This window comes from Anabas testudineus, chromosome 3 (genome assembly GCF_900324465.2).
Source record: "Anabas testudineus chromosome 3, fAnaTes1.2, whole genome shotgun sequence".
NCBI lineage: Eukaryota > Metazoa > Chordata > Actinopteri > Anabantiformes > Anabantidae > Anabas > Anabas testudineus.
In genome coordinates this window covers 1424609-1556836 of record NC_046612.1, presented here as the reverse complement: position 1 = coordinate 1556836, position 132228 = coordinate 1424609, and the positions used below count along the sequence as shown (strand labels likewise).

General features: G+C 40.9%; 2 protein-coding genes and 3 non-coding genes across 7 annotated transcripts in view; 1 reads left to right on the top strand and 4 right to left on the bottom strand.

Moving 5' to 3' along the window:
- LOC113174565 (up-regulator of cell proliferation-like) overlaps positions 1 to 4846 on the bottom strand; it is a 6533-nt gene extending 1687 nt beyond the window's left edge. The window contains exons 1-2 of the mRNA XM_026378630.1: positions 4840 to 4846; positions 1 to 3001 (exon numbers count right to left, since the gene is read on the bottom strand). The exon at positions 1 to 3001 is cut by the window's left edge and continues 1687 nt beyond it. Coding sequence (XP_026234415.1) covers positions 1 to 3001; positions 4840 to 4846 — 3008 coding nt within the window. The remainder of the gene's footprint in view (positions 3002 to 4839) is intronic.
- Positions 4847 to 21535: 16689 nt separating this feature from the next.
- LOC113174308 (nuclear receptor ROR-alpha A-like) lies at positions 21536 to 77316 on the top strand. 3 transcript variants are annotated; one of them, XM_026378194.1, is made up of 12 exons: positions 21536 to 21895; positions 54537 to 54569; positions 68158 to 68243; positions 69087 to 69228; positions 69630 to 69901; positions 69997 to 70189; positions 71602 to 71723; positions 71810 to 71942; positions 72583 to 72690; positions 73188 to 73298; positions 73397 to 73509; positions 74999 to 77316. In XM_026378194.1, the coding sequence occupies exons 1-12, from the start codon at positions 21739 to 21741 to the stop codon at positions 75191 to 75193; spliced, it is 1665 nt and encodes a 554-aa protein (XP_026233979.1). In that variant the 5' UTR covers positions 21536 to 21738; the 3' UTR covers positions 75194 to 77316. The 3 variants fall into 3 exon arrangements, with proteins under 3 accessions (XP_026233979.1, XP_026233980.1, XP_026233981.1); XM_026378195.1 differs by lacking the exon at positions 21536 to 21895 and adding an exon at positions 45025 to 45065; XM_026378196.1 differs by lacking the exons at positions 21536 to 21895; positions 54537 to 54569 and adding an exon at positions 58395 to 58517.
- trnav-uac lies at positions 45808 to 45880 on the bottom strand. The gene has a single exon. It is a non-coding gene; the product is annotated as a tRNA-Val (tRNA).
- Positions 48018 to 48090, bottom strand: trnav-uac. The gene has a single exon. It is a non-coding gene; the product is annotated as a tRNA-Val (tRNA).
- On the bottom strand, positions 48588 to 48660 carry trnav-uac. Its single transcript has one exon. It is a non-coding gene; the product is annotated as a tRNA-Val (tRNA).
- Positions 77317 to 132228: the final 54912 nt, after the last annotated feature.

Here is a 132228-nt window from a genome sequence, read left to right as displayed (position 1 = left end):
TGCTCTTCGATCACTGTTCTGTATTTCATCTGAATTTCTCGAGCCTTTCTTGAACTTTTTCTTAGATCAAGTGCACAATCCAATTTATTGTTCACTGAATGTTGGATTTCTTTTGCAAGACCTTTGATACTGTTGAAAAAGTCAGTTTTGTATTTCTCTATCAGATTTACATGTCTGTCTTTCCTTTTGTAGTAGTCCTGAAGTTTCATGTCCATCATTTTTTGTTGTTTTGTTATTTTGTCAGATGCCTCTAGTTTCTTAGAATCACACAATTTATCTGAATCACAGAGATCAGAATCATTTTCATCATTTGAGATTTCCAATTCTGCTTGTGTCTGCCAGGAGAGAATCTCTTTTCTGAACTCCCACTCCCAGTCACTGAACTCTTTGCAGAGGTTGTCATAGGCATAGGCCACTAGAGTGTTTCTGAAACTAAAGATGAAGTTTTCATATTTCACTGCTTTCCAGAGACTCTTTATCCACTCTAGAAACTCAGGGATCTGTGAGATTTCATGGTTTGGTTCATTTTGTACCATCTCCAAAAGGTTTTTCTTGAAATCTGCTACAGCTTCACTGTAACCTGTGTTCACTGGGGCCATAGGTGGGGTTCCACGCCACAGTCCTGGGATGTTCCAGTTGTTTTTTTCCATGTCATACGTCAGGATATCTGTAAATGCTTTAACAGAAGGCTCCCTCTCCATTTCTGCTGCATATTTAGTCATTTCATTGAGTTGGTCCAAGAGATGTTTTCTTTCAGTCATTAACTTTGCAGAAGCTGAAACTGCAGCAACGTTCTGATGGACAAAATGACAAACTGGCTTCTTACCAACTTTCTTCATCCTCAAAAATGCATGAGTTGCAATTTGCAGGACATCTTTCATTTCTGTGGAGTTCTCCATTGCTACATTGATGATGATGACATCACTTAAACCAATGACAAAGGTGGCCAGCTGGTTGTCATGTTCATAACTGTCCTCTAGTTCTGCCAAATGAGGAGATTTTAGACCTTCAGTGTCAATGAGAACAATGAAGTCACAGTTCAGTTCATTTTTCATATCTTCTCCAACTCTGAGAAAGAGCATATAAGCTCCTCTTGTGCATCTGCCACTGCTGACAGGAAACTGAACACCAAACATGGTGTTGAGGAGAGTTGACTTCCCGGTGCTTTGAACACCCAACACAGTCAGCACCAACAGTCTGCTCTTCTCTCCGACCTTCTTGTGAAGCTCCATCAACACATCTGTCACCCATCTCTCTGGGATGTTGGAAGCATCTCCGTCCAACAGCTCTAAAGGATATCCATCCAACAGCATTTCAGCTGCTACAACAGGGAGATGAGCTATTTGATCAGCAGCTTTTGTTGAGTTGGAAAACTCGTAGGTCAGTCCCATCTCTCTCAAGTAATGCTCTATTCCCAATGAGCTCTCCAGCAAAGCCTGATCTAACTTTGCTATGAGTTTTGCATCTTTCTTCTTGCATTGCTCCTTAAAACTGTTACGTAATTCAGACAGTGTTTTACGTGAATGTGAATCAAGCTTAAGTTTCATCCACTTAAAAAAAAAATCTCTTTTCTCTTTGTCACTTACAGATAAGTGTTCAATGAAACTCCTCACAGCTGTAGATAGTTTGTGTTTGCCCAGATTCTCCTTAATCTGTTGTTTATCATCCTGTAGCTGAGATTTATAGTCCTCCAGTCCTAGATAACCAGCATTTTTTAAACTACACTCCTCTTTCTCTAATTGTGATAGCTTTTTCCAATCTTCTCCTTGTAAAGGAAGTAGTTTTTTCTTATAATCTGGTATACTACATACCCTTATTACCTTCACAGTCTCCTCAACTGCTTTCTTTTGGTCATTGTTTGTGCATTCATCCACAGACAGACCCAGTTCAACAACCTTGTCTAGCATATTTTCAATGCTCATATTGGTTGTCAAAGCTGTCTGATTTAATGATTTCTTGATGACTGTGCAAACTTTTTCTGAAAAGCCTGCAACATTTTCCCTTGGTTGTTTGATTTTGATGCTGTGGTTTGGTAAACCTATTTTTTTCTGCATCATGCTAACAGACATATTGTCCTCTCTAGTGTTATCTTCATTGCGGTTAATAACCAAAATGAGTTTGGATGTCACATCTTCAAGAGAACTCAGAAGCTTGTCCTCTTCTTCTTCAACTTTGTCCAGAAACACAAAAGTAGCAGTTGACACTTGAAAAAGAAAATAGAATTGCTCAAGTGACTGATAAATGTCTCCACGCAAATTGGTGAAAGCAACTGGTTTTGGAAATTTGTCCATGTTTTTGTTACCACAGGGAAGGTACCAGCTAACCTCCACTAATCCATTGGCAATTTTCCTGTCATGTTCTCCTCCTTTCATATATCTGTGTACGAAGACATCAATAGACTGGTCATGGCTGAGAACATAGTTCAAAAGTTGAGACTTTGACAAACTACAGTTCTTGAGCCTCACAAAGGAGTAGAGTGGTATATTTGTTTGAACAACACTGTCTTCAACAAACCCTCTTGATTCAGTTAAATGATGTGGACACCATTCTTTAACAATATCTCTCAGAGCCCACAGCATCAGTGTACACTGACTGTTATTTCCTTTTGGTAACAGCAGTGGGACAGAAAACTGGCACATCGACATCTTTAGGGCCATTTCCTGTTGCAAGAAGCTGTCAGCACAGAAGAAGAGGGCTACGATGAGGTCCAGAGGGTTAATCCCTTTGTCCGCAGAGTCATCTTCTGTGTAATGGTCAAAGTCAAGATCAACGTCATTGTTTTCTTCCTCCTCATCATCATCATTATTTGTTAATTGTATACAGCTCAGGCAGTCTGCATTGATTTTAAACAGTTTTCTAAGAAAGCACCATGGTATGTCTTCTACTGACGTAACAGTTTCACCATCTATGCTGTCTCTGTTGATCTCTAAGAGTGACCGAAGAGTGAGTTTGTTGGGATAAAATTTCTCCAGTCCAAGCTTGGAGAGAAAGTTCAAAATTCCTAAAACAGATAAATCCAATGGGAAAAACGTCAGTAAAGGTTGCAAATAAACTACTTATCAACAGGTGTACCACTGGCCAAAAAACACATTTTTATAGGCAGAAGAGGAATGGGGAAGGAACCCACCCTTGACCAATGGTGTAGATTTCCATGTGCACAGTAAGGACATGTCTTTACCAAGGAAAACCTCCAAAATTATTGAGAGCATTGTTTTAGTATTACTATGACTTAATACAGATAATATAACAACTAATAACACATGACTGAAGCTGAACTTGAACTCAATCTGCTGGTGTGAAAGTCTTGGACTCTGCTCATTCGCCACTGTCCCCAACATACCTAAGTAGATCTCTGTTTCTCTGTGCAGATGTAGGGCAACACTTATTCATTATAGGTCTGATTTTAGCCAAACCAGTCGCTCTCGTTGCTCAGTCACTGAATCCAATGTATTTCAAAGTATTTCCCTGTTAGCAGGACGTAACCAAGAATTCACTTATTTATAGCTGCTTGTGTTTACAATCTATCGTGGTCTACCACCAATCTATACTGTTGGTTAATCTAATCTGCAACACTATTTGAAGAGTGACATAGCTTAATCCACAACTGAACAACCAAACCATAACTTCTTAACAATTTGTTTGAAGATGTAGAGAATATACAGGAGTATGCAAAGGTGTTGATTTGGTTAAATACATGCTGTAAACCAAGAAGCCATTTAAAAAAAACTTGTACTTTGTTATTGTACAGTCAAAAGTGCTGGAAAAAGAGAAAGATCTAAATCCAATACATATTAACTGTGACCAACCTTTGCATCCAACAAACTTTTTACAGCACTTCTTTAAACCTGTCTAAAACAGTATACATTAGTTTGGGTACTGCCATATATTCTACTAGCTGTGCTCCAGCTAGTTGTTAGCATTTTGCTATTAATATAACTGTATTTCATATATGTTAAATGTGTTTGTTTACGCCAGGTGATGACCTGGACCAAGGATCTATAAGTCTCTCCAATCTGAATCTTCTGCCTCAGAAAGAAGTTCATCATTTGTTCAGATACTTGTGCAAAGAACAAGATCCCATCTCCGGAATCACATTTGCCAAGAGCAGGAAAAGACTAAAAACTTTTGCTGAAAGCATTACCAAGGCCTAGGCACAAATATAAATATATTATATTTGCTTCATAGTTCACTAGCATTTCTATTGTGACCATGTTAGCATGCAGATATTAACCAGAAGCCCAACTTGCCTGCCTCTGAATGACATTGTATACATTTATTAAAAACTGCAGTTGAATCAAACTGTACCCTAGCGCACAAGCGTCCTAAGGTTCTCGTGCTTTAGTTCCATTTCCATAACCATTATTACCTCATAATGCATAAAAAAAATTTAATGAATTGACTTTGAGGATAGGGATAAATGTGATGAGACTAAAAATGGCTAGATTGTATTACCAAATACTAAATATACACTTTCTTTTTACACAGATGGTGCAGAATCTTAGCCATAAGTAAATTTATTCTGTATTACTATGTACCTGATCTGTATTCTTCCTTGTCCATTGTTCATTAGGTCATCTGTGGAGAACTTCATAAACCTAGACTGAAAGATAACAGCACAATGATAATAGCACAGATGAAATATTTTTTAGTCAGAGGCAAACAAAATCCCATAATGTATTACTGTTTCTTACTTACGATTCATACAGTACCGTGCAAAAGTCTTAAAGTCTTTTTTTTCCGAATAATATCCACATGTGCTTAGTTAATATTAATGCTATTCATCAACAGAAACATATGCCAAAGAGTAATTTGATGTTGGCAAATAAAGCTTTGACTTACCTGACATCAGGCTAAAGCACATCTCTATTCATCTGATTTGCTTCTTTAATTCTGGTCACAGGTGATGTTTAAGTCAAAGATTATACTGTAGTCACACCCTGTGTGACACATTTATAACACCTTAATGGCTGATCTATTCCTGGACTTTGTAAGGGTGTCATGCATTGTTTTATTGGTCTAAGCTGAGCAGTTGTGACAGATAAGGACACTCCATCAATTTTTAAGTTTTAGAATTCAGCTTCTTAAACATTTCTTTAGAACCCCTTCCTATAAGAAAGTGTAATACAATCATTTGAACCTAATCTAGTTTCTGCCTAGCAACTCATAACAGGTCTGCCCTACAAAGGTGTGAGAAAGTATCTGCCTGCTTGATTTCTGCAACTTTTGGATGTACTGTACCTCATACTAAACTGTTTTAGATCTTCACACAAAAGTTATTATAAAATGAAGGAAAACAAAAAATAAAAAAAACAAGTCAATGACAAGAATTGACAAAATTCTGTATGTTATCAACATTAATTGGGCTTTTATGAAATATGATTTGCCACAATCAAAGAAAACTCCAAAGTAGATTAGGAAGATTCAGTCCCTAGTCTCCAGTTTGTCAGTCCTGCATATTTTTAAAGCTGTGTACCACCTGAGCGTACCTGCAGACCTAATCAGCCCATGCTGTCACTGGGCCATCCCAACATTAAAACCACCAGGTAGTTTTAATATTGTTACTGTTTGATGGATATAAGGATAAAGATAATGATGTCTTGCTTCTTCATCTGCCAAACAAATGCCACATTTCTCTTGATATTAGAATTGCTAAAAAAAAGCCTTCACTTCATTTATTTATTTACATGTATTTTCATAAAGTTTCTAGATATGGAATGGGAAGCAGAGTCACCTGATCCATCTCTAACTGCTCAAAGCTGATTTCACAGGAGCTTGATAGCTGAAGGCTCTGCCTCCCATTCTACATTTGGAAACTCTAGGAACCACAAGTAAACCTGCAGTCTGAGAACAGAGAGTTCTGCTGGGAAAATATGGAACTATGAGTTCTTTAAGATAAGATTGAGTTCAATATTTTAATGAGCACATTTAGTTATTATTTGCATTACATTTATTGGTTTTCTGTTTTTAAATTATTTAATTATATTATTTGTATTATGTCTTAATATTGCAAAATAACAGTTGCAATGTCCAACTCTCAACCATACAACTCAGCATGCCAAAGCAACCTTTGTTTTTGATTTGATAACACTTAATTGACAAGGAGTATAAACTAATATAGAAGGTTGAAAGTTCAGGTTCAGAAAGTACAGTTCAACTCTCACCTCACAGAACTGTGTCTACTTTTACTTTAATATAGCAAGTTAATATCAGTGGGAAATAAAACAATCCAACCATTCTGTATTGAAATCTAACTGTAAAATGTACATTTTCTTAGTTTAAATGTGTTTAGTAGTAGATTCACTACTGTTTAGGGTCACTGTCCTATCATGCAATTACTGAGCTTCAGCTGGTATGCAGTTATTCTGACAGTAACTTCATAAAATTGGTAATAAATCTTCTCCTCAACGATAAAGCTGTACAGGCCTAGAGGCAGCAAATCAACAAATCATGATGCTCCCTCTTCTATTCTATTACACTCTTCAATTTATGTCACCTTGACCCAGCTGTTCAAAGTGTGACTTTTTATTGCTTTATGATCCTTTAATTAAGGTTAATTTGATTATAATCTGCTGCAGTGAAGCCACAAGGAAGTTAAGATATGCTAAGATAAGATAATTCTGTTTATACTGTAACAGACCTATATAACAAAACTTTAGCTGACTCTTTCACTTTGTTCACTTTACTATTAACCATCAGTTTCTTCCACAGTCTGTATGAACTCAATAATCTCATGACTGTCAAATTTTAAAGATGTTCCTCTACTGCTGTCATTAGTGATGCAATATTAATGCAACATTTCTGATTTCTGAGACACAGATAAGAAAGCGAAGACTCAGCTGCAGCCAATAACCAACAGGTTTCCAAATAAGGAGTGTAACAATGCAGTAAAAGACTTCCATGTAGGATGGCCTGGTGTATCCCCACTTTTCTCTTCTCAAACATTGTTTCTCACTTACCTCAGAATAAACTAAAAGGCTTTGGGATGTCCTACAAGATGGGGGAGTGGAATATCTTTTGGGGTAGGTGAGCATCAATTAAGCTGAGCAACAGAGGTTTGGAAGAAGACTGAGGTTTGCCTAATAATGCAAAATGTAGAGGTGGCAGGAGGGAGGAAAGACAAACTTTTTAAAAGCACTTTGTATAGTATTGAGCACCAGTCTGATTCCAGTTGACTCTGTCTTCTGTAGGAGCTGCACGCCCTCTGCTGGCCAGAGGGAAAGAATATGTGTATTTATCAAAGTGTAAAACACACAAATTATTATTTTTTTTTAAATAATGTCTAAAGTCTAAAGCAGAAGAGAAGAAGAAGAATGTTACAATAACTTTAACTTTATTTGTCCACTTACCTGCTCAACATGACAGGACTGTGTTCAATTCAATTCAATTAAATTTTATTTGTAGAGCGCTTTTTACAATTGACATTGTCACAAAGCAGCTTTACACAACCAAAGAACAGTACATGAACAGTGAATGTGTTCAGATGTTAGGGTCCAGGTAATCTGGATTGAATTTATACTGTTTTTATGTTAAATTGTGGGTTTTATCCTGTGAATCCTGAGTCTTTTTATATTGATTACATCCGCTCATAAGTGGCAAACCTGTATTTATTCAATTCCATTTTCTTTGGTTTTGAAAGACCAGTAACTGATTGTTTAACTGATGCAGGTTTAAATCTTCTGTCTTCCATTATATCACTTCAAAATTGTTTCTGCTTCATCACAATGAACGGAATGTTAGTTGATTCAAGATTCAAAATACTTTATTAATTCCAGTGGGAAATTGTTTTGCCTAATTACAATTATTCTCAACACAGACAGTGTTGTTGTCACAGTGGTTTCCCTGAAACTAAGGTCAGAAAGTGTTCAACCATCAACAGCTCAAACATCAGCTGTAAATTACTTTGTGGGTGTACAAAGACCTGTCACATTGTGCACATACAAAATCACTATATAATTCTTTGAAACATTTCATTTCTGGTTTGTTCTTGTGCAGCAGATAACAGAGCTTTAAATTATCCTTGAAAAGTTGCTGTACCGGGTAATTGTGATGGGTTTGTGTTAGAGTTATTTTACAAAAACACTGGACACACCCCACAGGACCAGCAATTATTTTAGTAGAGGCATTTATTTCTTACACAAGGGAGCAGGTCAACACAAATACATTATGTGCAGTTCAATGCTCAGGGAGCCAGTCTCCCACAAGTCTTTTTATACAAGTACATAATATTGCATATGAATGTAGAATTGTCTCTTTGTCCTTGTTGTAGGTGTTGTTCCTGTCTTCAGTTATCTCCATGCCCAGAGTTATGAGGTTTCCCCCTGTAACCTAGCCGTTTTTAGACTGTCCTCTCTTCTCTTTATCATTTTCTCACATCAGCCCATTTTAAGTCTGAAATCTTCGCACGGGGTTTGCCACAACATTTTGCGGGACCTCCGGCTATTTAAACATAGTGGCGCGTCATTGTTAGTGCGTGTGTGGAGTAAGAAAGTTTGGAGCTGCTGCAGGTAGGCTCATACCACCAAAATTGGGTTATTTTCCGTCATTATTGTTATGTCCCTTACTGGTAGGAATGGCAGCTGAAGCCTCATGAAGCTTCCACAGGGTTCATCTGCTGGAAAATGAACCAAAGTTGCGGGGCTTTGAAACCACACAGACCAGTGACATCTGGTGGTGCACTGCAAGTATATCGTCTGCTTCAACCAGCCTCATTGTCCTTGTTATACTTCAATATGGACATAATAAAAAGCGTAAAACAAAACACCTTGTGATAATTTATGTGAGTTACAAGTGCTTGTGTTACATTGTGAATAATAAATATAACAACTCTGCTTCACGAAGGTAAAACAAGTGCTAAAGCATCCGTGTCAATCGGGCCATCCCTACTTATTGGTATGCTTCTCAGTTCTATATTTCAGGCCATTTGTGAAAACACCTTCTTGTGCTGTATGAGGTACAATACAACCGGGTATTGTGTATTGTGTGTATGTTTTTGATGTGTATGAGAAACATTCATAAAATTAGGAGCAGTGTCTGCCTCCCGACTACCTAAATTATTTATATCTAAAACTAACCCAAGAGGAGTTATTCATAGGAACCTAATAAAAATAAAGACGACTCCTCTCTCAGAACAAAATAAAACAGAAACAATTAAATGCCTGTTCCTTAAGTTCCCTGTTAGTGAATGATTTGATAATTGACCATCAAATAGACTTATTCTGTCTTACTGAAACCTGGCTGCAGCAGGATGAATATGTCTCTCTGAATGAGTCGACCCCCTCAAGTCATGTTAATTATCATGTTCCTAGAAGCACAGGTCGGGGTGGAGGAGTAGCAGCAATCTTCCACTCAAGTTTGTTGATCAACCCCAGACCTAAACATAGTTTGAATTCATTTGAGAGCCTCACTCTTAGCCTCTCTGATCTAACTGGAAAAATCAAAAACCAGTCCTGTTTGTTATTGTGTACCGTCCTCCTGTCCCTTACTCTGAGTTTTTAACTGAATTCTCAGAGTTTCTATCTGATTTAGTTCTTAATGCAGATAAAGTCATTATAGTGGGTGACTTTAATATCCATGTAGATGTTGATGATAACTGCCTCAACACTGCATTTAATTCACTATTAGACTCCATTGGTTTTACCCAAAATGTAAATAAACCTACTCACTGTTTTAATCACACCCTTGATCTTATTCTGACATACGGTGTGGAAGTTGATCTTTTAATAGTTTTTCCCCAAAACCCTCTTTTATCTGACCATTTCTTAATTACATATGAATTTACACTACCAAACTTTACTAAACCTACAGATAAAATTCTCTACAGTAGATGTTTATGTGAAAATGCCATGGTTTCGGCCTGGCCCCGGCCGACCTTGGTTTTCCTCCCTTGATCTCCCTCTAGACTCCGCCCACCAGCCCCTTCTCTCCCTCTGCTCACAGCAATCAGCTGAACATTGGACTCACCTGTGTTCCCCTCTGGCTACAAAAACTCTCCTCAGTCCTTTTCCCCCTGATCGTCTTTATGTTTCAACCTGTTGCCAGCCTGTTTCTCATGCCTGATTCCGAACCCTGCCTGCTCCTGCTTATCCTCCTCGGCCCTGTCTGTTTCCCCCCCTGGACTTTGTTCCCCCCTCTGGACCTTGGACATTGTTACCTGTTTCCTCAGTGAGTGTTTTCCTGCCATCGTGCAGTGGTTTTTGATTTGTTACTTTGTTCCACGCCGTTTTGGTAGTTTTCTGTTGTCACTTTGTTTTCGTGTTTCCCTGCCTGTTTTTGTAGTGTCGGTTGACACCCCCCTTAGTTTCTGTTTTTTGTAGTTTTACCTAATAAATCCCGTTTTCAGTTCATTCCTGCCTCGTTCCCCTTCCTTAACCGTGACAGGAAGGCAGTTATTTCAACGTTACTCCAGCACAAGTGGACTATCTTGTTAATAGTACTGGTGCTTCACTTGGAACAATACTTGATACTGTTGCTCCTCTGAAAAAGAAACTAGTGAGTCAGAGGAAGTTAGCTCCATGGTACAATTCACAAATCCGTAGCTTAAAGCAGAAATCACGTAAGTTGGAAAGGAGGTGGCGTTCCACCAATTTAGATGAATCTTGCCTAGAAAGATAGTTTAATAATATGTAAAAAAGCCCTGCGTAAAGCTAGAACTTCATATTACTCCTCATAATAGAGGCAAATAAGAACAACCCTATGTTTCTTTTCAGCACTGTAGCCAGGCTGACAAAGAGTCATAGCTCTGTTGAGCCTAGTATTCCCTCAACTCTCAGCAGCAATGACTTCATGAATTTCTTTACAAATAAAATCATAACTATTAGAGAACAAATTGATCAGATCCTCCCTGCATATAGCATGGATTGTACAACAACTCTAGATTCATCTGCAAGACCACGCTCGTACTTAGACTGCTTCCTCCCCATAGATCATTCTGAATTAATTTCAGTAATTAATTCCTCTAAACCATCAACATGTCTCTTAGATCCCATCCCGACTAGACTCCTCAAGGATGTCTTACCTTTGATCAGCACGTCCATATTAGATCAGATCAATCTGTCTTTACAAATTTAAATCGTATCTATCGGATAGATTTCAGTTTGTACATGTTAATGATGAGTCTTCGAGGCACAGCAAAGTCAGCTATGGAGTTCCACAGGGATCTGTGCCTGGACTGATTCTTTACACTTTTTATATGTCCCCCTTAGGCAATATTAGGAAACATTGTTATGCAGATGATACCCAGCTATACTTATCTATGAAACCAGGAGAAACTAATCAATTAGTCAAACTTCCAGCTGCTTAAAAGACATAAAGACCTGGATGTTCTCCAATTTCCTTCTCCTAAATCCAGACAAGACAGAGGTTATACTGTTTGGGCCTAAAAATCTCAGAGACACTATGTCTAAACACATTCTCACCATTGATGACTTAGTTCTGGCCTCAAGTTATACTGTAAGAAACCTTGGAGTTATCTTTGATCAGGATATCTCCTTCACTTCATACATCAAAGAAATCTCTAGAACTGCCTTTTTTCACCTAAGAAACATTAAAGTTAAAATTAGGAGCATCCTGTCCCAAAGTGATGCTGAAAAACTAGTCCATGCATTTGTTACTTCCAGACTGGACTATTGTAATTCCTTATTAATGGGATGTCCCAATAACTCATTAAAGAGCCTCCAGTTAATCCAAAATGCTGCAGCCAGAGTTCTGACTGGAATTGGCAAGAGAGATCATATTTCTCCTACGTTAGTTTCTCTCCATTGGCTACCTGTAAAATCCAGAATTGAATTTAAAATTCTTCTCCTCACTTATAAATCCCTTAATAATCAGGCTCCATCTTATCTTAAAGAACTCATAGTTCCATATCTTCCAAGCAGAACTCTCTGTCCTCAGGCTGCAGGTTTACTTGTGGTTCCTAGAGTTTCCAAATGTAGAATGGGAGGCAGAGCCTTTAGCTACCAAGCCCCTCTCCTGTGGAACCAGCTCCCAGTTCAGGTTCTGGAGGCAGACACCCTCTCTACATTTAAGACTAGACTTAAAACTTTCCTTTTTTATAAAGCTTATAGTTAGAGATGGATCAGGTGATTCTGAACCATCTCTTAGTTATGCTGATATAGGTTAGTCTGCTGGGGGACCTCTACTGATACACTGAGCTCCTCTCTCCTTTCTCCGATATCAATGCAAATGCCCCCATTGCATGTCATTAACTTTGTGTCTTCTCTCTCCTGTAGTTGTGTTTCCTCCTCTCTGTCTCCCTCTCTCTGTACTTTTCTGCAGGTATCCTCGGCCTGGAGCTGTACATCTCCAGAATCCAGTTCACCTGCCCAATGTTCTTGCTGCTTGTTGTTGTCTTATTGCCTCCTGTTCTTTTCTCTCTTCTCTTTCCACTCACCCCAACTGGTCGAGGCAGATGGCCGCCCACTATGAGCCTGGTTCTGCTGGAGGTTTCCTATTTCCTTCTTATTTCTTAGCTTTCGGGCGACTTTCGTTTCTCTCATTACCTAAGGAAATTAATTAAGGAAAATATTTTTCCTTGGTGTCTCTTGAGGGTTTGTTTACTACACTTCAAACCTCCCGCTCTGTGCAGTGCGCATATTCTAGCCAAAAAGCATGTTTCCTGGCGTCACACGTGCCCCCCCTAGCATCGCACCCGCCCCACTATTCGAGAAGCACTGCTCTAAAGGGAGTTTTCCCTCTCCACTGTTGCCTAAAGCTTGCTCAAATGGGATTGTCCTCCTTGCCCTCTGGACCTGTCTGACTCGTCCTGATGCCCAACTTCTTGCCGGAGATCTCGTTGCTTGGATCCACCATATGGCCAATGGGATGCGTTTGGAGACTGGAGTTGGTCACACGCTACTATGAAGTCGGTCTTGGCCTCGCCGGACGTCGGAAGCTGTTTCTTGGAGGTCTCGACTCAACGCTCGATAGTCCAGGAATGTAACAAGTCTGCCTGCAATTAACTAACTGGACTCCACATTAACTTAAAGACTTTAACTGTTATACTGGACTGCTGCCTACACAGCGCGTAATCACCCATATGAGGATGGGTTCCCTGTTGAGTCTGGTTCCTCACAAGGTTTCTTCCTGTTGCCTTCTCAGGGAGTTTTTCCTTGCCACTGTCGCCCTCGGCTTGCTCATCAGGGACAATCTGATTATTATGATTCTTACACATTCACTGTTCATGTACTGTTCTTTGGTTGTGTAAAGCTGCTTTGTGACAATGTCAATTGTAAAAAGCGCTCTACAAATAAAATTGAATTGAATTGAATTGAATTTTGTTTTTGTGAAAGAAAAACTGTTCTCTTGATTGTGTTTGTCAGTTTGTGTTTTCTTTAGCTGCGTTGAGGAGTCGTGGCCAACAGTGGTACAATTTAAATGAGAGTAACGATTAAGAACAGTTTTAGTTTTAGTTTCACTTTTTCCCTGTAAGCAGTCGATTTCTCAGAAATCACCACTGTGATTTTTTTACTCATTTCTTTTAAGGTGACTGCAGTTCTTTGATGAACAGGCAGCACACTGAAACAACATCACTGTGTTATTCATTCACTGGCGATTTCTGGAGATCAGGCCTATCTGTGTTTTATATTATTACCATTATCACCACACTATGACAGTAACAGTAAGCTACTACTCTTAAATATCATAAGATAATATAAATCAAATATAATGTGAAGTATAGTTTCTAAAAAATGTTGGAGAAACTCAGACGGGTTCCATTTGGACCAAATTCAAATGAGAACATACTGAGTATCTGTAGCAAACATTTTGCATTTGTGCTTATCACTTCCAAAATGCAGAACCAATGCTGCGCATGATTTATTAACATACAAGCTAAGACCCAAGCTTCAACACTACGTTCCTGATTTACTGAAAGTTTGCATGAACTAAATAGAGTTTAAATTTAATAACACCCACAAACACCAGCAGTGTTCTTTGGTTACTTTGTGTTGGGGAACTCTCTTGTTTGTCCCATTTTTACACTAACAGCATCGATCATTATACATCAGAGTTGATTAAAACAACAAAATACCACCATACATAGTTAATACCAATTTTAAAAACAAAATAAAACTAAAGATTAAGTATAAAAATGAAGAGAATCTATCATTACTGTTTTTTAACAGGAGCTGAATCATCAGTTCTCTCCAATTCTTATTTGAGTTTAAATTACACTTAATTTACAACAAAACAAGATTAACTTAAATAAAAAGAATCAATAAAAAAGAATCTGTGTTCTGTCATTTTAAATATTCCCTCTGGTTTTAAAATGTGTGTTTTCTCTTTACACTGAAATAAGCTGAACATGTCTAGTTTTTCTAATTAAACGTGATCATTTTCTAAAATAAAGCTCTGATTTGTCTTCACTCTGACGTTTCAGTGTTTGTTCCTTTGTGATTCTCATTCAGTTCTCTGGACATCATCTGCTTCACCTCATGTTTTTCATCTGTTGTATTGTACCAGGACATATTTCCAGTACTCAGAGACCTCAGTGGTGGATCATGAGCAGACCCTTGTTTCTCCATGGCTTTGCAACATGTTGGTTCAGGTTGACATTGGTCTCATCATCCCATAAAACTTTGTTTTAGAACGATTGTGGTTCATTTCTGTACGTTTCTGATTCTTTCAGCTGATGAGAGGTTTGGTCTCTGTATTTCTGTTCATGAAGTCTTGATCAAGTGGTAGACTGTGATTCCTTCACACTGCTCTATGGAGGTTCTTAGTGCTTTTACCTGACCTGAGAACAGGCTGACCTGTTCTCTGTGTGTTGCTCAGTACAACAGTGGTTGGGCGTCTCTTTTGTTTTTGTTTAATAATCATATTTCAGGTTTATCATGTAATATAATGAATTATATTGTTAATGTGCTCATTAGAGTTTATTCTTCATGTTGGCACCAAATCTCTCACAGTCAAACTCCGAGTTTGATCAAAGTCAGAGTAGAAGTTAAAGCAGACATGAAGCTGTTGTCACGTTAACGACAGTTCAATACACACAACACTGAACTGGACTCTAGTCTCCGGGTCAAGTGTCCAGCTGGTGCTGTGTTTCCTGCACGCTGAGCTCATCCCTCACGGGACTCGTTACTGTTTCTCATTGTTCCCACAAACGGAAGAAGGCAGAGCAAAGTGTCGAGGAGGGAGGAGAGACCAGCGTTCAGTAGGAGCTCCAGTCTGATTAAAGGTGACTCCATCATCTGTGGGAGCCGGACGCCCTCTGCTGGCCAGAGGGAACGAGCCCGAGTGTGTTTCAGAGTGTAAAACACGGAAGTCGTTTTCTTTTTAAATAAAGTCAAAACATTACAATAAGAACATTTTTGTCCATTTATGTGTGGAACCGAACTCTGCTGTGTTTGTGAAACCATCTCGTCTAAATATGACGAGCCAGGAAATAAAGTACAGACAATAACAGAACATGTATCACTTCAAATTGTCCAAAATAATTAAATGGTGTAATAATTAAATTAAGGTGTAATGTAATAAAAATGGGACGGTGTGTAGCTGTGAGGTTCCAGGTAATCTGAAGAGTATTTCATCAAAATACACTTCAGTACATCAAAAGGGGTCAGAAGGACAGATAGAGTGATAACACCACCCCTCTAACAGATAAAGTGCAGATTTACCAATTACAGAATACGACGTAAGTTTGAGTTTCACTCAGCGTCAGCAAGGAGTAAAATGTCTCTACCCTTAACTTCCTCACATGCCGTCCACATCCAACACTTTTCCTCCGAGTGAGGGAAGTTTGCAGAAAATGCAAATTTATGCAGTGTGTCTTATTAAAATGCATCCAGCTAAAAAGAAAGAAAATATTCAGTGAGTGCTAATGCACGGCATTTTAAATGTAAAACTTCCCTTTGTAGTTTGTGTTTCATCAGGGCCGGGTGTGATGAAATGATTGTGACACTTTATTAGGGATTCATGTGGAGATAAGAGGGGTAACCGTGTGCACACGGTTCAGTTTCATTGCAGGAATGTCAGAGCAGCTTTTAATCCCGATCTCACATTTAGCAGCATCAGTGAACTGTTGTAATTCAACAATAAAACACACAACAGACATTTTCACAGAAGTTACAAAGACTTTTGTTGTAAAAAAAAACTTCTTGAAACTCTTTATGACCTATTTTCATCTTTATGTTTATTTGTAGCGGCCTTTTTGTTATAACAACACCGTGTGAATCAATCAATCAATCAATCAATCAATCAATCAATCAATCAATCAATCAATCAATCAATCAATCAATCAAAGCCTCTCTGGTCACTGAGAAGGATTGAGTTACGTTCAAACTGATCTAGTTCTAGTTGATACGAGTGTCACAGATGGGGAACGTGATGTTATTTAAATGTGCTAAAAACAGTGCAGAGAGCTTTTCCTGAAAGGTGACAGAGGTTTAGTAACACAGAGAGTTGAAACTAAGAGAGTTGAAACAGGTTCGGGTGATAAGTGAGTGTCAGTGAATGATCCAGACTCTGTGAGTGGAGACAGGTTCTGACACTGATAATCAGCTCTAACAGAATTTATTAGCAGCTGAAACTAATTGAAGCTTTACTGTTGTTTCAACATCACTAAGACTGACACTGCTCAGCTGGAATGAGCCTCTCACTTTGAAACAGACTATTATTTGATGCAGCACATTTCCGATCATGTCAAATCATCCTGTGAACTCTGATGCTTCTGTCCCTTTGAAAGTCTGCTGGTCTCAGCAAAGAGGGTTTGTCAGTTTGAACCTGCGCAGCATGAACAGGTGGAGCTCGATGGACCGAAGATGTGTTTCTGATGCTTTATATGTGAATAAAGTAGGAAAAATAATCATGTACTACATCAGCAGTGTTTCCGTCATCACGTTGACTTATTGCTGGTTCTTGGTGCCAGTTGCATCTTTCCACCAGCTGCTGTCAGTATAAAGCTGCGTTTGACACGTTGCTTGTTAATTCATACAGTAAGTGATACAGTGAAATCACTGACTCCGTGTGCAGCCGTCCACTTCCTGCTGAAACACACTGTTTATTATTCATATTGTCTGTATGTTGAACTTCAGTGTGGATCCTTCTGTAAGTCCTGTGGAGGCTTTTATAACTCAGAATAACTAAACTAAGGCTGTTCCATTCTCCTGACTCCTGACGCTGATCATCCAAGCAGAGAAAAGCTGTTCTTGATAAGAGAGAAACATTCAGACGAGTGGTTTCACAGTGCAGGACAGTCTCCAGACTCAATAATTCATGCTTACAGAAGAGCGCTGAATTATTGAACTGAGCTGTTAGTTCGATGATGACTCACACTGTCTTTTTCTGAGACCACGAAGCTGCAGCAGCTTCAGTTTCCACTGATCACAGTCGAGACGTCTCAGATCAGCTCACATGTTGTTCATCAGATCATCTGAGCAGGAGGCCACAGAGGCTTTGTTAATCAGCAGGACTTCGTCAGGATCACAGACTGTAGATCAACAAAAGGTCAAAATCCAAACTTCTGCATCATCTTTGAATGAAACTGAAGCCAGTCGAACTCTTCAAATGGTTCAAAATGTGAAAAAAGACTCTCACACTAAACCAGAATCAGAAGAAAAGCCGCCGCCGCCTCTGTGTGTTTGACCTGGACTGGATCTTATCTCATCTCTATTGATCTGCCGCTCTGCGCCCTCCACTCAACCTGGGGTGTGAGGCTGCAGAGGCTGATGCTGCTGGATGTGAAGCTCAGATTAACTCCTAAAAACACAGGATCACCATCACATGTAACGGCTGGAACCACAATCCACACAGCAAAACAGTTCATTATCTCTTTATGTAGTTTAGTGGGATGTTGTATTATAAATAAATGACAAATATATAAATTACTGTTTAAAGTAAAATATCTTCAATAATAAAGTTAATGACCTTATTACTGATCACATGTTATAATCCTGTTTTCATATTGTTATTATAAATTGTTCATTATAATCTTCACATCAGTTTCCACATTGTTACCAACACACCAGCTGCTAATGTTACTTAAGATATATCAAATGTTAATATCAGTATAACCTGGTTATTACTTTACTAATTACATGATATTACGTAATTATTACCTTTATATTACTAATACTGTGTCCTGAACCCCATTTTATCAGTAACCGTCCAAAACATTTTAACATTTAAAGTCAATGAGACCCTCGTGCTGTCACCAGAGAAAGAAAGGTTCATCCTCTGAGGAACACGAGTGTCTGTTAAAGATAAATCACAGTATGAAACGTTCGTTTTCAGTTCTTTAACAGCAGCTCATGTTAGATGTCACTACTTCTATTTCAGTCAAACTTGCTTTGTGAACTCGTCCTTGCCGTCGATGTCTCCGTGTCGTTCACGACAAGGACGCCGCGGCTGCTCTGAGCTTCTCTCCCTGTCAAGATAAATTATGGGTTGGACGCAGTCACTCCACAGTGATTGATGAGCAGCAGGGACGATGGCGGCGGCGTCACAGCTGCACTTCTCCTCTTCTGTGTGAGTTTATAAGTATGAACAGGTCACACAAGCTGTATTTACACCAAACTAAAGGGGCTGAAGGCTGAGGCTGTTTTCGTTGAGGCGCCAGCTGCAGGACAGCAGGTGTTGTACCTGCTGACTCACTGCTCACCTGTTGGCCAGGTAGAGGGGCAGAATCAGTTCTCTTTGTTGTTTAGGAGTCAGTCATTAACTGATGATAGTGATTAACAATCTCTCTGACACCAGTTTAAAAATAGCTAAGCATTAAAACAGCTCCACACTCGGGCTGTTTCTGTTCTGGACTCTCCTGCAGCCTTCCTCCGCTCGGTGAACCCTGCCAGCTGTGTTACTGCTTCCCTCTCTACCTTTTCATCATCAGCTTCTTCTATCACTAATTTCCTTTTGCCAAAAGCTTCACAATGCCTGGAACATTTTAAAAGGAGGATATTGCTCCAGATTTCATCACCTTAATTAGTTGAGATGAAATAAAAGAGCTGAATATGACGATTATTTGGAGCCACGATGAGGGCCGGAGCGGTTGGCAGGCTTCTTTATCCTGCAGTGAAAAGCCTCGGGAACACTCAGAGATTTTACTCATTTCCATCTCAGCATGGTGTAAAGGAACCGTCCACCAGCTTCAAACTGCTGCTGCGTTAAACTGCTCTCAGATCAGAACTTTACAGTTTAATCTGGTTTTCTGATCCATAAAACCTGAACTCAACTGCCGAGTTTCCCTTTGATAGAAGACATGACATCCTGAAACGGCTGTGAATCAGCCGAACTGGTGCTTTGTGATTTTTGTCTAAATAAATTAAACTGACAGTAAGGATGTGCCAGGTGGCTGTAACGCACAATACACTGTTGTTTGTTTCTGTTGCAGTTTAGTTGTAGAGAAAAACGATTTCTAGGAAACACGGCTGCTTCAGGAAGTGTTCCCAGCAGGTTCCAGTGACTGTTGGTTCTGGAGGAGGTCTAACAGGTTAAACCAAGAACTCTTCCAACTTTAACTCCCACAAAGATCGTTTGCTCCAACCTTCTCATATGCGCTCCACAACTGTACCGAAATTGCAGCTGGTTTAGTAGTTTAACCATTAAATGCTGAAAAATGCTGGAGGACAACTACACAAACAGATTAAGACAAAAATTTGTTACGACCAACCTCTGAAGTCGTAATTTACAGGAGGTCAGTCTCTGGTAAAGTGTTTGTCGTCATCTTCAGTGAGGTTAAAGGAGGTTTGAGAGTTTGACAACAGATGAAGCTGTTCTACAAGATGAGACATGTCAGAGGTTCCTCGTTCTTCAGATTTTTACTTTTAATTGAGGTTTTCAGAACACTTTATATCTCTGGAAGGGTGCAGAAGTGAAGCTGCTTTACAAGACCTGAAGGTGATTGCATATGTTCTCTGGGACGCTTCAGTGGTTGTTGAAGATGAACCAGCGGTTATTAAAAGGTCTTAATGAGCATTTCGGGTACAGTACATCAAGATGTTCCTGAGGTTCTAGCAGGTGGTGGAGAACTGGAGGCTCTTTAGCTTGTTGAGGAGGTTTCACAGATAAGACTGTTCTGCAGGACCTTTGTGAGGAGACCTTCAGAAATCTGCACACAATTAATATTCTGCCAGTCGAGAGGGTCATCCTTTCACAAAAGACGTCTGTGCAGGTGAGCTGTGATGAAGGCAGAGATTAGTTGTTACCACTCACACGTTGTCGTGATAATAGAACAGATCAGGTGCGATTCCTCTGCTGCTGCAGGGTGGAGCTCGGAGAGACGGCTGCCTCGCCCTCTAAAACTCTCATTATGCAAAACGCAGCGCAGCCCGAGGGGCCGATCCTCACTTCACAAGTGTGATGGTGTCACACTCACACACACCGGTGAACTGCAAACGCTCTTTTTTCTTATTTTCATACATTTTCCATTATGTCTGCTGTTGAAGCACTTTACAGTCACAGAGAACATCACAGCTGTGGCTGAAACGGAAATGAACAGTTGCTGTAATGTAATCACAGACTGATCTTATGAGCTTCCTACTTCCTTCCTTCCTTCCTTCCTTCCTTTCTTCCTTCCCTTCTGCCTCTAAAAATTCTATTAATAGCTAAATGACAAAAACCCACTGTCCTTTTAAAGGCACCTTTTAATCATTTGGAAAACGAGGACACTGATTCTTTCTGGATACAAGACTTCAGTCCAGCGTCGTCGTCTGATTCTCGTCTTCATGATGCTGATGATGAGAGGACAGGTCCGTCAGGTCCATGAACTCTGTGTCTATGAAGCTACGATGTCGTAGCCCACGCTCTGATATAGTGGCAGCATGTGCCTCTTTGAATTTTCCATATACTTCTTTGTTTGGTCTCTTCACACTCGTCCTGTCCCCTGGTGGCTGTCACACCCCCCCCCCCCCCCCCCCACACACACACACACAGTTTCCTGAAGTCACTGAATCTTTTCACAATATCATCAAGTGCAGATGGAAAAGACCAAAACATGTTTTAATGTGGTGTTGAGAAATGATCTTTTTGGACTGATTGAAAACTCTCTCATGACGTTTGGCACAAAGTGATGAACCACAAACTCACTCAGAGAGTGAATCAAACTGAATTTGCTGATATTTCTAAAATTAAATTAAACTGAATTAAGATGTTAAACACTGAGAACTCTTTACTAACTGTATGAGGTGTTAGATCAACATTAGTTACAGTAACCTACTGTTTCTTTATTTACATCCCAACACTAAAATAAGATGTGTTAATTCCAGGTTGGATAGTTCACTTTGATTAATAGTCATTGTGAACAAGAGGAATTCAAAGTAAAATTAAACCACTTTACGTGTTAATTTGTGCTTCTGAGTACAAAAAGCTGCATCTCATTTAATCCCCAACCAACAGAGATAAGTGGGAACTGAACTGAACAGTTTATGATGAAGTGAAGTTCCTGCTCAGCTCAGTTTCAGTTTGGGAAGTGATCAGAACTCATCCAGGTGTTAAACAGCTGCTTTGTTTACTGTCCAACTACCTGCACTTGTTTCCACTCACAGCTCATTTAACTTGATCGGAGTTAGATTCTGGATCTGTGTGTGTTTTGTGCTCACACTGTTCAAACCTCCAGGGAGGGCAGCCCTGCTCTCCACAGCGCCGCCCTCCCTCTCTGTCAGCCCGGCGTCTTCTGATCCAAGCAGCGCGCACGGAGCCGCCTCACAGCCGCTCATCAGCCGCTGCTCTCGGCGCACTTTGATAGTCAGGTTCGGTCTTTTAACAGCCACAGACTGCTGACAGAGTTTGTTCTTTGTCGTTGTGTGGATGGAGTCGTCTCCGCAGGATTCGCCGAGCGACCCGGGAAAGAGCGGCTCTGAGCCCGCGACGCCGCGCACGGAGCCGCCGGCGAGCGTGGAGACCGTGTCCGGTGGAGAGCACCTGACGCAGGCCAGGAGAAGCAGCAACTCCGGCTCCAGCAAAGGTAAGAGCTGCTTATTATGGGCTGAACTTAAGAGAGAGACTCGACCAGTGCTTCATGAGACGGATTCACAGCAGCTCCCACCTGAACTCCGCTGTTCGGGGACTTTGGTGTTTGTGAAGCCGGCGACGGTCACTCGAAGACGGACACAGCGAGCGGAGAGCCGCTGGAAGGAAGGAAGTCCAAGACCTGGGTTACTTTAGACCCTTCAGCCTCAGAATGAGTGACTTTAAAAGCTGTTTACTGGTCAGTAGTAGTAGTATTAGTATTATTATTATTATTATTAGTAGTAGTATTAGTAGTATTAGTAGTAGTATTAGTAGTAGTATTAGTATTATTAGTATTAGTATTATTATTATTATTATTATTATTATTATTAGTAGTAGTAGTAGTAGTAGTAGTAGTAGTAGTAGTATCAGTAGTGGACTCTTTTCTCCTGGTTGGACTCTTGGTTCCAGTCAGGAGCAGATTTCCAGTTTTCCAGTTTTCCAGTTGTTCGTGTCTTTCCTGGTTTAACTTCACGGTTCCTCGCTGCACAGATCCTGAAATCATTTCCCCAGTTTGAAGTGGGATTTCATGACTGGTCTCCTTCATCCAACCTTTGTGGCATCAACTGTCATTTAATGCATTAATAAATGAAACCCTCCACTCATTTAAAGAACCAGCTGCAGCTTCTCTAACGTGAAGATGTGGTTTTGATCATAAGAACCTGGGTTTGGAGGAGGACAACATAACTTTAGTCTACGTCAGGATGTGTGAGCGTGAACCGGGGCCCTCTGGAGTCTGAGGTTCCCTCTGACCGTTGTACAGATTTGTTTTATCTCCTGTGATATGGTGCTTTGCTTTTTGTTGTTGAGCTGCAGCAGTTAGACGAGCTGGGAACAGCCAGTAGACAGAAGAATGCACAATCATTTCCTTCACAGACTTATTGGCAAACACTGAATTTACAGTTTCTCGTATTAGGATGAACGAGTCTCCCTCTTTGTTTAGACACAGTAACACACACTCTCACACAGATAATTAACACCAATGAGTGAACTCATGTGTCCCCCGTGTGCAGCTCTCGGGCCTGACGGCAGATTTTCCTGCAGCTCATTACTGGTATGCAGACTGGAGAGAGAGAGGCCGTCAGATGGAGCTTCATTGAGTTTCTCGGAGCAGAGCCAGTTACATAACAGCTGTTCAAGGAGAAGGGGAAAAAATCAGTGAGTGTTTGAGCTGTGTGGAAATCGAGACGAGCAGATAGTGTGTCTCTGTTTCTGAGGCTTTCAGTCAAAGCAGGGAGCCGCGAGGAGCCGGACCCGAGTAAATAATGAAAGATAAATAAAACTAAACTCCCAGGGTGAACTGGATGCTGCATTCAAATGCACCATGTACATTTAGATTAGTTTGTCTTTGTTAAAACAGTTTGCAGAGTCTCTGTTATTAGTTTGATGCAGAGGAAGAAACTAGTTCTGCAGTGACAGAGGACCTTATTTATTTTTTATTTAAGTATAAGTGGTGTCCGTGGCTTAGTTAGCAGCTCAGTCATCTACAAACCCCAGAGAACACACTTTAAACAAAAGGTAAATGGTTGCAGACACATGAACATGTTACAGGGTCCAGCTGATGTTGTTCACAGTGTCTAATGAACCTGGGACAGTTGCACATTTTGTCCTGTTAGTATCCAGCTCCAGTGGTTTAAGCCTGATAATTACTGTGAACACTGGTTGGACTGATGTTTAAGCTGTGTCAGTGTAATAGATTACTGTTATTTTACTTTTAATACTGCTGTTACTGTTGTTTACTCCATGGTCTAAAAGGTGTGTACGCTGGTGTTTTCTTTTTTTAAACAGCTACTCTGTCTGGGCCTGATCCTCGAGACTTGTTTGTGCAACACACAAAAGGAAATTCAGACACGTTCTCACTTGGGGAAATAGTCTGTTTGCTGTCTAGGATGAGCGCAGGAGGCACAATGTGACATAAAAATACACTGTGGAAGTCCCTGTGCTCTGTTTACAGCTTATTAAAGCAGCACAAATTGAATGATTAGAAATTATATCCCATAATATATAACCCCAGTTTCCTGTAAGAGAGAAGCGCTGTACTCCAGAATCTCTGTGACCTGCTGTATTTACACATGAGCTCAGCTGGACATTACTCCGAGTTTGCACTAGAGGGCTCGTAGCAGGTCTCGTCCAGGCCAGCTGACGTCCAGTGTGGGTGATGTCTAGAGAACTCAACACTTTTACTCAGACATGCGTCCTGCAGCTAAACAGTCTCATTTAGAGTGATTAGACTACAGTAAACTGGCTTAAAAAAGCTTTGTTACAGTGACTAGCAGTAAACCTCACCTCTTTCCATATGAAGGTCAAAGGTCAACATTTAAAGCTGCTGTTGGATGTTAAAGTTTATTTATGATTTGTTGAAATGATAAAGCTGCTCGTAAAACCCAGCGCTCAATGGGCATAAAACGTCTTTTTATCAGTCTTCTTGCTGTTGTTGAGGTTTTACGGTGCTGACGTGTCTGTTGCTCCGGACAGAACCTCAAGCTTAATGAGTTTTCTAACTTAATTTATTTTTAATACAAGATACTTCCGGCGATAACCAAACCCTGATATATCCTGTTCCCGTGTCACAGAGCTCCATTGTTGTCCAAAAGCTAAATTAAAAAGCCTGGCTGACATCTTCCTTCTCAGCATGAACACACGCTGTAGTTTGTTTTGGATCAGTCTCACATTCACCGTCCTGTAGCCACAAATATCCCCAAGATCACTGAATGTGAATTATTCAGTGAAATAGTCCTCAGTCATGCACGACAGTTTCTCTTGGCCTGATGATCCAGGAAATCCAAATCCTTATAGTCTGAGTCAAACAGTTCTGAGATTAAATCGACTGGGTTGCGTAAATGTTGAAATCGATTCAAAGTAAATATTAGTGATGAGTTTTTACATAGTAGAGAAGAAATCCTACAAACTACTGTCACTCTGCTCTCATTCAGACCGTGTCAGCTCACTAGTGCACCCTCAGCTGGCAGTCGTGCTATTTCTGACTGCACTTGAAGGCAGCAGGCGGGTTATGTAAGAGGTGACGGGGTAGAAGGGCACCGAGCCAGAGTCTGTGAGAGTGACAGCTTTAAAAACAGATCTGTAACAGCTTTAGGCCTGAAAGCATTAACTAACCTGCTGACCCACATTCCTGCTGGCCGCAGGAGAACAGAAGCAGGAAACTTCAAATGATTTCTGAGAGGTTCGCTGGACATGTGCCCATGTTCATTTTTTCACAGAGGATCCTTTGAATTCATTATGTAAACCTGTAACACACACATTAAATAAAACATGTACAGACATCGAGTGTCATGAGAGGTTCTGTATTTACGCACACACTCGCATCAAGGTTTAAGGTTTCTGACCAGAAGCGGCCTTTTTTTCCATATCTCCTCATTTTCCCAAAATACTCCCACTTTACAAAAACCTCAATTTCCAAACACATCATCACTTCCCTCAAATGACCTCACTTTCCCAACATGTTGTCTTTTTCCTAAATCGACCAAAAACGTCGTTATTTTCCAAAAACTTCGACTTTATGAAACTGTCCTCACTTAATAAAAATGTTCCACATTTTACTGTTTAAACTTTGCAGATTTCCGTTGTTCCCTTTTCAAATTGTCCCAATTTTCCAAAAACTGAATAAAGTGGTTCCACTTTTCTCTTAACGTCACTTTCCGACCTGTCTTCCCTCTCTTACAGTAAGAGTTAGGGTTAGGGAGACCGCCACGGGACCAGTCGCTGTCTGCATCAGCTTTGGTGCCTTTAGTTTTTCTTTTTGTTCTTGTTTCACAGCGTTTCATCCTCATTGACTTCTCATGTTGTTTTCACAGCACAACACGATTTTAGGTTTTAGCTCCGTCTCTTGTTCTCCTCTGGGATGAGGCCGGCGCCTCAGGCCCCTCGAGGTTTCTCGGTCTCGCCCACACGTCTCATCTTTCTCTCTCTTCTTCTTCTTCTTCTTGTTCCAGGTTTCAGCATCATTCTAAACGATAAACCTGAACTTTTGTCTTCTGCTCTCAGAGCGTCTCAGTCGAAGAGTGAATGTGCTTCAGTTGCTCAGTGAGTCGGGACATATACAACATTTCATTTCTGTGCTGTGATGATGTCTTTTATTTGTTGTCGGTGGTGAATACGACCTACTGCAGGTTAGAGACCGACACGGACAAGGAGAAGATTGAATGGTTTAAATAGTTCCCATTGATCGATGACACGGCTCTGTTATGTCTGAAAAACCTCCATTGATGCTTTTATCACATCCAGACTCAGCCACTGAAAAAACCTGTTGATGGTTCATCTTCTAGAAGTGAGGAGCCGCTCTGTGAGGTCGGTACATCTATAACTGCACCACCTGCCTCCTTCTCTCTGACCTTCTTCACCACCACAGCCTCTGTTCAGCTGATTCCAGTCTCTTATCCCCACTGAGCAGGACCACGCAGGACTCAGGACTGTGTCTTTGTATTTGAACCATTAGTTGGAGAAAACATTTTGTCTCCATGTGCTCTGGGAGTATTTTGCACTGTTCTGACACGGACCTCTCAGTTTACCTGAAACTCGGCTTTAACCTCGGCTCAGACCTCAGATCAGTTTTTCCCTGAACTGGTTTTGTCACTTTCAGAGAAGTTGAATGTGAACATGTGACCCAGTTTGAAGTGTTTCACTAACTGGGTGATGATGTACTCAGCAGAGAGTCCGTCCACCGTGGTGTCTGTGTGAAGTTATTTTGGCCCACGGGTCCCCGATGGCTCAGTTGCTCCAGTGGTTTGGATGCTGGAGGAGGTTTGGTGTGTGTCAGTGTTTACTTCACAGGCAGCAGATGAATGTTTTCACCACTGCTGCTGTAACAGGATTTGATCCTCCAGACTTTACTGCTTTTCTCTTTCTACAAAGATGTACTGGGGTCTGAGTCTCTGAAGACTTCAGGGCTCTGGGGCTGTTGGCAAAGGTTTGACTGGCTCAGATGCAGCTGGGATGTGTTGGAAAGAAAAACTGTGAACTGGCAGCAGAGTCCGTTTTTAACACAGTGTTCCCAAAACTCTGTTGTTCAATGAAAACTCATTTCTGTTTGGGTGGTTTGAACTTTTCAGATAATCCATAGTTCAGTTTCCTCTTCTCGCCATCAAATTTCTCTAAAACCAGTTCAGTAAATGTTGCAGGTACAGTGTTCAGTGTTCATCATCTTAGTGCAGTGCATCAGCATGCTAACATGTGGAAGTGTGTGTGTCGACCTCGTTCCACACACTCTGCTGTGAGTCAGTGACTCCTCGTAGCGTCTGTGTGGTACAGACGGCTGCTGGTCTGCCCAGATACCTGCCCGGCCTGCGGGCCCTGATGCCTGATTGGTCACGTCTGATGTTTTTCCATCTGAATATTTCAGATGATCGTCTGCTGATTTGGAGTCGGGCGGGTTCAGTGAGCACAGCTGGAGGTTTCAGTCTCGCTGCTAATTAAAACATCCAGCAGAGACGATCTGCTTTAACAAATGAAACTCTGCTGGAGACAAGTTCCCACAGACGCACAGGATGGAAACGACCATCACTTGACATAACATGATGTTGGTACTCCAGCCTTTTGTCTCTGTTTACAGACTCAGTCACAAGACATGACACTCTGTATATTAGTGTGTTGTACATGTTTTAGTTTAATGAATCTATATTAAAAAGACATTTTATATCAGTCGAGGTCGTCTGCACTCAGTAAATGTCTGTATTTGAATAATTAGAGGAGACTGAGGACGTGTGTGTGTGTGTGTGTGTGTGTGTGTGCGTGTGTGTGTGTGTGTGTGTGTGTGCGTGTGTGTGTGTGTGTGTGTGTGTGTGTGTGTGTGTGTGTGTGTGTGTGTGTGTGTGTGTGTGTGTGTGTGTGTGTGTTGTTACTTCTCCTCCTGTACACACACTGTGTTTCTCGTGTCTTACTTTAAAAGACACCAGAGACTTTAGAGTCAAACCTCTTTCCTTCTCTTCTTTCTTGTGGAGACTCTTTTCATACTGCAGGTTATTTACTAAGCACTTCACTCCTCCTCCTCCTCCTCCTCCCTCCATCTCGTTCATTACTCCTCTCCACTGATAAATACCCAGAGTTCTTCTCGCTCTGGCCTGAAGCCAGATGTTAATTAGTGTGTTGACGGCTCCTTTGTGCAGAGGCGGCCCTGTTTGGCTGAACACGCCTCGTTGCTCCCTGATAAAGACAGAAGAGAGCTGTCATGGAAATTTCATTATCTCTGTCAGAACTCGATCCAGCGGCCTCTTTAAAAACCGCTGGTTGACTCCTGTTTCGCTGTAAATCTGTTACCATCGATTAGACTTATCACATCGCTGCTTCTCTAGGTGTGAGGACCCTTAATCATTTACAGCACGTTCTTAACCAAGTCCCAGCCTGGAACTAAACCATATTCTCATCTAAAGCCAGTTCATTTTTATTTCATTTTGAGCAGAGGAAACAAAAATTTAATGATAATAATAAAATGAAGAATCTCCTTGTACTTGACATTCAATGAATTCCTTAACTTGACCACGGTGATGAAGCGTTAACGTTACAGGTTCCTCGTTCGGCAGTTTTAAGGCTCAGTTTTCCTTTGAAAGAGCAGCTTGTGTAGTGAAAGACAATGTGGACATGAGTTTTTGATCCTGAGAGGATGATGAGAAGAAAAAGCATGAACATCATTCACTGCTTTAGATAAAATCAGAGTTCAGGTCTTTAATGATAAAATGATGAGGCTGATCCGTCTGTGTGACGGCCGACTGACAGCTCTCACCCTCAGGTTCATCTTCTCCCTATCGTCCTTCTGCCTGCTGCACATTTTCATTAGAATCTACATCCACTTATTGAGCAATATAAAAACGTCTTCATCAGAATGATTTAATGATTGAATGAATTCATGGGACCCGTAGCATGTTTGGAGGATTTTCTTTTGCCTTAATACCAAACAGATTTTCAGATCTTCCAGATGTGATGATGATTTTACAGATGTCTCTAATGTTAAGAGGTAGCGTGTGTTCATCTGTGTAGTTCAATAAACTAAATCTAGAACGTTATTAGTTTGACATCTCGACTGCAGCATGAAGGAGCCACAGAAGAGAGCGGGACGTGCTTGTGATCATATCTCAGACAGAGTTAATAAGGAATCCTGGGTAACGTAGTGACATTTGAATCAGTCTCATCTCGACTACAATCACAACAACTGTTATGTAAGTTAGAAAATATTTGCTCAGTTCACCGTCACCAGCTGACGACATCAGCGACTAGGTGAAAGATGCCTTTTAGAAGCGTGGGTTCTTCGGGACGTGACGTCCACACTGTCTGGACCCCTGTCAGCACTGTTTCAGCTGATTGAACATGCTGTGTCAGCAGTGGCCCCCCATGGTGAGAGAAACCGCTCCGATTGGCTCTTAAGTTTAACAAATGTCGGCACAAGCGGAGAAACCGAAAGGATAAAAGCGCTGATCTAATTTGTTATGTCATCTTAACATTACTAGAATATTTTTACAATGACACGGGGAAAGAAAAACCTGAAACTGTGAGAGACAGACTCTCCCTAACAGAAACCGCTGCCCCCTGCTGGTGCGGAGACTTATTTCCTCTCAGACGTGCTGGATGTTAGCTGTAGTCTTTGTGGTGCGTCCAAGTGTCACTTTTTGACCCAGACAAACGCAACTTAACAGTCGATCTAAATGGCCGCTAGTTCTTTAAGTTGGCTTGGCGCCGCTGCCCTTAAGGGGGGAGAACTTGGAGGAAACAGAGGACACTCTGAGTCTGTACACCAACGTCTCTAAAGCTTGATGACTGTATCACACGTGTTCATATTGTACAGAAACAGTTTGTGTTTCCTCACCTGAGCTGGTTTCATTCTTTTGTTCATATTTAGCTTAAAGCACTGGATCGTGTGCCCGGTTTATGCCCGTGAAGCACTTTGTAGCTCTGCAGTGCAGATAGCACATGCTCTACATGCAGTTCTTATGTTATAATGTGGGAGAAGATGTGTGTTGATGCTGAGGCGAAGTTTCCCTGCAGGATTAGAGTAAACCATCATTTAACTGCTGTGAATCCTGATCAGCTTCTCTCGGCGCTCTGGAGTCATGTCAGCCGCCGCCTTTGATGTCAGTGCGTTTTTTCCAGCATCAGTGGAGTGGGTGTGGGGTTTGATTTGCATACAAAGCTATTCTCGCCTTCTCTTTGTTCTTGTACGGCGTGTGGAAAGAGTAATTGTCTTCATCAGTCAGAAGTGTTTATCTCGTTGGCTCGGTGTAGATGTGGCGTGACGCCGGGCCACAGCAGAAAGTGCTGAATGGAAATATTGTTGTGTAGGATTTGTGCTGAAGATGCTCACATTGTTGTGTCACTTCACCGGTGAACGTCCTGCAGTGTGAACAGTGCTGAAGGAGCTGAGGCTGCGCTGAACGGAGCCCTGAAGAAAAATCTGCTCTTGTTTGTTTGGTTTGTTTTTGTCATTCATCAACAGTTGACTCCAGTTTGTCTCCTCACACTTTCTTCTCCAGCTTTTATCAGTATGTTAATTTATTTTGCAGGAGAGCAGGTTAAAGCTTGTCAGCTGTCATGTCCCAACAACGAACCCTTTCTGAATTTCCCCTATAGTGTAGCAGAGAGTTTCACGCTCGGCTCTTTGAATCCATATGTTAGAGCCTGTTATTCCATCACTGCTCAGAATGACACGGGACGACTTTCTGATGATAATTGGCAATAAAAACGAAACCTTCTGATGTCTTTTATTAGAAAAATAATCCACAGGCTGTTAATTATTTCCCATGATTAGAAATGCATTTCATTTTCATTCAGCTCATCAGACATTAACTACTTTCCTCCTCGCTGCTGTGGCAGCTGTTTTTTGTATAAATGATCCTATTTGTGCAAAAGGAGACGCTGGGGTTTATCACTGCTCAGTGCTTATAGCTGTGCATACAGTGGTTGGATAAATATGAACTTTGTGTTTATGGGCAGTGCTTTTGCATAATGTAGAAGATGCAGTGTGCATCACTTTAACAGGCACTAGGTTGTGGCTAGTTGGGTATTTTCTATGTGGAACATGGTCACTTGAATGTCCTTCAGCAGTCCAAAGACACGCAGGTTAATGGGTGTAGGATGTCTTCACCTCTTGTCCAGTGAAGCTGGTGTAGATGATGAATGGATAAAAGATGTAGTCGAACTTTCACAGACGTTGACGTTTTGTTTTTGTAACAGAACGTGTCAGAACTCATAAAGTCTGAGCTCTCGGTAAATGCTAATAATAAACAACAGGAGCAGGTCATTGAAATGGACGTCAGTCCCTCCTGAAAACACTTTGACAGATGAGTCAGTCATGTCGAGTGGGATCCATAACAATGCAGTACACCAAGCAGCAGCTACAGTATAAAGCCACTGTTAGATCTCAGGTATGTGTCAATGTCTGTTGGTCCGTGAGGAAACCAAAGAACAACCAAAGAATTCTTTCTTCCTCTGATTTTTCCCTCTGTGTGAATCTACAGGGAACCAAACATGATGCAACGATGAAAATGATGAAAAATACACAGAGTGTGTGTGTGTGTGTGTGTGTGTGTGTGTGTGTGTGTGTGTGTGTGTGTGTGTGTGTGTGTGTGTACACATGCAGCCTGACTAGTAGTAGTGTGCTGCACATACAGCACCATCATCTTGTCACTGGTCCTGTGTGGTAAATCTGAAACTCTTGGTTTGTTAGACAGACTTTGTGCAGAAATGTCATTGAGCTGTTGAGGACTAAACACAGCTAACGAACGCGTCTTTGATGTTTCTTTAAATGCAAATTTTAATTAATCAGTGAAGAAATTGTTTTGTGGATGTGTCAATTATGTGATTAGATGTAATTAACTACTTAAAGAGTCTATAATTACACTGCACACATCACCCTCCACAGCAAAGAACCTGTAAACAACAGACAAAGCATCTGTCAGTCATCGTCCTGAGAGTCAAGATCACGGTTATGTCAGTATTTAAAAATACGTCAAACTTCGACCTGTCTGGGTTTCAGGTGCACACACACACACACACACACACACACACACACACACACACACACACACACACACACTGTAGTTTGTTAGTTAGTTTGATCGTGTGCTCACTGAAGGTCCACTCTAACCAGTCTAAATCATGTTCCTCCAGATTCTTCCACTTCTCAGCTCAGAGCTTTGTGCACATGTTTCTGGTGCAGATGTGACTCATTTTGCCTCAGTCCATGCACTGCATTAATCAAACAGACAAAAACTGTGTTGACGCACAGTTTGTCACTTGTGCGAGTGTCTGCAGGGTGCATCTCTGTCCTCATCGCAGGACGGTGCAAATAACAACAGATAAATCACTGTGTTGTTACTTTTTGTTGTAGTGAGCTCATAGAAAGCTCACGGTTGAGCTGTGCGCTGTACTTCACTGCATCTGCAAGTAAAACAACAGCATGTGCTTGAATAATGGCCAGTGTCGTCATTTCTGAAGAACATTTTCCTACATTTCAAGCAAAAGAACTCACTTAAAGCCAAAAATGTAGAGAAACAAAGCTAAAGTCCGGGATGTCCGAGCTACAGATCCATGGTTTTCACAGGTGATATGATGAGAAACTGTAAACCTACCCAGCATCATCCCATCTCTACTGGACTGCAGAACCCACCAAGTACTGACAGCAGCAGCTTTTTAAAGAGCAAAAAACTGAACCACTCAGCTGAGATCAAAGCAGCTGTTTTCTGTCAGGCTGATGTGATCTGGTGTCAGTCGACAGCTCAGCCGCTGCTGCTGCTACAAACAAGCTGTTAGACTCAGCACGTTCGTGACATAGAGCTGCAGTCTGGTCCTTACAGGAGCTGTCTTTGCAGTTGCACACGTTTGCTCATCTAAAGACTCAACAGGAAACCAGGCAGACCGTCACATTTCTCAGATTCATGAAAACGTCAGTTGTCTATTAAGCCGGTGAAGCCTGCTTTGATTGTGTCAAGCACCACGCTGTGTGCAGGCTTGTAGATCATACGATGAGTTTTTTAGGGGTTTTAATTGGGTCTTAAAGAGTTGACACACACATTTGAGGCTGTTTCTTCATTTAACTGAACTTATTGCTGTGACCACAGCTGCTCCTTCAGCGAGGCCTCTTCGAACTGGGTTTAAAAGGTTTTAAGGAAGTATGATGGGTTGTGGTTTGGTTTTAAACTCCTTTCTGAAACAGCCCCCCAGAGCAGCAGGTATTCCTCCACTTTAAACCAAAACGATGAAAGAGGACTTAAAGTGGAGTTAAACGAGTGAAGCAGTCATGGAGCGGTTCTTCTTGTTTCCCCCGTGTGTTGAGGCTCCCGCTGCTGAACATCACACACACTCTCTCAGTGCGGCCTCCCGCCTGCTCTCTGAGCTTCAGGCCAAAACAGCGCAGATCACTTTGATCCGACTCTGCAGTTTCTCAGCCACTCAGCAGCCTGGCAGCCACCGGTTTCAACCAATCACGTAGTACGCTGAGAGAGCAGAGAGGCAGAGAGTATCACAAATTAAATCAGGAGATATACTGTGTTATGTTGTAAATGTGTGGCCACTGCTGAGCTGCAGGTTTTTGCTTAGAAGTTGATTTCAGTCCCTGAATCCACAAAATATCTGTGGCGACTTCTCCAGTATCTTGGAACCAGCAGCCTGCTGCGAGTATCTGGAAAAACTGTGTGCCAATAAAAGTGGTGCTGTCTTAAAGGCAGAGTGGCCATGGTAAATATTGGTTTCATTTCATTATTTAATGAAATTATTTTTGAAAGTACCACAAACTCCTCAACCTTCGCACTATGTAGGAAGTAACACTGGACAGATGAGTAAAAGCTCTACGCTGCAAACACAGACAGAAAATGAACACATGAAATTCATTTCACATTATGACAATGAATTGTCTTTTAAAAGCATCTGTAGGAAGCAAATGAACTAAAACGTCCACGTTTAGTTTGAACATGAAGTGCTGTACATTTGAAGTGATGAAGGATTAATCAGTGCAGTTACTCTGTGAAGATGAGAGGCTGCAGATTCACATACCAGCATAAACCAGAGCAGATGTGATCGTGTGTTGTACAGAGATCCGACTTCCCTACATGTAGAAATTAAATCAGTGCATCACAGCTTTTAACTGAGCTCAATGACTTTATGTCATTAAAAGTGAATAAATCTTCGTCCCTCAGCTTCACGTTCTTCTGTCAAACTCACATCAGGTCCCAATGGTTTTTAAAAACTCGTTGTTGGTTGATGAAGAGACACGTGTTCTTCTTTGCTGGACTTGTTGGCAGTGACTTTGCTCAGTCGACATTCGCCTTTCAGAATCTCTGTGAAGGAGAGTGAAGGGGAGACGGCCGCCATCTTACCCTGGGAAAGTGGGGCGATGTGTGAGCAGCTGGTGATCGATGAGGAAGTTTCTCCCATCTTTTACCTCAGCAGGTCGGGCTGAGCTGGTATTCTTAGACTGACCTGACACACACGCACACACACACACACACACACACACACACACACACACTCTGTGTTTGTATAATATTTTTTCAGAAGGAGGACGTCGTGTCTTTCCGTGATGGATCAACTTTTGATGGTGTATCTGTCTTCTGTAACTTTGCAAAGTTAACCAAAGTTGAAGTGAAAGCGATGTTTCACTTTGCTGGAGGAGTTTTTGTTCCTGTTTTTTTTTTCCATCCCAGGCGTCGCCCTCAGGAGCTCGGCACATTCTCTCAATATTGATTCATTTCAGTTTCCCAGATGAGATATTTAGGGGGAATATGTACAAAATGATTGATGGCACAGAGGAAAAGTGTGCAGCTTATTCAAAGGACAGCAAGGAAGTTTTGTCCTCAGCTGAAGGGTCTTCTTCTGTATTCCCTGTGTAACGGCCTTCAAATAATGAAAGGCATCACAATAATAACGATGTAACTGGCAACGGAGACGACTTAAAGAACATAGAAGGAACCTAAAGAAGCATGTAAGAGCTGCTTTTTCAAATTTGGGAGCCGGTGAAGAGGACAAAAGAGTGTGAGTGGAACAAAGAGGTGATGACAGAAGAGGATGTGATGAAGAAATGTTCCTGAGGTGGGAGAAGGAACATTTTCAAGAAGACCCCTACATGTGGAGGAAGGATGGAGGACAGTGAACGCCTCTGAAAGATAAAATCGAGTAAAGAATCATCAGCAGAAATAAGTGAATAATTCAAAGGCTGTTGGAAACATGACTTATGTGAGACTGAGGAGAACACGCCGCACGGTTCTGAAACAGGAAGTCGAAAACAACCCGTCAGCGGTCAAATAAGGTTTGTAATAGTGTCATTTTTATCCTGAGGCAGAAACGACATTATCGCTGATGGACACACACACACACACACACACACACACACACACACAGTCCAGTGCGTGTGTGTTATCTCTCAGCCACATGTGTGAGTAGGAGGTCAGCGTTTCCAAACCCATTTTAATTCCAATATCAGGCGTTTCACCTTATCGTGGACCCACAGTCTGTGACTGAGTCTGTGACTTCTTTATTTATGGAAACTGTAGTTTGACAAAGACGTTTTTAAATGTGTGTGTAGATGCTTTACAGGGACACTGACAACGGTTAATTTCAAAATAAAGAGGTGAGTGGGTTTAATAAAATAAAAGCAGGTGATGCCTGTGTCCTGGTTAATATTCTGGGTGTCGCCGCTGCTCCGGCTCCTCTCCAAATTAAACTGACATCAGCCGCTCGCCTCCCGCTCAGAGAAGTAAATTAACTTTGGGAAATTGAATTTTTTAGGTCTGAAATATTTCTGTCCGATCAGTTGGCAGTTCGTGGACAGGGTGGAGGTGGGGGGCTGGTGGGGTGTTGGAGGTAAATGAGGTCTTCAGTGTTAACTTCAGCCGTACGGCTCTGGGAGGAAGAGTAGGGGCTTCATCGGCTCTTCTTCCTCTTTTTTTGTTCCTTGTCCCTCATACGAAGCTTCCTACACTGAGCTCCTTCCTCCAAATGAGGAAGATGAAGTTTATGAATCATCTTCTTCTCCTGCTCTTTAAACTTGGAGCTTTCTGCTGAGTATATGTCTGTAACTAGGACTCTTCTGTTGTGTCCTAACTAGGACTCTTCTGTTGTGTCCTAACTAGGACCCTTCTGTTGTGTCCTAACTAGGACCCTTCTGTTGTGTCCTAACTAGTAGTCTTCTGTTGTGTCCTAACTAGGACTCTTCTGTTGTGTCCTAACTAGGACTCTTCTGTTGTGTCCTAACTAGTACCCTTCTGTTGTGTCCTAACTAGTAGTCTTCTGTTGTGTCCTAACTAGGACTCTTCTGTTGTGTCCTAACTAGGAGTCTTCTGTTGTGTCCTAACTAGGACTCTTCTGTTGTGTCCTAACTAGGACTCTTCTGTTGTGTCCTAACTAGTACCCTTCTGTTGTGTCCTAACTAGGACTCTTCTGTTGTGTCCTAACTAGGACCCTTCTGTTGTGTCCTAACTAGTAGTCTTCTGTTGTGTCCTAACTAGGAGTCTTCTGTTGTGTCCTAACTAGGACTCTTCTGTTGTGTCCTAACTAGGACCCTTCTGTTGTGTCCTAACTAGGACCCTTCTGTTGTGTCCTAACTAGGACCCTTCTGTTGTGTCCTAACTAGGACTCTTCTGTTGTGTCCTAACTAGGACTCTTCTGTTGTGTCCTAACTAGTACCCTTCTGTTGTGTCCTAACTAGGACTCTTCTGTTGTGTCCTAACTAGGAGTCTTCTGTTGTGTCCTAACTAGTAGTCTTCTGTTGTGTCCTAACTAGGAGTCTTCTGTTGTGTCCTAACTAGGACTCTTCTGTTGTGTCCTAACTAGGACTCTTCTGTTGTGTCCTAACTAGGAGTCTTCTGTTGTGTCCTAACTAGGAGTCTTCTGTTGTGTCCTAACTAGGACTCTTCTGTTGTGTCCTAACTAGTACCCTTCTGTTGTGTCCTAACTAGGACTCTTCTGTTGTGTCCTAACAAGGACTCTTCTGTTGTGTCCTAACTAGGACTCTTCTGTTGTGTCCTAACAAGGACTCTTCTGTTGTGTCCTAACAAGGACTCTTCTGTTGTGTCCTAACTAGGAGTCTTCTGTTGTGTCCTAACTAGGACTCTTCTGTTGTGTCCTAACTAGGACTCTTCTGTTGTGTCCTAACTAGGACCCTTCTGTTGTGTCCTAACTAGGACTCTTCTGTTGTGTCCTAACTAGGACTCTTCTGTTGTGTCCTAACTAGGACTCTTCTGTTGTGTCCTAACTAGGACTCTTCTGTTGTGTCCTAACTAGGACTCTTCTGTTGTGTCCTAACTAGGAGTCTTCTGTTGTGTCCTAACTAGGACTCTTCTGTTGTGTCCTAACTAGGACCCTTCATTATTAGTAGCTAGGATGCTTCTTTCTTCTTTGCTCACTAACTAGGACACTTCTACGAGCTTCCTCCTCCGTCCTTGCTCCATATGTTTCCCTTCCAGCCTCTGTTTCATTAGTCTTGTTATAGGAGACTTCCTTCCTTTCCTTGTTTCCTTTTCCTAAAGTAGGAAAACCAACTTCTAAACAACACAGATTTTTTCTAAACCTGGAATTTGTCCCCTTCCTCACTTCCTAGATATATATTCTTCATTCCTTATTCTCTAAATGACGAGCTCTATGCTTCCTTCCTCTATAAATGTGATTTTTAGAAAACCATGTTGTCTCCTTGTCTCCTAATTAGGTTTTCCTCCTTCCTCACTTGGTTTCTTGGCTGCTTCAGTCCGTGCATCAGTTAGGAAACATCCTCTTCTTTGCTTCCTCAGCTGGATCCATCACTTTTCATTCGTTCGTACTTTATTTTGAAATAAAAAGCTTCTTCCTGCCTTGTTGAGGCCCCTGTTCTCTGTAAAACACTAAATTACACACATGCAGAAACACGTTTGATTTGAACGTGTTCTCTTTGTATTTCCCACTGAATTCGGAGGACGTCTTACATAACACCCGTGAGTTATATCACTGAACAGGAGGAATCACCGCTCACTAACGTTATTTTTATGGCTGTGATTTCTGTTCCTGTTCCACCTCTGCAAATCCTCCAGAAGTTCAGACCTGAGTCTCCTGTGTAGGATTTTAGAGAAGGCCAAGAACAAAGGGTGAACGTGACATGTAATAGTTAGTTACATTAGGAACTCCTGAAACACTAGAGAGGACATAACACACACTGCAGGACATACACAGCGAGGTGGCTAGTTACTAAGCTGGGAACAGGTGAGGTGGCTGGGAGAGGCGTGGCTAATTATGTAGCATGAAACCAGGTGTGTACGTGAGCAGAGTCAGATACATGGGAGCAGAAGGAGGGACCAGGAACCTCTGACTGCCTTTATGTTTAGTGACTCTCCTGAGTGATCCGGGAACACCACTGAACACAGATGATCTGTCTTTGTATGATAATCATCGTGTGTTTGATTCTTCGTCCTGACTCTGCACCTGTCAGCTCCTCAGTCCCGCAGCTCAATCTGTTCATAAACTCTTCTCAGAAATGAAGAAATCATTACTGTCACCGCGACTTTATCAGTCAGACATGCAGCAGGTTTCTGTTTTAGCTTTATTCAGACTCGATGTCTCTGGTTCAGAGAACAGAGAACAGAGCTCAGTGCTTTTTATTTAGTTTAACTCATTAATTTCCTAATAAGTCTCACACTTTCCTGCAGTTTCCTGCTTTATGACATCTAACAGGCAGAAAACGAGATGTGAAGTTTCTCTCTCTAACCTGATAACGTGGGTGTTAGTGGGTAGAATGACCATTTTAAATATACTGAAGTGATGATGGTGTGGTTCTCTGGTTGGATGAGGGGTTATTTCTCACCTCTTTTGCAATACAGCACTAGAAAAAAGAAACTTTTTAATATCTGATCTGATGAACGAGCTCCTCAACAACTTCAAACTGGCTTATTCAGATTTAATCAATGCAACACCTTCTCCTGCTGAAACCTGACATTAAAGTCTGATGTTCTGTTGTTTCTGCTGTTTAATGTGTAAATTGAAAACGTGCAAAGCGACACGCTCCTGTCCTGCTCTGAGTTTCTGTTTTATAGTATGTGACAAACTACTGGGACGAAGCACAGTTGGATCTTCTGTAGGACCAGGGTGAAACTAAAGGGACGTTCACCACGTGGCCAAAGGTCCTTAGTTAACAATCAGGGTTGTACAGTATGTTGGGGTTAGGCTGAATGGAAACGTTACGTTACGAAGTTAATTTGAAGCTTGTGCAGAAGTTAAATAACTGAAACCCAACACGGCCTCTGAGCAGCTGTTTTTGTTTCTCTCTCGTCTCCTTTTCGATTCGTTCTCCTGCAGATGTTTCGGCCGCTCTGTTGTTTTCCTGGCTCCACATTCAGATTCTTCTAATGGGATTTAGCTGCATTTGATTCATCTGTCTGGGTTCTCGTATGTTTGTGTATTTTTGTTGTATTTTGGCTGATGCTGAACTGAAATGTTTAGGCCTTTGATTTTCCTCTGACAGTTTGGTGCTGCAGAGGCAGGCGAACCAAACGCTGCGTTCAGGCTCCTGATGGGGCTTTGTTTCTGCTGCTGGTCTCTGATATCTGGCTGATGAAACCTTGATGTAACACAACCCCTCAGAGCTGTTTGTTAAGTGTACAGCAAACAGCATCAGGACTTTCAGGACATACAGGCAGCTTCAGTGCTGTGATTTGAGACACGCTACCAAATGGAAAAACATCAAATGAACCTTCTGTTGTAAGTCCAGGGAACCTTTAAGGGGACTGGAACAGTTTTTTTTGTTTTAATGAATAATAATAATTAACACTTTATTAATCCCACTGGGGAAATCCATGTCGCCAGGTAGCCACATTTAAAGCATGTGGGGGTTACATGTGGTCGACATAACAAAATTAAAACAATATATTTAACATGTATAATAGGTTGGAGCTGCTCGTGAAGCCTGAGCAATAAAACATCTTTGGTTCTCACAGAGAAACCAAAACATCAGATGATAAAATTCAGCCGTGTTGTGTTTGGATGGAACAGTGACACCTGCTTCGCTGTTTTGTCTCTGGTAGATATGGTCTCCAGCTTTAGGACGAGGAAAGAGGGCAGAGGAAGCCTGAGATCAGTCTTAGTCCAAACTCACAAACCTTAGATGTTCATGTTTCAGCTGGTGAAGCTTCATATGAGCAACGTGATCCACAAAACCTCTAAAGTCGAGTGTAAACTCACTGATGCTTCATTAGTCTCTGTAAAAAGACGTTGTTATATTATAAATTTAGATCATCTAGTATTCTGCAGCAGTAGGAAACGTTGTGTTATCATGAGCAGTAATTTAATCCCGCTCTGATCCAGCGGTAGGAGAGTGAAGAGTGAACAGCAGACAGGAAGGAAGTCTGGATTAGATGCTGCAGAGGAAGTTTAAACGTGAAAGTCGCTGAACAAAGCTGCCACGTTTGTCGAGGTATGGCTGTCTTCATCATCCACCCCCTGTGGCCGCAGAGCAAACAGCTTGTTTGTTCATTAGCCTGAAGCAGGCCGAGCTTCATCCGGAGCTGAGGATGAGGAGCAGGGCAGGAGTTAATCAGACTGTTTGCCATCTCCTGCTGCCTGCGCCTCCACGTCACCAGCTACAGCTGCAGGAGCTCATATGTTTAATATTACAAACTGTTACGCAACTTCAGCTCAGGGGAAGGTGAACGCAAACGGGCAGATAAACACGGGTGAAACGCAAAGAAACATCTTCCAGGCAGACGACCGCCTGCGTCTTCAAACAGCTGTAGATAGAAAAATAAGGCAGAAGTTAAAGCTCACTGGTTCAGGGTTACTGTCGTCATCTGTTACTGAGCTTAACCTCCACAGTTTGTAGAAGAACCTCATCGTTAGCCACACACACACACACACACACACACACACACACACTTTCTCTCGGGTTGGTGGAGAGGTGAACACAGGATTGAGGCCAGCACAGAAAATGTGAGTCACACAGAGTTCAGAGTGAACAAAATCAAACCTGAGGTAAAAAAAAAAACCCCACAGTCGATTCAGCGTGATTGTGTGTGACTGTGGTGACGTGTTAGTCATTTGAAGGCCTGGATTTATGTTTCTATTCCATCATCTCAAGACAGAACTCAAACTGAGCAACGTCATATTTTCTTTTAGGTTTCCTTTGAAAATGCCAGTCGGCCTGGGAAAATGATTTTTGAGGTTGCAGCCTCACTTTAAAATGATCACAGGGTAACCTGAGAACGTGTGAGACACTGCAGCCGGTCACCAGCTGCACTCAGACATGTGGTCCAGTGCTGTGGGATGTGTGGTACTGTTTGGGTATTAGGGATCTGGTTCTGAATATGTGAAAAGGGTCTTAATAAATGTCATATTTAATTAAATTTAGTTTATTATTATTATTATTATCTTTATGAGTAGTGAGCTGTAAGTTACTCACTTCTGATTGGTTCTAATGTGCAGCTGGATTTGGGCTTTGAATAAGAACGTCATTAATCTTATGTCACTGTGGGTCAGTACATGAGCCAGTAAAAAGAGAAGCTGTGTGAAAAGACACAAAGTCAGAACATATCCACACCCTGTGTGTGTGCACGTGTGTGCACGTGTGTGTGAGATGGATGCAGTGCACAGCGTCAGGTAATAATAGCCATGATGGATTCTCACCTGGCCTGGTGAGCTGCGGCTCCTTCTAGGAAGATAAAGATGTGTTGGAGCTGCTGCTCCGCTCTGGGTCCGGCCCGAGCCCGGGGAGATATTAATGACAACTAGCCTCCCCTCCCCATATGTGATCACACCATTGGTCATCAGCTAACAATGCTGTTTTTAGGGCAGGAGCATCAATCTGAGCTGGTTCCAACACAGCAGTTAATTCAACAGGGGAACTGTGCAGAGGTTTGAGGATGTGTGTGACTAACGAAGGAAGAAGAACATCGATGTGCATCGAAACTCAGAGTCAGTTGTTCTTTAGCAGCTTCCACAAGCACAGGGGTTTACATGTGTGACACACACACACTCCTCTGCCCTGTGACACTGAAATCTTGATTTGAATATTGAATATTGGGAGGTTTCAAAGACATATATCTTAAAAAGGAAACAAGCCCCTTGGAGCCGAAAGCCACAGACACAGTGCAGGGACGTCAGCAGTAAAGTGTCAGTTTCAGACTCAAACAGCAGGTGAAAAACTGTTTATTGTAAGTTCAAGGTGAATAATTACAAATGAACCCAAATGAACCCCGGCTCTACCTGCATCGGAATCAGCCTGAGATGCAGAGCGTTCCTGGTTCAAATCCCGCTGTGTCCTTGAGCAAGACACTCCACGCTAGCTCCCCGTGTGCTGTATGGGCGCCCACTACCCCCCCTGGGAGGGATGGGTTAAATTTAATTGTGACATATGATAAATAAAGGCTGCTTCATCATTAGGGTTGACGTCCACAACAAAGTTGTCAGTGCTAAAATGAAAGAGCTGCAAACAGAAGTCTCTTCATACAAAACACCTTTTGTCTTTTGGTGCAGGCTGACGTTGGGGCACGTGTTACACTCAGTCACTGAACTCAGGAAGTCCAGGCCTCTCCTTCAATAGGTGTAACTATCATATAGATTTATGTTCATCATCAGCTTTAATTACCACGAGCTGATCACAATGTTTTATTTATTTATTTGTTTAAATTCAGAATGACTTTAAATTTGGAACAAAACACGACGCGACAGCTCTGAAAGAATCTGAAAATTTACTTTCAGTTACTATCAATCCACCATTAGCTGTACATAGACTAAATGTGAAGCTCAGTGTCAGTGAAGTGCATCTTGGGAAATGTAGTTGACTTCTTTCATTCGGTTTGTACGTCTACATACGTCATGTGTTTGAACAGTGCTCAGTGGTTCGGGTTCTTTTAAATGCTGTGTCTAGTTCCTTGTTTGTTTCCAGCCAAAACCTTCATCAAATGTTGTCGTCGCCGTCTCTTCCTGCGTTTTTCCTGTTTATATTGTTATTTTGTCCACTAGAGGTAAAAAAATCCATAAAAATAAAAATACTCTAACCACTAAAATGACTCCCTTTGCCGTGCAGGGCACACGGTCGGAGTCATTTATTGGGGCAGCAGTGAAAACTTTAGATCCATTTTTCTCAGTGTACCTGGGAGCACTGCAGCCTGTGGCCTTTGCAGGGCAGCAGAGATATTTCAGATGTTTCAGGAGACTCCTCAGGGACAAACAAGCCGGCCTCTCTCTATCCCCGCTGTCCTGTTTTTAGCTCCTGAATATCTGGAGATGCTGCTGTGATTTATTCAACCTCGCTGCTGCTGCTGCTGCTGCTGCTGCACAGGTGAGAGCCGACTCTACCAGCAGGATGAATGAACGCCTGTCACACCTGCTCACTCACTCACACATATAAAAGCTTATTTTCTGCTGCAGGCTGAACTTACTATACCGCTTTTTAACTGTCTGCCCGAGAGCTGTGAGCTAGTCGACAGCCATTCAGACAGTCTAGAACTGTGAATGCTGAATGAGTTCATTCAGCATGATGCTCCAGGACCCAACACTGAAAGCAGCTGAAGCATCACTTAAAGCTGTAAAACTGAAAGGAGCAGAAGTATCAGTGGAAGCTGGCAGCCAGAAAAGGGTTAAATTGCCAGATGAAGTGGGAGCAATAAAAGCAGTTGGGGTTTCAGTTCAGATGTAAGCGCTAAGGTTAAAATTGGCAAAGTAAACGAAGCCGTTTGACGTGTAAGGTTTTGTGGAAGTGGACGTGCAGACAAATGATGCAGGGGTTGGTTGGGTGAGCTGCGTTAGGGACTGGTGAGAAATGAAATATGTCCCAGGTTAGTGTTCCTCGTGTTGTTCTTTATAAATACACTGGTTCTCTGATTAGTGATACACTCCATCAGATGGACCGTAGCTACAATCAGCCATGCTTTTTGGTTTTTACTACACACGGAAAGAAGCTGGAGTGTTGTTTTACCTGCTCGTTAAAGCTCTCACTGAGATTCATTAGTTTCTGAGTGCAGCTTGTTCATAATGGAAAATGTGACATTGAGACACAGATGAGAGCTTTTATCTAGTTCGTTTATAGATCGTGAGCTTCACAGTGTGGATCTAACCCCAAACCGGGGAGAAGCCAGTCACAGTCATTCACTTCTTCACCTTCCAGTCAAAGAACAGCATCTTTCTCTCTGTTCTTTCCTTCACAGCTCTTTGACTTTCCTCTTTCACCAAATTCTTCCCAACTCCTATTTCAGCGTTTATCAGTCGCCCCACGGCAAGGATACGGATAAAAGGATGAACTTATCGTCTACCAGAGCTCTTAAACTCAGCCTGACTGCCCCCCTGTAAACTGAAACCATGGATGCTGGAGAGGCTTCATTCAGTACAGTTAAATCCATTTCCCCTGTTCCCACAGAGGGATGTTGATTTTGAAAACTAAGTAAAAGGAGGGTGTGAACCTAACACAGGTTAAAGGTCACTAATCCATATTTTTACAGACTTAATTGATGAAATGAAAAATGTAACTGAGTCATATAATAATTCTCGAATGAATACCGGACACAGACATTATGTTGCTCTGTAACTATTTAATGTTCAGCAAAGGTGTTTTAAGTTCAAGGCTTATTCTCTTACATGTCCCAGAGTGCATTGCTACCTTGTCTTTAGGGCTGCATGTAATTTATTATTTCATTTCAAATCTTTCCAAATGAATAAAACTATAATTTGCAGAATTTCTAAAATATTTGAATAAAATATAATTTGGCATTAGGAGCCAAAAGTGACATCATCTGAATTCTCCATATAAATTTTTAATGGCTTTACACTCAGGTATAAAAAGAAGAATTTCAAGTGAGGAAACTAGAATTAATAAGTTCGGTCGTACACTGTCAATGATTTCCTGCTCTGCCTGCTCTTCGTGCTTTATTTATTAATGTTGTACAAGATAAAACACTTTGTAAATGAATGGTTAGTAAAACGGTTTGTGCAGCGTTCGAACTCAGTGAGCAACACGAAACTGAAGTAAACAAACCAAACAAGCTGTAAACACACACACACGGCAGCAGCAGCCGTGGAGCTGCAGCTCATCACCAACACCCACTCTGCAGCCAGCAGATGTCGGTGTTACGTAATGACTCTCTGATGTAACACACACACACACACGCACACACACACACACTTTGCATGTCCAACAGACGAGGAAACAGGAGAAATGCAGCAGGAACACCTGGAGCTCTCAGGTAGTTACTATGAGGATGAATCATCTTTATTTGTTTTTAGCATTTAAACCAGGTTGATTAATCAAAAACAACTCTTTTTATTTAGTTCTAATATTTTTATTATCCTAAATATTTCACTTTAGTTAAGTCACTGTTGTCTGTGTTGGCCGATAAGGTAAGTACTACTGAACTAGTAGTGGTTTAATAGTTTAACAGTAACAATAGTTGTTACATCACATGATACTCAAGATCACACTAAACATGATTTTATATAATTGCCAGAAATCTTGATTTTGGAGTTTGTCTAGTTTCAGAATGAGTCACATTCAGTCTTTCAGTTACATTTATAAACTCTAATAAAATATAACTAACACTTTTAGACATTTATGTGCAAATGTTTTCACAGTAAATGTGCTTAGTTAATTGTTCACTTCAGGTTTTTGTTTTGTGGGTTAAAACACTTTGTGACTCCTATTTATTAATAATGTTTTCATAACATGTGGCCAAAAACGATGCTATGAAAGAAGTGAGACCAAACCAACGAGCAAAGACTCACTATAAAGCTGTAAACAGAGCTAATTATTATATGTTCTTTATTTAGAATAATTACATTTCACTGGATGATTATTATACACCGTGATTATAGAACCACATACAATCAGTACTCTAACATGATATTGGGTGATATCCTCTTGATCAACTCCACCTTTAATCCTGTTACATCTGAGCTGATTTCAGTCATGTGGCCTTGGACGTATAGAGCTGGTTCTGCTGGGGGTTGAACCCAGGACCTTCTGCGTGTAAAGCAGATGTGATGACCACTACACTACAGAACCGCTGTGATGTTGCTCAGTCTGATCAAATGTGGGAATTATGAGCACATGAGGGGAACCACCATGTTTCTGTAAAGTCAGTCTCCCCATTTCATGACACAGATCTGTCATCTTACTAAATATGACATATGATACGGTACCATTTTAAGTGAGGCCGTAGAGGCCGGTAGGTGGGTTTGTGGTTACAGAGGTGGCAGAAGTCCACACACTGAAATAAATGTGCAGTAGCCACCTGAACTGTGCTCATCTACAAATAGAAGGACCTGTGTCAAACATGCAGCTGATACACTACATTATAAAAATATAGATGACAGCCACTTTGAATTATTCAGTCTGTTCTCAGTATGACAGCATCGTCCTCTTTCATCTTTAAAAATGACTGGAAGAAGGCTCTGATTTAGAGCTGGTGATGGAGCTTTTACAAACTCTCTCACGACCCGAGATCCGAATTCACACTGAAAACATTTTTATTTCTCACATTTCTGCCTGTATGTGTGATGCTTTTTAATAAAACGTCTACATAATGTACAAATACTAACAGACAAACCGTTGGCAGTTTGATGGGTTTGTTGCAAATTTGGAGGAAACATGAAGAGAAAACAAAGAGTGAAACTGAATCACACGCACGTGTCCACAGTTGGCATTTCTTCAGTCCTTCTGCATCTCGTCTGTCTGCAGTGCAGATAACACACACACACACACACACACACACAGTGTGGTGTCACAATGTTTACCCCCGAGGCCTCACACACACACAGACACACACAGATCTTGTCAGTATTGAGTATAAACCATGAATCTCCAATTTGTCATGAGAAAAGCAGCTTTTTGTAGTTCTTATTGAGACAGATGCGCAGACTGTGTCCTGTCACCTGTCACCTGCATGAAACAATAAGAGAAATCTGACTTTGTCTTCTCCTTTTTCAGCTGAGCTATCAGGAAGTAGATAGTTTTATTAATTGATCATGCAGTAGTTAACGACTGTAGTTCTCCCTCTGACACTATAAATCCTTCCGCTCTGCACTGCCTAGCCCTACCTCTCCCTGCTACACTACGCTCATCTACCATCTGCTACACCCCACCCCACTGCTCCAGTGGATGCCTTTTTATACATAGTACTTCTGTTTTATTTAGGGACAGATTTTACATAAAAGTATTTTGAAAATATACTTTGCGTTGAGCCTCCAGGCTATTTACTCACTTCCTTCTTCTCTGCACTTGTCATGTTGATAGTGGCTTAAACATGCGGCCGCCAGCGACTAGTTGACGTCATGCTGAAAATATCAACTTACATTTGCATTTAGTTTTTTGGCTTTTATCCAGAGTTACATATAAGTGAGGTACAAAGCAAACTATCTGTGCCAAGGAGAGGAATTTTAAAGTAAAGTGCTCTAGGAAGATGAAAACATACATAAAGATTTAAGTGCAGAGAAATATTCTGAAGACTTCTGTTTTCAGCAGGTTTTTGAAAATTGAGAGTGAGACAGCTGAGCGTGTAGAGGTGGGTACGTCGTTCCACCATTGTGGATCCACTGAAAAGTTTAGCCTGGGATCTTTTGAGGTGAGATGAGGGGACCACAAGATGTTGTTCGCTTGCAAAACAGTGGGCGAGAGGGATTGTAGACCAGGATGAGGGAGTTCAGGTAAGCCGGTGCTGTTGACTTGACCTCTTTGTAGGGAAGGGTCAGGACTTTGAACCTGATGCAGCAGTTATGTAACATTTCCTTTTTACTGATCAACAATGAGACGTGCTGCTGCTATGTTGATGCTGATGTGTTTTATTGAAGGTCTGGCTGGAAAGATAAGAACTTCTGTCTTGGAGAGGTTGAGTTGAAGATGCCTCTCTGTCATTCAAGAAGCGATGAGGCATGTACACATGCATAATGAGATGGTGGACTCATCCAGTGGAAAGGACAGGATGAGCTGTGTGTTGTCAGCATAGCAATGATAGGAAAAGCAATGGGACTGGATAATGGGACCAAGGGATGTAGTATAAGTGGAAAAGAGTACAGGACCAAGAAATGAGCCCTATGTCATGCAAGTGGAGAGTTAGAAACCTGCCGAGTTACATATGTCAAATGTAACAAACCCAATTTCTAAGAGTTGAACTAATTTTAAGTTCTGTGGCAACAAAGAGCTTTGGTTCCACTGGGGGTTGAACCCAGGACCTTCTACGTGTAAAGCAGACGTGATGACCACTACACTATGGAACCTCTACTGGTATAGATTTATACACCAGAAATTACGGACTGTTGTGTTGTGATTTTTTTAACTGGAGGTGCAGAAAAAGAGAAGCATTGTGTAAGCAGCACAGAGTCTTGTGTGAACCCCACATTTGTGTTTGTAGCATCTGTAGAACCTGACACAAGTTGAGTATGTCCATAGAGTTTGAGCTGAACGTAGTAGTGGTGGTGATGAAATTCATGTGATGGATACCATAGGAGACAGGGGAAGCTTGATTTACTATTTATTTAATTGCCATCTGGAAAACACTGTGGTTCCACCCAGGATCTTCTGCGTGTAAAGCAGACGTGATGACCACTACACTACGGAACCTCTGCTGGTGTAGCTGCACACACCAGCCCTTACTGAAATGTTTTTATTTTGATGAAGACTGAAACACCACATTTAGTTTTAAATTGGAGAAAATAAGATACTGAGAGATGCTGTTGTTGATTTTTGTACAACAAAGAGTACAACACAAAGAGTTTGGTTCCACTGGGGGTTGAACCCAGGACCTTCTGCGTGTAAAGCAGACGTGATGACCACTACACTACAGAACCTCTGTAACAGGTTGATCTTTGTACAAATGAGGTGTAAGGGGAGCTGCTGGTTTTAAGCACTGATTACATTCACAGAAAATGCTAAAGAGGCAGCATTCATGTTGTGAGAGCTGCCTCTGTGGCCTGAAACCACAGTTCAGGTGTTTGGTTCTGCTGGGGGTTGAACCCAGGACCTTCTGCGTGTAAAGCAGCATGATGACCACTACACTGAACCACAGCTGTTGTCTGTACCGTTGACAACATGTGGGAATATGACTGTGTTCTGAAGAAAGATCAGACACATTCTTTCTATCAAGTACTCAGTTACTAAAATAATCAATAACTGTAGTTTTATGTATAACAGTGGGTTTGAAGCAGCAGTTACCTAGAACAGACTTTTTCTATTTATTTATGAACTAAGAACTTAGGAAACAGCCTTAGACACTACCCTAAAGATCAGAATGGTGTTTAGTAGGAGTCATTCATTTAAATGGACTTCCTGGTGTGAACCTCACTGTGTGCAGTGGTGAAGTAGAAACCTGATCCCTAATAATCATAAAGAAGTGAACAATATGAAGATCCAGACAGGAATGAACTTCACCGTCTTTTTTACTCACTCTACTGAATTCTACTGCACTCTGTGATCACCATGTATGAACTGTTTGCCATGTGCTGGGCTTTCTGCTCATGTTTGTGTGAACAGCTTTGAAAAGGCTCATCCATCAGGTCCATATGGGGGCCCTGAGGGCGAGAAGAGGATTGTGTGCATGTGTGGTTGTGGTTAGGGAGGGGGCACAGAAGGCTTAGCAGCATGTTTCTCTCTCAGTATGGAGTCCAAGTGGATCACCGAGGGGCTCAAACCCCCTATTTATTATATTTAATAAGCGTGGCTGGAGTGTGTGTGGTGTTTTCAGAATATCTTCTGAGGGACAAAATATTTAAATGTTGAATCATTCTTGTTACGTTATTTGTTTTTGAAACAACTCTCTCCTATTTCACTCCCCCCAACCGGTCGAGGCAGATGGCCACCCACAGTGAGCCTGGCTCTACTTGAGGTTTCTTTCATTAAAGAGAGTTTTTCTTTGTGCTGCTCCAGTGCGATTTGTTGGAGATTTCTATAATTCTATATAATGTAAAGTGCCTTGAGATGACCTAAGTTGTGATTTGGTGCATTATAAATAAATTGAATTAAATTGAAGGTTATTCAAAGATCAAATGATTAATATTTTTACTACTACAAAGTCTGCAAAAGTGATTTTAACTAGTTTTTCTATTGCTGAAATTTTATTTGAACAAAACATGAAGTGTGTTTGTAGATGTAGTATATGTACTGGATATCCTAACAGCGTTTACACTGTGTCAGTGTAAAGAGTGTAAAGAAAGTGGAAGTTCTGTAGTGTGCAGATCCAACACTTGCCAGATAAAAGCAAAGCAGGGACTTTCAGCAACCACAGATGACTTTACAGCGGCGTGTGACGACTGTTTGTTTGATTGGTTGGTTGGTGGTACTTCCCCAGCTCACATACCTTCAGTGCACAGTGTTTCTAGCTGCTTCAGTTGCAGCAGCAGTGTGTCCGTTGTGTTTGGCTGCTGGTGATAAGCTGCTGCTCTTTCATGTGTCGCTGTCTGAGGTGACAATGAACGTTAGTGCGGTTAGACAGGAAACATCTACCAGGAGCTGTGTGTGTGTGTTTCTACTGTCAAAGTGTGCTTGCATAGTACTGTATGGTATATCTTAATAGCGTATGTGTCATCTGCATAAGTGAGAACATACTGGTCGTGATATTTCATGCTAAACAATAACAATCAAAACTAAAAGACAGCAGAAGAACAGATAGAATATATAGGAGTACGTTGAAATGTACTGGATATATGAATCATTTCTTCTTTCTTCCACATGTGGATTAACTTAAACCAACGTTCCTGTGTTGCATTTCTAGAGAGAAGAAGCTCATCCTGAGCAGCTGCAGTGTAACTCACTCCCTCCTGTCATTTTAAAACAAGTCACTGAAAGTTCACTCACATCTCTCTGTCTAATCCTTAAATCTCATTTTATCTCCACCATCTTAAGTCCTCAGTTCATTTGATGCTGCAGGCGACTGACGCCAACGAGAGAGAGGGTGTTTCTTTTTTTCTTTTTTATTTTCAGCTCCCCGATGAGCGGCGATGAAATGACTTCGGCTGCTGCTGCTAATGCGCTATAATTGGCACGAGGAGCTGCTCGTTCTGAACAATTAGAAGATTCAGGAGCTGTAATCTCTGCTGAGACTCTAAGGGAGACAGATTCCCTCCGTCTCTGTTGTCAGCCTGTTCTCCTGTGTGTGTTTCAGAGCTTTAAACCAGATTCACACTCAGAGAAACAGCAGCGGCTGTAGTTTCTGACAGTGTAGGTTGCACTTGCTGCAGCCTGCAGGACTAAACTTTAGTCTTTCTCCTGTCAGTTGTGTTTTTGGAAAGACTGTGTCAGTGAGCTGACTGAAACATGACACAGCCTCAGCTTCAGTTTACAGGCCTTAAGGTGTTTAGTTCAGGCCTTCAGGCCTCCTGTGGAGTTTTCTTCAGTGTTTCTTACAAAAACACACTGAGAAACTTTCTTCCTCATGAAATAACCAAAGAGGATTGATTCACCTGCAGCAGTGTTTTCCTTCTTTCATGTTTTCAATGTACAGTAGTTTAGTTGTAAAGACTAGGAAGCTTGAAGCTGAAGCTGATCATAAACCATTACAGGATAAATTAAAACGTTGACCTGTGGACTGACTCAGACAGGGAAACGTCTCCAAGAGGTGAAACTGATGATGTCAAACTAGATTAAAACGATAGTCACTGTAATAACTATAATAATACAACTGAAACCAGTGAGTCCTGCAATAAGTTGACTGCAGCTGTAGACGGTCGACGGTCTGAACCGTTTCCTTGTTTTAAGCTCAGCTCAACTCGCTGTGACTAAATGTTTCTCTCCTCCATCCATCAAGGTCCTGAGGGACCCACTCACCACGTCTCTGTTCTTGTTAGTACGCCCTCTCTCCACCGGGGTGTTTAGACCGGTCAACCCTGTGCTGCTGCTTTCTGTTCAGCTCTGCTGGTCAATTCATTTGGCACAGAGTGCACACTCAGTGTTTCATGAGATTAAGTACATACACATTTCCCATGAGTCAGTTTATCATCTCAGAACCACCTGGGACATTTATCTATTCTAAACTAGTCTATCATCATCTGTCTCAGTAATTTATATTTTTTATATTACCATGATCCATATAATAGAAACACAGTAACTCAGGTACGGTAGCTGAAGGCTCAGTGAAAAATAATAACACAAAACAACTTGATCTTATATGTCTTTATTAGAACAACCATAAAAACCAAATAGTGATAGTGGAAAAAGTATGTGAACCTTTGGGATTGAAACCCTTTCCATCTTTATGTAAATCAACAGTTCTTGACATTGTACTGACTGGTGAACTGGAGAGCAGTCGATGTTGATGTGCACCTTTTCCCTAGTTCTGTGGAGTAGATGACAACTTCTCTTATGTTTTCATAAAGTTCAACTTGTCTCGGCTTCTCCACATGCCACAGCTGGGCGCTTTAGGAGTCCTTGAGCTTTTTGGGCATGTGTTTGCAAGTCCAGTTTACAGTGAATCACGTCCTGTCATGTCTCTTGTAAATCGATTTCTCAACTTGGATTTCTGTTTTCCTCCTGTTCTTCTTCTGTCTCAGCTTCTGCTGACAACAGCATTTATTACACTGAATGCCTACAGCATGAGATGCTCCTGGATCATGGGATGGTCGACATAGCAGAAAGGTCCAACAAGATGCAGACTGAATGGTTTCCACAGGCTGTAGTTAGCCTGAGTGAAGCTCTGAATATTTCAGCAGTAAGCTGCAGGTTCTAGGTCAGTGTGTCAGTGTGTGATCTGCTGTGACAGAGGAACTGGCAGAGGAGCAGGGAGGAGGCAGTTTGAAGAGGAGGAGAAGGAGCAGTTCACTGTGTCGTGGCATAAACTTCATTAGCAGCTCAGCCGAGTGTGTGTGGCCCTCGTGCGCGGTCCAACAATTAAAGCAACTATTAGAGCTCCATTAGGATGGTTTCATCCAGTTTTAGTCGGCTCCTCATCCTGATCAGAGTCTCTGTAAGACTGATTATCTACCAGCTATTTGTTTGGTTTCATTTATTCCTTCATATTTCAGCTGAGGCTGCAAAAATGTGTCAGTAACAAATTCTCAATCAACAGAACCGAAAACAGAGAGACACAAACTGTCCAGAGATACAGAAATAAACACGAGTTCCTTTGAGGATTAAGGTCCACATATACTTACCTGAGAGCAGAGATGGTTCTCTTCGCCTCAGGTGCTGCTTCACGTCATTTCCTCACTGTACTTGGTGGAGCTGCAGCAGAACTAATGAATATTCTAATCTGGCCCAGATTCCATGATAAAACCTTGTGGGTGCCCATTATCATGTCTTTGAAATATGAAGTGTGTGTAGGCACGATTAATGTTTGAGGCAGTCAAAGGTCGCTGCAGATAAACGACAACGCCCGCAAGACCTGGAAACCCAGAGCGAGTGTTTTTTCTGCTGATGAGGGGGTTTTGTAGCCACATTACACCAAGTGGTTTTCCGGGTCAGCGTTTGATGAGCAATGAAATCATGTGGATCATTAGTTTAGACTCTTTTTTTCTTGTGTGCAGTGTGTGTACCTCACCCAGGTTTTCTCAGTAATACCACAGCACAGTTTGTTTATTCTGAGTCATTGGACAGGAAGCAGATCACATCAGAAAGGTGTGAAGCATTAGGTGTGTTGTGTCACGGACTGTGTTAACACTGCACTTTAATTTCATGTGATCAGGCTCTGGTCAGGATACTGCATGTGCAGACAGGGAACGGGTGGAGTGCAGAGGCTGGATGAAGGAATGATGAGAATAGTGAGATTAGTGCTTTAAATAAATAAATAAAGATCATGTGCTAAAGTTAGACATTAAATCATCTCCCATCATGCCTTGGGGAACTAAAATAATACCCATCACCATGAATCACCTTGTATGTCCCTCCAGGGACAATCATCGAGTTCCACTGTGTCTGCAATCAGTAAAATGTAAAGAGGGAGACGGTGGAAAAGAGTTCCTTCAATCTGTCCGCGTTGTTTTTTCTCCTGAAACTTCGGTTGTTTAATTTAAACCATTTCCAGGACAGTTTGGGGACAAACTGCTGTCAGTCACAATCAGTTTTGTCCTTCAGGAGTCAGCTGGAGGTAAAGTGACAATTTAAAAGTGATTCCAGGAGCTGGATGAGCAGCTCTACATTCTCTGGCTGGTGACTCCTGTAAAAATCCATTAAACACAAACAGAAATGAGGAGCAGAGGTTTTATTAAAAAAATCCCTCCCTGCTATTAAACTGTCTCAGACTAGTTCAGCTCAGCACCCACACACTCAAAGGATTTCTCATCCAAAGTATAAGTGTAATGGAAGATTTCCCGTCGGTATTGATGTTATTGTGTATTTATGTCGGTGTTGGATCTTTCCTGGTTGTGGTTCCTTTTCTTTCTGTCTGTTTTGAGAACAATGGTAATGAGGCAAAACAATTTCCCTCTGGGATTAATAAAGTTTTTTGAATCTTGAATCTTGAATCTTGGTTTCTGTCCGTTTTCCTTTGGTTCAGTTCATTACATTCAGAGAATGGAGCTGTAGTCAGTAACAGGACAGTAACTACAGAACAAACCTCCTCGACGTTCAGCAGTTTCACGTGTGAACATAGATTTCAGTCTCCATGGATCCCACTGTGGTGCAATCAGGCACTGACGTACTTTAACTCTGTGGACGTTGGTCTTGGTTTTTTAAGTTATACAGTTAAACAGACTTGAAGGTGTGCTCACGTCCTTTTCCTCTGTGTTTGCTCCTGCAGGTTCTACAGCAGCTGTGAAGAAGACGCACTCGTGTAAGTGACATTTTTTATTCTTTTACTGCAGCTGTGAGATGGTTGGAGAGTTGAAAACGTGGAAGTGTTGTTGTCAACAGGGTCACTCCTGGTCTGTCTGGCTGTGGTTTGATGATTTAAGGGTGAACGAACCTGGTTGTGAGCTGATGAGGATGTTCATTCAAAGTATCTATTGATTGATCAGCTGTTTGAGAGAGATGATCGTTGTCACCAGTTCTGATTGAGACTCGGAGGCTTGAATTACACTAATCTACTTTTTTAGAACAGTTAGACCTGATGTTGGTTTGAGCTGTCGTTGGTCCTCCTGGTTTATCTGACTGTGATCAGACTGACTCCTGTAACAGTCATCATCATCTTCATCTTCATCATCATCTTCATCATCATCAGTGCTGCTCTTACATTATTACCAGTGTACATTTGGACATGTGAAGTCATGCTTTGTTAAACTTGTAACGTGTGCAGTCTCTCTGGGTGTTGTACCTAAAATACACTGGAGTTTAAGATCATTAGTCATTAATCAACGCTGCGCTGCTAAATGAACTTCCCTTTAAAGACACTGAGGACAGGTGCTCTGAGCTAAACTCTTCACGAGATGAGGTTTTGATGCTGTTGCTCTCAGATTGTGTTTTGTCCACATGATGAGCTGTAACACATATCAGAAGAGTGAGGAGGGGCCGCTGTCAGAGTCGAGTCCCTCTCATTAGGGCTGATAAGGACGGATAATGAATGTGAGATCCTCTTGCAGTCGACTGTGCGTGGGATGATCGCAGGGAGAAACACTGATCCTCTGAGCACTGTGGAGGCATTTTCCAAATATCTTGTAAGTTGCTGTTGAGAATCTTTTGAATGGTTATGATTGGGGGGGCGGAGAGCTGCGCAGCCAGACGACGAGCCTTTCGAAGCGTAAATCATCCTCCTGTTCTGCCAATTTGGAGGAAGAATGAAGCTCCTGCTGCTCCTCAGTTTCCTCTCTGTGCTGGCAGGAGTCGCTCTCGCCTGAAGCACAAACGTCTTCAGTGCTCTGATATTTACTCAGCTCGGCTGTTTTCAGGGAGCTTAATCGTTTTTACTGATGCTCTGCAGCTCAATGGGGATTTGTTTTATGAAACAGAGTGGGATGTTGGGTGAAGTGTCCTGTTAGCTCAAGCTGCACCTCAGTTCTTACAGTTCCAGCTAAATTATGGCTCATTTAACTTTATTTAGTAAAGAAGAAGTGTTTCTCTCCACAGCTCAGATAAACAGGAACGACAGGGCAGCAAAAGTGTTGCTTGTATTGTTTGTTCATTTATGGAAGAGAAAGTAAGTGAAGCTCCCCACGGTTTCTTTAAACACATCATTGTCAAAAGATGTTGATGGTGAACTCAGTACTCAATTCGACCTGTAACAGAGCCCCACTTCTATGGAGAGAAATCACTTTCATAATTTAAGAACACTTTTTATGTGAGCTCATGATTTAATCATTTCTTGTTCCTCCTGTTTTTATCTGTTCACTCTGGAAATGTTCCTACTTAGACTTTGCTGTTCAACCTGTATTTGTGTTTTCAGACTTACTGTTTCTTGTACAGATTTCCTGTTTCAGCTCAAACCTTTGACTCACACACACAGAAAATCTCAGAATGAAACATTATTCACTTAAATGATGACAGTAATGACTCTCCATACGCTCCTGCAGCATTTTACAGCCTGAAGTATGATGGGACACTTTGTAAATGGATTTGGATGAACTGTGGGAGTGAAACATTTACCAGCCTCTCCTGTTCAACTGATCCTGAATTTATGCATTTAAAACTAATTGTACCACAGGAGAAAGAGTCTGATAACTTTACCACGGTAGATCTTTCTGACTGTCTTCACGTGCTGCTGTATAGACTGTGTAGGCTGTCTGATGATAAGCAGTCACCTCAGATGATGAACATCTTTAGACTGTTGCTTGGATGTTAAATGTTTGAATAGCTGCGTCACTCATGGTTTGTTGCTTTGTTGTTCTCTGTTTTCTTCCTCTTTGGTTATTTTTGTTGTTACGTCTTTTCCCTCTCGCTTCACACGTTCTGTCTTCCTTCTCGTGTTTGCTCAGCTTCTCCTCTTTCTCTGTTTGTTTGTGAACCGCATGAGGAGACAGCACAAACACATGGGGTTTTTTTATGTGGGTTTGAGATGAGGCCTCCATCATGATACTGCTTTCTCCATCCTTGTCATGAAAACTGGTCCTCACATCGCTTTTAAAAAAGTCCTCCTTCATTCTAATCACATCTGGAGCTGGAACAGTTTGCAGTTGTTCCAATATGATACAAACTTCAGCAAATCACTTGAGCTCATGAGGAGAAACGAGCTGTAATTATTTGTTGCATGGAAACCTCATGGTGACAGCTAGACTGCAGGAAATGATGGGCCACTAGTCGCCATGAAAAGGTTTCACAACAAACCACAACCTGTTTTTTGACATTTCTGTTGTCTACAGATGAAACAAACAAGACTTCGTTTGTTATGCAGTGAACTGTAAAGGTGTTGGTGGGTTGAGTTTTGAACTTTGCACTTACGTATGTAAAACGCAGTAATGACACTGACACGTTATCGTCCAACTGAAGCAAATGTCAAACGACTGATTACACATCGTTAATGTGATGGTGTCATCGTGCCGATGTTGGTATTTGTGTCCCCACAAATACAGCTGACAGGAGTCGTCCACTTGTCTAATCTGTCCATTGATTGATGCTCCAAATTATCTCCTTTCTCACATTCACATCTCACTTGTTGGTTGGACAGTTTTAAAAATTAACCTTCTCCACCGACCTCCTGAAAAGTGAAGTCACAGGAGTTTTGGACCAGTGCTCAGGTTTTGCTGTGCATGCTTTTAGCCCCGATCACTGTCATTTTAAAGAAGAGGTATGAAGTCTTAAAAGATGCAAACGAGTCATTTAGATGTTGAGTGATAGACACTCGGCTTATTGGCTGCTTCAGTCATAACACACTTGGCTGGAGCTGCTGTGAGATGAGGCAAATGAGAGAAACAAAGATGTAAAATTGCTTTTCACAGAGTTTAATATTTCCTCTACTGGTAAACAGCACTCGGCAAATTGAGATGAACGACATGTTCAGATTCTTCTCCATCACACAGCAACATCAGGGAGACATTTGATTGGTCACAGATTCATCCTGCAGCATGACAAAACACAGAGTGATAAAGAACTATGTTCAGAGAGTCCTGCAAAAGATACAGTGGCAAGAAAAAGTATGTGAACCTTTCAGAATTTCATGGTTTTAAAATATGATCTGATTTTCATCTAAGTCAGAGTATTAACAAATATAATGAGCCTAAAATAATAACACAAACCATAAAAACCTGATCTTCCAAAAGGTTCACTGGTGTGCTGGTGTGATTTACCTGCTGAGAAAAAACAGATAGACAGATAGAGTCTGCTCAGAACCAATAAAGCAAAGCAAATATAGTAGAGATTCATTTGAATAAGAATGTTACTTTACATTTGCACAGTATTGTATTTCTATTTCACTGCTGATTTCATTAAGAGCTGCCTTAAAATACATTCATATGGATAGTGATGGTGCTTTTTTAACATTTGCAGCTCCTCCAGCAGGTTTCTTTGTAAATGTGACTGTTGGTGGTTCTAGAACAGCTGCTTATCCTTAAAAATGAATTCTGTATCTTCCTTAGTCTGAGTGCATCAGTCTTTAGAGCTGCCACAGCTGTCTCACCTGTGTCCTCTCCTCACTGGATGAAAGCCATGTCAGTCACAGTGGTAGGACTGTGGGGGCGGGACATAGTGATGATGTCACAGTCACATGGATCCTCATGCTGTGCAGGGAGCAGCCCAGGATGTCAGAGCAGAGAGAGAGGAGCTGCTGAGCACACACACACAGAGGATACTCCTGTTACTGTTCCTCCATGAGTCTGGATTATAAATATGTATTTTGTCATTTCTGCCATGAAAGGTAAGAAAGTGTGTGTGTGTGTGTGTGTGTGTGTGTGTGTGTGTGTGTGTGTGTGTGTGTGTGTGTGTGTGTGTGTGTGTGTGTGTGTGTGTGTGTGTGTGTGTGTGTGGGGTCTCTTTGTTTGTTTGTAACGTGTTCCATCCAGAAGCAACACTGACTCATGTTAATTAATTCCTGAACTCATTATCAGTTATCAAGTTCACTTTAGTTCAATCAGAGATCTTTTATTGACGGGATGCTCCACTCTCTCTGTGTTTGTCCTCTGAGGACTTCATGTTTACTGGTTGCAGTGGGATAAACAGATTGTTTGTTTGCTTTCTGCTCAGTGGCACCCTGACGGTTTGCACTCATCACTCATGGAACAGTTTTTCAGTTGAATGTGAAGCCAGGACACACGACACCTTCACTGATTGTATAAATGCTATTTTGGGAATTGTCAGTAAAATTAATTACGCTGTAAAGGAATGTGATATGAGAGAGCACGGAGCAGGGGATGTTGTTTGTTTAGATTTGCATGTGTTAAATGTACAAAAAGTTTATCAGCTGTGAGGCCTGGGGGTTGCAGTTATGTCACTGAGTACAATCTACATGATAAATGATGAGTTGTGTTTGTCTGAACCATGGTAAGAGTCTGTCAGTCAGTCAGTGAGTCCACCATTTTAATCCAGACTGAATATCTCAACAAGTATAGTTTGGTTTGTCATGAAGTTGTGTACATTAGCATAAATTGTCATGTTTTATAGACACTTGTTGGGTTATTACGTATTTTTGAACTTATTGTCCGTGATGATTCTGTCTGTTGTCGTTCAGATGATGTTATGTCCAGAGAGACCCGAGTGTTGAATGAGACGTGAAATGTCTTCAAGGATCTAAAGAAACTCCAGTTTGTCTTGAATTTACTCTGTAAAAGAAACTTTTTGGACAGAAGCCTCCAAATAAGCTTTATTATCAGTTTCAGTTAATTCACACTGTGAGTGTGGCGTCTACCCACCCGGCAGGTCCAACCCTGCTCCACATGAACATATCTGTCAGGGTGGGTTAGAATATAAAAACAGTTGCTGATTTGTGATGTGTGACTATAAGCTGCAGAGACAGAGCACTAGCTATGAACGTTTCCCCCAACATGTCCTGGCCTTTCCTGAACCTTCATGGACGTGGTGCCAGAGGATCAGACTGTATGAGGAGCGGTTAGGGTTACCACTAACTTACTGAGACTGACTGTAAACACGACGCAGGATGAGGGACCTGCTGTTTGTTTCCTGTTTACTGTGTTCAAACCGATTTTCAATGCTTACCTACGTAAATCAGTATTTTAACTGAAACCACAATATTTCCCTAAACCTGACCAAGATACAGTCGACATTTCATGTTGTCAATATAAAAATGATGACGCCGCCCTGGAGCTGGAGTCGGCCTCTTCTACGGCTCCTAACCAACTGGTAACAGTTGTGGAATGGGGTGTTAACATTTAAAGCATGTTGTGCTTGTCGGATGCTTCAGAAACCTCCTAAACCGCCATCTGATATGTGGAGTCTGTTTCCAAATATTTCCATAACTAAATTCTACTTGTTAAGACTTTTTGTTGCCGTTAGTCTGATTTTCTGATTCAGCCAGTCAGGAATAATTCACCTCTCGTAGTTTCTTTAACCGTCGGCAGAGATGATTTAACATGAAATAGTTCCTGTGTCCCATTACAATGACGCCTGTGCGTAAATTGTCATTAGCGTTATTTTTTTGTTCTACTTTGAGAGGCTACACTGGTTGAATTGGAGCTGAACCTCTGTACCCTCATAGGTCGAATGTGGACAGATTTTTCTTTTTAGTTTAACATGTGCTGGACTTAATGAACTCTGAATATTGACGTGATGACAGACCCATTGTTTCTGTCTTCCTCCTACTCTCTAATGTGTGATTCAGACTGTGTATTCTTTCATTTCACCTCCGCTGATCTCTGTATTTTCTGTGTTGACTGAGTTACATCAGTATTTCTGTCAGATTCAGTTTAACGTATTTACTTCTCTGCTAGATTTACCTTCATCATGTGATGAGCGGATGCTCTCTCAGGACTTCCCTGCTGCAGGCGATTGACTCAGTCAAAGATATTCACCACTTCCCCTGAGAAGCTCGGTGAAAACATTAATAACTAGCAGTGTAACACACCGTACATGCTCCACATGTGGATTTGACTGGTGCAGTAAAGTTGTGGTTAATGAGCCTGTTTTTAAATAATTTTTCTTAAGCTTGGCTTCGTCTGCAGAACTTTGTAACAAATGGTTTTGTGAATCTGGGCTGACTGGTTCTGTGGTTTACCAGGGCTTTGAATCTTGTGGTGACTCCTCTAGTCATGAGGTTTGCTCTTAATTGTTGACAAGAAAATATTAACGCCTACACCCTGGGCAGTTATAAATAGCTTCTTCTGCACCAGACAAATGACGTTTTGTATTTGCAGGACTTGACTTGTGTCCCTCTGTCGACTATGGACCAGCTCCTTCTGAACAACATCATTAATTTCTTCTTTATTTTCATTGTCACCTCTTTAATATTTTACAGATTTCAACTATTGTCTGCTCTGAAATCCAAAATAATAGTCTGAATATATAAATATTGTGTTTATTCACTCATCTTGAACTTCTATGGATTTATCCATCTAAATATCCAAGAAGAAGAACGTTGTCAAGACAGGCACAGTGTGCTCCTGATCCCAGGTTTCATCTCTGTGTTAAAGATTCTTAAACCTGGTATAGGAGCTAATTCAGGTAAATGCACTGATTGAATTAGCAGTAGAGTTAATGAGGGTGTGTTTAAAACTCGTTCCAGACCTCAGCTGACCCCCCATTAATGAGGATTGCTGTGGGCACTAATTCACAATGACTCCAGTCTTGTAAAACATCTCAGTCTCAGTTCTTCTCCTGATTATTTTATGTGATTTCATCAGTGTGATCAGCATTAACTCAGGCATGTTTGTTCATTAGTGAAGTTCTCAGTGTCAGTGTGTTATCCGACTCCCTTTTTCATTTCCTTCCAGAAACTGACTGACGTTTTATTCAGACTCATAGTTCTCTGCCCCACGTCTTTCTATTAACCACATTAGATTTGTGCCAATCGAAATAACAAACCGAAGTGAACTTGACTCTAGTGCCAGGTGTCATTCATGTAGACTGAGTGTTTTCTTTTCACAGAGGAGGTGTGAATCTGTATTTTCCCAGCTGTCTGTGTATGTGTGTGTGTTTTTAATGTGTCTGGTCCAGATTCACAGTCCATCTGTAAGAAAACACCGCAGGATGTGTTGAGCCAGCCTGTTATGTCACAGGATTACACCAGGAGATTATTTAACTGCTCTCGGCAGGGAGGGGCGGTGGCATTACTGATGACATCACTTCAACCTCAGATGACATTCAAAACAACTGTGCTCTCGGAACAGGTCAGGTGCCCTCCATGACGGGGAACAGCCTCTTGTGGTGTTGGCCACAGTTAAAAAGTGTTTTTTCTATTTCAGAGTGAATTATTAGCTAATGTGCTGTCTGCAAAGAAGAGACGGGAACTTAAACAGACATTACACAACTTTTTAACATGAAGGATTATTTTGACAACTTTATTGATCCTGGAAATTCCTCACAAACCATTGATGGTAAAGAATTTTCTCAGGCACTGTGATTAGTGGACAACCCACATCATCTCACTGCCACATGTTCTGTATTTGACCTCGTCTGTGTGGTGTCTGCTCAAGTTATTAACATAAACTGGAGGGAGCTGAGGTGATGGAGACATAGGCTGCAGGCAGAGAGGTGTAGAAATGTGACAGATTGAAGGTGTTGGAGGTTAGGCAGATCTCCTGACCCGGGCAGGAGGAGACACACAGATGTGGAGTAATCAGTCCAGGAGGAGGAGCTGAAGGTCAGCTGTAGGTTCAGGAGCGCGGGAGGCCTGCTGTCCATCGGTCTGTGGAGACACTTTACTATTTACTGCTCCGTGTTTAAGCCCTGATACATATCTATATGTATCCAGCACCTTGATAAACAAAAAAAGATGCAAATATCCAGAAATATGTAAAAATGAGTTAATTCGTCCAGTGAATCCGTTACTTCAGTTCCCTGGTGGCTCGAGGTGTGTTCGAGCTTCAACAGTCATAATCTGTAAAGTGAATCTGCAGCCGTATCTGATCCACTTTCACACTCCTGCTGTCTTCTTTATATTTAGAAACACCTTTGGTTTCCTGAACTGACAGAACTGAAAAATAGCAAAAGATAAAAGCTTGTGAACCATGAGCAGGACAGGAGTGTAGTTAATTCAGGAGAGCAGCACAAACTAAAATCACACTTGAACTTCAGAAATAATGCAGCAGGAACGGGGGGTGGTTTCAGGTTGGGTGGTGCTTTTCGGTTTCCCCAGCAATCCTTGACATATTTTGAAAGCTCTGCGGTGTCCTCACAGCCCTCCTTTCTCCTCCGTCTTTGATCCAGTCTCTGAAAAACTTTATTACTTTTTTCGAGCTGTATTTCAGATAATTTATCCATCAGGGACTTGTTTTGCCTGAGCTTTAGCATTTTTAGAGTAAACAGTGGTGGCTCTCATGAAATTCTTCCAGCTCATTAGCCTTCACGCAGCGCTGATATCCTGCTAATTACACATTATACCGAGATATCTATACACGAGCATCTGCAGCATCCACAGGGGAAAACTCTGCAGGTTCAACTGTTCATCTGCTGGTTGGCCATAAACCAAACCTTTAGAGAGTTAACCCAAGAATAAAGGCGGTAAAGCAAAGACTTACAGTTTGGAGATTACTGTGCCGCCTGCTGGAGAGGTGACTGAGTGAACCGCCAACTGTGGCTGAGGAACAAGCTGCTGCTTCATCTGCTGATAGACTCAATGAGTGTGTTGGTGTTCCATGTGTGCTGCCATATGTCTGCCGTTATTACATCCACTGTGAGATTATCTGGAAGCTGGTCGGGGTGATTAAAAGGGGCCAGTTAGCAGTGTCTGAGTGGGAGAACGGATTCAGGCTGTTGGTGTGTCCCATGAGCAATTCAAGGCATTTCATGTTCTGTTTCCAAAGTTAAAGTTCAGGTATCAGGAACTCAGATAGTCAAGGTAGAAATGTGAGTGAGGTTTAACAGACGTGAGGGCTGTTACTGAGTTGGTGAAACACAGTAATTACTGTAACGATGATGATCAAGATCATTCAGTATTGAAACATGCCAGGTATGCACACTATTTATCTGATAACTCAGGTTTGAACAATGAAGTCACATAGAACCAAGCTTAAAAAGACCTAAACAGACAGTGGAGACAGATCCTGTGTCTGTGATGCGTTCGAGAGCACAGACCGTGATCTGCAGCCTAAAGTTGCAACAAAGACAAACTGCAGATTTGCTGTTAGCTTGACTGAAACCTGCTGATGAAGAAGAATAGAAGGTAAAGAGAAAGAACGTTGTTTCATCTGACAGGAGGAGGGAACACAAAGGCTGGGACAAAGATGATAATGAAGAAGAAGAGCGTGTTCTCTGAGGGAGTGTCATACGCAGGTCCTGCTAAAAACTGATACACAGACTCTGCTATTTGCAGAGAGAACAGCTGAACAGACGCTGACGAACATGAAAGCTTCTGTGCGTGTGATGGCTGCTGCTCCGACAGCTGATGAGTCATTAAAACAATTTCCTCTCAGGTTCACTGATGTAAAGGCTCAGAGCAGAAGAAGAAGAGGAGGACGAGACACTGTCACATTGGAATTGTCAAACCAAAGGTCAGGCTCAGCTGGAGGGTGAAAGAAAAGCTGGGTCGTGGTCTTATTGCTGTTTTCTCTATTTGGTAATTCAATTCTGATCTCTTTAGTCTAAAAGGATCAGAAACAGCAGCATTCTCTGAGGGCAGTGGCCTCTTTCTGCAGGATCATTTGTTCAGGACTGATTTGAGGAACATGTCAGAGATCCCACTGTCAAGGTTTTGCCTTGGACCCCAGATCCCCCAGATCTCAGTCTGATCCATGTGCTGCACAACAAGCATGTGACAACACACAGGACCTAAAGGATGCACTGCCAGATACCAGAGGACACCTCAGTGAGGTCTATGGAGTCGATGACCCCCTCAAAGGGTCGTAGCTGACAACAGAGGGAGACGTCAGAGTTGAGGCTGAAACCTTTTTATTAGTTTTTATTAGGTCGATGTGTAATTGAATGAAGTCCAACACCTCTGTCATAACACTCATCACGTTCCACCAGACTGTGTGACCAGGCTCACTGGTGTCTCTGTTTTGTTGTCCTCTCCGTTTTCACACGAGGGCTTCAGAATATTAGGAACACCTTTGGTTATGCTGCAGATAAAGCTCTTCTCATTCAATGCTCATGTGTTTTCTTGTAGGCCTGAGAAGAGAACGACGAGCTGCTCCTCGGAGCCCGAGGCTCGTGGACACTGAAAACAAAGCAGATGTTTGTGTTTGCAGCTGCCTGTACAAATAACAGCAGCTCTAATTTCAGGCGGTGGCTTTGTTGAACGCCACCTTTGATGTTGAAGCGCAGAATGCAGACGGGATTAACACTCACAGAGCTAATTACTGAGAGGGAACTGCAGCATAGACGCCTGGGTGTGTGTCTTTTTCAGTGGTAGCGTGATGTGTGTGTGTGGCTTTTTCTTGTTATTTACTTGTTTGTGGTTTCACTCGTGTATGAACACGCAGTACGTGTCAAATTTAAACCACTGTGTGATATATTTACACCGTACTGTATCTAATTTACTTTACTTTTTGCCTCTACTGAAATGTGGTGGTGTTGTTACACCACCACACAAACAGACGGGGATTCATTTTAAACATCGATCACTTCTGTAAGTGTTGAAGCTGCGAACCTTAATTAAAGCTCATTAGAATAAGAAAATCTTTATACTTTATTTGTGTAATCTGCTGATGGTATCTGCTCTAAGTTAAGACGACTTCCCTAGAGGGGAAATTTGGGCTTTCAAAACTACAAATCCTCCTTTTCTGCCAAAGTCGGTTCCAGGGCTGGTTTGGAGCCAGTGCTGAATGTTGAACCAGTTTCCACACGCTTCCTGGAAAACTGGACCCAGGGTGGCATCAACTTTTTTCTGGTCTAGAACCAAGAAGGGCTTACATCAGGGGCTGTGGCCAGAATGATCGAAACCATCAAGATCGACTGAAGCTTTAGTTTGAAGAGAAAAGTCAGTGAATCATCTTGGTGGATTCCTAAAGCTCAGGTCTGTGGTCAACAGTCGACACATCTGGAATCAGACCCAGTCCTCAGAGATGTCAGAACAGTTGTCTGGATGACAGTGAAGAACACCTACAGAGACGCTGTCTGACGCAGTGACGTATGCACACCTATAACGTGATGTAATGTTGGTGGAGCTCTGAACACCTGCCCCCCACCCCAAGTGCTGGTGCTGTGCCAGGTGTTGAACGGGTGTCAGGAGCTCTCATGTGCATCTAGATTTTGTTGAGTTTCAGAATAAGTGCACATGTGAGATGTTGGGGGAGGGGCCTATATATAAAATAACAAAGACCAGCTGGCGTTGGGTTGTTGGGGGTTTACCTGGATCTAACTTTGGTGGTGAACTGCCACGTGCTGATAAATAGTTCAAGATGAAACGTTGTTTTTATTATTGGTCCCAAGGAAAACAACCAGGAGGAAGTCGTCTTAGCGCTTCTCACCACACGGGCAGGCTGATGAGGACAGTTGCAGGTTGTTGTGGTCACAGCAGAACGTTGTGTTCCCTCCAAACTGAAGTTTATACTCGTGCAAACCAGCGGCTGTCGACACAGTCAGATTACCATCAGCACAGCTAATCGGAGTGCATCCTGTGCAATTGTCATTTAAATTTAAACAGTTGGAAATAGTCTTGTGGTCCACGTGTAAAGGGGGAAGCTGTCAGTAGCTTTTCAAGGAGAATGTGGTTGAGAGCTGTTGATCTGTGGTGAACGACTGTACCTACATATGTCCCCTCTCTGTGCCTTTCTGCTTCTGTCCCATTTCATTTGTTTTCCAGTTGTTCTGCAGTGATCAAAATGAGCGTGTTTTATCAGAAATGCAGGACAAATGAGTGACTAACGCGACTGAAGCACTTCTACTGTAGACCATCTGTTGATCTGGTTCACTGGGTCCAACAGGGGATCACATATCTCCATTGACTGGGTCAGGTGGTCACACAGTGGGATACATAGGGACAGAGGCGGGGTGCTCACTTAAGCAGTTTGTCATAGCTGCTAGAAAACAGACCAGTTTTTGTTTTCAGAAGAAAATTGTTCAGTTTCTCTCTGTTACAAAGAAGGAAACTTGCCTCCAGCAACGAGTGCAGAATGAGAGATCAGAGCCCTCGTTCTTAATATGGTAAAGAAAACAGGGTTTAAATAGGGGATTTATTTAAACATGCTAACATGTCTCTAACTAAAAGGTGTGGTGGGCTTCAGTGCTTTAACCTGTGCTACCTGGTAATGCTTTGGGACACACTGATCACAGTAATTATGATTCATGTGAGCCAGACAGAGGAGATGAGATGCTGTGTGATGCATTGAATATAGGCTGCACACATACGGGTTCCCAGCAAAACGAGTTGTCGTGACACTGTGCTGATAAGATCTCTGTCCTCCTGAAGCGCAGACGTCCTCATATGAGTGAATGTGAAACCCATCAACTAGTTAATTAAGAATCTGGACTGGTTCTTCTTGAAACAAAGGGAATGTGGTTCCTGATACCAGTATATGTAGTCAGGTTGGCATGCAGCAACACTGTGGATCGATTGATTTAATTAAATGGGCGGTTGGTCTAATACCTCAGTGTCAACACACCCACATATTAAATCAACACTGAAGCTTTTGCTTTGAAAGAGATAACAACTGACGAAGTGTGTTTTTGTTGAAAAGGTGTGTGTGTGTGTCTCTTATATACAGAATTACAGGGCGTGTGTTTGTGTTCAAGCATAGTAACAGTGTGTGTGTGTCTGTGTTCATGTGGCTGAACACTTACATAACTTCCCTCTGCTAAATATAGCCGCTCAGAGCCGAGCTGTCACTCTGTTCAAACTGCTGAGTGTATAAATACTCGCAGTCAGGTTCAGTGCGAGCAGAGATCCTGCAGTTTCGCTTCTGAACTGATCTGTTAGAGATGAATCTAAAGCAAAATACAAACGGGTTCTGTTGAAGTTCACGGCACCTCAGTAAGAACCGTTACAGGTAGAAAGAGATGAAGACCGTCACATCGGTTCAGCTGTAAAATAAATCCATTCACATTTAAAAACATCAGAATCAGTTTAAATTATATTTAATGCTCTTCAGATTTTGTACAACTTGCAGTTATGAGTTATTGGTTGAATTTGAATATGAAGTTTTGTATCTGCTCATTTGGTTTCATTATGTTTTCTGTTGTTCCACATTTATTTTCCAGCTGCTCAACACAGACTGTACTGTAGCATCATTACAAGTCTTCAGTGAAAAAACTAATGACACGTATCGTATTAACATCTGTATCCCCCTGAAGTCCAGTATCTGTCGTTAGAAAGTTTCTTCAAACACATCTACATACTTATTTGTTTACTGCTGGTGTGTTGCTGGAGCAGGTCAATTTGACCCTCTTGGCTTTCCGTACCGCGCTGCACACAGTTTTGTTGACCGTCTTTATTTTCTATGTCTTTGCAGCTCAGATTGAAATCATTCCCTGTAAGATCTGTGGAGATAAGTCATCAGGGATCCACTACGGGGTGATCACCTGTGAGGGCTGCAAGGTAGGAGCTGTGCTTCCTTCTCTGTTACATCACTTCCTGCCGAACTTCCTGCTTCCTTGTCGGCCTGTGACTTATAGACTGAAGAGTTCACTGTCATGACATATTTTAATTTAATAAAACATCAACATCAGTTCATGAAATAGGTTTTCATGTAACTGTGGGATTTGTTCAGTATCAGTGTCCAGGGTCCGATCTTAAGTTTCATTGTTGGGATGGTTCAGTGGTTTTCAACCTGTGGACCAGGCCCCTGCTGGTCGCTAGAAGATGTAAAATTGCAGATGTAAAAGTAGCTAAACTAAAGAAACTAAACGTGCACCTCTGACCTGTCATTACGTACTCTGCAGTACTGTGTGAATTCTCTAAATGACCATAAATCTTAACAACACCAGATTTGCACAGATATTGTCTGTTAGTGATTCCAGCAGAAAATCACAAAATCATTTTCCTCTACGTGTCCGGAGCTGATGTCCGTTCTACTCTGACCGCCGGGCAGCTCGTCTGTCAGGCCGAGTCTCATTAACAGAATCAGAGGAAACATCTGATGTTCTGTTTGGACCAACAGTCACAAGTGTTTGGCTCAGAAAAGCCCAAACAAGCTGGTGTGTTCAGCTGCCGCAGCTGCTGCTGATGTGACAGCTGTTGGCAGCTGGAGGCTCATTTCACAGCCAGCGAGCAGCTGATGAAGATTTATCTATGTACAAACACATGAGAGAGAGAGTGAGGGGATTCTGGGTAGGCAATGACAGAAATGAGACCAGAACGTCCATCCACAGAACCTGCGTTCAGAAGATGAGAGCGGGACGGAGCACAGCTGTATCTAAAAATAAATCTTCTCTCTCTCAGGGTTTCTTCAGGCGGAGTCAGCAGAGCAACGCCACCTACTCGTGTCCTCGCCAGAAGAACTGCGTGATCGACCGAACGAGCCGAAACCGCTGCCAGCACTGTCGCCTGCAGAAATGTCTGGCTGTGGGCATGTCCCGAGACGGTGGGACACTCACACTCACACACACACACTGCGAGCTTCTAAACACAAATACACACTCTCACCTGCAGAAACATCTGGTGATCAGCAGTTTACAAGATGTTAGTCTGCAGACACACAAAACTGATCATTGAAGGAACCCCTGTGGCTTCATGCTCCTTCAATCTCTGACTCAGGTGTTGTCTGTAGTTGTTGGACTGTTATGTCTCCTTCATTTCTTTCTTATTTGAGAACAGCAGGAGACATATTTAAACAGAAACTTGAATATGATGAGTTAAAAGGACAAATTCAGTGCAGTTTGGACTTGTGCAGAGCTGCAGAGCTGCTGTCAGGTCAGTTTGAGGGAAACTAACCTGGCTCTGGCTGAACTCTCCTCTCCTCTTTTCCCCTTTGTGTGAAAACAGCTGTAAAGTTCGGTCGCATGTCCAAGAAGCAGCGGGACAGTTTGTACGCTGAGGTCCAGAAACACCGTCTCCAGCAGCAGCAGCAGCAGCAGCAGCAGCAGCAGGGCTCCCTCCTCCTCTCCCACCAGAGCCTCGGCAGCCCGAGCCTAGATGAGGCTGAACCACTGTCCCCCCACTTCGGCCCCTCCTCCACTGGCTTCACACAGCTCCCTGATGAGCTGGGAGGCTACATGGAGCAGAACTCCCCAGAAGGAGGCTCAGTGTCATCCAAGGTCAGCTGATTTACTTTCTAGAGGTGTCTAGATGTCTTTTGTTGGAACAGATGCAGAAATGATCAACACAGATTATGTCTTTTTCCCCCACACAGACAGACTCTGGAGGAGAAGGGGGAGGAGGTGGGTTCTACCTGGACATCCAGCCGTCTCCAGACCAGTCTGGACTTGATATTAACGGTATTAAACCAGAGCCGCTGTGCGACTACGGTTCCAGTAACGGCTTCTTTCCGTACTGCTCCTTTAGTAACGGAGAGACGTCGCCCACCGTGTCAATGGCCGAACTCGGTGAGCTGTTATTTTATTTTTTATTTTTATAAAATAAAATCTTTAGCCCCCGTCAGACATCTCGTCACGTTTAATTAGTGGAGGAAAGTAACTAAATACAATTACTACTATACTGTTCACTCACTCACCACATTAAATATGATGCACTGTTGTCAATTAGAGCAGAACTTTACTATCATTTGGTCAGAGATTTTTAACACCTGGCAGTTGTGGCTGGAGGCCTTATGTTTTCAGTCTGTTCCATTCTCGTGAACATCTTGAATTTGAAGCTGTAAAATCCGTCACTCAGAGAAAGAAGAGAAAACACTCTCTTCTTTTATCTCTTAACATTTGAACTTTTCACACCTCTCGTGTCTGAAAAAAGCCAAAAGGGATATTAGTTTAAAAATCACCTGATGTTAGTGCGAATGACAAAAACTCACTCAGCACTTTTTATTTATGAAAGTGTCAGTGTTACGTTTGTTTGTTGAGAAAAGAAGAAATAAAATAAGGACCAAACATCTCCCACACACAGCGCTGCGTGATTGGCATGTTCACAGATTGTTCTTATTTCACCAAATCCCAGGAGCCCTGCTTACAGATCTGATTCCCTTTGTGAGCTCTCGGAACAGAGAAACAATCCGAGTCCAGTCGTGGTGCTGTGGAAGACAGAGAAACACAACACGCAGCACACGGCAGAAGGTTGAAGAGAGCTGGGGGGGAAACACACGGAGAGAAGATGAGGAAATCTTTAGAAAGGGGTGAAACAGAAAGAGAGGAGGAGACAGAAAAGAAGAGAGATGGAGGAAGAGACGAGAGCGAACTCTGGGGCTAAGAGAAAGGTGTTTTAAAATAGCAGGAGGTTGGAAACTCATCTTCAGAGCTCATTAAAATCTCTGTGTGGTAATTAGCTATCTGTTAATTAGGGCCAATTGGGATGTAGCAGGGCACTCGTTGGGGGAAATCATCTTTTTATTCTCCCTGGAGGTTTGTTTTATTCACTTCTTTTCTTTAACAAAAGCATTTATTGTAATAACCCCCAACCCCTGATCCAAACACGGGCTTCATTATTGGTCTATTTTTGTACCTCGTGCCTCGTATGTTTTGGTCTTTGCTCCTATTTCAGATTCTTTCATTAATGTTGGAGCAATTAGCAGCAGCACAGAGAAACAGAACACAACAATAGCGACTGCGTGTTTCTTTTGGGTTTGTTTCTTATCCGAGCTGCGTTCACTAACATTTGTTGACAAAGAACTAAAAAAAATAAAAAATAAAAAACAGGTCACAGATGCAGATTTTTGTAGTTTGTCTTTTGTTAGTTTGAGTTTGTCGTAAATGTTTTTAAGCAGCAGCATCATGTTTGCTCATCAGAGTTTTCTTCATTTTGTGTGTGTCACTGCAGAACCTGTTGCTCACCGTGTGTGTTGTTGTAGATCACCTGGCCCACGTCGTCTCCAAGTCTCACCTGGAGACTTGTCAGTACCTGAGGGAGGAGCTGCAGCAGATGAACTGTCAGAACTTCCTGCAGGATGAGGTGGAGAGCTACCAGAAGAAGGTGTGTTTTTAAAGTTGTAGTTTGTTTTTTTTTTATTTAACCTTGTGCACATTTCTAATCACTTCGAGTATCTTCTCAATCTGCAGCCGCGGGAGGTGATGTGGCAGCTCTGCGCCCTAAAGATCACTGAAGCCATCCAGTACGTGGTGGAGTTCGCCAAACGTATCAACGGCTTCATGGATCTCTGTCAGAACGACCAGATCGTGTTGCTGAAAGCTGGTGAGCATGTTGTAAAACACACAGATAAGACAAATGAAGCATCACATGCAGATCCAGACTAACAGTGGACTCATCCAAAGCCTGAAATAGGTCTGTGCCACTGAGCTCCACTGGGGTCCAAAACTATTAGAACACATCAGTGATGACACTGGGTGTCGACCCTCGACACACACTTTAGTTTGTGTGTATGTTGACATTCACATCTCATTTTAACTTCCTGTGTGTTTGATTAAAAACTACAGTGACCAGATGTTTTAGGAAATTAGAGCTCTAATTAAAAAAATAAAAAATGAACTAAAACATCACAGGAACCAGTCTTATTCAGTTCAGGTCCCCAGCACACTAATCTATAGAGGAACCACGAGTAGACCTGCTCTCTATTGACTTATTGACAGTACTGTCGATGTAAAGACGACAGATGCAAACTGTTAAGTTTTACTAGACACTAAAATCAGAACCAGACCAAAGTTCATATGCATAATGGGATCACGTTAAATAACAGAATCCCTCTTTAATATGTAGTTTTAAAATCAGACGTACTTATTGATTAATCGAATTAGTCAGAAGACAGTGAATCATTTGGGATTCTCTTGAACTGAGTCACACTGTAATCAACAGTCCGTCCATGTTTTCTCTGCAGGTTCCCTGGAGGTCGTCTTCATTCGAATGTGTCGGGTGTTTGACTCACACAACAACACCATCTACTTCGACAGGAAATTTGCAGGTCCTGACGTCTTCAAAGCATTAGGTGAGTGGAGGAACTGTAACAGATGACACTCGTCCCTTTTCACGTACCACAGAGGCGCATCCCAAAATAACATCTCCAGCACGTGATTAGTTTACTGTCTGATTTTCACGTCGGTGTCACAATTCACACTTTGTTAACAACACATTTACATGAGATCATTTCTATCACTCGTTTATTTAATTTAACTCATTTTGTATGTTTCTCTTTCATTACTCGTTAGTGGTTTAGAACATTTTAGGCTTAAACAATAGTTCCACAGCAGCTTCTCTTTCTCACTGCATGTGAAACAGTACTTCCATCAGGCGTTCTGTAATGCACTGTTTGCTCATGAGGAAAAAAAAGGCGCTGATGAGGTATCAGATCTTTTAATGGGATTGTTAAAAGTTTAATTTCACACTGGGAAATAAACAAACCAAGATGTCATATCCTTACGTGTCACATTCAGAGGATCTCCTGTGTTTCTGTGGTGATCACCATGTTCCTGTGTGTGTGTCCAGGTTGTGATGACTTGATCACGTCAGTCTTTGACTTTGCTAAGAACATGTCTTCACTGCATCTGACAGAGGAGGAGCTCGCTCTGTTCTCAGCGTTTGTTCTGCTCTCTGCAGGTCTGTCTCCTCACTCAGACTGAATCAATTTTACCTCAATCCCAGTCTGTGATCCTAAATGATCTAATGTAACAGCTGCATAATGTATGTGTGCGCAGATCGGTCATGGCTACAGGACAAGCTCCAGGTGGAGAAGCTGCAGCAGAAGACTCAGTTGGCTCTGCAACATGTCCTGCAGAAGAACCAGAGAGAGGATGGAGTACTGAACAAGGTACACACTTAAACACACACAGTTATGACGTTTAGCAGTAACCACTCCTGTGTGTCACCTGTTCATGCATCTACTAAGGAAAATGATCCAATCTTCAATATTTGTGTGTAAACCTGTAGGATGATCAATTAGTTTGAAGTGGACATTGGAGTCAGGTGTTTCATTTAGGGATGTTAATGAGTAATAATCACCATTAATATATGGGTTCAGGTTAAAGCAGATGAAAATTAAGGCTTTTGAACAAAGTTCTGACCATAATCCTACAGAAATGCTGAAGTTGTTCCGCTGGAGGAAGGGGCTAAAATCCCCCCAAGCCCATGTTCTGTGAAACATTTAGTTCATATTATTACTACAAAAGGAGTAACACCAGCAACTTTTGCTACACACAAATATTTAAGATTGGATGCTTTTCTACAATAAAGAAATTGTGTGGTTAGAACTGCAGGGTAATAATAAGGTAATAATGGGATAATATCAAGGTAATAATACTGTAATAGAAGTGTAATATCCTAGTAATAACGTGGTAAGACGGGGTTATAAGACGATAATATTTAGAAGTAACAATGAAACTGGGTCATTAGTTCAATAATAAATGTTACGTAGTAATTATCAAAGTATTAGATATAGGTACATTATGTAGAATGTAAACAAGAAGAGCTCCAGTAATTACCTGGAAAAACACGGGTTTCTGAGTAATGACCAAGAAACAGAGCTGTGAAATACAAAACTTCCTGTTTCTACTTCATGGTAACATCACATTAAACCAACTGCATGAGAAAGATGAAAGCCTACATTGGTGCATTAAGATAAAGAAATTAAATGCAGATGTAAATTAATGTAAATCTAAATCATGCCCAGGTGAGACAGAAGTTGAACCAGAGATACTTTTGTCCACGAAGGGAGCTGCTTCATTATTCAGGTTTTAATTTAGATTTTGTGTGAGGTAGGTGCCCAAGAGTTGCTCTTCTACAGGAAACGACTTCAAAATACAAGCGTGGTGCTGAACATTTACTACTACTATAAATGTCTGCCCCCACATTTATTTTGAAGTAGTGTCACTTTTTACACAGAACCTACCACGTGTGCAATGACATTGGTTCAATGTGATATTATTATGAAAGAAAGTAGAAACAGGTCGGTAGGTTTGGATCTCTTAAATCTTATGCAGGAGGGAAGCAGATTAGACTTGAGGTTCAGATTTACTTCATATAAGCAAGAGCTTACAAAGTATCTAGGCATTAAGAATTGAAGTTATTACAGACTAAAAGCCCCGTAGAGAAGAACACCACACCTCCATCTGGTGGAGAAGTTGTGAACTGCAAAATCTAAAACTAATTTCCATTGACATCCACACACATCTCATTTGAACCCAGTGGCTGTAGATATAAAAAGATCAACACACCGTCTCATTCTATATTCATTTCACTTACCTCCTCTTCATGTCTCCTTCACCCTTCTTGTTTCCTCTCCCCTCTCTTCCCGTTCACAGCTTAGATGTAAGGTATCAGCGCTGCGTTCGCTGTGCAGTCAACACACGGAGAAACTGTCAGCGTTCAGAGCCATTTACCCCGACATTGTTCGAACACACTTCCCCCCACTTTATAAGGAGCTGTTTGGTGCTGACCTCGAACTGACTCTGCAGACTGATGACAAGATGGCGACCACAGCACGGAGCCTGGTTTAAACGGCCACGGAGGACACGACTCACGGAGCCATTGACAGAAACCGTCTGTTAGCAATGGCTGCTGCACTCCTGGAAAGATAAGACTGCACAAACAGAGAGATGTGAACTGTTCTTCTCTTCTGTTTGTGTTTCTTCACCTCATCTTCTCATGGCTCTGTGGGCAGAGTCGGGTGGGTCTTCCTCCACCTGCATTGAAAGACACCATGTATCTTGGATCTCTATCAGATTCAGCTCTGACATTAAACAGCACTTTCATTATTTACACTGAAACCTGGGTTTTATTTCTGCACTAGATTATCAACATGTTACTTCACTTCTAAGGCCTCGATCACACCAAGAAGTGTTACCACAAAATTCCTATGAGTGTCCCAGAGGAAAAAAAAGGATCTGGAAGGTTGGTGAAGTAACTAGTGGTGACTTGATGAGCTACTGTGGCTACTGAACTAAAAGCCAATTCATGCTTTCTAGTTACTATGCACATGCTTCTATTCATACGACAGTTGGGGATGAGTACATAGACACATTCCACACGTGCACTTATTTGTTGTGTTTGACTAAACAATGTGAGATAGTGGAGCAGTGTCAAGTTTGTTGAAATAAACAACACATACCTATGTTCCTCGCATACCTCGCATTAAGCGAGCAGGGTCACTTAGAGACTCGTCCGCCCTAAAGAGCAGACAACAAAACACAAGATGAGCAAAATAGTATATATAATACTATACACGGTTCAGTGAAGTGAAGAGTGTGGAGAAACTCAACAGCTGCTAAAGTGGAGGATGGCCCACCGCAGTCACCATAATCAGCTGTGTATCTTCATATAAAGAAGACATTTTGGAAAGAGAAGATGGGGAACGTGAGCTGGGTTAGACCATCGTGAGACGGGTTAGTTTTACCCTACTGATGATGTGTTGTTGCAATAGTAATCCTGCTACACTTCTTTAAGTGGGAAACCCCTTCTATAACAGAGGTGGAGGCCTGACACATATTACCATACTGCTCTTTCATCCATTTCTAGCAAAACCAGGACTACTTCCCACATCCACCAGGAAGGCCATTGTTAACAACCCACGTTAATTACGATAATCGGTCTATGCAGATGCGACAACTACTTCCACTGCCACTGTTCACCTAACGAGTCAAGTGGGATGAGAAAACCACCCTGGAGGAGAAATTTGAGGTCTCATAACAACTTTCCTCAGAGGGAAGAAGCTACTTAGATGACTGCTTAAACATTTTGCCTTAACAAGAAAGACCTCCAGCTGCCTGTCAGCACAAAGTTTTGGTCTGCATACATTAGAGAATTTGCCCTGAGCCTCACAGACTTGGGAAGTAATAAAGTTTACATTGCGGAAGCAGACACGTGATCACAGAAAGTATGAATTGGCTTTAACTTGTCATGGAAAGATTACTGAATGAAACTAGAGAGGCCTAATGGACCCCACCTTCTGCCAAACCTATTCAATAATTAAATAGACACACAAAATGACCACAAAGAGACAGAACCAACCACAAAGAGAAGCAAAACTACTGGAGAGAGAAGCGAAAGGACCATAAATAACAGATCAGTTGTCTCTTTTCCACATGCTTCAATGTCACAAGGTCTTTTACAATATATATTAGTGCCCAGGGGCCTCAGTCCTTGTAAATAGTAACATGCAACCAATCAGAATAGCTCACCAAGCTAGTTACCTCACTAATCTGACCCAACATAGCTGCGGCTTTGTGAAGCAGTTTGCACTCAGAACAAACTGTATGGTGGAGCACAGCTAATGTGACACAGTAGCTTCCTCCAGTCCAGTCCTGTGGACAATTGGTCAGTGGTAAAAATATAAATATTGGTGTGATCGAGCCTCATGTCTGTCAGAATTCTGGTTATTTTTGTGTATCATTGTAAAAATGTTTTAAAAATCTCAACCTATTTGTTTTAATGTAGTGGAAAAAGACAATGACAGACTTAATCCTTTGTTCCAGCTCTTCAGTGAAGCTATTTAATGTTTACACAAAATGAAATACTCAAACCCAATACTGTGTTTTATGGTAAACCATACTGTCATTTTGCCAGATGTGGGAATTTGGGATCTCCACTAGAATGAAAATAAAGCGACATGGGTTTGCAGTCATGTTTAAGAGGTTAATGAAATCATCAAATTACTCATTAATCCATGGTAATTATGTTAATATTTCAATAACACTCACCTGGTGAAAGATGCTGGCTCTCACCGTTTTTCAGATTTCCTGTTGAAATACAAACGCAAAGATGAACTGATGCTAAAACACTCATGAACAAAAACCGATTGGTCCGAAACAGACTGAAACACATTTTTCCTCTAAAAACATTCAGAAACTTCTTGATAGCACCACAGGTTCATGTAGTTTCTGGAGTCATCTGAGTCTTCCATCCTCCTTTCTTCTTCCCAGCAGCATCTTCATCACCACCAGCATCTCTCTCTCGCACACACAAACACACACGGATTGTACCGCCACCTGGTGGTGCTGATAGAAAAGTGCAGCTTCTCTTATTTCTTGTGTCAGTTTGTTAGAGTTTTCATTTGCATTGTCAGATCAACACATCACAATATTAGGTTGAGCCTGTTGAGATGAATTGTGGAGAAAACACCACACGTCGTCTTCCAACCCAACTCCTCTCCTTTGTCTGTGACTCAACTCCAAGCTCATTGACAATTCAAGACAATTCTCTGTTTTCAGACGTGGATTCAACGTAATAGAAACTAGACATGTAAAAAACAAAAATCTCTCGGTTATTGAACTGCTCAGAATCCATTTTACTGAAAGAAAAACACATTATCTCATAATACACCCAGCGTAATACCAGCAATAAGAACAATACAAACACTGCTTCATAAAAAAAGAAACTATGCACATTTAAGTGTGGTGAAGTGATGAAAATGTGTGTGTGCAGTTTGTTCTGCGGTACATTTTCAACCATGTTCTCCTGGGAGGATCAGCAGTTTTTCCCATCATCCTTCACCTTTCAACTGAACTCCAGAAAGAGAATTCATGTACGTTTGTTGTATTCATTCCATCCACTTCATTAACATTCTCCTCATATGGTAGATTACAGGGACATTTAAGCAGGAATCTTTAACCAAACCACTATTGGAACAAGAGGGTTGCTATGAACTACATTGTGGCCTGCAGTTAACAGAACTAGCCTACAGAATTACAGCCTCTGTTAAAAAATGTATTTACCACACACCGATTCTTCTTCATTGTGTTAAGTTATTGGTCAGAGACTCTAGACACGCCATTTATTAGCAACAAACTTAACATTTTAATATCGCTTGACATTAAAGCCACAGAGGTTGAAATATTGTTATTTTAGTCCCGATGGGTTGAGCTGTACTACAAGTACTGCATCTAGCACAGCACATTAGTTGGACCTCCCTGCAAACAAAAACTTTCAAATGACAAACGCGTCTTTACCCTAATTCTAATGTTATAAATTTGTGGTCTTCCAGACTAAACATTGCAAGGGTTATTTTCTCAGACTTAAAGCTTCTCCAGAGCCATGTATTACTTAAATGTTTTCTCAGGGTGAGAAGTACGAGCCATAACTAGTTAATTCACTTTGACATGTAAACAGATGGAGTCCCTCTACATCAGCCATAGTATGTTACAATATGTTCATTTCTAATTAATCTGGTTATAATTTATTTGCAATTTATCTATTAATATTGGGATAACTGGCGTAAAGTAACATCTGCTATAATGATATGATTTCAAGGGTTTTTGCATTTGATCCTCGCATGCAACCAAACAAAAGTTTTACTCAAGTAATCAATTGATTACATTCTTGCCAATTTTAATGAGAAGTCAATGTTTGCACTTTTTTGTTTTTTACATAAATTTGATATTTTTACAAAACAAAAATCACAGCTTAACACTACATTTTAGCACAGTTTTATTAGATATTACACTGCTACTACATGTTATTTAATTTAATTTAGATGCAACAGTTAAACCAGGGTGTGTTGGTTAAAAACGTTCAAACTAAGTTATATAGGTTAATTTGTCCTGACTAATGAAGAATAAAGTTTGGACTTCCACAATCCATGTATGAAAGGGTTCAACTTTAAAATTCACTGTTAAATGTGTATTTTAATGACTCCTTATATCTTGATATGTTTCAGTTTTCAGAATCAGTGTGTCTGCATCACCTCCAAACTTCAGAGAAGTTTTTCAACCACAAACTAATTATCAGTACTATAATCGATGAAATAACCACTCTTGTGTTTAACCACCTGCTCCATCTCACAACATCTTGAGGTAAAATGCCCAAGAAACTGTGTTTCTGGCAAATACTGAACATAACTTTAGCCATAACTGAATGTCAAGCAATAATGTAAATGTTGTATTTTATCTTAACTGTGTATAGTTTGACAGTATGGCATGACAATGCAGCTTCTGATTTACAAGATTTCATTTTGGAATCCTGTTTTGTTATTGATTCATTATTTTGTCTTAAATAGTTGTGTAATCACATACGCTGACGACACACTGTTCTCTCCCTATCCTACATCACTGGTTTCCCCCATTGTAACTTTAGTAACTTTAAATCTGTACAGCTGACAGGAAAATGCTGACACACTGTAGATGTCTACAGGGCATCCAGTGTTTTATGTGTTCATTGACTGGAATCATAATGTAAAAATCTGGTTCGATATACATTGCTTTCTTTTAGATTTAGTTTAGTTGCAGAGTGAAAACATTTGTGTATTTAAGAAGCGTGTTGCGCTAGGCGATCTGTTGTTAGCAGGGTCTTGATCTTACCAACTATGCCCCATTGTATGGTTCCTCACAGGGTACCACATTAAAAGAGAAATTCTAATTTTAAAGAACCACACAGTAATGTAAAACCTTTACCGAGTAGATTTCAGCCTGATGCAACCATGTTCCTATGTGTCTGGTAAACAAATGATTTAACAAATATATATATATAACTGAAAATAATGGTAGACAAATACCATTATATACCATACCAACAGACTAGGAAAATAATTTTTTAGAGAGAGTTAGGCACTGCCAAGGTTACCAGCTAATAAATCGTTACTGTTTTACATCTTAGAGCCAATATCAAGGTGTACAATGTAGACTTGTGTTTTTCTTCAGTCTTGGTAATGAAACCCTGACTAATCAAACACTTTTGAAAACACCAACTATGACGACAAGCTTTCACTTCTGAGTCAATCAGAACTGTGTATAGTTTAAGTAGAGGAACATTTCTGATCTGATCTATCAGAAACGGGGAACATTTTAGGCCAATCTGGGTCACATTCACTCCAGGAGACTGTCCCGAGTTGTATAGAAAACTGATTTTTCCTTTTAAGTGTGAACTTTTATGATAATCAAATATCATAATACAAAGATTTTATTGCCCAGCATGCACCTGTATCAGTGTGCAGACTTGGGTCAGTTAAGTTCTTTGACTAAACTGGTCAAACATGACTTATTTTGTTTTCATATAATGCAGAGCTGCTGTATCTGAAATGTGGTAAAAATAAAACAATTAGAGAAAGAATGCATTTATTTGTGGTGGCTTCTGTCAAATTGCTTTAAGTATAAAAAGGTCCTGAATTAAAGTGCAGGTACAATGTGAAGCCAAACAGAGTACACCTATCACGCTGCCACTAAAGAGAAAGATTTCAGATGGAGTGCTGCATCGAGCCAAAACAACTTTTAGTTAATAATTTGTATTAAATAAATTGGATTTTCCCATTAAGAAATGCCTGTAATCAGGTTTAGATTTACAATTTAAAGTGAGCTATGAGAAAATCTGTGTAAGAAAACAGAAGAGGAGGTGAGGCTAAGATCAGCTAATTAAAAGGCTGATGACAGATAAAGGACATGAAATAATTTCCTACTGGCTGCTGAATTTTCTTCTGTCTGGATTGATTATTCTGTCCAGTAGATGGCAGTACGAGAGTACAGGTGTCTAGGATAAAAACTGCAGCAGGAATCAGTTTTTCAGCAGAAAACCAGCAGATTGAACCAATCTTCCTTGCAACAACAGTCGCTCATCACTGCACCGAGGCTCCAGTCACACACACTGCTTGTATCACATTGCTTTATGGTTGATGGGATTTTTATCTATGCTCAGGCTCAGTATCAAGATGTAGGTTTTAGTGTTTCACATGAAGAAACTGAAAAGATTTTCACTTTCTCTGCCAGCTAATGGACACACTCCATTTCAATTTCTTTATTATTCTATAAACTATTGTTATTTCTTCTGCTTTTAAATCTTTTTGTCTTTGACACATCTGACTTCAGTGTTGTTTTGCATATATATATATATATATATATATATATATATATATATATATATATTCATATTTGCTCCCTCTTTATTGACTGCGAATAAATTAAAATCACACCCATTCAGCTCGGATGAGTTGGCCTTTTGAGGGTCTAGGTAAATAATATCTTTTTCTGCTTAAGTATTAATGAGACAGTACAGAACTCTCGATTTGACGTCACCAGGAGCTTTTAGTAAAACTACAGAAGTCACCTTTAGCTTTGGTTGTGAACATCAGCAAACAAATTATTCAAATTACTAGAAAATAATTGCTACACACAAACTTGTTGTGTGTTCAGCACAGAAGGCTGCTGGAAATTTGTTCTGCACTACTCAAAATCATCCACCGTCTGTTTCGATTAGTCAGTGGTGATTATTTGGAGCCAACTGCTTCTGTTTGTACATGTCAATGTGTATGATAGGACACAACAACAATCCTGTGTCCTGGTGGTTTCTCTGCCAAGCAAACATAATCCTATTCACATTTTCATTGATTTATTAACAGAAAGAGGTTGAGGGTAGAGACTGATAAACTACAGACCCATGTTTGAGTCCAGAGTCCTGTCTCAGATTGGGTTTAAAGCACTTTGGTTATGGTCAGAGAAAGATCTAGGTTTTGTATAATGACGATTTTGTGTAGAAGGTGACTGGTACGTTTTTCTCTATTACCGCAGTCTTTCCCTGACCTTAACCCAGTGCTGTGAGCGTCTGAACCCAACCATTCATCTATTATGTTAACCGCCTTTCCTGTTATGGGTTGTGGGGGCATTGGAGGCAGGTTAATCAATGATGATTGAAGTGCTACCTTTATTAACAGAAGATGATTCACAAGTTGATTGTGGATGGAAATGAAAAGTTTGTGTGAAGGTGGCTGGTACATTTTTCTCTGTTAAGCACAATCTTTCCTTGACCTAAACCCAGTGCTGGGTGCGTCTGAACCCAACCTTAAAAAAACTTGGTGTTGAACTGCAAGACTGGATATGTTAAGAAAAACAAAACAGGATGTTGTCGATTGGACATTTTAGTGGACAAAAATACATCACCTGTATATAGATGTGAAAATGACTAATTTGTCTTATTCTCAGTTCCTCGAGCGTCAGATGCACAATTCTACATTTTGTGTGATGGGGGGGCACTGCCACCTCTTAACAGCTCTCTGGCCCTGCCCCTGCAAACAAACAAATCACATAGACGATGATGAGGAGGTGAAAAGATGTGTTTACATATCTGTCTGTACTGATGTAAACTGGAGGTGGCAGCCTTATTAAATTTTCCATCTGTAATGAGAATTCTTTTAGTAAATTAGTTCTTTACTAATGAACAAGCACCTGAAGCTGTAAATGGGTTTTAATGAAACTAGAAGTTCTAAAACAGCTCACACTTCCAATGCACTGATTATTTTGTCCTCATTACCACCTGTTCAGCCTCACACACACTGAGGCATGATGTAAGGAACATCAGGGAACATTTAAAAAGGAGAATGTTTTCATCCTTCCTGTGAAAACGTGTAGAAGTAAAACGTTCCATGTGAAGCAACAGAGTGTGATCAGCTGCTCCCATCAGTTTTGGCTTCTCACAGAATATAAACGACACCTCGAAAACCAAGAAGAAAACTTAGGGGGCTACTGCAACATGCTGCCACTACAGAGGAGACATCTATTGTGGAAAGTCCATTATTTAATATTGTTGTGATATTGCAAAACTTAATGTGTAATGTAAAGCATTGCTTTACATATTCTGACAAGATGAACAGAACAACTCCTATATGGTTGCCTATCTTGCCTAAATAAAATAACATCCTCCTCTGTCTTTACACACAGCTTTGGGAACGTTTAGTGAACTGCTGACTGTTACTGTGCTACGTAAAACAGTTGAAATCAGTAGTATCTTAGATGTTAGCAGTATAAGTCCTGCTAACAGAACTGGCAACCTCCCTCTGTTTTTGTGCACTGATAACAGAGAACAGTTCACATTTGGCAGCTGTCTATTGGTTTTTCTGTCCTCCATGTGGCTGAAGACAAACTCTTAAATAACATAAGAGACCAGAATTAGAAAAACTCAGTGCAGCCAGAATAACTCTCAACAAAGACCCTGTGCTCACTGCCAAGCTGTAAAGTTCAAAGCATCCCCTGTCCCCTGAATGAGGCTTTGATTTCCACAGTTCCAACAGTTTGCATGTGACTCCTTTCTTTTACCTCTCTACCCCCTCATCCAGCTCTAATTACGAGGACACACAGGAGGACGTCACTGATGACAGGCTGAGGGAATGAGGAGAGAAGGGGGGAGTCACTGGGGAGGTGTGTTTGTCAGTGAGATGGATCAGACTTGGCAGACAGCAGAGCCTGGCAGCAAACTGTGGACAAAGAGAGAAGCGGACTGAGAAATCTGTGAGCTCCACTCGCGCTTAACCAAAAAAATCTGGAGCAAAAGCAGACCTGGACTGTAAATAGCCTCAGAGTCTATTTTAGAGCCTGGGGATTATCTGCTTTCATAAAGCCAGTTTGATAAAACCTCAGCAAAGCATATGTGAAGCAGGACTGATTTCATGGTGGGACAGAGTGAGAGGATTGCAGATTTAGTTACAGCAAAGGTTCTCAGAGGCAGGGATGATCTCAGTGAATAATCGGGCAGAAAAACAGAGCTGCTGTGTTCTCTGTGGGCATTTATCACATCTGACCATGCTCCAAACAGTGATGTCCAAACAGGTGTGTTGGCACTGACATCAATGGGAAACACCTGTTGAGAGATCAGTAGCTGAAAGGTCAACAAGCTGGAAGGTTCGATCCAACAGAAAAGCGAGAATGAAATCCTCAAATAACCGTTTTAATTGAAGAAGGGTCAGGGATGGACTGAGCAAACAGCCACGGTTGACCCTGATTGTTTATTGTGGCCAAAGTGATTTCACGTTGTGAAATTCTGTCAGTGTAACAGTGTTACAGTGAATCCACAAATACTGGAACCCATCAGTCATCAGGACCAGTGACCAGTGGATGTTTGAGGCCAGTATTGGCGTCAGTAATCTGTCATTTTAGAGTTAAGGTACAGTAATAGCACTGTTTGTGTTGTGCCCTTAATTAAGGGGAAATAGCGACAGGAGAAGAGTGAAGAAACCAGCACACTGATCTCTCATCACTCGTTTGTATTTAGTGAGTGAAAGCAGCACTGTCTCCCTCTACTGGTGACCCAAGGTAATAGGCATCACCAGAAGACTAATGCACAATCAACCTACAATCAATCCACAGATAACAATCCTATATATCTGCATCTGGACTACTCTCTTTGCCTTACAGGCTTTACAGTCTAGGCAGATGCTGATCCCAGCATATACATATACAAGTAAACAAAATTACACATCCTGAAATTAGGAAATGATAACTAATCTAATAGCTAATCCCTAATCTGCATAAATTGTCTACAAACTGAAGCCCAGATGAAGCTGGATGATGTAGCAGAGTGAATGTACTACAGAATAGCATCAGAGACACAAAATCCACCTTTTGGCCCAGTCAAAGCCCAGACCTCAACTCAACAGAGAAGCAGTGGTATTAACCTCAAGAGCAGCGTTCACAGCAGACGTCCTAAGAATATTCCTTAACTGAAGCAGTTCTGCGATGTAACATATTTATATTAACATATTTGTTAAGACATTTCAGTCTGAACCAAAGTTGTAAACCAACAGACTGACCAGCTACATGCTAAATATCCTCATGATCAGTGCTGGATGATTTCTCATGATTCCTGCTTCAGCTGGCTGCTGAAAACCTTCTCAACAATACAACTATAGCTTTGAAAAGAGCTGTAGGATGAGTGGCAGCACACCACAGAACTGCAGAGCGCCCTCCGGCTGTCGTTCACCTCAAATGGATCACATTTAGCAGCTTTCACCCCTCCACACTCCTCCGTCTGTTCTCCATTTTCTCATCTCCACTTTGTCCCCACACACACACAGCGTCCACTTCTATCCATCATATTATCTGCACAGCGAGGCCACCTCTCCTGTCGGTCCGCCTCCTGTGTCAGGTTTATCACTTCATCCACCCACTCAGGTCCGTATGGATGGTCTGATAAAATCACATCATGCTTTCTGTCCGGTGACATGCCTGAAACTGCTCCAGGCCAAAGCCATTAGCTACTCTTCACAGTTCTTTTCACTCAGGTCACCGCTGCTGCTGCTGACTCAAATCATTTCATTCACAGAAGGCTTTGACATCTTCTGCTTTTTCACTCACACAAATGGTCGTGCAGATTTATTCCCTAAGAAATAAACAAAAAAGGGCTTGCCACGTTGAAAACAATGACAGTACATCTGTGTTTTATACAGACATCCAGATAGACATGTCATATAGAGAGCACAGTGAAATTCCCCATTAGCCATTTATTCCTTTTCAGGCCAATGTTCCTCTGTTTAAACACACACAGGCAGTTTAAGTCCTCTTTACATTCAGATCATCTCAGTTCAATTCAGTTCTCATGTCTCCACAGACACAAGCTTTACTTTTCTAGGTCTTTCTTAGACCTGCTACCTATCACTCCATCTTCCTCCACTGTCATTACCTCCACCCCTCCACATCTGAAAGTCACCAGGACTGATTCACACCTCCCATGAGCTGCACCTCACATTCCCACTATTACTCCGTTATTTCTTTGGTTCCTCTGGTCTCTGTTGTGTTAGCTTAACCTTCCCTGTGGCGTATATAGAGACGCTGCAGAGCTTACAGCTGAGCTCCTTTTCACTCGTTACATTCAGAAATAACTTCCTGTTACCTGAGTCTTGGGGTAAAGATGTCTTGCTGATGTGCTCACTTTCATCCTCCTCCATTCCTCTTCCCATCTCTCTCTCAGTGTAGCTGTCTGACTTTCCTCTTTTCTTCTCATGTCTCCAGGTTTGTTTACCGTGTACTTTCCTAATCTTTCCATCTGGCAACAAATATTTTCTCTTGTATCTTACAGTCATTCTCCTGTTCCCTCCATCATGTCTCTAACTCTCAGAGCACAGTTGCAGCACTGAATCATGTGTCATAGCTTAAGTTAGTTCAGATAAATGCTATAGTTAAATACTTGCAGAGGTTTGCACACCATGACTGCCTGAAGTCGAGTCTAAAACAAAAAAGATCAACAATAAAGGCCACTTTATTAAACCTGTACAATTTAATGCAATCCAAATTCAGCAGCTTGGCCATGCATTCTACTTTCGCAAGGTTAAAATTTCTCTGTCTTTATCAAAACAATCAGATGAGTACCGTGGAGTGGTGGACAGTTTTGTTGACTGGTGTGGACTCAACCATCTGCAACTGAACATCAACAAAACAAAGGAGCTGGTGATGGACTTCAGGAAATCTGGGAGTCCTGTCATCCCTCTCTCTATACAGGGGGAGGAGGTGGAGGTCGTGTCCGAGTACAAATACCTGGGAGTGTACTTGGACAACAAACTGGACTGGACCAAAAACTCATCAGCATTGTACAGAAAGGCTCAGAGCCGGATGTACTTCCTGAGGAGACTCAGGTCCTTCAACGTCTGCAGCACCATGCTGTGGATGTTTTATGAGTCTGTGGTTCCAGTGTCATCTTCTATGCTGTGGTCTGCTGGGGCAGCAACATGAAGGTGGAGACACTAACAGACTAAACAAACTGATTAGGAGGGCTGGCTCTGTTCTGGGGGTGGAGCTGGACCCTCTACATGTTGTTGCTGAAAGGAGGATGCTGTCCAATCTCCTCTCAATCTTGGACAACCCCTCCCACCCACTGCACAGTGTGTTGGTTGGACAGAGGAGCACGTTCAGCCAAAGATTTATTAACATTAAATGTTCCACAGAGCGCCACAGGAGATCCTTTCTACCTGTGGCCATCAATCTGTACAATTCCTCCCCCCTCTGTAAGGGGGGGGGGAGTGATACTGTCATAAACTTGCTGTGAATACATTGACCCAATTTCATTTATCTATTTACGTATTCTGTTTATATATTGAGTTTTTCGGTATTGATGTTATTGTGTATTTATGTTTGTGTATTTATGTTGGTGTTGGATCTTTCCTGGTTGTGGTTCCTTTTCTTTCTGTCTGTTTTGAGAACAATGGTAATGAGGCAAAACAATTTCCCTCTGGGATTAATAAAGTTTTTTGAATCTTGAATCTTGAATGATGTTTATTATCGAGATCATAGTGGGATTGGGTGGAGGAGTCATCTAATCGTCTAATGTTTTCTTCTCTAAATAAATGAGGGGTCAAAACTGTAGAAATGCCATAACCCACCATACCATACGCCACTGTGTCCACCACCCAGTTGATGGCACTAATTTTTCCAGCAAAGCACAACCAGGTGACGATATTTTGAGTAGAAAATGGTTGTTTTACCTGATGTGGTTACAGCCTCCACACAGAGCGGTTATTTTCATCTCTCCACTGCATGCTTCTGTATCATCATTCTGTAACTCATTTGTGCAACGCTTAGAACAATATTTCATTACAAATTACCCACTGTAAATGTGACAAAATGTTCTCAACATATTCCTCTGTAAGCTGTTTTAAGATCTTTACAAAACTTGCAGCATATAAAGCAAATAGCAACACCTATATCAAGCAAAGACAGCAAAATGGGCTGCTACAACCTGAAGATTCATCCAGTATAATTCTGTGTATATGTCTCTGCCAGGCTGTGTTTAGTATGCACACAGGTGTTTCCTCCTGCAGCAACGGACAGGCAGAATACAAATATTTATTAATTAAGGGCTAATTTCCTGCTCCATTGATTCCAGCTCCCACGTAGCTCTGCTCCTCACCTCATGGGATCATTGAGAGAGCAGACAAACCCCTGAAGTACACACATGCATTTGGATTTCTCTACAACTCCTATTCTTGAAACAGAGGTTTTACTTTAGGTTTCATGGATTTTTAGAGGTGAGTGAGTGAGATAGGAGCTTTTACAAAGTCTTGGTATCAGTGTAGAGACACACTGCCTCAAGGTTGTTGTGTAGGTTGGGTCAAAAGGCAAAAACACAGTCTCACTTAACCAAAGTTTGATTATGTTACTGGGATATGAAATACAATATGCACAAAATAAATGCAACAATCTAAAACCTGGGTTTTGAGCACAGGTTAATAAACTATTACAGTGACTAAAACGACATTTAAACATTCAGACTGCCCTGTATGTTCTGATAAACCTGATTGCCTTTTAGTGGATAGCAGTCCAGTTAACTACAAACATTGATTTATCACTAATAATTCCCTAAGTAAATAGTCAGGCACAAGGAGTTTGGACAATATTAACATTTTCACCTCATTCTCATTCTCATTTTTTTACTGGCTGGTCGAGTAAACATGCAGCTGCTTTCCCTCACTCACTAAACACAGAGAGCCACTTGAGAGTATGTACACTGAAATATACTGACAACTCTCAAAATCTGAGGCATTTTTTTTAAAAATTGTCAAGTCAGTTGATAATTGAGTATTTTCGGTGGAGATTCTCAGTCATCCAGGTAAAGTTAACTGGAAGTTGAGTCATGGCAACTGGACTTATTTCTTGTTAGGTCGAAACGTTTCACTACTCATCAAGTAGCTCCTTCAGTCTGACTACGAATTTATTCTCCAGGTTTGGTTTCACTTCACATCTGACCTGAATAGACTCGTTAGGTGAAACAATGGAAGGTGAGGATGTGGAAAGATGTCACAGCTCCGCCACCCCCTCTAACCCTCAAAAGTGGGCCGTTAGGTGTTTACAACCTGGTGGATGTGTGAATTGGGCTTGACCTTTCTGGGGAAGGATGAAAGGGCATGATAAATAGAAGACAGGTTGTATCTAAGGTCTCCACCTCTGTTGAGTGAAGGGGGTGAAGGTATGTATTTACACTTCCCTCACACCTCTCTCAAACCCCTTGTCTTCTCTGTCCAATATGTGAACATCATTGTCCTTAAATGAGTGTCCTTTGCCTTTAGATCAAGGTACGCAGCTTATTCAGGAAGAGTTATTTCTCCTGTACTGTGCCATCCTCTTGTGTAGCAGCTGTTTAGTTTCTCCAATGTACAGCTCAGAACATTCTTCACTGCACTGGACTACATACACTATATTGCTTATCTTGTGTTTTTGAGTCCGGCCTTTAGGGTGGAAGAGTCTCTGAGTATGTTAGTGTGTTTAAAGTGCACAGGTATGCTGTGTTTTGTCTGAAGATGCCTGTCTTTCTTCTTTTTGGATTTTGTGTCTTCCCTGGTGAATTTGATGTTAATATCCCCTGAGTTTATGTGATCTGTGAAAGCCTGTACCTCCTGCATCTTGATCTTCACCCAGGTGTCATCCACATATCTGAACCAACGAGTTGGCGGTATCCCTGGGAAGGAGTTGAGTGCTTTCTTCTTCACCCTTCCATGTACAAGTTTGCTACAATGGGTGACACAGAGTTTTTTGGATGTGGTGGTCCATATGTCCAACCAGTGGTGCCAAGATAGTAGCTAGGTATTTGGCAGTGTTGTGGGTTACAGAGTTAATGCTACTCACTATGGGTCTGTGGGCGGCTATATTCTCGAGTATCTTGGGAAGTCCATAAAGCCAAGAAATGGCTTCCCCAGGTTGCAAATTGTGATAGGTTTTCCTATTAATGGCGTTTTCCAATTCTAGGTGTTTAAGCATCCCCTTTCATCCATCCCCAGAAGGATCAGGCCCAATTCACACATACACCAGGTTGGAGACACCAAACAGCCCACTTTAGAGGGTTGGAGGGGTTGGCGGAGGTGTGACTGTTCCATCTTTCCACACCCTACCCTTCTATTGTTTAATCTAATGAGCCTATTCAGGCCAGGTGTGAAGTGAAACCAAACCTGGAGCATACATTTGTGGGCTCTAACCAACATTCCTTACTGGTACTTAGATGAGTAGTGAAACGTTTCAATCTAACAAGAAGGAAGTCTAGTTGCCATGACTCAACTTCCAGATAATTGGGTCTTAAGTAATCAGATCTAGACAGAAAGTTGCAATAGTGGGTGCAATAGTTACTGCAAAGCCAGATCAGCTCATGTCCAGTCCAGACGTGGTGGTTAAGTACACGAAGCTGTTGCGTAACTGCCAAAAGCATCAAAAGAATGAGTGATCAAGGATCAATTTAACAGAACCAAGAAATTACTCATGATATTCATGCTTGCACATGCATTAATATGTGTTAACTGAATAGTGAGTAGGTGACTTGATATAAATTGTAGTGAGCAGAATGTGTTGTGTGTAGATTGTGTGGGCTTGGTTAATCTAATCAAGTCAACTTTTCCACTTTAGCTCAGACCAAAGGTCTGATTTTTGCACTAGAGAAGAAAACTTTTCCCCTGTTTTTTAAGTTTAAAGGCTCTTCCATCGCTGACACATTGCAGCTCCATCACTTAGAAGCTGTCAACATGTGGACAGACAGTTCATCAGGTCTTCCAGCAGCAGGCAGCAGGTGGGATCACTATGCTGATGTATCTGGATGCCATTGAGAGTGGCAGGATTAAGTGTGACCACCATGTTGAAAGGAAAACAGCTCTGTCACTTATTATAAAAGCTGATTTAGTTCTTACTGTTCAATGTTTCTCCAAGTCATCAATATCCTACTTGCTAGTGATGGAGCCTGGTCAAAGCTACAAGTGATAATTTAATTCTAACCAGGAATTTTAAACAAAGGCTGGCTGAGTAATTTTTTAATGTTATTTGGTGAAACATGCCAACCTAGCTAGGAAATAATAAAAGAGGTTGTTGTCAGAATCAGAAAGGTTACACTATTGACTACTAATGTTCAGAAAGATGGTAATTTTGGCTTTGACATTTCTGTTTCAGTTCAGCACATCAGTGAAATCTAAATCAAACTTAGGGGTGATTTTGTTTTTTCATGGAAAATAAGGGTTTTGTTTGAGTTAATCAAGGTGATATAGTTTAGTTTACCTGCACTTAAACTCAGACTTTCTCAAAACAGCACGATTCCTTTCCCAGAGTCATAATTCAGTCAAATGTGAACACAGACATAATGCAAACATTTAAATTTTTAATGTGACGTACAGTATCATGGGATATAATTATCTCTGTCTGTGATGTCCATTGCTATTGAAAAGCTCATAAATCAAATTAGAAAGAAGAGGAAAGAATATGCTCTCTAAAAGTTGCATAACTTGTCTGGGAATCATTTAAGTTTTCTTCAGTAATTGAATAATAGTGTGGCATAGAAAGGAAAATGTCTGGAGTTTGTCTGAAGTGGGGCCCACAGTGTCAGACCTTACGCTTGACTCAGACAGATGACTAATGCCAGTTAGGTAACTAAATGCTCACATTGGCGATAAAGATTTGACGATGTGATTAACAGCAGAGACTTTGTTTGTCTCTGTGTTTCTCTGCGGTGTAGGTACAAAAGCATAGCTTTATTTGTTCCTTGTTTGTCACACTGATCTTGTTGAAAATACTTTCCCTCCACCGAGGACAGACAGTGTTTCAGACAGTGATGTGAGCTGTGTCAAGGAATCTGAGCTCTAGTCACTTTTCTTTTATGTCTGATATCGTCTGTTTTTCCTCCCTGATCACAGCCAAACAGCATTATGCTCAGAGAAACCCACCGAGCCTATCAACACTTTTACCATCCTCTAATGTGTTTATCCGGCTTCCTGGAGTGTAATGTAGCTTTGTGCTGCTCACATTTATCTCAAATAAAGAATCTTATCCGACTGCACACATAATGCTGCAGGAATAATAAAAAATGTTAGATATTATAGCTGCCAAGCTTATCTCGCTGTAAACACAGTGCAGTTTCTTGCAGTATGAAAGAAGAAACTGAATCCAAAACACACAAACAGACATGAACTCTAAGGTAAATTCTACCTTTATTGTTAGATCATGTTCAGATATGAAAATAACAGAGAGGGCTGGACGATAGATTATGCTTCTACACTGACCCTCATTGACACAATCCTTTAAGGCTGGAATCAGTACAACTCCACTACACCACAAACAGGTCGAGCACTTAGCCACTGATACTGACAGAGGATACACTAATGTAGTCATCAGTATGCATTATGTAGTAGGAATTAGGAATGGTATAACAATGGTTGTTCTTATACTTGGGACACACACACACAAACAAACATTTGCAGTGTACAGCAAGCCTGAAACTAAAAATGTTGAACTTTTTGGACAGAACTTCTACCATTACTACAACAGAACTGAGAATTGTGTTGTGTAAAACAAACTTAACTAAAGTTAAGAACAAAGATTAAGAAAAGCCGGTCAGGACAGTACAGAAGATATTGAAGAAGTCTGAGACGGTTCCTCAAGGAAAGACCCCAGAGGACAAACTCATAAACCACTGAGGAAGTGATAGTTTGATACTGGCAGGGACAGGATATTCAAAGTGTGTACATGTGTGTGTGGCAAGTTTGTCGATTTGTGAGTGAGTGAGAGAAATTCAGCACGATCAGCCTGTATCCTCCTTCCTTCCTCCTGAGGTGGTTGAAAGTGGAAAGTTCAGAGTTTGAATTTCATCTCTGCTTTCTTGATAAGAGCACTGTCCTGCCGGGCGCCATCGACCGTCTCCTCCCGAGTTCCTCTCCTCCGACCGAAGCCCCCACCAAAGCTAAAACAGCCAATAATTACATCCACTGTGCCGGAAGACCGAACCGCAACACTTAAACAGAGAGTAAAAGTGCTGCAGCTTTTAGACAACAATAAATGCCAAAGTTAGAGCAGCACATCCGAATATTACTGAGTTAGAAAGGGGGAGCATTTGGTTTTTATTTAGCTGTTAATGGCCGAGGTGAGCGTTCAATAGAGCAGAATAATGAGGCAGATCAATGTCCATCGACCTGCTGCCCAACCCACCACACTACCCATTACACTGATGCCTCAGGGTTTCCTAATCTGCTCCCTGAGTAAGAGGGTAACTGGAAATAACATTCAAGAAAGCGAGCTGGGAAGGACTATTGATCCATTCCATAAATGATAAAAGTATTGATTGTTTTAAGGTTTTAGATGATGGCGTGGACACAAAAAACTACTCCATAACCTATGGGTTGTTTTATTTTTGGTGAACTGAGTCAATTTCTGCTCCTTTGCAGCAACAAATTACAGCATTATCTAAACACTTACACACATGGTGTACAGAGTGACACATACATCTATCAGTCACTCACTGAACAACCATACAACCATTTTTACTAAACCTAACCATTCACTGGGTGTTTACACAGTTGTAGTCAAGTATTTTTTGACTGTTGTGAACTTAAAATTGCTTAAACCCATAAGGACCCATGGTCACACTGGTGTCACCAACACTTCTTTTTTCTCCTTTTTTCTTTTAAACTGCGTCCTTTTCGGCAGCGTAGGAAGCTACATGGAATACTGTACTTGTGCTGGACAGTTTTGCTTTTTTTAACAGAGTGTGTATTTTTATCCAGCTATATTTAGGGTGTAGTATACAACTTTTCCTTTAGTAGAAACAGGTCTGGGTCCTAAGCTGGGTTAAGGCAGTCACCATTTTGGCGCCGCTGTAAGGGGTGGCAAATTTCATGATAACAATTATCAAGCATAAATTAAATTAACGCTGACATTATAATATGGGAAAGTTCAAATTAGCAACAGATCCACATTTTGATTTACTCTCCTAATAAATTTAAAACTGCATCAGCTCAGCATTTAATTTTCTTCCTCACTCCCTCATGTTTTTTCTTGCTCTTCTCATACACCATTAATTTTACTGAATTGTTCAACAGTACCAGCATCGCATTAATCGTCTTCACTTGCCTTATTATGATTTTATTGTGTTTGTTTCATGTTTTTTTTTTTTTTGCTGCCTTTTTGAAATAGTAAAAACAATAAAGATCCGAACTGAACAAATCTTTGCAATCAGCAGTCTATTGTACAACCCTACACCTACACACACTGTACTAGCTTCAACTAACATGTTAACACTAGTCTGATCCATTCACGCACACTCCAAAAGGTAAAATTATCCTGCAGAGAATTAAACCATCAGCTATATTCAGGCTCTAATCTGATGTGTGTTCATCACTTCCTGTTACACTCTTGACTTCTGAAGCGTAATTAACACCTTCTCCTGTGTGTAGAGATTGAGTTTCTTTAGATAAAACACAGAAATGTTTCGAATAACTAATTAAAAATTTGGTGAGATATTCAGTAAAGATGTACAGTAACATTACTTTAATCATTAATTAAATTTCTTAATTATGTAGCTGTTTAACTGCACTATCAAATCTGATTTTAGTACAAACACACACATTCAAGCTGAAACTATGTCACAGCACTGTTGGGTAAATTCAAATTCAAACAGATGGCTAAGATTACTTTGTACAGGTAAGTCCAGTGACAAATCAGAGTTATGCCCAGACTATAAGTCACACAACGTTTCTGTACTGCTTCACTTAATAAGACAAATCAGCTGTGGAAAAAGTCTTGTTTATGTTTTCCTAAATGAAAAGTAGCAGTACTAGTATAATCCTGTTTCCAAAAAAGTTGTGACACTGTGTAAATGTAAATAAAATCAGAATACAGATCCTTTAAACTTGTATTTGATTAACACTGTCCTGTACAGAGACAAAAACGCCAGTACCATCACTGATTTACCTGGCATAAACCATAAAAAAAAAAAAAAAAAACAATTCAAGATTTTGTCTGACTGCAAGAAGACAGTTCCGCTTCACCTCAGTCCATCTTTGGTGAGCTCAAGCAGAGATAAAGACAGATTCTGGATCTCAATTTGTGTTTCTGTTAGCATAGCAGAGTTTTAACTTAAGTTTATGAATGCAATGACCAACTATATTGACTGCGATATTGGTTTTCAGATCTGTTTCTGAGCCCATGCTGAGATTTCCACTACAGGATCAGTGCCATGCAAAACAGTTTTTTGGCCTTGTCCCTTATGTAGATGTCTCTGGATTATCTGAATCTCTTTCAATATTGTAATCTAATATAAGTGCAATTACATTCTCTCATACCACAATTACTGTGGACAATATTAAATGCAATATAATTATCAGTTGGTATTATGAGCCTATTTCTTTGGCCATCAAGAAAATGCACAGAATAATTACTTAACTTCTCAACTTCCCCTGCACATTAGAAGCAAAGCAGCATAAAACGTAAGGCCTATCCTTAGGTACTATTAGTTTTGAAGCTGCTATCATTACATCATATGCACTTAAATCTACCTTTCAAAAGCTTTTTATATGGACTGTTCTACTGAATGAAGCGTCAAACATTGGAATTAACGTACTTAAAGTTGTTTCCAGAAATAAACAATGGGAATAAATGATGAGTAATTTCCATTCACAGATCACTAAAACCGTTTATCAATCCGTCACAACACTGCACGCAGTGCAAAGCAGTTTACCCCTACTTTATGCAGACCTTTAGGGAACTGCCTTGCACTGTCTTCACTTGCACGTCAACAGGTCGAGGCCGACAGCCACCCACCCTGAGCCTGGTCCACAAGTCTGTGGAAAGATTGTTGAGGTCATGTAGAATTCACAGGAACTGGTTAAATTTTCATTAGTTGCTGGGATCGCAACATTGCACATTGCAGCAGTTCAATTCCTGGAGGGACTAAACAGCATTCAGGTGGATTCTCATATTCTAAAATCTAAAGAAGTGCTTGAGAAGATAAAAATATCAACTATACACATAATTGCGCAGTTTATTATGTAAGTATAGGTCATAACATTTAGATCATAACACTAGCTGTGAGAACAATTTACCTTACATTCCACCTAATGAACCATGTTTTCCCAATTTAAGTTAGACAAAACAGTGTTGGTGCAAATGAGAAAGAACAGAAAAAAGGAGGAGTATCGTTGATCATGTGGGCACAGTCCAGCTTCATCAGCACCACACAGAGCACATCAAAGCTGAATGTCAACACTGTCAGCGTGTTCGGTGAGAGACGCCTATTGCAGAGAGACAATAGAGGAGCTCAGGACAGGAAAGTGTACTGACCATCTCAGCAAAAAGTTAATGAGCTCCAGAGCTTTGTTTACCAGCAGCTAAAGTGTAGTGATTTAAAATAACACGGACATTAGCTGCAAGCATCTCCCCTGCACATTATACTAATCATAAAACAGGTTGTTTGAGACACAGCTGTCTTTTCTAAATATTTTCATCCCACATATTCTAAAGACATAGCAGCAGTTCAGTCAGAAACACATTAGGTCTGATGCAGGTCTGCTGTTGTGGATGTGTTTGCCAAGATGAATGTGGGATCAAAGCAGGAGCAGGATTACTGTCCCTGTAGTAAAATAAAGGGAAGCTATTTAAGGGGTCATGTAGAGGTTACTGTACAGAATACCAAAATGTGATAGGTTTAGTGCTGCAGGGTCTAGAGCTAGAGTGGAAGAAGTAGAACAGGTGGAGTTTACTGCCTATAGAAGTCTGCCCGAGGTGACAACAGGAATAACGTAAAGTAATAATTAACACTGGAATGCATTTTTCTCTTTTGAAAGAGAATCATCTGACCTTTATAAACAGAAATGCATAAAAAAACCCAAAACATCAGAACAATTACCAATTGACCAGAAGTCAAAGTTATTACAGTACGTTTCTGTGCTTCTTTCCGTTTTCCTTTCTTTTTCAGCAGAGAGCAGTTGTAACAAGGCAAAGCTTTTTACCCCGGGGAGTAATTAGGTTCTTTGAATCTCAAATTGAATCTCAATATTCAATACAAGGGTGTAGTAAAATGCACCTAGTAGTAAAATGCAACTAGACTATGTACAGAAACACATGATTTTAAGGAATGTGCAGTTTCTAGTCTAGTGATCAGCTAAATTACACAAACTAATAGAAAATGTTGAAATGAAACTGAAGCAAATAAATCCACATATTTTAGAAACAAACAAAGATGCAGCAGCTCAATAGCAAACCAATCAGCTCACACCTGTATCATCTGTAATCATGCAGTCACAGTCACAAATGCCAGTGATTCATTCTCATCACAAACTGAATCTGAGAAACACCCAGAACAACGCTGCCAAGGAAACACAGGCTGCACTGAGTCACATGACTTTAGCAGCAGAAAATTACTGTAGCTGAGACATGAGCATAAATAAAGATGCAATACTATAGCCTGCAGCAAGCTGTGGAAGTAACAGGCCTGGAAGCAGCACTAACCCCACATTTATTCTGTTAGCAGAAGAAACTGTAATAAAACAAAATCAAACCAGCGCTGTCTACATGTGCATGACCTCAGAGCAGGTTGAGATAAAGCAAGACAGAAATCTAATCGACTGCACTATCAAACATCGCCGATGATTCTATAATCATGGATCATCATGTTTGAGATGATCCCAGCCCTAACCCTTTGGCCTGTGAATGAGACAAAGACTGTGAAACATACTCCAAACAACTAACTGACCGCAGTACATTGCCTAAACTAGCGGCGTGCTTCATTAGTGTTATTGAAATCTATTTCTATTACTTACCAGTTGACAGTCTTTGGAGAAGACAGGATGGAGACACCATTGTCCAACAACCATGGTTCCAGCATGCAACTGTCCCTAAAAACCACAAACAGAGGATTTTACATTAATACACTAATGAAACATGCATCATCGACCACGTGTGAACTGCTTATGACATCATGTTGGGATATTACAAATAACAAAGTGGCGGGATAGTGGTAAGATTGCTGCCTTTTGCAGGAGACTGGGGTTTGAATCCCACCAGTGGTGTACCTCCAGTAGGGCCTGTAGGCAAGACCTCCTTACACTTACCCTGCCCTTGAACCTTATACCTCACTTGCAATGACTAAATATAAATGTAAAGTGGCAGGACATGAGCTGTGACATCGTTATTCAGGGAACTTCTGAGAGGGCGACCTCATCATCGGAAAACATTTTCTTTTGAAACATGATCAACATTCGTTTCGTCTGGCTGCAGAGATGGTAGACTCTCTGGGGAGCAGTTCGGCCTCGATCAGCTTCCTGAGAGGGTTCAGGTGGGTGCAGCGACAGCCGAGCGCCCGCCACGACTCATTCACTTGTAAATTGGGGGAAATAACAGGACCAGATGTTCTCATTATTTCCACTGGGCCTCGGAGCATCGCTACCAGCCAGTGTTTTGGATCATTTCCAACAAGCAGAAAGCTCTGATTTTAGGGAGAACTGTGGCCCTCTGTCCAGTCCAGGTCCCCTGCTGCTGCTCACAACAGGTGAAGTGAGGAAAACAGCAATGTGTGATCCCACTGCTGAAAGCCTGTTTCCTTTATGTGGGTAACGAAGCACGAACACCATCATTACTGTTGGTGTTTAAATTTGTGAATCCTCTAATCTGACATTTATGAAACAGAAGATTGTGATTTCACTGCATTTTATTTATCCAGGAAAAATGAATATGATTACAACTAAAATAACTGTTTCACATCTTTAAAAAGACAAAAGGTCATTGTCCATTTCCTCCAGATAGACCCAGAATAAAAACCAGTGGGTTAATTAGTCCAGAATTCATTTGAGTTCCTTTAACACTTGGAGTTACAAATCAGGAGCTTAGCTAAGCTAATTTTAACATGTTTAGCTTAGCTTAGCACAAAGACTGCTAGCTTAGCTTTGTTTTAAAAGTTTTGTCCACAACTCAACATTATTAAAATAAATGGACAGCGTTTCTCCTCCTGTTGAAATGTTATAGTAACTGCAGTAGTTTAGTATTTTAAGCTATCGAACAAACAACAGTATCAGGAGTTGTTAAAAAGTATATTGCTTTTCTACAACCTTTAGCATCCGTGTGCTAATATTTATTTCCAAGCTGTCTTTTTAGTCAGCGACTCACACATTACACATATTTTTAGATGTCTCACCTTTTCTGAGGATCATCTCCAGTGTCTATCGTGGAAAAAAGGCCATAAATCAGCCCAGCAGTCAGTAAACAGGTGTTTCCTTCAGTATCACAGTAAAGCAGTGACAGTTGTCTGTACATCCACGGCTACACCACAGACAACAACTGCTAACAGCTAATTCGGCGTTTTCTTAACGATGCCAACTTGTCAAAATGTCAAAATATACATAAATTATAAATATTAAGCCCGAGCTGTTCAGGACAGCTCTCCAGTTTATTCTATGGCAGCGTTGTAGTTCCTCTTTACAGACCACAAGGAATCATGGGAACTGTAGTTCCAACTCTTAGAGGAGGCTTGTGTCAACGTAGAAGAAATGATTACTAAATGTTTGTTTGTTTGTTTGTTTGTTTGTTTGTTTGTTTGTTTGTTTGTTTGTTTGTTTGTTTGTTTGTTTGTTGTTTTACCAAAACAACAAACAAACAACATGTTTCTCATACTTCAGGAACACAGTCACTGCCCTCTGTAATTTTACATAAAGATATTTACTGTGCACACTAAGTAATGCAGGGAAGCATTTATTATAACAGCATTTCTCTGGAGGTCACACTTGCTCACATCAACACACACACACACACACACACACACAATAAAATGGATTATAGCAGAAAAAACAACTTAAGACTGTATGCTTTTGTTTTCAAGGGGCAGCGTTAGACTCGTGGTTCATGTTATTTCCCACATTAAAAATAGTGTTACATGTCTTTTATTCAGCTGAGGAGCATGAGCACCTGGTTTGTGTAGAAACAGCACACTACTGTACCCACTTAGTAGCAAATGCCACTGATTATTTTCCAAAACTCACGTTGGAATTGTTTTGGGTCATTTCGTAAAGACTGAACAAAGCACATGGATCACACGGCTGCTTTTCTCTTGTGGTTTGGCTACACATATCCCTGCTGTTGCCAAGCAACATTAGCCCTCATATTATCAGTTTGCATGTGGTTTAACATTTGGCCAAATCGTTAGTTGTTTTTTATGTATAGAAATAATAATAAAAACAGTGAGAAGCTAATCACAGCAGTGGCAGCATCCAAAGCTCTGAGGCGCTTGTTTAATGTTAAAACATTTCAAATGCGATGCCTCATTACAATTACATCAGACATTAAATAATCCAGTACAATACTGTTTGTTCAACACAAAAGTAACTACTAAATTGCCTAATTAACTAAATTCTAACTACTACACCCATAAACAGCTCTCTAGTTTCCATGTTGGTTACACCTCTCAACTATAAATGCTGTGTGAACAGTCAAAACCCACATCTGAGTCTGAGCGAAGACATTCAGTGTTATTTCTTGTTTGAATAATCAATGTAATAGGATACACCTGGGCAACAAAACTCACCTGTCACTCACATGTTCCAATAGTTTTGCTCACATAACAAATGGGAGGGTTCAGACAAAAGGTGCTTCTAAGTTGTGCATCGGATCCAGATGTAAAAACCTGGAAATAAAAGATGAAACGTTGATGTTTTGTCTCATATTCATGTTCTCATGACAAACTCAGTGTTTTCAGTCTGCAAAAATGAAGTAACTGGCCTCACTGTACTGAGGGGAGTGTAGATCATCTGCAGGTTGTAGCATTTAGTGGACATGCAGACATCTACTTTGGATGTAAATATCATCTGACTGACTGTGTTTATGCAGTATGCTGTGCCTTTTTCCATTTGTTGTGGCTGCAGTTTAGAGAGCCTGTTCCTCAGCATCCTGGCTGTTCTATTTATTAGTACATTCAGGTCTGAGAAAAGACTGATTAGTCTTTCATCTTTATATGTAAGTGACAGCGGAGAAGCAAACAAATCAACTACGACTCTCAAGCATCATGTTTGAGCTCCTCTGAACAGAAACAGATCAACCAGACATCCCGACAAATATTTACCAACCTCATGTCTGCCCACTCGCACTACATCAGGCACACTCTGAAGGTTGTGTTTGTCTAATTGAATTAGTGCCTGTGGTCTCGTTAATGTGGAGCAGCAACAAGGGTTTAACAAGCAGGAGAGCTGTGATTGGCGTGGGCACGGCTTTACAATAATTCCTTGGAAAACAGCGCTATCAGGAATGCCAATGACCAAGCCCTGGATTAGTGCTGACAAAACCTTAATTGGATTTCCTGTACAGTTAATTGAATTGGATTAAATGTCTGGTTGCCATGGCTTGTGCTGGGGTTTGGTGTGTGCACATGAGAGTCCTCATTTTTTCACCACGGTGAAATATGCAGCCTTCTAAAGCTTCTTCACCAACAGCCCACACTTTTATTTTGAATATTTTCTAACTATTATATCTCACTGCTGCAAATCCGTTGATCACTTGGTCCACCACTTTAGCTACTGACATCAATACCTATTGAGCTGATAGCTAATAAATGTCATTCGTAGTTCCCATAGGATAAATCATACTCACTTTGAGAACTGACATTTCTTTAGGCATTTATCGTTTTAAGTGAACTATTTCAAGAACTGTTGGATAAATTGGACTGAAATTTGGTTTAGAATTAATTGCAAAACCAGTGACCTTCCCATGAAGCCCTGCTGGACTTTGAGTTTAGCATTAACATGCTAGAATTGGATGTAAACATGGTAGAAGTTCTACCTACTAAACAGCTGCATGATAGCACGACTGTAGAGATCTAGGGCCTGACTTACTAAGATCCCAAATTGCAGTTACTAAATCACTAAAACTGTTGTGATCAACAACAGGTGTGAACATGCTGGGGGTGGATTTCTGTTTCCCTGTTGTCTGTCATGGAGAGTTTGGAGACCGTCCATACACACAAGCAAGTAATGATTTTACAAATCTCAAAATGACTCACCTAGACGCAACCATTTCCTTTATTGCCATTTCTAAAGTCGGACTAAAGAACCCGTTCCCCAGAATGTTTTTTTATGGCAGGTATTCTGTGGCTCCTTCCTGTGACTGGCTACACCCAACAGTTCCATGACGGCTTCACTGGACGGAAGATATTTTTATTACATTTTTTAAATTATAAATAAATATATTAACATGAGTATAAAACACATGTCCTAGAGACATTCTCTAATTTCTCCTATACCTCCTCATCACCATAATAACAGCAGCCATCTGTCAGCAAGCAGATTGCACCTGCTTTTCAAATGTATGCAATCGCAGCCACAACAATCATTTCATGCTTGATAAATCTCATTTTCTGAGCTCAGTTGATGTATTTACAGTTTCTCCTCTTTGCATTTTTTGCACACAGGTAAATAGTCAAAATGCACAGCATGGTCTATTTTGAAAGACAAAGTTGTCAATGTGCATCTTTTAGTAGATTTGTGTGTGATGACTTTTGCGAGTTCTTGTAGACACAAACCTTTAGTTAACTAAGCCTTTAGACTTGTTAAATGATTATTACCATAAATCACAGGAGAAAGATTTTTGAAGAAGAGGAAGTCTTTGTTTGGCAAAAGAACTGTCCCTGCATTTAACCCGTCCCCCCTCGGGGATCAGTGGGCGGCCACATACAGCACCCAGGAAGCATCTTGCTCACAGCTGGGGAGAGAGACAGGGTTTGAACCAGGAATGTTCTGCATCCCAGGCTGATGCTCCACCTGTTGAGCCAACAATCTGCTGTTTGTTTAAGGTATGACTATGATTCTGCAGGTGTGTATGTATTTCTGTCTAAGCAGCTGGTTAGTGTAGTGGTACGATCGCTACCCTCCATGCAGGGGACTGGGTTCAAAACCTGGTCTACTGTACCTCCAGTAGGGGTCTCCTTAGGCAAGACCTCCTTACGCTTACCCTGCATTTGCCTTTGAATAAGTGTCTGGTAAATGTTTTCACAGTTACTCGTGAGGCTCCACAGACTTTAAGCATCTGGCTCCAGGTATCAGAGGCAGGTAGCCTTCTTCTCATGTATGTATGTTGATGGTTAGTATGTATGTTGATGGAATTTCTCGTCTGTAAACTGGGCTCATTAAGGTCTTCTGGTTCTGGTCATTAATGTTGCTGTGTTTTGTGCAGTTTGATTTCATCGAGTCGACACACACGAACACACGAACCATGAGGAGTCACAGGCTGATGAGCCTGCAGTGCAGTGGGGGTAATTAGGCAGCTCAGACTAATCAATCATCACACTCGTCCTCTTTCTCTTTTAAAGGAAGATTGGAGCAGATTAGCTGCTGGGTGGTTTCTCAGTGTGTGACAGTGAAACAAACCAACATCAGGTTTTCAGCTGGAAAACACTCGAGAGGCCAGTTTCAGCTGCCAGCTCTCATAACATCAAACATCTGAAAACTCAATGTTTGACACATGATTTAATGACTTTAAAAAAAAAAGATTGATCTTCATTTCTGAAAAGTAAAAAAATGAAAGATACTGTTTACCCTGTAAGCTATGATCGATGGACGCCGTCATTTGGACCAATCAGCAATAAGTTGCACACAGCTCATTACTGTAAGGGGAAACACTTGCATTCATTAAAATACCATTAACTTCCGTATTTATTGGAATGAAAAGCTGAAATAAAGAGTTTCCAACATACAGAGGGACTGTATCTTTTGAGTAATTATATATTTTCTGGTTTAACAACCTTGGTGGAGTTTACAGTTAACATTTAACTTGAACAAATAGTGATTGCTTTTAGACTCAATTGTGATTGACTCCTACTAAAAATGTATTTATTGTTGTTGTGGGCTTCAGAAAGAACTCAGTCCCATTTTACTTTGTGTTTTACTGTAGCTTTCATTTGAATTAAATGTCATTTTTACTAAAAAGCGTATAATGACAAAGGGATAAATGTTTTAGAAAGGTTTGTATTGGTACACACAGTACTTATTAGTAGTATTCACTTGGTTTTGGTGTATTTGTGCATTTTGTTTCTAATAAACAAAAAATATAGAAGAACACAAAACCTCAATGCCCCCAGACAGGACTGAGGAGGTGATGTGCAAGTTTACAATCATGCTACTCAGGTTCTTTTGAAATGTTTCTCCCTCAGGATGAAAAGTGGAGTGCAGTTATATCCCCTGTGGAGGCCGACGGGGCTCCAAAAGAACTTTGTCCAATAGCACAGCATGAGAGAAATGGTCTTCAGAGTCACAGTTGATTCATAGCGGTGCTGGGAAAACATCATCTCTGCTGGGGCACCAAAAATGGGAGGAGAGGGGAGAGGAGGGTAAGTGAAGGTGAGAGGAGGGGAGAGGAGCTTGGTGTATTGAGGGAGGTTCCTCAAGTCTACAGCAGCATAGCTAGGAGATGGTTCCACGAGTTTCCAGATGTAGAATGGGAGGCAGAGCCTTTAGCCACCAAGCCCCTCTCCTGTGGAACCAGCTCCCAGTTCAGGTTCTGGAGGCAGACACCCTCTCCACATTTAAGACTAGACTTAAAACTTTCCTTTTTTATAAAGCTTATAGTTAGAGATGGATCAGGTGACTCTGAACCATCTCTTAGTTCTGCTGCTATAGGTTAGTCTGCTGGGGGACCTCTACTGATACACTGAGCTCCTCTTCAGTTCAGTTTAGGAGCTCTGCCACTCCATGGTAAAGCCATTTAAAAACGTTAAATTACTAAATGAGTCAGCAACAGTCCACTGCTGCTCCCTCTGTGATTAAACCATGTTCAGGACACCAACACATAAAAGGGGCTGAACCAACTGTAGTCACCTCAGGAGGGATAGAAGACCACAGAGAACTACAAAGGTCATCACCACACCACTGTATGTGACTCCTCACCACTGGTCCAATATGAGTATCAGCCAACTGGTCTTTTTCTGTGACCTGCTCTTGGATGTTTCTCGTCTCCTTGCCGTTATCTGTTGGTATTCCCGGGTGAAGCTTTGGCTTGTCAGATATCGGTGTTGTGTGTTTCCTGTCGCTGTACATTGACATGTACGTGTTTATCCTGTCCAGAGCCTGATTACACAGACAGAATAACAGAGCAGGGCTGGCCTGGTGTATTAAGAGATAAGAAGCAGCAGATGAGGCTGACGACCAAGGAGCCAAATGTCAAGCTGTCACAGCGCTGATGAGTCACAAGGTGAGAGAGCTGTGACATTTCTTCACAGTGGAGGTGTGAAGCCCTGAAGAGAAAGGGGAGGGCCAGCATGTGTGTCAGGAAAGAAACATTTTCAATTAACATTCCTCATACACAACACTTACCCCATAAAAAAAGACATCCATCAAATGCCTCAGAGCCTTTTATCCAGATCCACATGATAACAAATAAGAAAGGCCTAAAGAATGGGTTTTTTAAATGTGGTTTGTTCAAGTGGTTAGTGGAGACGTTTTTAAATGTCCTCTCCAGCAGCTATTGATGTACCAGCTCCGTGTGCCAAATTGTAGGAAGGAAGCAATGTTTTTTCATGAATTATTAAATGAGGCTGGCTTCATTCTCTGATCACTTGACTCAGTGGTAAAAATACAGACGACACAGTCCAAATGTACACTAAGACATTTGGCATTTCCAATACTCTGTGGAAGGTAAATCCAGGTCAGAACTTTGTTTCAGAACTTTTGTGGCTCGTCTCTTTATTTATTTTTTGGTTTGCATCTTGTGTTATGTTCTCTGTATTCCTACTTTTTCACTGCATTCAAAATGATGTATTGTCTGTGGCTAATGTTTGAGCTGTTTATTGTTTAAACGATCAATGTCATCTGTCTGTCACATGTTCTGTTCATATCGAATAGGAAAACCTGGATATAATGTAAAACCCTGGTAATAGTATAGTTAAAGAAATCATTAATCATAAATGGATTTTATTCACATTATTTGCTTACAAATGCACCCAAAGAGTAAGACTGAAGCAGCCTTTATTTGTTATAATGAAGTGTGTCCCCTGTATTTAACACTTCCCCAGGGGCACACACCTGGTCAAAGAGACATGGTTTGAACCAGGAAGGTTCTGCATCCCAGACTGACGCTCGACCCATCGAGCCACCAGGCCATCTCAGTGCTGACCTGTCTTACAGCTGATAGACAACTGAGGGTTGGAGCAGAGTGGTGGGTTTCAAAGCTGTGTGTTCTGTACAACATCATGCTCGTGTCTGATTCCTGTCTGCTTTCAAACAAACGGACAGCAGTGAGACAGCTCAGAAGACGTAAACTGTCTCCACATGGTCAAACACGTGGATGTTCAGGGCTTCACACTTCACAGTTCTTGCAGCCTTGATGGTTTCGTGGTTTCTTGTGCTTGAGGCCAAAAGCCAAGTACTGACAGGAGCTGACATGTCTGCACTTCGTCTCCACATATTTGTCTCAGAAGAGGGAAAGTTGTTTTCCCCTCACCCTCTCCAGAGACGACTGATGGGTGAAAATTAAACCTGAAGGTAAAATGTTTACATGAGATGTGCAGATTGTGGAATATTTTAATGCTAGTTTGTGAAAAGTTAATGAAAAATCCTAAAGTTTTAATAGTCAGATATGACAAAAAATAAATAAATTGGAGATAGCACCTAAGTCAAATTGGTTTCTAAAATTAAAACACAGCCAGTGGTCCGGGATACACTGAATTAAACAGACAGCGTTAAATCCTGTCATAGATCTCCTAGATTAGGACTCATTTCTGGGGATTTGTGTGGCAGTATGGCTGAGATAAGAAAGACTTAAATAAGCAGGCAGTGTGAATGTTGGACATGATGATAGTTTTAAACATGTTCTGAATTTGTTATGCTTACAGAGAGGATCTAAGGCTGATTTCTTGATTTGCTCCTCTGAGAGTCTGACAGCCGTCCGTAAAACCAAGCACCGAACAGTGTCAAGGTAGTTTTAAATAATTGAATGATTCGGAATCGCAAATAAACATCTAATAAGCAGCCTCTTGCTTATTTTTTGGGATGGGGAAGGTTAGCAATGTCTATGAATGATGTAGACCATTTGGCTCTGAAACGCTGTTGACCTACACTCTCTGAGGTCCCTGAATGCCACTCAAACATGGCATGTGCAGTGACAGGGTAGGATGAGGGAGCGTGTGCGTACGGATATCAAGTGAATGAATCACCCTGATAATGTAAAAATAGACCTTCCCGGCTAGAAGAGTCCGTTAACAGACCCCTGGTTGGTTCCATGTGACTGTGGGTGTTGAATCAGCTTCTCTTAATCCAGCTGTCCATTGACCAAGTTATATGAAACTGCTCACAGTCTTAGTCTCTGTTAAAGGTCCCTTCATTTCAACGCTCGATAGTCAAGGAATGGAACTAGTCTGCCTGCAAGAACTAACTGGACTCCATATTAACTTAAAATACTTTAACTGTTATACTGGACTGCCTGCTGCCTACACAGCATGTAATCACCCATATGAGGATGGGTTCCCTGTTGAGTCTGGTTCCTCTCAAGGTTTCTTCCTGTTGCCTTCTCAGGGAGTTTTTCCTTGCCACTGTCGCCCTCGGCTTGCTCATCAGGGACAATCACATTATTATGACTCATACACATACACTGTTCATGTACTGTTCTTTGGTTGTGTAAAGCTGCTTTGTGACAATGTCAATTGTAAAAAGCGCTCTACAAATAAAATTGAATTGAATTGAATTGAATTGAATTTTCTTAAGACATTTGTGACTGACTGGAAAGATGTGCTCCTCTGCTTCATTCAGATTCGGCACGTGGCTTCATGAATCATTCAGTCGGCTTCTTCTCACTAAATAAACTGACAGAGCCACCACGCGAACAGGGAACCTCACTTCGGACCGATCACGCACTGCCCCCTCCTCTCTGTCTTCCTCATGAGGTGTCTCCAGGGACTCTGAATCTTTGGATGTCTCTGCCGAAGCTTCAATCTCTCATGTGAATGATGGCGAGCTGTCGGCTTCCATCAGCACCAAAGGTGTGCCATGACGCCCACCTGGAATATCAAGCAGCTGTCGACCTTCTCTCGACTGCTCTCCAGGTATGTAAGGTGCAAGCAAGGTGAGGAACGTCATGTTTGTGTGTCTCCAGTTTGAGGTTCAGTGATGAGTCTTTGTTATGAAAAGTGTGACAGACATTTTCCCAGCAACACTGTTTACTCTTCCTTTTCAGCAAAGTGAGCATCCCGCTGTGTATATCTGGGGCTACAGTTAGTTTCTTCCTCTAAAGAACCGTCTGGGTGAATAACATTGCTCTTAAGGTCTAAGACCCTTGGGAGTGCCACCAATTCAGCAGCAGTTCTCCTCTTTCTTTTCTGTGATGTTTAAAATTCTGTATTTCCTGCCCCTCAGGACCCTCCTGTACTGAATACACCTGCTGTGTGAATTACTTTGTTGATTTTCAAAGACAGATTGAACCAATACTCTGCTGATAATCAACTGTCCCTGCGTCTCCTGAGAAAGGTTCCCCTGAGGATCTTTTCTCTCATATACCAAAACTTTTTTCTCCAGTCTCTCTCTCACTGGAGGAAAAACAAGCCAGGTTGAGTTTCAAGGGTGTGCAGAAAGTTTAAAACTCCAGACGTTGGAGTGTACAAGTGTTGACCTACTTGTTCCTTGCTGGAGAAGTAATAGCTAAAATAAATCAGCCGTGACTGTTTATTTGCTCCTTCATAAAAATCCTCCTCAAATTCTCAGTCTGCTTCAAATAAAGTGCTTATCAGACTGTTAAACAGCATGTGGAACCTGTTTCCTGAAGCCAACAAGCCAACAGCATTTGAACATGCCAGAAGAACACGTGTCCACACCAGGTTGTTGCTGTTTTCACTTGCAGCCACATTAAAACCAGACAGATCGTCGACTCGTACTGAGCCACAGTCTGTAGAGTCTGTATATCAGACTACAACAATATTACAGTTACTCAAATGATTCAACTCACACTGCAAATTAATTGTTCTGGAATCAAAAACAAACTCTCAGCTGTTTGAATGAACAAATCAAACAGCAACAATAGCAAAAGCTCAACACAACTAATGTAACAAGATGTCGCTGCAAATTCAACCCAAAGTGCTAATTTGAATTACTACTGACGTCTCACAATTATTCAACCACCAGATGATCCCGAAGCTTCTTCAGGATTTCATGGTGCAGCCTTTTGCTTTTATGACCTGCTACAAACGTGATGCACAGATAGAAACCAGCTTCTGGCAGCTTGGTCCATTCCTCAGTGGTCTCCAGTTCATAAAACCTGTGGGTTTGTGTGCTGCAACAGTTCTTCAAATCCCATCAGTCTTTCTGTGAGATGTCTGTGATGACCACTCTACAACCGTCCAGCACGTCTTCTGTAACCAAGCCTTGGTGAAGTTGTTTTCAGTGTACTTGAGTTAAGTATGTTTGAGATCATCGTCCTGTTGGAAGCTTCAAGCATATGTTTCGTTCTTCTTCCCCCAAACCACTGAACCACAGGCCTGGAAACACAGAATCCACAACTTCAGTGGTTCATTTATATGATTTCATCATTTGTGTTGAATTTGCAGAAACTACTTTTTACATTAGTTTAAATTTTCAAGTTTTTTAGTTCAGTTTAAACTGTTGTTGGATTTGTTCATTTCACACAAATAAAAGATTTATGTAACTTTTGCCACTAACACTAATCTGCAGTTGGGGTTCAATAATTATATATAGATATAGATATATAGATATAATCAAATGACACTTTCTGCAGAATACTTAGTCTTGTTGTTGGCCTGGCTCGGGTTTGGTGGGGATCAGGGCTGCTCTCTATCACCTCTGATGATCTGTACATACAGAATTCTACCCTCAAATTATTATCTGTTCCATGTTTGACTCACTATTCTTATTCTGGTTGAAGTTACACATTTAGCTGTTTTACATGACCTAAATAGAAATAAAGATGTTCCCTGCTGGATGTGTCCATGTTCTTTTTCTTCCCTTCTCTCTTTTTTTAATCAATGCAGACTAGATTGACATAGTTCTACTCAGATCACAGATACACAGCTTTATAACAGAGACTAGCTCTAGTATCTATTTTCCAGTCTTGGGTTGTGATATGAGGCAGGAGCATGAATTTTCTTCCATTTCTATATTTCTAAAAGGATGACATGAAATAAAAGTTAGGACCACTGCTGAAGCAGACACATGTGTACGCCCCACTCACAAACACTGCTGGTAGTGTACAGCAAGTTCGCTGAGAACTAAAACTAGAACAGTGCATGTACCAAAATCTGTTCATTGGAAATGTTGATTAATGTCTGCACTTAAGTTAAAGACTGACTGACTTTCATCAGTGGACAAATGGAGTGACAATTAATATATTTACAGTATAAGGTATCCTCGTCCTCACCGCTTGAGTGATGATGATTAGTGTGAAAACAAGTGCTGAGCAACAGAAACAGAGACGATCTGAAAAACAAGGCTGGATTTATGAAAGTCTTCCTCCACAGTACAGTAGGAGGATTTACTGTCGAGGTAAATCCCACTGGATGAGCTATAGAGCTCCACAGCAGCAGTGATTGTCCACGCTGTGAACGTCTTGTCTTATTTCAAATATTGTCTCCTCTTTTTACAGCAGGGGTGAAAAGCAGGGTGATAAATATGCATTAGCACTTTCACTGCCTCCTCGATATCTGTTTCCCTCTCTGTATGTTTGTGTGTGTGACCTAAACAGCAGGTGGCAGGGTGGTGGTGACAATCATTACACGTAATAAATATTGAAATCACCCCTCTGCCTCGACGGCAGCAGGGAAACATTTACTGAGAAGGAGTCCAGAACAGGAGCTATTTGCTTTGCAAGCTTGACTGCGCCGCTCTCTGGGATTCAAGAAGTGTGTGTGTGTGTGTGTGTGAGGAGGCAGTGAAGTAGTTAAAGACGTAGCAGATGTAATTATTCCTCCATTTACACCAACGGCACCACGTCTGTCTGAGACCTGATCTTTGCATGCTAACCAGTCTGAATTAGATTTCCATGCAGGATGTCTTTCCCCATATTGACCTTGACAACACCTGCTTCTCTCTGAGGGAAAAACATGAAATAAGAGAAACAGCAGGAGTCTGAAATTTGTAGTAACAAGTAAATCCCTCTTCAATTAAGATAGTAAATAGTTAAGGAAGCTTAATTTATGTGTCTAGTAGCATAAAGTGTGTGTACACAGTAAAGTTAAAGGATGTTTTAAGTCAACTACAGAGAGAAAATCTGCTTCTTGGGATTTAGTCTGTGATTTGTGGCTCTTAGGGAGGAGATATCAACTCCCAGAACTTTCAGCAGACTTGAGATTCCTGCAGATCTCAGGCACACAAAGACAGAATCTGTTTAATTTAGATGGTTGGAAGAGTCTGTGCGAGTTCTACAGATTCAGAACAAAGGAATCGTTTACAATGGTTCCTTATGTGAAACCTTAACCTCAGTGGCAGCTAATCTGAGAGGACGGGAAGCACATTGTACTGAGTAGGAGCCCAAACATCAATGATACTGCGACTTGAGAAAAAAAACAAAACTTTGAAGACAAACCAACGTGTTTGTGGACAGAAACTGTGGACATTTCACTGTGGACATTTCACTGTGGACATTTCACTGTGGACACTTCAACGTGAACATTTCACTGTAAACATTTCACTGTGGACACTTCACTGTGGACACTTCACTGTGGACATTTCACTGTAAACATTTCAATTTGGACACTTTACTGTGGACATTTCACTGTAAACATTTCAATTTGGACACATTACTGTGGACATTTCAACGTGAACATTTCACTGTGGACACTTCACTGTAAACATTTCGCTGTAAACATTTCAATGTGGACATTTCACTGTGGACACTTCACTGTAAACATTTCACTGTGGACATTTCAATGTGCACATTTCACTGTGGACATTTCACTGTGGACATTTCAACGTGAACATTTCACTGTGGACACTTCACTGTAAACATTTCACTCTAAACATTTCACTGTGGACATTTCACTGTAAACATTTCGCTGTGGACATTTCACTGTAAACATTTCACTGTAAACATTTCACTGTAAACATTTCACTGTAAACATTTCACTGTGGACATTTCACTGTAAACATTTCAATGTGGACATTTCACTGTAAACATTTCACTGTAAACATTTCACTGTAAACATTTAAATGTGGACACTTCACTGTAAACATTTAAATGTGGACACTTCACTGTAAACATTTCACTGTAAACATTTCACTGTAAACATTTAAATGTGGACACTTCACTGTAAACATTTCACTGTAAACATTTCACTGTAAACATTTCACTGTGGACACTTCACTGTGGACACTTCACTGTAAACATTTCACTGTGGACATTTCACTGTGGACATTTCAACGTGAACATTTCACTGTGGACATTTCACTGTGGACATTTCACTGTAAACATTTCAATTTGGACACTTTACTGTGGACATTTCAACGTGAACATTTCACTGTGGACACTTCACTGTAAACATTTCACTCTAAACATTTCGCTGTGGACATTTCACTGTAAACATTTCACTCTAAACATTTCACTGTGGACATTTCACTGTAAACATTTCAATGTGGACATTTCACTGTAAACATTTCACTGTAAACATTTAAATGTGGACACTTCACTGTAAACATTTAAATGTGGACACTTCACTGTAAACATTTCACTGTAAACATTTCACTGTAAACATTTAAATGTGGACACTTCACTGTAAACATTTCACTGTAAACATTTCACTGTAAACATTTAAATGTGGACACTTCACTGTAAACATTTCACTGTGGACATTTCACTGTGGACACTTCACTGTAAACATTTCAATGTGGACACTTCACTGTAAACATTTCACTGTGGACATTTCACTGTAAACATTTCACTGTAAACACTTGACTGTAAACATTTCACTGTGGACATTTCACTGTAAGACATTTCAACGTGAACATTTCACTGTGGACATTTCACTGTGGACATTTCACTGTAAACATTTCAATTTGGACACTTTACTGTGGACATTTCACTGTGGACATTTCAACGTGAACATTTCACTGTGGACACTTCACTGTAAACATTTCACTCTAAACATTTCACTGTGGACATTTCACTGTAAACATTTCGCTGTGGACATTTCACTGTAAACATTTCACTCTAAACATTTCACTGTGGACATTTCACTGTAAACATTTCAATGTGGACATTTCACTGTAAACATTTCACTGTAAACATTTAAATGTGGACACTTCACTGTAAACATTTAAATGTGGACACTTCACTGTAAACATTTCACTGTAAACATTTCACTGTAAAAATTTAAATGTGGACACTTCACTGTAAACATTTCACTGTAAACATTTCACTGTAAACATTTAAATGTGGACACTTCACTGTAAACATTTCACTGTGGACATTTCACTGTGGACACTTCACTGTAAACATTTCAATGTGGACACTTCACTGTAAACATTTCACTGTGGACATTTCACTGTAAACATTTCACTGTAAACACTTGACTGTAAACATTTCACTGTGGACATTTCACTGTAAACATTTCACTCTAAACATTTCACTGTGGACATTTCACTGTAAACATTTCACTGTAAACATTTCACTGTGGACATTTCACTGTGGACACTTCACTGTAAACATTTCACTGTGGACATTTCACTGTAAACATTTCACTGTGGACATTTCACTGTGGACATTTCACTCTAAACATTTCACTGTGGACATTTCACTGTAAACATTTCACTGTAAACATTTCAATGTGGACACTTCACTGTAAACATTTTACTGTGGATATTTCACTGTGGACAGTAAACATTTCACTGTAAACATTTCAATGTGGACACTTCACTGTAAACATTTCACTGTGGATATTTCACTGTGGACACTTCACTGTAAACATTTCACTGTGGACATTTCACTGTAAACATTTCACTGTGGACATTTCACTGTGGACATTTCACTGTAAACATTTCACTGTGGACATTTCACTGTAAACATTTCAATTTGGACACTTTACTGTGGACATTTCACTGTAAACATTTCAATTTGGACACTTTACTGTAAACATTTTGCTGTAAACATTTCACTGTGGACATTTCACTGTAAACATTTCAATGTGGACACTTCACTGTAAACATTTCACTGTGGACATTTCACTGTGGACATTTCACTGTAAACTTTTCAATTTGGACACTTTACTGTGGACATTTCACTGTAAACATTTCAATTTGGACACTTTACTGTGGACATTTCACTGTGGACACTTCACTGTAAACATTTCACTGTAAACATTTCAATGTCGACATTTCACTGTAAACATTTCACTGTAAACATTTCACTGTGGACATTTCACTGTAAACATTTCACTGTAAACATTTCACTGTGGACATTTCACTGTAAACATTTCACTGTGGACATTTCACTGTAAACATTTCACTGTGGACATTTCACTGTGGACATTTCACTGTGGACATTTCACTGTAAACATTTCACTGTGGACATTTCACTGTGGACATTTCACTGTGGACATTTCACTGTAAACATTTCACTGTGGACATTTCACTGTAAACATTTCACTGTAAACATTTAAATGTGGACACTTCACTGTAAACATTTAAATGTGGACACTTCACTGTAAACATTTCACTGTAAACATTTCACTGTAAACATTTAAATGTGGACACTTCACTGTAAACATTTCACTGTAAACATTTCACTGTAAACATTTAAATGTGGACACTTCACTGTAAACATTTAAATGTGGACACTTCACTGTAAACATTTCACTGTAAACATTTCACTGTAAACATTTAAATGTGGACATTTCACTCTAAAGATTTCACTGTGGACATTTCACAGTAAACATTTCACTGTGGACATTTCACTGTGGACACTTCACTGTAAACATTTCACTGTGGACATTTCACTGTGGACACTTCACTGTAAACATTTCACTGTAAACATTTTGCTGTGGACATTTCGCTGTAAACACTTGACTGTAAACATTTCACTGTGGACATTTCACTGTAAACATTTCACTGTAAACATTTCACTGTAAACATTTCACTGTGGACATTTCACTGTAAACATTTCACTGTGGACATTTCACTGTGGACACTTCACTGTAAACATTTCAATGTGGACACTTCACTGTAAACATTTCACTGTAAACATTTTGCTGTGGACATTTCGCTGTAAACACTTGACTGTAAACATTTCACTGTGGACATTTCACTGTAAACATTTCACTGTAAACATTTCACTGTAAACATTTCACTGTAAACATTTAAATGTGGACACTTCACTGTGGACACTTCACTGTAAACATTTCAATGTGGACACTTCACTGTAAACATTTCACTGTAAACATTTTGCTGTGGACATTTCACTGTAAACACTTGACTGTAAACATTTCACTGTGGACATTTCACTGTAAACATTTCACTGTAAACATTTCACTGTAAACATTTCACTGTGGACATTTCACTGTGTACACTTCACTGTAAACATTTCAATGTGGACACTTCACTGTAAACATTTCACTGTGGACACTTCACTGTGGACATTTCACTGTGGATATTTCACTGTAAACATTTCACTCTAAACATTTCACTCTAAACATTTCACTGTGGACATTTCACTGTGGACATTTCAATGTGGACACTTCACTGTAAACATTTCACTGTGGACATTTCACTGTGGACATTTCACTGTAAACATTTCACTGTAAACATTTCAATGTGGACATTTCACTGTGGACATTTCACTGTAAACATTTCACTGTAAATATTTCGCTGTGGACACTTCACTGTGGACATTTCACTGTGGATATTTCACTGTAAACATTTCACTCTAAACATTTCACTCTAAACATTTCACTGTGGACATTTCACTGTGGACATTTCAATGTGGACACTTCACTGTAAACATTTCACTGTGGATATTTCACTGTGGACATTTCACTGTAAACATTTCACTGTAAACATTTCAATGTGGACACTTCACTGTAAACATTTCACTGTGGATATTTCACTGTGGACATTTCACTGTAAACATTTCACTGTAAATATTTCACTGTAAACATTTCACTGTGGACATTTCCTGAAGCTGTGAACCTCTGATTAACACCTTTGCTCTGGTTCCGATCACTTGATGAGTTTTTACACTTTGTAAACTGAGCATTTTCCTCTTGGTTTGGTTTTTATTCAAACTCCAACTCACCAACATGTGTCACTTCAAACCATACGAGAACGCCCTTTCCACTTATTGGTCAACTGTGTCAGCTGACAAAATACAAGAATAGGATCCTCTGTTGTCAGCTATGCTGTTGACATGTGCACTGCAGCTCTAAAATAGCTCAAACTGCTTTTAACTGCTTTAACTCATGTCATGGTAGAAAACAAAGCCAAGAGAACTGAGAGAAGTTCAGACATGGATGTTCGCTTGGAGTTCAGGCTCAGACAGTGGTAGATAGTCCTATTGTCTGTGTGCTGAGAGAAGAACACTGATGCCTGACTTGTTTTCTGATACTGATCTGCGCGCTGTGTGTGTGTGTGTGTGTGTGTGTGTGTGAGATCTTGGACTTTAGTGCTTTCGTATTTCTTCTGCCCACACACAGCAGCAAAACCTAAAACTATCGAATAAATGGAAATAAATACAGAAGCTGCTCTTTGCTAAGAAGACACTGAAACCTCATTCTAATTCAAACTGTATTTTATCTCTCTGAATATTCTCTACACTCATGCATAACACAGCAGATGTTGAAGCTCTAACTCAACAATAACTCACGTCTTAAATTTATGATCCTGCTGAGATAAATAGATGAAAAGTTCAAAACAAGAGCGGATATGAAAAAGCATTGCAGCTCGTGGAATCAAACTTTTGTCTCCAGCAGCCGACCATATGTCCGTCCACACTTTAAATGCAATATTGACTCAGTTGGAGTTTAGGGAACGTGCTGTGATTTGAGACCGGCTCACTACACTGCAGTGAGTTCTCAACAGGAAAATGACTCAATGATGTTTCATAATGAACACTCTCAGGAGAAGTGATTGATTCACTCACATCAGCTCACCTCTGTTTTCAATTTCACTCAATGTAATCATGGATATGAATGTTTGCAGCAGCTGCCCTCCCTCCCTTCTCGTTCCACCGCATCCACTATCAAACCAAACTACAAGCAGCAGGAGAGAGAATGATGTGATCAGTCGGTGCAGCGTCACAAATCAATGCAAATTCCCCACGCGGCAAAACTAATATACAGTTTTGCTCACATTGAGAAGGTAAATGGAGTTACAACAGCCAGACAGCAGTTCTAAATCTAATGTACTGAAGGGGAACAGTGCAGTGTACTGTATGTAGTGCGCCGTAATGCTATAACCACAAATGAAAATCGTCTTTATTTATTCTTGGCAACAAAAAGTATCGGTTAAACCCAAAGAGATATTGATTTTTGTCATAGCTCAGAAACAATGGAGCCAGAGTACAACATGGAGACACAGAGGAGCAGTTCAAAACATCACTAATGGAAAAAACTAATAGCAGGTAAGGGATTGGACAAAGGAGCAAAGAAGGCAGACAAGCAGTGAACGCAGGAGCTCCGGGGAGAAATCTGACATTAAATGACATAATGTATATAAGGAAGATGACAAGGGAAGAAAGCAAAGTTAGGACGAGGGAACAGGATCCTACCAATTTATTCTGTATCAAACAGAGATTCTCTGTTACAAGGGAAAAGACACAAATATCAGTGTCACGAGGTGAAGATGATTAATTTCGATCACTCTGAATCAATCTGTTCCTTCCTCCCACGCTTCATCATCCCAAAGTGCTCGATTTGGCTGTGTCAGCGTGTCGTTGTGTTAATAAAGCAGCAAGAAGAGAAGATGCTGTGGGAAACTTAATTTAGCTGAGACATGCCAGTATCTTCTCCATCTGTATCAGCGACAACCCATCTGAAATGTGTTTATTAGTTGGTAGTTTTCACACAGCGCCTGAGATGCGTGAGCGTCAGCAGTCGGTGTATGATTGTACGAGTGTGTGAAAGGAAATTGTTAATGGTGTTCAGATAATGGGATTTCAGTCTGTAATTATATCTGATCGCGCAGAGCTTGTTCTCCGTGTGGATTCAGCCACAACGAGCCATGTGAAGTGTGATTTATTCGATTTATTAGTTTGTATTGCTTACGCCACTCGTACTCTTAACACCTTTGTGACTTTTTTATTGTGAACTCTCTGAAACAATCAGATGCTCTTTATGCAGAGATCAGTCAGGTTTGGCTTTGACTCCACCTGTTATTAATGTGTTAAACTATTATTAACTACTATTAATGTGTACTTACATTTATGTAATCATTTTATTATTAAAAAGGAACTAAAATGATTAAAAATCAGGCCACAATCAGAAGGACAGAAGGAGTCAACACAGGGAGAAACATTCTTTAATTCCATCGAGGAACTGCTGTGGAAATAGGTTTAAAGTGTCACTAGTTTTGGATTAATACTTAAATTAAACTGGTTCTTATTGAATAGTGTGAGGAGTCTTATATATATTCCACACAGTGAATTTTTCTTAGCAGTGAAATTATTCAATTTCAGTCCTTTAAATTTACAAAGAACTAATCATCATGCAAATTCCCACTGAGAAAATATGTGAAGAGGAAAAAATAAGTCGTTTTAAAAGACTCCTGTACGGTTTGTGTTTATCTCAGCAGCACTGTTGCGGCTGCTCGGCTCACACTATATGTGGATCTAAAGTATCCCCATGAGAATAAATGGTCTTTCTCCACTGATATCCATTTCCTGCAGGCACTCAGAGCATCTCCACCTATCCTTTTTACTCTGTGGAGCCTCTGGGGCACAACACAGCTCATCAGTCTCTACAACAGCACTGATGCACATATGTAAATGGAATAAGTGCACTCGGACACAACACGTTGAACATAACGGAGTAGAACTGCAACATCTGCTGAGAACGATAGCTACCAGCAGATCACTCACATGCTGCTGCTCCTCCACCAGGGGAGGGGAGAGACACCAGAGTTATGCAGCTCCATTACAATAATGATCAGCCCGAACAAATCCAATAGAAGAAGCGTAACGTTTGTTGTAACAGGTTTTTCTTCACTGAAAGCTGTTCTGCTGCCCCAGCTCTGTCTTCCAAATGTAGCTGGTCTTGGTGGAGCTACAGGACAGGTTCTGGCTAACATGTGATGCTGTCTCTGTGGGTCTTTATGCATCAGCTGTAATCAGCATCAGCCTGTTTAAAATCCAGTTTTATCCTCTGAGAGTGAAAGTGGTGCCTCCCGTAGACTTGAGGACTGCAGGAGGTTGTTCCATTGATTCAGCAGCAGGTCTGTTGCGTCTCAGTGGACGCTCGGCCGTGTGAAGCAGCTTCCTGCTGAGTCCCGGGAAATGTTTCAGCTCAACGACAGCTGATGTTTGGACTGAGCTTATTTCATGATGCACTGATGTAATTCACTTTTAAAAAATGAATCCATTTCACCTCAACGTGCCTCATCACTTCCACTTCACTTAGTAATTTCCTGCATTTTCCGAAATGCCCCGTGCCCCCCCCAGAGGGGGGGATTTAATGTGCTGTGTTCAGCTGCGAGGCTTCGTGGGTGGGTTGACACAAAAAAAAAACATGTTTTACGGTTTAAAGCGATGAGTTGTCAGCCACACAAATTCCTTCTTTACCTGTGGGTGTAGAATCGGTATTTTTTGAAAACTGTTGGTCTGACGTTTTGAATATTAACACATTTCCTTTATAAAGTGCAGCTTCTTCATTTTATCTTTACTGTAATAAGCTTTAAAGACAGAGAAGTAGTTCTAACTTTCTACAACAGCAGCAAATCATTGTACACAGGTAAAGGTGGGTTTGGAGACAGACAGAGGGGTGGGCAGAGGTGCTGGATATGAAACAACCTGTATCCTCAAAGGTCATCCAGCAAACTAACATCTGTCAGTTTGAGGAGAACAAACACCTTCAGGATAAACGGTATGAGCTGGTAAACTATCACTACCACTATCACCTACAATGACCTTGAAAGACCAGGAGCCCAGGAGACAGGTACCACAACTGCAGAAATGAGCATAAGCTTGAAAAGACGTCTTTCCAAAGACGCTTGTTGCACTGAATTTTATGCCAGTGGCTGCTGAGTAGTGTAGAGAAAACCCACAAATCATTTATTAATCAGTTCCACTCGACTGGCAACATGTCACATGGCTGATTCTTCTTCTTCTTATTATTATTATTATTGGAGACTAATTGTACTCTTGAGTTCTTCAGACACGGCTCAGAAATGTGCAATAGAATTGATGCATTATTTGCAACAAGCAACAGTAGCTCCACCGAATTGTGACTTCACTGTACCATCCACAAACAAACACAAACAAACACAAACAAACAACCTCATGGAGAAATGTAATAGTGCAATACAAGCGTGTGTTTTCCTTTAATCACCTTTAGTTCCTGTGGAATAAGTAGAAATCAGTAATGAGTTTGTGGAGCGAGGCCGACCAACCCAAATGTTCCATGTTTACAGAAGATGACGTCTGTAACTTAGTGCTTGGAGAAGAGGTCAGTGAACATTTTAAAAGTTAGAGAAGGTAAAGTCTGAGGTGGCGACCTGGTGTCAGGAAGAAGAAATCTAACAGGGATAAATAACTGATGACACCTGTCAGCGTGTCTCCTCCTGTCTCTTACTGTCCATAAACCACCACCATGTTGTCAGCTCCTTCTACGCCACACCACACATTCACCCCTCTACCTCCACCAGTGTCAAGGACTCATCAAGGCTCCAGTGAGGTTCTGTTCCTCGCTGACATTCACAGTCTTCATCCCTAAACTCCATATTTGACAGAGTCAATTTCTGCATTAATGCCAAATTGTGTCTCTCCTGACTGAACTATATTATAATAAAAACGTCCACTTCCTGTTAGAGCGGGACCAGAGGAACCAGTTTGAGGCTGGTTGCTGATCTTTTAGAATATTCCATTTGTTTCCATACATCCTCTTAATCACAGTAAAAGTTGTGTTTTACACACACAGTAACTGTGGACAACGATAACATGATGATTCCAGCTCCTGCACACAGACTGATTGGTTGATTGCAGCTGACAGAAAGATTTATATATATATATATATATATATTATAAGCTGGTCAAAAAAACGTGTGTGTGTGTGTGTGTGTGTGTGTGTGTGTGTGTGTGTGTGTGTGTGTGTGTGTGTGTGTGTGTGTGTGTGGGTGCGTGTGTGTGTGTGTGTGTGTGTGTGTAGAGGAAACCTGGACAAACTTGGAACGTCTTTCAACTTTACAGGATTACATTCTAATTATCTTGCTGCAGCTGGTGGGGGTGACAGAGGTGGAGAGAGGGAAGGTTGGAGTCAGCTGGGGTTTAAATCACAGATACACAGCGAACACACTGACACCTTATGCACTTTGCCACTGTGTTGGTTCAGGGAGTCTAAACTTGTAATGCAAGTGTGTGGAGGCAGGTGGTCAATGACTATTATTATATTACTGAGAAGATCTGATCGTGCAGTTCAACATCCAGCGTTACGTGTTTTATGGTTTGCTTCAGAGCCTCACAGAGCGGGATGAAGGTCAAAGAACTCCATCTCCATTTGATCACAACATGATGCTCATGTTTCCTTTTATATTATAGAGATGTCAGGTTTAGAAGATAGGCTTGTTTAAGTAGCTCTATTATTATTATTACTTTTATACAATCTTTAATATCCTATTACAATAGTATTAGTTTGTTCCAGTGTGTTTCTCTAAGTCACTGCAGGTCATTTGCGTAAAAGAAAAAAAAAACTGTTATGGAAGTTAAATCTTATATTTGTTCATTAATTACACTAATTAAAATAGAAATGTGCCACTTTTTTCCATGGTATAACTTCTACTACCCAATTAGACATATTAGCTGAGGGTCCTTTTGTTAATTATACTTTTATTACTCCAACTATGTCTGATTCCACTGCTAACCATTGCAGACAGTGGTTAATGTGAAGTGTCCTCTTTCCTAATGATTTGACAGACCACGATAAGTAAAAGCTTTTAGTGTGTTTCAGAATGACCAAGGATCATTTCGGCTACTCAGAGCGACGGGTCTCAGTCTGAAATGAACGAGGGAGGAGAGCAGCAGAAGAGGATAATGGAGGTTATGTGCACGACGGAGAGAACAACAGGAAACTGAAATCATGGAACATGATGGTTCTAGAGTTCCGTGATTTCAGGTAGTTGTAGACGGGGGGGTGGGGGGGGTTCACCTTTATCAGCTGTTGGCAAATAGAGACCCAAAAACATGCACAGGTGGGCGACAGGTAAGAAAACTGACTGAAGAATTAATTCAATAATAATAATGAATTATAAGAATATAATAATTATAATGAATAATTATTATTTTATTTATTGAAAATAAAATAATTTGTACTTTTTCTGCTGTCAGCACCCCGACAGTGAAATCAGTTGGATAAAAGATGAATTGTTTTAAAACTCACTGGGTTTTTAAAAAACGCTGCTATTGATACAACAACAGGAAAATTCCCCGTTTTCATGTTTTCACACACCAGCAGAGTAAAATGATCCTGTGCAGTTAAACATGTTGATGCTCTAAATCTTTCATTTAGTCCTAAAATATTTTCATGAGGTTTTGACAAGTCGTCCTCTGAATGTTCTGCGTGTTCTTTCTCTCCGTTCCTCAGGCAGCAGCTGATGTCACTCAATCAGCCGTCAGTCAGAGCTAATGGCAGCTATTTCTGTTCTCAAAGACTCATTTTAAAAACCCTCAAAGAGCAGCAAATTGCAGCTAATGACTAGTGTGGCAGCAGCAGCTTTGTGTAGATTGATAGTTGTTGCCGGCATCAGAGACAAAGGAGGCTGTTAATTTAAATAAAATATAGCACATGTAATCACTGCTTTCTCTTCTCTGACTTGACTTAAGTCGCTTGTTTTTGATCATTGGTAAAAGAGGAAGAAAGAAAACATTATCAACGTTCGTTCATGACACGAGTCTCTGTACGTTTAGTCTGAGCAGTGCTGTGAGTCACCGTCCTAACTAATGTTCAACTTAAAAACACTTTGGTCATAAACTGAACCATTGAACAAAATGTGAAAAATTACCTGCTGAAAACAGAACACAACTTTCTCTGCACTTAATTATTCAAATATTAATAATTCTAGCCCTTCCACCTCATTGAAGCGGAAACAGATTTGATTTTTAGGTTCTTCTCATTGACTTGATATTTTGCCTTTGGAAATAAGCATCTGATAAATGACTAAATGTAAATATAATGAAAAAGAGGATTTTTTTTAAAATTCATTTATTTCTTTTATATCTGGAAACCAAAAAGATTAAAACATTTTAGTAGATCTTTCACTAAACAGGTGAAGATTTGGACCTTTTAGAACCTGAACAGCTTCAGCAGCGTGTTCCCAGGAATTTATCCAACTTTCAAACACGTCTTTGTTGACTTTGATATATTTAAATAAAAATATGTCTAAAATCATAACTAGAGGAAAAGTCAGGGTATCAGAGGCCGGACGGAGTGATGGGCCGACCAGCTGATCGGTAGGTCCACATTGAACAGTGTGAGTATGGTTCCCTTGACTTTCACTGTTTTTCATTGTTGTATTTATCTATGTGCTGTTTTTAGTACGGTGACCGTGAGTGTCATGACAGGCGCCCATAAATAAAATGTATTATTATTATTATTATTATTATTATTATTATTACACTGTTGGCTGGGCTAAAAGATGAGGTGCTGATAATCTTTGTTTTTGGAGTGTTAAATGTTTTCAGTGGAAGACTAATTGACAACAAGCACAGATACGATGCTCATTGTTTAGTTTTGTGTTTTTATGTTTTTGTCTATTCCATAACTTTAAGAAAGTTTTAGCAGAGGGACAGTCTTTAGTTTTTTTAGTAAAACGTTTCCTTACTAACTTGTAAAGGTGACTGGAACTAAGAAGAAGTTGAGTCCAGCTTCTGTAGTGTCTCATGTCTCAATTAGTATCTTGGGATGTGTGTTTGGTGACCGGGGCGAGAGAGGAGCCAGATTTCCATCCTGATCTGGGAGAAGGAGAGAAGGAGGAAAATGATGCTGTTTACATAAAAAGATCAAACTGCTCCTTGTCTACCTTCTGAATATATCCCACTTTTAATATGTAAATACAATGAAGAGTTTCCTAATGTGTTTCTGTTGATGGAGCAGAAGAGGAAGCTGACTAACTAACACTAGACCCCAGAGTCTCAGTGTGTCCAGAAGAATCAGATGAACTAAACTTTCAAATCCAAACTAGTTTTTTACAAATAAGGAAAGTTGTTATAAATAATCGTCTGTATGAATTTTACAAAACCTGACTAGAGTTAGGATGTGGTTACCCATTACTAGTGATGGCTGAACCGGCTTCTACCTCTGTATCTAGGTGGAGTCAGTGAGGATCTTGGATTATCTGTTTCATACAGTTACAGAAAATGGTTCTGACAACTGATATTTTATTATTCTCACTGGGAATCACGGAGCCCCTTCAAAGCAGGTAAGGAAAAGAAGCCCCCGTCTGTTTATCTGTGTGGGGAGAACATTTAAATATTCATGTGTTGAGGGTTCATTGATCATTTGACACCAAACACAAACTACAGGAAACTGCAGTAAATAAAGAGCGAGTTCATAAAAGGCTCAAACATTTTTATAGATGATGACAGTTATTGAATTTGTGTGAAAATGTCCAGCTTCACGTCGTCGTACCGATTGATGCTTTTTGCCTTCATGACTCACTGCTGATCTATTTTGGTTGCTAATATTGATTCTAGCAATACTTGGTCTGACCTCTTATCTTAGCAACAGTATCTTTCAGCAGTTGCAGCCTTTATCCAGTCATTGCAGCAGAAAATAGCCCAGCGGCGGTGCAGCTACATCAGGTCGTATTTACAGGGAGCAGGAGTAGATTAAACAGGTTGACTGACAGCACAGTTCACGAAGAGACTGTGTCTTGAATCACAAACTCATGATATCTCAGAGTTTCCTCAGGTGGGTTTTAACTCTGACTAATTAAGGCGTTCAAATGCGGCGTAAACGCAGGGAAACATTTAGTACCTCACGCCGTCTTCCTCCTTAACGGCCACTTCACTGCTGCACACATCCTCAATGTGAGCGTCCTTCAGCACCTCTTCACACACGTACTGTCTGTGCTCACCCACACATGTGCAGAAGGCGTTTTGACCTTTCCATGGCTGTGAGGGTGGTACTGCACTGTTACTGTGTGAAAAGAGGCCAGCAGAGTTAAAATATGGCCGGGCAGAGCTCCCACACAGAGTTTCAGTGGGATATCGCAGCCATGACCTTTCTGCTCCTTCAGTGTGGACAAAACCAATCGTGCTGAAGCTGCTGCGATGACGAAAGGATCATGAGAAGCTTTCAGAAAATCCATGTGGGGAAAAAGGACAAAAAGAAAAGAATCAAAGGACCCCTCACAAACCTGAATAAAAGGAAAGAGCTTTCTTTTGTAACCTGATAGTAGCCACGTGAGACTACAACATTAGCATTTGTTTTTTTATGTAGGGTCAGTGCACAGAGGAAAGCTGTGAGCCACTGGAACACAGAGTCAATTCTATCTGAGGCGTCTCACATGTCAAACGAGTGCATTAATAAAAGCTATAATTACTAATGTTCGACACATTCTCAATAAAGTATAATGAAAATAGGACTGGTGGGAACTGGGCTGTGTCCTCACCTGCTGGAACTACTTAACGTTAGCAGGAAAACTGGAATCCATGGATGCTGGTCCAGGTCACTTGTTTTCTACTCAGAGTCCCACTGGATGGAGAGTGAGTTCTGGTTTTGATATAATGTGTAATACATTGGAACGACGGCCGCTTTAAACAGTGACTCCCTGACTTTATTAGACTTAAGCACATATTAAAGGCAGTAACCTCTGCACAGCCTGTTGTGGCTCCTGGTCAGCGTTTGAACACTTGCACAATGTGAGATTATCTTGGAGGTAGCTCCAGGGAGAAGAGGCCAACTGGGTGCATGTTGTTCACTGGTCAGCTTTCACTGCACATGCCTCGAGGCCACTAGAAGTCCAGATGGCCAGTTTTCTGTCGCCCGAAGGGGGAGAGGAGGCAGATTATCTGCAGTCGAACAACAGTCCATAGCTCTGTAATTAATGTAGAATGAGAACCTGCACAACGAAAATAATCTCACATTCACTCTAATGTTCCGTGTACCTGAAGGGGCCTTTTTTAAATTAGAGGTGTATGGTTCAAAGTTATTTCTCTCATAATAAACAGTGTACTGTGGGATTCTTTTTTTATCTTGGCGTCTAAAATTTAAATTCAGTTTGGCCCAGAGACCCAGCGAATGCATAATTCATGAGCTTTTCATCAATAGAATCCCGACTTTTTAAAATACATTCTTGTTAGCAACTGAGTTTGTGAACTAACAAAGTAAAGATTAATAAAAGACGCTCCAGCTAATAGTTACACTACAAGCAGCTCCCCATAAATTAAATATACAGGGAATAAGCAACTTGATTGTGCGTCAATCCCTTTGAAAGCAAACAAAGGGGCAGTAAGTACACATTTAACTGCCGTAATAACCGAGATCCTCTTTGGCATGAGGGGCAATTATGAAGCTATACAGGGAACCTGAAGAGGATAAAGGGGACAAAAGATGGAAGAGAAGATGAGTGGAAAATAGTTTTAGTGGCAAAGAAAGAAATCTTTTGTTTTTCCTTCTGTGAAAAACCAAAAGCAGGCAGAAAAAAAGAGGTTTGAACACTCCCATCCTTTGTTTGCTGCAGCACAAGCTAAACGTGAGCGTGGAATCATTGTAATTATCTTTTATTCCAACACTGATGCTTAAAATACCAAAATCTCATGATGCTGTGGCTGATGTCCCACAGTCTGCTGTAATGCACGTCTTAAAAATAGAGGGATATCTTGAATTAACTGTGCACATTAAGCTGCTGATTATGTTGATTTCCTTTTATCTGCTGCTCATTTGATCTTATTCTTGTTGAAACTGCGTCAACACACCAACACAGCAGAGCATAATTAAAACTACAGCATGTCACCATGGATTCAGTTGAAAAGTAAATAAGATTCACATCTGACCAGTTCATGATATAACTACATGTGAGCAAACATAAATTAAACATGTTGCAGCTCTCATCATTTTTTAAAGGAGGTGAGTTTGGCCTTCGCCAGCAGAAGCATGCTAATGGACTCCTGCCTCACAGACACATGCATGAAGATGTAGATGCTGCATCAGCCTCCTGCTGTACGTACGTCTGTGAAGGCAGCAGGTCTGTGCACAGAGAATCAATCGTCACTGAATTCACTTCTTTTGCCACAGTTTGGTTTTAATGTGCTGTGTCAGTGGTGTGATGAAGGTCGGCCATTTTGGATGGTGATTTCTTAGATATTACTACTGAGAACATCCTGTGTAGAAAATCCTTCTCTCCACCTACAGGTCACAGCAACACAGTGATAGGACATCATTTGCAAACAGGCTGCGGGATTACTGTGCACTGGTTAACGTTCACTTCTAAACAACTGTAGTAGCTCTGAACATCCTTCATTTAGCATTTTCAGACAAAGACAGATTGTATTTTGTGGTTATTCCTGGATGTGGCAGCATGTTCAGCTCTCTACATAAACTGCATGAAGCTTGTTCACTATCCTCCTTCACCCTCGAGCTTCTTGGCCCATGAATGAAATAAAACGATCCTGTGGCTCTTCTAGAGTCTCCAAATCAAACTGATCACATAAATCGACGATTGAAATGAATGAAAATTTACTGCAGTCACAACACAGCACCGGTCCGGATGAGGACAGCTCAGTGTTTTGTGCTCAACCATCAGCGTCTTTGCACAAACAACATGTTCCTCAAATCGACTGCTGTTCTGTATATGTTGGAGTGGAACAGTCATTGAATGATGAATAACAGTGGTAAATCTATTATATTGGATTTTATCGACTTGTCTTATTCTTCGGATTCTTGTTTTTGAAACGGCATCAACATGAACATGCAGCACAGTATAACCTGCACTGTGTCGCTGGGGATTTTGTGACTTGTTCTCTCTGTGAAGAAGACATTTGCTTGTCCTCAGGTAACACCTTACATAAAATGACAAGCTGCGTTTGAATCATTACCACAGCAGGAACAATAAAGTTTGTAGTGGAAATGCCAACGGTTATAAGTCTTTTCTGAGTTGGATGTTTTCCTTAACATAAGACGTCATCTGTGACTAACCTTAAAGTTACATAAGAGGAAAATTCAAGGGTGATGTGGAGGATGGAATAAGACAGCCATCCAAGACCTGGCTGATTTTTCCCAAAAAGGATTTTTATATGTCAAACCAAACCCCGAGTCTGAGCACTCACCCTCGCTGCCATTGTCTCCGCAGACAGATTTATAATCACCAGCTGTTGCAGAAGGCTGAGGAGGAGGAGGGGGATTAAATCCTCTCTCCAAGATGATGGAGCCTGAAGGCTACTTATGTGAATAATAGAAGTGAAGGAACTCCGTATAGCAAAGTGTGCGAGCACTAAACGCCACCTCACCTTATCTGTTCTAGCTGCTGATACTCTGCTTTCAGTCTTTCCACTGAACAAACCGTGCAGTTCCTTGATGCGTTTTATTCATTTTTAACTATAAAGAATCGTACTCTCCTTCCTTCTACTGCACTGCAGTTTTTTGCTGCTATATATATATAAGTGTGTGCCTTCACCTCCACCTCTTGTCTGCATTAATCTCATCCTCCTGCTGCCTGGCTTTCTCCCTCTCACGCAGAATGGAAGTTGAATTCCAGCTGAATACTACAGATCCAACTTTCTTCTTAGGGCAGTAAAAATCCACTGCGCCTGGGAAAACCTTTTGTCTTTTCCTGTTATATGGAGAGTCGATTCTACAGAGTAAGTGGCTTCCCAGCCTAACAGCATGGGACAAAGCATCACATTAGTTGCTTCTTGTCAGCTGCAGGCTAATAAGCAAACACACTACTATGAGCAGAGTCTACATGGATGAAGTAAAGAGGCATGCTGTCTGCTCCAGATGTTCCTCTTCGGTTTAAAACACATTTATTCAGAGATGGTATAGCGCTCCCTCCTATAGTCCTCCCTGTGCTTGTTCCATTACATAGACTATGTTTCACTCCATTACAGATGTAGCTCTTTGTTTTAAAGCTGCAGTGTGCAACTTTCACAATAAAATAAAATAGAAATAAACACACACACAAATTACTGAAATACAAGATATTCAGGAGCGTCTAATGTTTGGTGTTGCTGCAGGCATGGCCCACAGAGGAGCTGGGGAGTGTTCAGATTCAGTTAAAACAAAACTCTTCCTCCAAATGTTGTTGTGGACCCCAGGAAGAGTAGATCTAACAGTAAATGGGATGTTTGCTTCCATTTGCCATATGTATCAGAGCTGTAACCAGATGAAGCAGCAACATATAAAACACCACAGTGGACCCAACAGCCGTCGGTGCACCATGGGATGTGTTTCACACCATTAGACACGGTTCTAACTTCTTCATTCAGAAAAAGGCAAAACAACAACCATTTCTTATTATTTATTATTTATTTTTACTATTTATTATCATTATTTTAATCATGCACACATTTCCCTGGTCAGAAAATCAGACGTATGGATGTTAAATGTATAGTTTATTTATATTAGAATTGCACTGAACCAGCATAATATTCTTTTATTATGTCAATAGTGAGTTTCCTTACAGTGTTTCTCTCTGAGCGTCTCACATACAGTAAACACTGATTCTTTAACCACCAAATGAACGTAAAGACAGTAAAAGACGTCATTCAGGGCATCCCTGTGAAACTCTTGGATCTGTCGTCTGACTGGCTCCTGTTGAGGCAATTCTATAAAGAGTGGAGACTTTAAACATTAAAACTGAAAATAGTCGCCTGCTGCTGCTGGATATGACTGAACAGAGCGATGGTACTAAACCATTAAGGCTGGGACCATAAAAGCAATTCAATGAGCTGAGGGGCACTGAAACACCTCGACTGCACCTCGAAAACCTGTAATAAACTTAATAACCACAGGAAAATTCTAGAAGAGCATTAATTCCCCACTTTACGCTGAAAATCAACTGTGTCCATGAACACTTTGCTTTGTGTGGCTCTTAATTTGAGTCTTTTGATGCTCTACCATCTCTTAACAGGGATTCAGTGAACCTGATGAAATCAGACGTTTAACTCTAGAAGGATAAGTGTCTTACAAGTACAAATGCACGAATGCTCTGTGATGCAGGAACCATCCTCTTGTGATTATATGAAACTACTTTTCTGAAGGATAGTAGGTTAGTAGTGCACCTAGTTACTCTTCCCTTATTGTCTCTTTGTTCTGCGACTGATTAAAGGAGAAGTCACTCGAAATGTTTTTACCAGAAGTCAACAGAGAAACTTTTCATCATTTATCACTCTGATTATAAATGGTATCAGTGAGCTTTAATCGGCCAATCACAGGTCGGCTCTACTGATAATCCGACGACTCGGCTTCCCTGCCTCTGTGTGAATGATCTTCTGCGAGAAGCTGCGGTCGCGTTCATTTAGAGAAACACATTAAATTGAACCTAACGAAACAGTCACACACAGCAGCAGAGTAGAACTGATGCTGAGACAATCCAGGGGGGGGGCAGAGAAGCAGGAAACTCATCAGGCAAAGCACGTCTGGATAGACTAATGGGGGAAATAAACTGGAATATGAACAGCAGCATGTGGAAAAAGGCTTCATTTGTACAGTTAGTCGTTTATTTACCACGACAGCACTGGAATTGGTTTCATTAAGGTTCTGAATCATACTTGGAAGTGATTCAGGGAAGATTTTAGTCCGGTCCTACTGGATCTCAGTCCTGACTTGAACTCTGTTGGCTTCACAGTTTGAACAGACTGAATGGATTTTTTAGATACAGATTCTAAAGGAAGTGCTGTCTCCAATTTCTGTGTTTTTCCCTCTTAACATTTAATCATTTCATGTTTTTTGGTGTTGCAGACACTTTAGGCCACAAGAGTCACGACATGCACGACATCAACTGCACAAAGCGGTGTGCACCAAAATTACTTTAATAATAATCTGCAGCTACATAAGACTGAGAAGCTGACATCAGCTTTAACTAACTTATTGTGATAAATGTTGTAGCTCCTTATGAAAGTAGCACATATAATTTCTGAAATCTTGATGTGATTAAAGTATTTAAAGAAAAAATCTGAACAACTGTTCACAGTGAAACAGTCACTGATGTAACTCCACCGACTGCAGGCAGGAATAAAACGTGCTGTAATCATCAAGCACCGAGTTTACTGTCAGACTCTGGTACATGAGCAAACAAACCTGTCAAGCCTGCAGCTCCACAGTGGTCTCCCTTCAGACGATCAGATCTTCTGTGAATCCTCCACAGAACATTGATTTGTCATAAATGACATTTCTGTGAAACTTGCCTGTTGGTTGAATCATTAACTTGTTCTGAATGTTTCAGTGGACTCAGCAAGATACGTCAGGATCGGCCTTTAATTAGCTGCTTGAATTTACTTTATTGTGTTGAATTCCCTCAAGTCCTTCGATTGAACTTGATTTTAAAAAACATGATGTGGCTTAAACGACTTGAGAAACAAAATTTTCTTGATACACGTGAAACCTCCTGAGGTTCTGCTGGGAACAAGGTTTAATAAATTGCTCTGACCTATTGATCGTTTTCATCTTAAAATGAAAGGTTTGCTTTGAAGAATTCATTCAACAAGGAGGGTTAATGTTTCTTCAGATGAAATAGCTGCAGGAGAGAATATGATTATTGCCAAGCCATCAAGTTGTTTGGATCGAATCTGAGAATTAATCCATAATGAACCTGCTCCTAGAAACACTTCATAGCACAAGAAAACCCATAATTACAGTCTCTGCAGCACCATTAGTAGATATTAGTAGATATTCCTTCACTATTTCTACTGCAAACAGAATAGTGGGGCATGGAAACAGACAGATTTGACAACTCTAATACTGTATGTCGACATCAACCAAGACTCCTCCTCCTCTTCAGTTGTGTGTTAAATAAAAACAACCT

Bases quoted from the DNA above. Each gene is read 5' to 3' on its own strand.
- LOC113174308 (XM_026378194.1), top strand. From the start codon at position 21,739: ATGGAGTCGTCTCCGCAGGATTCGCCGAGCGACCCGGGAAAGAGCGGC. The intron at 54,570-68,157 runs GTAAGTGACATT...ATGTCTTTGCAG, and splicing joins TGTGAAGAAGACGCACTCGT to CTCAGATTGAAATCATTCCC. The intron at 72,691-73,187 runs GTGAGTGGAGGA...GTGTGTGTCCAG, and splicing joins TGACGTCTTCAAAGCATTAG to GTTGTGATGACTTGATCACG.